The following is a 144,179-nucleotide window of genomic DNA, read 5'->3' as shown; positions in this document are numbered from 1 at the left end:
CTGAAAACCAGTGAAGTAACTGGACGAACACGCGCCCCTGCACCAGAAGCAGGATGGAGAGTTCATCCTTCCAAACCATAAGGTGAGCTTAAACCGGGAGTTTGGGAGGAAGTCAGAGAAGAACGAAGGGGGAAAGGGGGGAGCAAGCACACTATTCAGCAGACAGTTAATCCCCTTTCTCATCTGCAGAAGGATATTCCTACGGGCCAGACAAGCAAGATTTGGGGGTCCTGTTCAATCGGTGGTCTGAATTCTGCGCATCACGCTTGAAGAGGCCACAGCAACCCAGACCAGACCAGCGCCTCCGTGGGAGCCAGGTGAGCGTTACAGCTGCCTTAAACCTAGCAGTTGCAAATTGCTGGCTGCACTACCACTGTTTGTCGCCTTTATTATGTATTTATTTATTATTATTTATCTGCTTCTCCTCTGCTTCACACTTTCCACTTCTCCCCCTTCCATGCACTTTTCCCCTCCCCTTCCCCCATGCACTTGCGCAATCTCAATGTCACTGGGCCTAGTAAGATCGCTGTTTTGTTCTCCCCTGTTCTCCTCCCTTGCCTTGTTGCACTCTGATACACTTGTGTACGAGCGCGATAGAAATAAAAGATCAATATAAATATCAAAGGCGTGTGAGGCACACGATCAGGCACAGCTCCACCACCATGTCTAAGGATGGACAGTAGCTGCGTGGTGGTGGGGCTACTGAGTAATACAGGTCCTGTGCTGGGTCACATAGTAATGCCCAGACAGGATAAGATCATTTCAAGGGGTGCTTTGCATGGGGGCCGGCTTTACCTGCTGGCTCCCTGAAATTGGAGAATTGAAGCAGACATCGGTCAATCGAAATGAGGCAGTGCTGAATGGTCTGAAACGTGCTGTTTGCTTCAAGTGGACAAAGGAATCTGCCATCTTTTTGGAGCCCTCAGCTCCAATGTAGTGAAGAAAGGCATGCATGGCCCACGATCAGGAGCAGCTCCACCACCATGGCTAAGGATGGAAAGTAGCTGCATGGTGGATAGCTGCTGAGCAAAGCATGTCCTGTGCTGGTTCTCGCAGTAATGCCCAGACAGGAGAGGATCAGTTCAAGGGGTCCTTTCCATGGAGGCTGGCTTTGCCTGCCGGCTGCCCGACATTGGAGAAATAAAACAGGCATCAGCCAATCGAAATGATAGAGTGTTAAGCGGGCTTGAACACACCCCTTGTTTCAAGCAGACAAGGGAATCCGCCATCTGGATGGAGCCCTCAGCTCCGATCTAGTGAGGCCCACCATGGCTAAGGATGGAAAGTAGCCATGTGGTGGCAGAGCTGCTGAGCAATGCAGGTCCTGTGCCGGGTCACGTAGTGATAAGAATAGTTTCCAAATCTCATTGAATGTATCCATTTCCCCTCAGTGCATGAAAATGGCTTTGTCGTATGTGGACAAATTTAGCAATTCCTCCATCTCACCATCAATACAGAAGGAATTGGAAGATTTCCATGCATGTAGGATCATTCTTTTCGCAAGCATGCAACTTCGCAACAGCCAGATTATTTTTGCAAATGACAGATCCGTCAACAGAGTGATGTCACCAAGCATCAAAAGGGAAGCCCTTCTAGGAATGGCATACCCCAACGCCAGGCCAGGGCTCTCACAGACTCCTTGCCAAATGCTCTAGTCTTGTTGCAAAACCAGAGGAGGTGGCTCAACAAACCCTCTGCCTGTTTACATTTTAGACATTGGTCACTCTCTAAAAGGAGTCTTTTAAACATTCGTTCTGGAGTCCAATATGTCCTGAACAGTAGTTTAGTCTGTGAGGCCGTCAGATCCTAATCCATGCTTGTCAGGCAAACATTATTACAGCATCCAAGCCAGCAGCCAGCAGCGATCACTTCACCCAGATCCCCAGCCCAGACATTTACAAGCTCCATATCCTGCTTGCGATTGGACATGATGACATTGTGCTAGGTGGCGGCCAGATGGGCAGCCAGGGCGCAAAGTTCCAGCAGCGACCAAGCAGCATTCTGCGTGGCTTCAGGTGGTGCACTAACGAGCTTGCTGCAACAAATCCCCTCTGTTGTCTGTAGTCTGCATAAGTGCAGTCTCACAAGTCAAACTCTGAAAAAATGCACAAAAGTAATCCATATTCCTTCCTTAAAAAGATAATTGGTGTACTGTATCACTCCCAGATACCAGGACGGCCAAAATAATGGATGCATCAGGGAATAGAAATGGGTTGCTGTTCAGACGTTGTGGTATGTTACACCAGCACTCACGCAAGAAAAACAGTAAGAGGATTGTTCGTCTGAGGATCCCTTGAGGTTGTGGATAACAAAGTCCTGGGTTCCAGCTGTGATACACAGCTTGATTTGAATTCAGCCCACAAGTCTGCATCAACATGAACCATGCAACATAAATGCCTTAAAGTGAAAGTGAGGTGGTCATCAAAAATCTTTGGCAAATTCATACCTTCTTGTTTCAATGGGAGCAGCATCTTCCACGGGGTGAGCCTGTGTGATGTGCCATCCCACAAGAATTTCCGTATAGGCTCATCGAGCTTCTTGAAGATTCTTTTTTGAGTCCTGAGTGGGAGCATGGAAAGGACAAAGAAAGGACAAAGTTAACCCTAGGCACCATATTAATTTTGATGCAGTTGACTTTGCCCCACAGAGAAAGTTTCAGAAGCGACCATCAGTCTATGTCAGTTCTGAGTATAACCAACAGGCATTCAAAATTAAGTTTCACCAACATCTACAAACCTGTAATTATTGCATCATTCAGGACACCACGTAAACTGCCGATGGTCAAACAAGTATATCATGCATGATCCTCCCATATATTCATCATCTTTGATATACTCTGATATCCTGCTTGCAACTCAGAAACTTTTGAGGGCACGTGCATCTTTGTCACCGACTTTGTGTCCGTCAGTGGTGTCTGTCCGCCTTGAGTAAGACATCAGTATCTGTTTAAATGACACGCACCACGCCTGTTGCCTTATTTCATATTTTCCTCTCAGCAGCACAATGTTCTCAAAGATGAGAAATCGTTAGCAATAACAGAGAGGAAGGTGTAAATCATAGAAAGTCTCTCCTGACAGAGAGGTAGGATGGCAGGGGTGATGAGGAATATGTGGGAGGAAAAAACATTACATGGGGTAGGTAACTTTTTTGTTGAATAGATTGTGTCCTGCAGTGTATTCCTCATCTTTGATAGACTCCCATAGCAGTGCCTTGTAAGAGGTGGGAAAGGAAGAATTTATTTAACAATCACGCTGTGTAAGGCAGCCTTTACAAATCTGGTTTCCTGGCCTGATAGGATATCCAAGCAATAATGCTTTGTGAAGGTATGCAACGAATTCCAGGTGGCGGCATCGCAAATATCTTGCACCAGCATCCCCCTCTGAAGGGTTGAGAAAGTGGCTACTACTCTACTGGAATGCAGTCAGTAATTTCTTTGGCAGCTAGATTGCAGCATTCAGAAATGCACAGGATAATCCAACGAGACAGCTTTTGTTTTAAAACAGCCTGTCCCATCCTAATGCCCGAATAGCCAACAACATTTTGAACATTCTGTCTGAACTTAGAGAGCCTATTAATATTAAAACGTAACACTCTCTTAGGATCCAGTCTGTGGGGCCTATCCTCTTCTTTAGATGGATGAGGAGGTAAAACAATTATCTGCACCAAATGGAATTCTGAAACCACCTTAGATAGAAAGAGGGGCGGACATTCAAACAAGCTTTATCTTTATAAACGGTTGTAAATGGTGGCATAGATGGCAAAGCTTGAAGCTCGCTAACCTCGCGAGAAGAGGTAATGGCTGTCAAAAATGCAGTTTTTAAGGAAAGCATTCAAAGAGGACAGGAAGGCAAAGGCTCAGAAGGAGTGCCTATCAGGAAGTTCAAAAATAGGTTAAGATCCCAGAGTGGCGCACTAAAGGGAACCGGCTGGAAGATATTAGTCAACCCTTTCAAAAATTGAATGACAATAGGCACCATGAAGAAGCAACCCTGTTCCGTCGAGCTTTTAAAAATGGGAAGTACAGTCAGATAGCCCTTGTCCAAAGAAACTTGCAGCCCCTAATGCATTTTATGTTGAAGAAATGACAACACAGACGGTGTGTCAAAAGGGAATGGGTCAATTTCTTTGTCCCTACACCATCTGCAACACATTTTCCAATGGCAGTGGTATAGAGACCTTGTCAATGGCCTTCTGGCTAAAAGCAAAACCTCCATCATATCTTCCAGAAGGTCCCAATCCTTGTACCTTAACCTCTCTGAAACCAGGAATGAAGGTTGAGAGTCCTGATTTCTGGGTGAAGAATGCAACCCCACTGTTGCGAGAGCAGATCCTCTCTTTTGGGAAGACGAATAGAAGCACAGATGGACATTTCTAGAAGTTACGGGTACCACATCCTCTTGGACCAATCTAGAGCCACCAGGATCACTGATTTCCTAAACCTTCTCAATGTCGCGCTCCGGATGTTCCACGATCTGTCTGGGGGATCACTTGGGCTAGATGCCGCTAAAGTAATTCAGACTTCCTTCCTGAGAGCACAGCGTGCAGGGAAAAGAACACCTGTCAGGCCAAGGGCTCAGGCAAAAAGGCGGAACGCACAGCGGAGCTAGAGGGAAGAAAACAAACAAATCAAATATTACATACCGTTTGTTGACAATTCCAGTCCCTCTACCCCCTCCGAGACCCACAAGCTTACCTGTGTATTCCTTTTTCCCAGCGGAATACCTACTTGTGATAAGACACAAGACTGGGAGTGAGTGAAGGTCAGAGGAAGTGTTCTTTCTCGAAAGAAGGGGGATCAAAGACTTTCTCCCAATAGTGGATAAGTAACGTCAACAGCAAAGCGTCCACAATCCAATGAGTGAAAGCAAAATCCAATGTTTCGAAATCAAATGAGCGGAAAAACAAACAGCAGAGCGTCCCACAATCCAAGGAGTGAAGCCAGGAGCCAAGTGTCCCAAGGTCCAAAGAGACAGAGCGATGCAGCAAAGCGTCCCAAAAACACCAACGAATGATGAGCACAGCAAAGCGTCCAACAAAAAAAAACAACAAACAACAAAAAAAATCAAGCAAAAATCACCGGGTGTAAATAAACAGCGCCGTTCTTGCTAGCGCTGTAGACAACACTTCAGAGAGAAATTAGAAGTGGTGTAAGATTTCTCGAACGCCTGGATGTAGGTTGTTTCTTTCTTCGCTCGGAGAGCGGATGGCCAGGAGCGTTTGAGGAACACGGGGTTGAAGGGAGCCGGGAGCCAGACATGAGGAGCAGAACCCAAAGCAAGTCCGGTGTGTATTCCGTGGTCGAGCAGGGGAGGAGATCAAACGGAGGTCTAAGACAGGATCAGGAAAACGGATAACAAGGTCCAAGGCAAAGGTAGGATTCGGCAACCAGGTAAGCAAGGAATCGGGAAAAGAACAACTTATTCCAAGAGTGTAGCTCGCGTAACGCAATGGTTTAGGAGCACCGGCTTACTGGGGGCGTGGCCAGATATAGGAAGTGAATACAAAGGAGGCGTGAAACGCACGCAAAAGAAAGTGAAACGTTCCAAAGGATCCTTGTAGGCACGGTCCTCTTGGGAGATGTAGTTGTTTACTGGCGGTGGCGTCGGCGTTGCTGTAAACGCCAGGCCAAACGCCACAGGCTTCTCCCCTGGACATAAGAATGCCCTAGGAAACCGGGGGGCGTGACAGTACCCCTCCTCAAAGATGGGCGTCCCCCGGGTCTCAAACCACGAGACCGGAGAAACGCCTGCAAAAGATGCGGAGCGTGGAGATTCGAGGCAGGCTCCCAAGTACGATCTTCTGGGCCATAGCCTTTCCAATCCACTAGATAATGCCGGGTACCCCGGACCACTCGGGTATCCAATATAGCCTGTACCTCATATTCCTCTTCCCCCTGAATCGTAATGGGAGCGGGACGATTGCACAAGCGCGTACCGGCAACATAAGGCCGCAATAGGGAGACATGGAACACGGGGTGGATCTTCCAAGGTGAAGGTATGTCCAAGCGATAGGCTACTGCGTTAATGCTTCGCGTGATGGTATAGGGACCTACGTAGTGAGGGTTCAGCTTACGTTTGCCCGGTATGCAAAGGTGCACAGTGGATAGCCAGACCTTATCCCCCAGATGATACTGCGGGGCTGACCTGCGATGCTTATCAGCATTTCGTTTTGTGCGATCCTGTGCTTGGTGTAGATGCTGAAGCACATTGGCACGGATAGACCGTAACGACTGGGCTGTTGCCTGAGCTGCGGGTACTCGTGCCACCGAAGGAAGGATGGACGGTAGAACTCGAGGATGTAAACCATACATGGCATAGAAGGGTGAACAACCAGCCGATGCACGGCAGGCATTGTTGTAAGCGAATTCCGCAGCCCCCAATACGGACAGCCAGTCCGATTGATATTGCAGACATAAACATCGAAGATACTGCTCCATGGTGGCATTAAGACGTTCTGTCTGCCCGTCCGTCTGAGGATGGAATGCTGAGGACAGGCGAACGTCAATGCCAAGAAAACGGGTGAGAGCCAACCAAAAACGCGAGGTGAATTGGGATCCACGGTCTGAGATAAGGACCAGAGGAAGGCCGAATAGGCGGACCACCTGTTCGAAAAACGACTTGGCCAATGCAGGAGCAGAAGGGACACCTTTGCAGGGGATAAACCGGGCCATCTTGGTGAAGGTATCTACTATCACCAGGATAGTGGTTAACCCTTGGACCGGTGGTAGTTCCACCACGAAATCAAGTGACACAGTGTGCCATGGACGTGACGGGATGGGCATTTTCTGGAGAAGTCCCACCGGTTTTCCAGGTACCGTTTTACATTGTGTACATACGGCACATTTGGATACATACTCTGCCACATCCCGTTTCATATTGGGCCACCAACACCACCGGAGGAGTAGGTCAGTTGTCTTAGTTTGTCCTGGATGGGCCGCTAGGCGAGTATCATGGGACCAGCTTAGGGCCTGTAACCGAGTCCGGGCATCAGGGATATATAGGCGTTCCTGTACATAAGGTAATCCCGATATCAACCATGCTTTTAGCCCTTGAAGAACCTGCCCATGGTCTGCAGCCCAATGGCGGATCCGTTCTAGTAACGAACCGGTTGCAGCACAGACACACATAACAGTGTTGTTCGGCAAAACAGGAAGGACTGCCTCCTCGGAGGGTGTATCAACTCCGATGCGAGAGAGTGCATCAGCCTTGCCATGCAAGGTGCCCGGTCGATAAGAAACCGTGAAATTGAATTGTGCAAAAAACAAATGCCACCTGATTTGTCTAGAGTTGGTACATTTCACCGTAGATAGAGCTTGTAGGTTACGGTGGTCCGTATAAACCGTGACAGGGTGTCGTCCCCCCAGTAGATGGTGTCTCCACTCCTTAAAAGCAGCTCGAATAGCCAGTAGCTCTCGTTCCATTATGGTATAATGTCTTTCCGGGGGAGTCAATTTCCTCGAAAAAAAGGCTACAGGGTGTAGCTGCCGAGTCGTGGGGCATTTTTGAGACAAGATAGCCCCAAGGGCAAGGGCAGAGGCATCAGCTTCGATGATAAAAGGCAGTAGGGGGTCTGGATGTAGCAAGACCGGAGCCGTAGTAAACGCCTCTTTCAAGGTCTGAAAGGCGGCCTGAGTGTCCCAACAAAAGGGAACTGAAGGACTGGTAAGGCGTGTCAATGGGGCTACGATGGCTGAAAAGGATGCAATGAAACGTCTATAAAAATTAGCAAATCCTAGGAAAGATTGCAAACTCTTAAGCGAAGTGGGAGCAGGCCACTCAAGGACTGCTCGTATCTTTGCATCGTGCATATGAACACCCTGAGAGGATATCACGAACCCTAGAAACTCCACAGAGGAAACGTGAAAGGCACATTTTTCAGCTTTTGCATATAACCCATGTTCCCGAAGACGGAGCAACACCGTCCGAACATGTTCCTCATGTTGTGATAACGTTTCAGAGAATATTAATATATCATCCAGATAAATTACAACAAAAACATCCAACAGATCTCGGTAGATGTCATTGACAAAGTGTTGGAACGTTGCGAGGGCGTTACATAGGCCAAACGGCATTACTAGATATTCAAAAAGGCCGTATTTGCACTTAAAGGCAGTCTTCCATTCGTCGCCCGCACGCACTCTCACCAGATTGTAGGCCCCTCTTAAATCTAGTTTCGTAAAGAGTTTGGCGGTGGAGAGGCGATCCAACAATTCCGAAATGAGGGGTAATGGATACTGATTTTTTACTGTCACAGCGTTAAGTGCACGATAATCTACACAAGGCCAGAGATCCCCCTCCTTTTTAGGGACAAAAAAAATCGGGGAAGCAGCTGGAGAACGGGAAGGTCTTATATGGCCCAGTCTCAGAGATTTCTCAATGTACTCCTTTAGGTGCTCTTCCTCGGGCCGTGCCAAGGAATATATCCGTCCATGGGGGAGAATGGCATTGGGTACCAAATCAATGGGGCAATCGTATTCCCGATGCGGTGGCAGTTGTTCAGACAGACCCTTGTCAAACACCTCAATCAGGTCCTGATATGCAGAAGGTATTTCCATCGCCGCCCTAGTAGTAGCGTTACAAGTGAGTGTACTCAAAACCAAAGCCCTGCATGGAGAGGGGAGAGATGTCCCCTGAACTGGAAAGCAATCCTCCAAACACAAGGGAGAGGAAAAAAGCACTGTTTGTTCCACCCAATCAATGATAGGGTTATGTTTACGCAACCACGGGAGGCCCAAAATGACCCCAAATTGCGGTGCAGAAATGAGATCGAAAGACAGGTATTCTGTATGCCCTTCCGTTGTACTCATTCGCAAGGGTTGTGTTTGTTTTACGACATGACCCGAAACCAAACAGGAGCCATCTACTGCATAGACAAGTTCTGGTGACTCCTTAGGATCTACCGGGATACCATAGGTTGCTGCCAGATGTTCATCCATATAATTACCTGTTGCCCCGGAATCTATCATGACTGGACTAGAAAAAACTTGAGAGTTGGGCAACACAAAAGACATATCTAAGTATATGTGCGCGGCAGCTGCATGGAGGAATGAGCCATTGGAAGGCTGACCCGTCACATCGGCTCGATTTAGGGACGGGCTGTGGCGTTTCCCGCCTGTTTAGCAGGGCGTTTAGGGCAGACACGAATGAAGTGTCCCGTTTGTCCACAATACAGACATAGATTGTTTTGCATTCTTCTCTCCCTCTCTGCCTTTGAGAGGGGACCTTTTACTGCCCCAATTTGCATGGGTTCTACATCCCCGGAGGCGGGAGAGGATCCCGATTCGGGTTTGCCAGGATGTAGATCAGGGTGACGGCGTTCTCCACGCCTTTGTTGCAGCCAAGCATCGACCTGCAACACCAAATCAAGCAATTCAGGAAATACTGAAGGGACAGAAGGGACGACAGATAACACGTCCTTAAGTTCGTCTGATAATCCCTTATAAAAGACTGCCGCCTTTTTTGATTCAGGCCAAGAGGTTTCTGCGGCCAGCTGATTGAATCGGGCTAAATACGCCAAAAGGGGTTGTTTACCCTGGGATATTGCCAGACATTCTAGGTCCGAAGCCTGAGCCTTATATCTGGTATCAAAAACCAGATTCATGGCGACTAGTAGGGCATCGAAATCGTACAAAACCGGGTCATCGGACTCCAGCAACGGATTCGCCCAGGCCGCAGCCATACCCCCTAGATGAGAGAGCACAAAAGCTGCTTTTGTTTCAGAATTAGGGAATGCCAAAGGACGGCATAGAAAATGTAAACGACATTGATTGACAAATGTCCTATACATTTTGGGATCTCCCGTGAAGCGTTCCGGTGGTGCCAATGGAAAAGGACCCGGCAACACCACAGGGGCTAGGGGTGTCGGAGGAACCGGTGGCGGTACAGGAGCGGGAACATCCCCAAACTCCTCATCCACCGGCAAGGGTTGCACAAAGCTTTGCATGACATCCATGCGTTGGTGCAAAGCGGCATGTGCTGCTGCCATGTCTGTGCGTAACGTGGTAAAGGCTTGCATCATAGCAGCCATAGGATCCGCATTAGGATCCATCTCGGACAGACAGGCACCAGTATTGGGCTCCTAAATCTGTCGCGCTCCGGATGTTCCACGATCTGTCTGGGGGATCACTTGGGCTAGATGCCGCTAAAGTAATTCAGACTTCCTTCCTGAGAGCACAGCGTGCAGGGAAAAGAACACCTGTCAGGCCAAGGGCTCAGGCAAAAAGGCGGAACGCACAGCGGAGCTAGAGGGAAGAAAACAAACAAAGCAAATATTACATACCGTTTGTTGACAATTCCAGTCCCTCTACCCCCTCCGAGACCCACAAGCTTACCTGTGTATTCCTTTTTCCCAGCGGAATACCTACTTGTGATAAGACACAAGACTGGGAGTGAGTGAAGGTCAGAGGAAGTGTTCTTTCTCGAAAGAAGGGGGATCAAAGACTTTCCCCCAATAGTGGATAAGTAACGTCAACAGCAAAGCGTCCACAATCCAATGAGTGAAAGCAAAATCCAATGTTTCGAAATCAAATGAGCGGAAAAACAAACAGCAGAGCGTCCCACAATCCAAGGAGTGAAGCCAGGAGCCAAGTGTCCCAAGGTCCAAAGAGACAGAGCGATGCAGCAAAGTGTCCCAAAAACACCAACGAATGATGAGCACAGCAAAGCGTCCAACAAAAAAAAACAACAAACAACAAAAAAAATCAAGCAAAAATCACCGGGTGTAAATAAACAGCGCCGTTCTTGCTAGCGCTATAGACAACACTTCAGAGAGAAATTAGAAGTGGTGTAAGATTTCTCGAACGCCTGGATGTAGGTTGTTTCTTTCTTCGCTTGGAGAGCGGATGGCCAGGAGCGTTTGAGGAACACGGGGTTGAAGGGAGCCGGGAGCCAGACATGAGGACCAGAACCCAAAGCAAGTCCGGTGTGTATTCCGTGGTCGAGCAGGGGAGGAGATCAAACGGAGGTCTAAGACAGGATCAGGAAAACGGATAACAAGGTCCAAGGCAAAGGTAGGATTCGGCAACCAGGTAAGCAAGGAATCGGGAAAAGAACAACTTATTCCAAGAGTGTAGCTCGCGTAACGCAATGGTTTAGGAGCACCGGCTTACTGGGGGCGTGGCCAGATATAGGAAGTGAATACAAAGGAGGCGTGAAACGCACGCAAAAGAAAGTGAAACGTTCCAAAGGATCCTTGTAGGCACGGTCCTCTTGGGAGATGTAGTTGTTTACTGGCGGTGGCGTCGGCGTTGCTGTAAACGCCAGGCCAAACGCCACGGGCTTCTCCCCTGGACATAAGAATGCCCTAGGAAACCGGGGGGCGTGACACTCAACCTCTTGAGAACATGATAAATGACAGGGACTGATGGAAATGTGTACAGAAGTGCAAAATCCCAATCCACCATGAACTTGTCTTCCAAAGCTTCTCTCTGAGGAAATTCCCTGCAGCAGAATAGGCTGCATTTTCTGTTGACACTAGACACAAACAGATCCACTTGAGGGGTTTCTCAAAGGGTGAAGATCTCCAGAAGGACTTCCTGAGCTAACTCACACTCGTGGGAGACTGTACTCTGACTGCTCAGAGCATCCGCCTCCGGCTATGTGAACGGCCGCTAGGGAGATTCCTTCTTGCAATGTCCAAAACAAGAGCTGCATTACCTCTCTGCACAGTAGTAGTGACCCTACACCTCCTCTCTTGTTGAGGTAATGCATGGCCAATGAGTTGTCTGTCATTTTCAGGACCTTCTTTCCCTGTACAGAAAGCAGAAAGGCCATCAGTGCTAGTCTGATTGCCCATAGCTCCAAAAGATTAATGTGTAGTTTGGACGGAGACCAGCGTAAGCAAGATCGGTTGATCGTCAGATCATTGGTATCTCCCCCCCCAACCTATGCGGGCGGTGTCTTTATCTACCGTTCTCTCCAGTAATAGGAAGAAGTTTGGATTTGCGCCTATTGACCTTGTATCCAGAGACTTCGGAGAAGCGCCCGATGTCATCCATCAAGTAGATAAATGCTTAACTCAGGGTCACAAACAATCACCAACAAATCATCTGCATAGAGTCAGATCTTGCCAGAGCACTCCCCACTTTCAAGACCATGAATATTTCCATTTATCCGTAATAGTATGGCCAATGGCAATAGTGAGAATGAACAACAAAGGGGAGAGTGGGTTTCCATGTCTGGCTCCCCACTTCAATTGAAAGGACTCAGAAACCAGGCCATTAGTTAGGATACTGGCAGTGGGGCTTGCATACAGCAACCTAAAACAAAGGATGAATGCCAATTCAATCCCCATTCCCTTCAGGCTTTCAAATAGGTACGGCCATCCAATTCTATCAAAAGCCTTCTCAGCATCAAGGGAAATAGCTGCCACAGGAATCTCCCGCTTGCCTCCTTGGTGAATGGTCAAAAGCAACCTCTCATGTTATCTGCTACAGGATCTTCCTGTAATAAAACCAACCTGATTCTCATGGACCAATGAACTCACAACCATCTTTAACCTCCTTGCCAATATTTTCTCCAGCGGCTTACAGTCAGTATTAATCAGGCTTATCGCCCTGTAGCTTGTACACTGAGTCAGTGACTTATCCTTCTTCAGTAAGAACGTAATAAGAGCATGCCTCATGGAGACAGTTAAAATGCCACTTTCAAACAATGCGACATACACATCATGCAGCAACTGAAGTACACCATCAGTCAATATCTGATAAAATAATGTTGGGAGTCCATTAACACCAGGCATTTTGTTGAAATTGTAGAGCTGATGTCTTCCAGTGAGATTGGTTCATCCAGTGGAGCGGCAAAGTAGTTTGACACCTGAGGGATTTGAACCAAAAAGGAAGCAATTGAGCCAGGCCCGCATATGGTCTCAGAATCATATAAATGTTCATAAAATCCATGACATGCCCCATTAATGTCCTTATGAGTCAACAGCAAGTTATCAGATTTGTCTTTAATGCCACTTTCAATCTATGTGCAAGTAGTCACTCTGCTTTTTCTCCTTGCTCAAAATAATTGATTTAACTCCTGAACAATGAATAATCTGCCCTGTCAGAGATGTTTTCATTTGGTTCATACATCTTCCTCAGTTCAGATCGTCTCTCCGAGTCCTGATTGTCCTGCCCACATAGCATTGTTTAAGAGCCTTGGCCTCTCTGGAAAGTTTCCTCAATTCTTTTTCTTTCTCATTCCTATAGTGATGGGTCTTTGACATAAGAACACTCCTCATACAGCATTTTAATGACTCCCGGACTGTAGAAATAGAAACATCCTCAGTTCTACTTATCGCAACAAAATCCTCAAGTTCTTTCACTATCTCATCCTTCATGTTCTCATTCTGCAATACAAATACATTCATTCACCACAAGAAAGTCTTAGTCAGTGTGTTTTGTAGCGGGAGATGCATCACCACTGGTGCATGGTCAATAATTGCAATAAGTCCAATGTCTGAGTCAGTGCAATTAGGCATCACATGCTGGGGGGCACCACAAGTAGCGAGGTGGAGACAGTTTTACAAAGTACGCAACAACTTTATTTAAATAATAAGAGTGTTGGGAAAAAAGCCTCACTGTCCCTAACTCTATGTGGGGTTGTCCTGCCCCAATAAAATGAACTAATAAGAAATAAAGGTCCACTGGCCTGTGTTCAAAACCTATTCTGACCCTCACACTTAAATAATACAAACTATTATAGGGGAAAAATAATACATTGGCCGTTACACTACAGCTGTCCTTCTTTTGGTGATACTCCTTTTTCTGGTATTCTCAAATGCCACGGGGTACAAAACCATCCCTGGTCTTGGTTGTGCCAGGGGAACAACCCCTTCCCTGGTCTTTTGTGCCAGGGTAACAGCCCCATCCCTGGTCTTTCTTGCCAGGGGAACAAACTCTTCCCTGGTCTTGAACGTGCCAGGGTAACAAACCATTCCCTGGTATTTGGGAGGTCAAAGAAGGGGGGTGGCAGAAGATGCTTCTCTGGAATTTCTCCTTTGGTCACTCCAACGTATCTTTTGCTTCCTACCAAAACTTATTTTAACTACTTTACGAAGTCCAGCGGCACCTCTTTCATAGAGGTCTTCCCAAGGTCTGATCATTCTTCAGCCCTGGCAGTCACAAACAATTATTTATTTCAGATTCCCTGGTAGCATGCTAATTCATGGGACTACTTTTCTGGTTCCCCCTTGGGTGAGAAAGCTCCAGGTGCTTGCCCTGTTTTCCCAGATGATGAGGTTTAATTTCCCTGTTTTGTTCGCAGCGCTTCCAATTCCCCCTCATTGGGATTTGATGATGCTTTCTCCTACATGTTACTCTTCAGCCCCATCCCTTGGATATCTCATAATTTTCCCAGAGTATATATCTTTCACCCTCTTCAGCTTACCCCCTTTACCTTATCAGGCTTGTCAGCAATGTAGTCCAACTTTGTTCGTCAGCCGCTGCCGACACCAGCTTCGGTATCCTTGGTCTCCCTCTAGACTTTGTTTCTGCTGCTTCGGTGTCCACAGAAAATTTGTTACACTCCCGCTGGTCATTTCTCCTTCTCGTGCACTCTGAGCACCATGTATTCCCTGACACCCAACAGTGGTTTCCCGGATCCTCGCTGGTTTCTGCCCTAACTTCAGCTAGGTCGGGTGCATCATTGCATCGCCCACATTCACTTCCCTGCCGGTGACGATGACCCAGTAGTCGCAAGATTCGATCCTTGGAGGCTATTCCTCCCCATGGACCATTGAGGGTGTCTACCCTTTGGATGTATGGCCGAACGTTTCCACTCTACACTGCGTCATCGTGCCACCGGTTATTTTGTCTGCAGGCCTTCTCTCTGGCAATTCGTTCTCCCTCGGTTTCACTTTTGGTTTGTTGGATCCCGAACACTCTCTTTTTCTCACACTACTCCGAACCAAGCACAGCTTTAGTCCTTTCTCTCTTTCAAACAATGCCTGGTTGATTGACATCAACACGGGACTAATGTCCAGTATTTTTTAACTGACTCTTCTTTCTTCTAGCCATGGCCTCCTCATCCCTTGTTACGTGTTATTGGATTCTGTCTACAATAATACATATACTCATAGGTTATATCAAGTTCATCTTCATAAGATGTTGATTTTCTTTACAGTGTCATTCTGGGTTTTATGACGGGAGCTGAGTCTTTTCCTCTTATTTCGGGGGCAGTGTTTTCTCACTTGTCACAATGTCCAGGGGACAAAAAAATATATCAAGTAGTAATATTGCGAGTAGACATCATGGCATGCTGAATGAAAGTTGTAATCCCTTTCCAAAGGGTGTTCAAGGTACCATATGTCTGACAGGTGAAGTTCAGCCAACAAGTTGTCAAACAACTGTTTACTCCTCAATGGCATTATGGACATGGTTCCATTGGAACGCTCAAGCATTGGATCCATAACTAGGTTAAAATCCACACCCAAGGTGAGAGAATCCACATTGCAATTTTGGATATGTTGAGCCAGTTCATGGAAACAAGGGGATCATCAGAGTTAGGGGCATACACACAGCACAGCAAAATCTCAGTGTCCTGGACATAAATCCTAACAGATACAATCCTACCATCTGCATCTGAGTTGCTGGATAAGACTTTCAGTGGCAAATTCCTCCTGAATAATATAGATACTCCCCTCCTACTTGATGTGAATGTGTAATAATATGTCTGTCCCACCAAGTTATGCCTATATTTACTAGCCTCAGTGTCAGTGAGTTGGGTTTCCTGAAGCAAGATAACACTGCATGACAGAGACCTCAGGAAAGACAACACTTGGGACACTTGACAGGATCATTCATGCCATTCACATTCCATGATATCAAGTTCATGTGCCCCACTGACGTAGTTTTTCAAAGATGATATCTCAGTTAGACGTGTTGAGAGGACAAAAACAAAAAATATTAAAAAAAACAGACTACAGCCAGAGCAAAGTAAAGGCAAACAGGAAAACCCTGTCAGCAATCACATGTGGACGAACCACCAACCACCAAAAGTCAGTAAAGCAGTACAAGAAACAGGAAAAAATGAAAAGTTAATGAATATATTCGAAAGATGTACCCACCACCCAACAGGTACAAAATGTTGCAATAAAAAAATTATTAAATAACACCTAAAGCAAAGGGGTGAAATATCATCATGAAATCATTGCAAACACACATGGTTAAAACATATCAAATAAAAGAAAGTAAAGTCACTCTCACCTGGTCAGGTATATAGAATAATTCAGCACCACCTTACCCCTACATCACACAGAACGCTACATACTCCAAGGCTCATGAGCAAATGCAAATCAATATGGATTCAGACTTCTGAATATGGAAAATCCCTCTCTTGATATTTCCCACCCTGCAATCCTCTGCCCTGTCTCTCTTCTTCCTTTCCAAAAATAGTGAACATGTTGGCTTTTCTTAAGTTGCAATATACCTTGATCTTCACTGCCTACTCACTTATCCCCAATCATGCTTCGCCCCTTTCACTCCAACGAAATGGCTCTCCTAAATGTTTCCAGCTCATTCCTAACTGCTTGACACTTTCAACGATCGTCCATTCTTATTCTTCTTGAGCTTTATGCTACATTTGACATGGTTGATTACGTCATTCTTCTTTATATTCTTCTTCCATGGGCTTCTATGGTCTTATTCTTCAGTGGTTTCAGTCATACCTAACTGACCATTCTTTTTCCATTTCTTGGGCTGGAAAACACTCTCCCACTTTCTCTCTATTAAACATTGTCCCACAGTGCTCCGTTTTCTCGTTTCACTTTATAATTCTCTCCTCTCTTTTATTGTTTCTTCATATAGCCTACCTTCCAACTTCTAGTCTGATCAGTCACCACTCAGCCGTGACCTCCACCAGTAAACCCAGGCAGCCCTCTCAAGTCCAGACCCCTCCCATCAGACCCCCTCACCACTAATGCTACCCTCAGGCAGCCCTGATACCACCCACCTTCCCCTCACCTCTGCTACCATCCTTGGCAACCTCGACACCACCCACCAGCCCCCCACCTACATCAATACCCCAGGCCAGGCGGCTCACTGACAGTCCAATGTGGAGGCGCAACTTACCTCAACACGGTGGTCTGCTTCCACCATGAAACAGACCTGATACATGTCCACCACCAACACGATCAACTGGTATGTTGAATCCAGGGACGGAGCACCTCCTATCACTCCCTGACAGACCTGAATCTGCAGCACCTCAACTGGACAGCACACTGTTACACCACCTACATGGTGTCCACACCATGTACATGTGACATGTGAATGCACTGCAAAGTGGCGCATCACAGCCTGTGTAAAAGTAGCCCAGATGGTAGAGGTGTCAAAATACCTCTCAGGAACAAAATCATGACAGGGCTGTGCGTGGGTGATGGGAAGCCAGTCAGAGAGCGTGTGACTCAGTGAGAGATGAAATGTGTTCCACCAAACAGAAACACGAATCATATGATTCATCTACATTCCAGTGGCAGAGGTGGTTCATGACATGAGAGCAGGCAGTGCGTGACTGCAGATGTCGATGGGTAGGTGACCATGTCATGGGAGTGACACAGCAATGAAACGTTAAGACACAAGTGAAGAGTCCAGGAAACCCATCCACAGGAGTCCACTTCCCACCCCAGAACCCACAATGCCAAACACACACCACAGTGAAAAGAGTGTGTGCACATACACAATCCCAAGCATGTGCCAAAGGTACACCTGAACAACAGTGGACCCGAAAGGAAAACAATGTAAAAGAAACACCACCTTCAGTATCAAATGTACAGAGGCATTACAGATGACACCAGATACCACACACAACGTGAACATGTTGAACGCATAGAAGTACACATGAACAGGTGGAAATCCATCCCCAATGAGAGTCAACAAAAATTATCATAAGACATCCATATATTACCACAACCATACCCGTTTGTATACCATCACACACGCAGCTGAACCTTCCCCGCCAACCAAACTGTCACAATGACGTAAAACATGCATAGCCCCTGCACATGGAATGGAATATGAAAATCATCCAGTGCATCCTCAAGCTGTCTAATGGCCACACCCCGACATGTCAAGCACATGTGTACCCCTCCACCAGCAAACATCACACCATCAACATGACACACACACTCAGGTCACAATACACATGACCTACAATGAACAGATGCATGGGGAGAACATTAAAAAATCAATGAATGATCTCACTAGGAGGACCAAGTATAAGCTCAGTGTCAACCTGGCCTCTGCACGGCCACTGGAGGGGGCCAGCAGAGGAGGAGCATCTGACTCCTATTGAAGAGGCCACAAGTCAACTCTTCACCATGGAGCAGGTGCAAGGCGTGGGAGGCATGGCAACCTATGAGGATAGATCTGGTGAGTGGCATTTGTTTGCATCATGTGTGTGACAATTATGATTGACCTTCCCATATGCGTGTAATAGTACATCTTGCTGCATTTGTCAGCCTTCCTTGAGCAATACATGTTTGCTACCCTGTAGACTTTTTTCACATGGTCTGTCTTCTGGGAGTTACATGTGTGGCACATTTTAGTGTGACAGTACACATCACTGTCTGCTGGCCTCACAGCTGTGCCACTACTTGCATGCAGGGTTTCAATGTCCAAAATATGTGCAAATTGGAAGACCCCATGACGTTCACCCCTGACAGGCACATATCAGCCACAGGGCATACCTATGGCTCATGCCAATAAATGCCACATCCACATGTATCAATAATTTTCACATTCTTCGGGCCTATCTCTTTATATTGTACATCAAGTACATGCTTTATATTTTGACCACACACATCATTTGCATGTTTGTATCACCTGCTCTTATGGGATCAGAATGCATATCCGAGCTACCTGCCAAGACAAATTGCACTGTGACCACTTCTTTGTGTAGCAGGCGTTCTGTAGATGCAACTTATCTTGTCTTTTGTAAGGGGCAACACAAGATGCAACATAGTGAAAAACAAATGAAGGTGGGTCATCATGTTAAGGTGGTCAGTCTGATACTCTCCAATTGAAATGTCTGTAGACACCGCATGTGAAAGATTACAGGTATTAATAATGCCAATGAGTGCGCCTATCTGCATTGCAGGTCATCTATGTGCATGGTCTTATTCCAAACATGTAAACACAGTTCATATTAGAATCAGCAGTCTGACATGAAAGTCCTGTATGTGTACATCAATCAATGCATGAAAAATGCATGCCTTTTTCCTTGCATCATTGTGGACGACACTTGCACAAACATTGGCCTGTCCGTGCACTTGAGACATGCATACTTGTCCTGACATTTGTAAATCTGTTTGATATGGAATGACATGGCAGCTACATCGCCCACTCAGATGTGGCATGAGGGCGTCTATTGCACATTGTGTCATGGGATTTGAAGATGAGGAGGTGCTGGTTCTCAATCCAAGCATGCCCGGTCCAGACTACTGACACATCATCCTAGGATGATGTTCATAGACAGGGACTGATGCCCCAACTAAATCACCTAAACTGGAGGCATGAATGTAGGGAATGATTGTTGTACCTACATACTATTCCCAGACCATGAATGACCTTTAGCAGTATGAGTGACAAAGGTGGTTCATGATATGTCATATGGGGTCCACATTCACACAGACACAGCCTCCTTGCTGTCAGGCATGCCTCATGTGTGAATCCTGCACAAAAGAGCAGGGCCATGCATCGAGTGATAGTGCTGCCATTGGCGTCCCTACTCAGTGCTGGCCTGCATCCAGTGAATACCATGTTGTGGTGGTGTGGCAAGGGGGTTTTGCACAGCGGAGTATTGAATTTGGGGGGAATTCTGTAATTGATCCATGTGATTGAGTGTGAGTACAGTATGGCACGCTCGTAGTGGATTCATATGTCATTGTTCCCAGTGCACTATTACATTTACAAGTGGCATAGAGCTGGTGCAAAGGACTACCAAGTTGAGCAGTCACACTTGGCATTAACTAATATAGTGCACAGCAAACAGACACAATAAACAGTGCCACTACACATTGTGTGAGGTGACAGCACCCGTTACATGAAAGTATCATACAAAGTGACGGTCAATTACTGTCAGTCACTCACTCATGGCCAGTCATCGCCTGAAACTTCATATGACAATGTCATGTGGATGACACTGTCATCACACACAATGTGAATTGACAATGCATATCCATGAATTGTGGGAGGCATGCAGCAGGAGAGTCAAGCCCATGTGAATCCACACACAGAGTGCTGGTAGACCTGGTGTCAACATTGCTTTATTTGTTGTTTATACATATATTGATGTGACACACCAGATGGTAACAGTCATATGTGTACTCACATTTTGGCCAAGCACAGATAGGCCTTCACTAAGTAGGTTGTGAATTGGCCAGCAAACACATAATTGCTTCACACATATCACGTTATTGATTGTACATAGATTACGCTTTGCACAATGACACAATGGACTGTGCTATCCTGATCAGGGTGCAGAGTCACATTTATGTGAAATGTGGCAGTGGTTGGCATTTTGGGTGGAATTGAATGGAGAGGTTACTGATGGTGAGGAAATGCATGTAAGCTGTGTCCCAATGCATCCACAGGAGCACTTTTGCAAGAAGGTCACTGTTTGACATCTCCGGTATGTGGCATATGTAGCAATGTGAGAAATGGATGTACAGTCTATATGTGTGAATTACCATGACCTGGTTATCAAGTGGAAATTTGGAATCATGTATCGTCCATCATATTTCAATCTTGGTTGTTTCTGTGGGTTTGTCAGGCTAACAGATGACATGTGCTGGCCTTCAATATTACACTGCACCTTGTGCAGTACTTGTCCCTGGGTTGTGTGGTGAAATGCTGGTTGCATGATCCATCAGTCACTGTGTATGCCATTTTTGTGTGTCTATATGTCTACTAATGAGACAGACAGGACCATCTGTGGGTGGTGCCGCATGTCAATAAATGAATACATTTGTTGCTTATGTTCATAGTGTGCCAAGTCACGATTTCAGATGTATAGGTGTCCACCCATTTTGAGTCGGTCTGCACTTTGATGCACATATGCATGTTTTTCAGGAAACAAATGACTCAAAATGTCGTTCTCTGTGCATGTGAAGATTGTCAGGTGTATTGACCCATGTTCGAGTTATTATGCTGCAACATTCGGTGCTGTGGGCTTAGAAAATCCAAGATTGCCGAAAAGCCCACATTTGCGCCAGAATCCAGGAAAACCGTGCAGTTTTGCACTCACCAAAATGGTCGCCTGACCTGCCACGCACCAGTGTGAGCATGATGGGCCAGAAGCGCCATGAGTGAAGCGTGGTGCCAAAGGAAAAACAGCAGTGCCTGTTAGCTCAAAAAGCGCTTTGAAATCACCTTTGTTTCTCTGAATGCAAGCTCAAAATGCATATGTCAAACATTGCAAGATAGTTAATACAGGAGACCATTGCCGGACCCTATCCTTTGGCTGCACACAGAGCGAAATCAGTGCAAAGCAATATGGTGCTGTTCAAAAATTGCTAAAATCATGGGCACAAAACCACCAAACAAAAATCCAACTTCTGGTTGGGTGTTCTACAGTACTCTACTGCATAATCTACAACAATACAATGTTAGCAAAGATCATATGCCATCAAGTAAAATCCCCTTTTTGAAATGCATTAATTCAAGACAGCTGCCAAAAAACTGGTGCAGTAGCAGTGTTTGACACTGACCGGCGCTAGCGATCTAAACTCTGACAGGAGACCTGTATCTCAGGAGCTGAAAAGGAACCTGAGTCAGCTGGGACTTCAAAGCCTTGCTGGTCAATGAGAATTCTTCACACCTACTGTTCCCAGGCCCTATACCAGAAGGCAGTCTGATTTAATTAAAAGTTCAAGAGGCCTCTGTCCATAGGAAGCTGTCACACCTCAGAACTCCACACCAGAAGGCAGGAAATCACAAGTTTCTGTTAATCAAATGGAGAGTGGCACCCTGGACTGATGCCCTGCTAGCAGGAAAAAAAAACAGACAAAGGATGCCTTCAGCTGAATGAGGTATGCTGATTTTGGGTGTGAACTGTCAACAACCACTGCTCTGGGAGAGACAGGCCATGTGACATCTGATTCAGCCAGCTAGGGTCGGAGACAAACCATTGTGGATTCAGAGAGCACAGCAAATATATGTTTTATTAAATTGCTTATAAAATATTGTATCAAGCTGACAGAAATGTACGATTTGGAGATTCTTAATATGAAAAATGTTCCCACAATTTGAGACTAAGCTCAACTTCGTACGATGTTCTGAGACCGAACCCCGCGATTTATTAATATTACAGACACTGTGGTTATCTCAGAAAATTGAAAACTTATTGTAATGTGCCCAAAGAGGGGGTGTACCTCTGGGGAAGATTTGATGCCGAACCGACCAGGGCAAAACCCACTAAAAGCGCAAAATGTTGTCGTTTCTGAACCCAAGCTCACAGGAACATGGGGCTTTAACAGAGACCTGTCCTAATTCATCTGTGATGTGTATATGTATTATGAACCACGTGTGTATCTGGGAAACCTGTTTGTTATGAAAAATTAATTTTCTAAGTAAAAGCAAAGGGGCGTTTCTTCAATAGATAGTAAAAGGGTAGCATCACTCTGACTCACAACTCAGTTATCCAGTTAAAGGACAGAGAATCCTCTAGCCTATCAGGATCCTCAGAGGGTTGGGCATAGAAAGTTAGCCTTCCCACCCACTTTCAAAAGACATAAAAAGAGCCACTGAGACCCAGGTAGGGACTGCTCTTCCCAGTTCAAACTGATTTCTTGCGAAGCACTTTGACGGACGACTCCAGATTCCAGAACTTTGAAGCAGAGCTGTATCCAGAACCGCAGACCAGACCAGACTGCTGTGCAGTGCCAAGAACTTTTGCCAGAACCAGAGATCCAGACCAGCAGAGCAAAGCTGACCCAGATAGCTGACTTCAGAACCACCAGCCAGAATTCCAGTCTAAACCTGTTGACCAGATCTTGACGGCCTATTTCAATTTTATAGTGTGAGTATGCAGCCAGAACTGTGCAAAACCAACCTCTTAGTGTAAAATAATCTCATCCCATCCATTTCAAGCTATTTAGAACTGCATAGAAATCGTGTGTCCATTCAGTGTCATTTGTCATACATTTGAATCTTACTTTATTTCTGAGAATCTACCTCCACTAAATCGCTGTATCTTTTGAACCGCACGTCCTAAGAGCGAGATTTAACTTTCATTTTAAAGCTAGGAACCTAAGCCTTCCAACAAGCTGCTCCTTATAGTTTTTCTGTGCTCGCGATCGACGCACTCGGAAAAGGTGCCGCGAATTGCAATTTGACTCAATTCCTCCACCTGTCAAAAATAGCTGTCTTTTGCTTGCAACTGCTGAACTCCGTTTTCAACCTGATAATCATTCATGAATCACTGATAGTGTTTACCTGGACCAATCTTAAGTAGCTATCACCAACCCTGAATCTCCTATAAAATCATTTTTAGCATATTTTTCACTTCATTGCAAATCACATTTAAAAGTATTTTTGACTGCTTAAAGGCATAACGGTTGCTCTAAGCTTGCTAGGGGGGAACTGGAATTCGTATTGCATTTGATTGTATTCCTGAAAACTGTGTGCTCTCCTTCCATCTCCTTATATCTCATAGGGGGGGAGTGAATTGTCAAAAGAAAAAGTGATCATTTTATATCTTGTTGAAACCATATCAGTTTATTTATGTGCTGCATTCTTTCTATCATTGCTTTTCCTTGAAACCATAAAAGTATTCTCTGCTACCTTATCCTTTCTATACTAACTCCTCACTGATTGAAAAGAGTGTGCAATTGTAACATTACCCATTGTTGATCAACATTATATTCATAAGTGTGCTATCAAATATTCATTTATTCATAAAAGTGTGATATATATATATATATATATTGTTTAATTTTTCAAATAAATCTTTTAATTTGAAAAACAAACCTACTTCTTGGATCAGTGAGGTCAGGGGGATTCAAAGAGAGGGGCATGGTACAAGGATTTATCATCCAGATCTATGAACTTGTCATAAAAATATATAAATACAGGCTTCCCTTGGGCATCCCAGACTAGGCATTGACTTAGTTGGAGTGCTGAATTGGAGTCCCTTAACAAGATGATGATACAGTGGTTACAGTGGAGGAGAAGGAAGAAGAGTTGATATTTCAGTCCATCAGTGGAGGCCGTTGTGTCATTTGCCATGAAAATCCACAGGTGCTACAAATAATTATCAGTCATGTTCCTGCCTCTGCAGACTCTTCTGACTCTACTGATTCAAGATGCAGAACCAGAAGGGGATGACTCGCTGAGGCAGTGGTTATGGCTGCAAGACCTCCCTCCCATGAGTTGGTGTCTGTTTCTGGGGCTGATGTCCAATTTAGGGTTGCAGACCTGCATCCAACAACAGGGCCCCACAACAATGGGCCTGGTCCCTTGCATCATTCCGCCATGGGCCCCGCACATATGGTGGATGTGTGCATGCTGGAGAGACAGTGTGGGAGCCGCAAATGTTTCATGCCACCATCCAGCATGGCAATGTGTTGAGTCGTATTGCAGAGGGCATCGATCGTCTGACCAAGAACATGTCCACACCAGCGGCCCGCGCTGCGCAATGGCAGAAAATCATGCAGTCCTCAAGCCACTGCCACAGGCTGGGAGTGGAGGCCAACATCAAGGGCCGATGGGATAATATGAAGTGTCTGCAGTAATCCCTCCATGCAGATACTAAGGCACATAGAGTGGCCCGGAGGCAGGAGATGTTGGCATCTCATCACTCCAATAACTGTGAGCTGGAGAGCTTGAGGGCTTCACTGCATGATGAACTCTCAGCCACAAGGACACATCTCCACAAAAAGAGGGATGCCCTGAGCCAGACACTGTCCCAGCAACTTGAGACATGTTTTTACCCGTCCAGGGTGGACATTATTTTTTTGTTTTGAACCTAACCAGTGTGGTCTAGTTTTTACCCCCTTGATATGGATGGACAAATTCTTAAGATGTTTTCATACCCCTATCCAGGATGGAGGCATATGCTGTTTATTCCCCTGTTTGATATGGACTGTTATAATGTTTTTTTTTCTGGCCTTGAGAGATGTGCTGCTGCCCTCTCAAGGGAAAAATGAGTGCAATACTGGAGACGCAAACATGCACAATGGTGTGAACTGCCATTGTTGACTTGATGACAACAGTATAACATGTGCAGGTAACATCGGGTTGATAGTCTTTTTGAACATATGTTCACTATGCCTGATTTGCTACTATGTCTGGTGACATACAATGTCCCATGTTGTTGCAGTGATCCTGATCCATCCAGTGACTGCACTCCATGGGAGGTCCACCCTGCACTCTTTCACCTCCCAAGTCCCCATGCCCTCTGCCAGGCACTGGCTCTCCATTCACAAATGTGGATGTGCAGTTTCCGGTGGAGGTGATGAGGGAATCATATCAGGGCAGCTCTGTCAGCAGGTAAGGATGAGCATATAATATCTCTATAGGTGGTCACAACGATCTTTGCATGCATTTGTCAACATGCATGTGTGTGTATGTACCGTTGCACATCAATGCATGTGCATTTCTTTTCAGGTTTCACTTACACAATTGATAGCCAAATAATGGGAATGTGCAGCACTTGTCACAATTGAGCCATTGGCAGTGTAAGCCACATTTTAAATCTACATCCTCATTCACGTCCTCAATTCTCTGTGCACCTGGACTCTCTTTTTTGGTTGTTCACCACTTGCTTCACTGCCGGTTATGATGTCTTCTTACTGCCACCCTTCTTCTCCCCCAACCTCATGTGTCCTACGGAGCCCTGCAGGTGTACTCTCTGCCCACACTACTCTTTGACCTGTGCCATAGCCCACTCCACACCCTTTTCTGCTCACATGACCTCACATGCTGCAAATCCACACCTTACACACACGTCCATTGTCAGGTCTACACGACCTTGGCTGCTCCACTTCATGGCCTTATTTTTTATTTTGATTTCATTGGGCATTATTGAGGCATTTATAGATCAAGAAAATGGGACTTCAAAGTTCCCACAGGACAAAGGGAAGGGAGGAAGGGAAACATCAGGACAATGGAATACGCCAAAACAGAAAGAAAAAAAACAGGCTTTTGAACATTTGGATCGGCCAAGTGCAGAAAGAGAGAAGGGACAGGGGAAAGGGGTAAGTGCTAGAGGATCCACAGAGCATCGAAGTGCAGGGGAGGTAGTTTCAAGGCAACAAGTAAGTTTGAAAGCTGGTTGCTAAGACAACCGGTAAGGGCCAGGCAGTGACCACTGGATTGAGGAGGGGTCAACAGGCCATCAATAAGTGAAGGCATACAATGCAGCATAGACCCTGTGGTGCCCAAAGGAAGATGCAGGGGGGATGCTGCACGGGATCGGACAGAAGGCCAGGACCCAGAAGGACACATAAGGGCCCAGGAAACCAATCACAGCTATTTCTGTATTTATATTTGATTTGTCTTTTATTAAGCGTCTTAAGCCAAAGCGCTGAACATAAATATTAGATACAGTACAATAAAAAATGAATAAGCAATTAGATCCAAGAAAAATCACTCAGGAATGTTGAAGTTGATGAGATTTTAGAGAACCATGGAAAAGAGAGTAGAACAAAGAGTAAGTGTATGAGCATTCCAGTGAAGGGGTGCAAGAAGTTGAAAAGATTGAAAATTAGACTGAGCACAGGAAGGACGAGGAACCAAAAGTCAGAAATGAGAAGAAGACTGAAGAGAGCGAGAGGGAATGTAAAAAAGATATTCGTGCAGCAAGGTAGCTAGGGTAAGACCACAGAGAGACTTGAAAAAAAGACAAAGAAAGTTACATTTTAATTGAGAATGAAAGTGCAGTCAGCCGAGTGCTGCAAGAGAGGTAGAAATAGAATCTCGATATGTGGAAGGACACAGTAGACAAATAGAAGAATTAAATACTGATCTAAGAGGAGCAAGACGAGAATTATGGAGCCCAAACAGAATGATAGAAAAGTAGCTACTGAGGGGTTTAGCACAGGAGGGAGAGAGGGAAGGAAGATGAAAATAGGAAAGTCGTGAGGTGATTGCAAAACTTGAGGAGATCCGGCTCAAGGCGGAGCCAAAGGGTGAGGCCGTTCCAGAGAAGGGAGCCAGCAGAAGAGATGCAAGGGCCATCCGCTCTCTGCTTGGAGAAGCGCTTGACAAGCAAGGAGTTGGAGCCAGAGGATCGGCGGGATCTGGAAGGAGAGTGTTTGGTGAGAGCAAGTTGCAGATAGTGTGATCCCTGGACCCAGGCAGCCTTATGGATGATGCAAAGGGATTTAAATGTTATCTTTGCAGCAACCCGGGAGCCAGTGGAGAGATTTTTGTGCTGGAGAGATACCGTCCCTGGGCTTAAGGCCAATGACAAGTCTTGCAGCCTTATTCTGGGTAACCTGGAGGGGGGAGGATAGAAGAAGAAGGTAGGTTAAGGAAGAGGCTGTTGCAGTAGTCCAGCCTGGAGAGTACCAGAGCGCTGGTGATAATGAGCTTCTGGGGTAAAAGTGAGGAAAGGGAGGATGCTCCTGAGGCATTAATGTTGAAAATGGGCCTTCTGGCCTTCCCTCTGGTAACACAGATCTGGCCATTTGTCTTCATTGACTCCACAGGACAGGTTTGGCACACTTGGTGCATCTAAGGTTGTACTGGTTTGCGCGTGTGTACGCCTGATGGACTTTACCTGTGTTCCTCAATGAAGTCACTTTTTGTTCTTTGTTGTTTTCTGTATGTTCTCTCCACCTGGATGCATTGCAGGATTTTTATTTCCATTACTTGTTGTTAAAATCTAGCACTGTGAGTGACTGCACAGTGTGTCCATACATTGTGAGAACATGTGTGTGGTACATCATCCACTCCCCCCAGCTTCTGTTCATCTGTTGTCCCTGTAGGTGCTCGCAGTGTACCCTATGATCCCTGCACACTTACTGGACGGCCTCATCCAAGGTGTGTGATCTGTTGGATGGAGAGTCAACAGATGGGTATTGTTGTCATGTCCATTTACTGTGGTGTCCAACGGGGGGGTTGGTCGTTGATGCAGCGTCTGGAGATGTGGTTGAAGGGATGTATTTGCATGGATGTTGTTGACATGGATCTCTTTCTGGTTTACATGCCATGGTGGGTTGAGCATATTGATTTTGTGATTAGGAGCTGAGGATTGCCTTTTCACCGGTGACCTTTGTTTCCCAGTTTGCCCTTCTCCCACACCCACTATTGTGCTTCCTCACCCCCAACATGTGCTATTTTTCCATCTGCGTGACTTCCAGGCTCTCTGACCATGCTGCTTTATTTTCAAGTGTTTCTGTCTCTGTATTCCTCTCTTGGCCGCCTTTTCTCTACCCTCGCCCACTGTAATGGCCTCCATCTCTCTCCTCATCTCCCCACCAGCCAGTGTCCTCCTTGCACCACAATCCCCCTATCCCTCTCCTTCTCTCTCCACTCTGCAGCTACACACTCTGTGTCCTGTATCCCTCTTGCCCTCTGTCATCCTTCACATCAGCTACCACACTTGTACTTCCACACCCCAGACTGTCACCTCCTCACTTGATGTCCTTTTCCTCCCCTGAATCCATGAGTGACCCAAAGGCACATGTGACACCTGGCAGTGGGTTTGCAGAACTTGTATGTATGCAATTGATGGCCCCACTTGTGCTCGCATCCCGAGGCTAACACCTGTTTGCAGAGTGCATGTTGTGCGTGAAGTATGTTTGCTTCACTGTCAGTGATTTCTCTGCTGGTTAGTTTTGCTGTTGTAAGGTTGATAGTTGATCACGCTATGTTATTTGTACTTCCAGAGGTTGACACTGGGTGGTCCATAGCAGTTACCTTGTTTCATATGGGAGTTGTCAAGGCTGTCCAGTTTCTTTAATGCAATGCATGTCTTTGCAAAATTAGAATGTTGTTTCCAGTGGGATGCTGTGGATGTGAGACAGGTGGGTACATTGTGCAGGTAAGTTGAAGGAACTCGGGGGGGGCACATGTCGTGGTGCCATTGGTGTCAGGGAGTCTGGCACTGTATGGGGTGATTTATTTTGTTGCCTTGGACTGAGGTGACCGGGTCCAGCTACATGGGTGCGGGGACACATGGTGATGGGAGTCTGGTGAACGATTTATTGCAGTTTTTGCATGTGTCTTGCCTGTTGTGCGGCATCCTGTCCACTCAGTTTTCCATGAATGTCTACCCATGCTGGCAGTACACTCTTGGTACTTCTGCCCCATCTGAGGGTGCTGTCCCAAGGCAAATCCACACACGGCACAGCATTGCAGGCTATTTGGGGGATGCCATATTCACCATAGATACCAGGCACACACCTGCCCGGTGCTGTTGTTTGCTATAAGGACATGTACCAAGCGTGGTACACTGGCAAACATGTTGCTGCCTGTTGACAGCTGCTCAGTGCATCTCAATGCTCCCTTCAGTTCCAAGGCCATTGGTCTACGCTTAGTCCCTGGGAACTTTGCCTGTTCCCTGCTCCCTTGTGTGTGGCATTCCCCTTGACCCCTGTTTCTCATTCCTTTCTCTTTTCTGTTTGTCTCTTTTATACCAGTTGTGCCTGTTCCTTTCCTTTCTTTTTGACCGCTTCCTCTTTGACCAGCTGCTTTCTGCCGGATCCTGTCTTCACTGCAATTGATAAGATGTTTGCATTCCGTCATCTTGGAATGTTCATCATCGCTTCCCCTGCCAGTGTTTGCTGCACTGTCCTGATGCCACGTTAATCAGGGGATTCAATATCCTGGCATTGGGGGTGCCTCCAAGGGATACTAGATTTCCAACCTCTCAGTGATCTCTATTGTGTCTCCTTTCAGTGTCATTGTGACTCAGGCTGGATCGGAGTGTTCACAATGACCCCTCACCAGAACAAGGGTTAAGTGGTGCCTGGTCCTTCACTGCATGGCACCCAGGGGGCTGGCAGTGTACATGTTGTGAGTGGGGAAGGTGTCACTGTGTGAGGTGTTTTAATTGCATTGGCTGAGGTGGATGGATCTGGCTGCATGGGTGCAGCGACACATGGTGATAGGTGGCTGGAGAGTTCTTGCTTGCATTTGTTGCATGGCACTTAGGGGGGCACATGTTGCTGTGTAATTTGGTGTATGGATGTGTCCTGCTCTGACCTTGTGTCGTTTTTTTTCTACTGAGGCATACTGCAGGGGAAGGTGTTTGCTGTAATTGAAGGGGGCAGTGCTGTTGGATGCATGCACACAAAACATCCGTAGAGTTGTGTGTTTGCAGACCTGTGGAAGACAACATCAATGCATTCCAGTGAGCATCTGGTGCAGGCTCACAAGGGGAAAGATGTGAGGTGAGGTGTGCATCTTTTTTTCAGAGCAATTGCATTGATGTCAGTACTAATAACTATTGGGATGTGAATGTGTATTGTGAGCATACGTGTTGTCAGGGTATGGGGGTGGCCACACAACCTGTATATTGTTGTGAGACACACATAGAGTGGCCGGGGCAGTCCTCACATGTGTTAGTCGGGGGTCTACGTGCACAATAGTTGGTGGTGTCCATGTGACTGTGGTCAGGGACTTTGTTGCTTGTGTTGTGTGCTTTGGTATAGACAACATGGACACTGTTGGTTACTCTTGCTATGGCTGTGTCAGTGTTTGGTGCCTGTTATTTTATCTCTAATGGGCACACACAGTTTGCCTCTCCCAGACACACATTCTAAGGGTGTTGTTATAGGCATGGAGAATAGGCCCCAATTCATCACTGAATAGCACCAGGGATGTGGCTTCACTGTGTGTGTTCCACGGGGGCAGGATTTTCAGGTAAAGTATGTTTGCACCAGATGGTTGTGTGCAGCCTCTCCCTGTGCCCTTTGGCCGACCAAGGGCAAGGGTGGTGAGTGTGGCTGAGGGCAATGACCCTCCTGCAACTCAACTGGTATGCCATGCCGAATTGCAAAATTGTGCAGTACACATGCTGCCACAATGATTTTACATATTACTGGTGGGGCATATAGCAATACCCAGCAGAGTGGTCAATGGAGTAGAAAGGTGATTTAAGCACCCCAAATGGGAGCTCCACTATGCCCCTAGTGGCTACATGTGCTGCATTATATTTTACCACAGCTGTTGTAGCAGGATTCCGGTATGGTGTCAGCATGGATGATTAAAGTGGGTAGGCATTGAACCCAGCAAATGTGTACATGGTTCTAATTGGCATTGATCGTCATGGTCTGTTGTTCAGTCTGTAACATGCATGCATGTATGCATGTGCGTGACAGTAGATATTCACCAATGAGCCAGGTGTTGCCATATTTTCCTGATGCCACGCCTGGTAAAGTGCTGACTTTAGATAAATGGAGCTGTCATGCATGTTGCCAGAGAAATTGGCATTGACTTGCGTGATCACTCCATTTGCATCACAGATGACTGCACGTTGATGGAATGCCAGTTCTTGCGATTGTGGTATATATGCTCTGTCAATCGGGGGATGGGGGGCATAGCGCAAAATGTGTACAGTCGATGTCTCCACGTACTTGTGAAAAGTGTGCAATGGCATAGAAATCCTGGCACATTCTCTGCCTTTCCTGCAGTGTTTGTGGCATATATAAGTGCCTATGCACACACACACATGTTATTATGCAGACCAATACCTGGTGGAGACAGCGGGATTGTGGGGCCTGAGATAGACCATCAACTATGGCAGTGGTGTCCTGAAAGGATCCTGTTGCAAAGAAATGGAGTGCTGTCAGCAATTTCTCAAGGGGTGTAAGGGTCTGGGAGCAGATGGTGGGTGATACTAGGTCTTGTTTCCACTGTCTGACAAGGTCTAGGATGACATGTAGTAGTAACCTGTACCTAGCATACACTTGGTTGTCAGGCATCTCAAACAGCATAGTGCATGTTGTGAAAATCCAGGCCCTGGGCATCCTCCTTCTTCTTCTATATCCTTGTTTGTTGGGTCAAACTACTGTGGCATTCATTGTGGTTGTGCGATGTTTGTATGGTGTGCATTGCATGCTTTATACGCATTGGATCCTTTGCGTGTTGAACTTTACATCTGCTATCATGTGGCAGTTAGATCACAGGGAATGCATGTGCCTTTTCCCAACGTGAGGTTGAACGTTCAGATCCATGAATATGGTTATGTGTGCGCTGGATTGGTTGTGCAACTGCTTTGCGTGGCCCGTCCCTTAACATGCTCACATTATTCCGTGTTCCTCCTCGTTCTGTGGGTGGAATGGGGAATGTGCATGTTCCACCCCCTGTTTATTTCTTTGCTTATGCCCATCCCAGGCTTTCCGTGCAGTGACGCGCTACGCGCTCAGCTGCATGCAGAGGGGATCAATTGGGTGTAACGTACCTGCAAGGACCCGAATATGCACTCAAAGTAAGTTGCAAGAATCAGTAAAATAACTTTTGCACACTGAAAAGTGGGCAAAGTCACTTTTTAGCATGCATACAGTTCCATGATTCAGGCCCAGTGTGTTTCCATTATGATCAGATAGCTCAGTGAACTAAGATCCTACCTCTGAGATTTTTGTACAATTCTATGCACTTACTTTGAATACTGGCCACTGGAATGTAATTTTCGAAATTGTTGTTTTGGACCCTTTGCATCTGCTTTCCTGAGTCCCCACATACATCACATGGTTTTCCTCTTACCACTCTAATTCTCCCTATTCAAACTACCTGAGTTATTTTGTTTAGGAAAATTTTGTAGTGGTCTACAAACGCCATTTTTTGTAATGAGGAAGAATTTGCTACTTGTGTACATTCTGTTCAGAATCACATATTTTCCTTATGTCTATTGTGCCATTTCACTTTTGATTTGTGGCAGCGATGACTCAGTTGGTCATCCAACCGGGGAAGATAAAGTTAGCAGAATGAAATTGGATAAAATACATACACATTATTAAACTATTTAGAAGTGGGAGGTTATACAAATTAGATATTGTGAATATTATTCTTATTATTTTTATTATTATTGTAATTAGTATTGTTTTTATTACTATTATCAATACAATACAAACTAATACAAATCCCTCTCCCCTACTGTAAAGACTGGAGGGGGCTCTGTACTCCTGCTCTCTATATGGCAGAGGAGATGCACAGAGGGCCCCAGCCAAGATTCTCAATAGGGTAGCGCTGGACGAGCAATCAAGGCCTAGCTTCTCAGGAGGTGATGCAGGCTGGTTCATAAGTACAGTGTAGTCCCCAAGCCCCCACTAAGGAATGTCCACACACTGTATTAGTTAAAACACAGTCTTTATATAATTAATATTCAAGGTTATGTACACTATCACAATAACTCACTTTGTGCTCAGAAAATCCACAATGGCAAATATATACAGTTCTAAAGTGGTACCACAATTATTATCAGATCTCATTAAAGTGCATCAACTATACTCTGGACAAATGCCACACAGATCAAGGAATAAAAGTAAACAACAATAGATATAGGAGGAAAGCAGATGGTTAGAACAATGGGCAGAATATTGACCCCTACCAACTAGGCACAATTTTGTGTGGAGATACCCCCACCTGGGCAACCTGTAAATTAAAGATATATCGCAAGCCCAGTCCATATATTGTTCTATAAGTCTTATATCCTTCTATAATGTTTCTACCCCCCCAATGTACCTGGTAGAGCAGAGTTCTTCGATGAGGCGTCGATGGATCCTTCTTGAGAGACTCCCTTTAAAGCAGGAGCAACGGATCGTCAAGAGGCGTTGAAGAAGGTGAACTTGGCGTCGACAGCGTTGATGAAAAGTTTGATGGTGCTGAGACCACGGAGCCGACCCAGGCGGTGCTCGTTGGTGACATCATGCAAGGATTAGGTGTGCGGGGCACCTCAGTGGTTGATAGTTCAGGACAGCAAAGAGTTTTTGAAGAACTGTGGCCCGACAAGGGTGTTGAGTCGTCGAAGTTTTTGTGGTCTTCAGGTGGCGGGAAACCCACCGGCGGATGCTCCTCGGCGCGTCGACGGACTGGCCTTCTCTGGCGGGATAAGGCGGGCGGCGGTGCGGGCAAGCGCGTCTGTGAATCAAAAGTCTTAGGCAAAGGAGCGTGTGGCTCCGGTCGTTGGTGACACAGCGTCAATCGGTCCCCTCTTCAGTGCAACCCGGCTTTGATGGGCATCCAGCGGTTATGGTGATACTCTGAACCCTGTTTGACGGCAATGGACTTCGACGGTGTTGATGTCTGGGTGCTTTACTTCGTTCTCCTCGGCAGTCCCGTCTTTGGTCGGCAGCCTTTCGAGGGTCTGACTTCCAGGGAGGTTCGGCGAAGGTTAGCAGTGCTTGATGGTCCCTCGGAGCACGGGAAGAGGGCACTTAACCAGGTCCTCTCTCGGATCAGTCCTTGATGAACTTGACAGCTTTCGGATCGGGTCGAAACAAATGCAGCAGCAGTTCTTCTTTTTCCAGCTGGGCATCAAGGATAAGTAGTTCCAGTTACTCTTCAAGTGTCAACTCAGCTTCTGAACAATTTTCAGTGGTGAGAGGTCCCCAGATATACTATTCTGTCTCTCATCCACACTGCTGGGTCACACTCTGCAGCCAATCATACAGAAGGGCATTCATGCAGTCATTCAGCCAATAAAGCATACAGTGCATTCAGGCCATACTCCTCCCTCTCAGACACTCACAACAAGGAATGTGTATTGGGACAAGTACCCAGCCATTCAACACTACACACTGCATTCATACCAGTTTCAGGGAGGGCTGTCTCAGTCATTGTGTCATACACCAAAAACCAGATATTCACAACAAGAAGTGCATATTGGTCACACACCCAGGTCCGACCCACAGGGTGTACCCGCAACATACAGTCACTGGGATGGCTCCAGCCAGACTGGCCTGGACTTCACAACAACACCATGTATGGAGCTTCCACCCAACAGCCAGTCAGGGGGAAGGGACAGAGTCAGGGCTTCCCACGACTTTGGGAAAACAAGGTAACAGACAATAGAAAGCAAGAGGCCATGGGGGCCATCTTGTTTCCTATCAGGAATCAACTGATTCCAATGGCAGGGCCTGGATATCCCAAAATGGAGGATACTCAGAGAACCTGTCAAATTCAGCTTGGAGCTGCCACCAGTCCATCCCCTGCTCTGTGGGCCACACACAGGTGCCCAAAAACATACACTAGGGGCACAGGGTTGCACCCTCACCCATGAGTGCCATAACGGTATCCCATGGGTCTGTAGACCAAACCAAAAACAGGAAGAGCTGCACTGCCAGGAGTCCCATATGGACTCCTGGGCAGAAAACAACACAGAACACAAATGAAAAAGGACTACAGGACCTGTCCCTCCAATGCATTTCCAGCATCACACCTACCACCAACAGTACTGCACTAGTGTATAAAATGCCAAGCCCAATTCTGCACCCCCTGTTGTAAAGTGCTCTTCTGCCCTTGAGATAGATTTGCACTATTGGCAATAAAATACAAATAAAATACAACTATATTATTACAGTGGTAGCAGGTGCAGTAGTAGTATGTGGCCTTCCACTTCAAGCAAAAACTGCTGTTATCTTACGCCCAGCTACTCCCATCACATACCAATTATTGGATTTTGTCCAAATAATGTTATAATATGCTCAGGTACTTCTTTAATAAGTTGGATACTGCCATGGCATGCCAGGTTACTCACATTTTCATGATATGTTTTACCATTGTTCTAACTCCCTCAGTGGTAAGTGCTTCCCCAATTCCTGCCTCCCCATTCAGCCTTTGGTGGGATTTATTTTTGATAATTTTGCAGTTTTTCGGCTTTTCCTCCCTCTCTGCTGCTTCCTCTGCCCTGATTCTAAGCTTCCTTCCCCTTCCGCCTTCAATCCCACCCCAATCCCTAATTGTGCCATGAGGCCAGCTGCAATCCCCATGAGGGTCTAGGCCCCTCGCTCGCAGCTTCTCTAGCACTTTTTCCACCTGCCTCAGTAGTAAGTGCTTCCCCTGGTGCCTGCCTCCCATCCAGCCTCTGGTTTGATTTATTTTTATGTGTGTGATTATTTTGCCATTTTTCGGCTTGTCCTCTCCTCTCCACTGCCTCCCCTGCCCTGCTTCCTGGCTTCTTTTCCACCCCAACCTCCCAAACCGCTCCGACCACTGATTGGGCCTTGAGGCCAGCTGCAATCCTCATCCTTTCAGCTTCTCAGTGGTAAGTGCTTCTTCTGTGCCCACGTCCCCATCCAGCCTTTGGTTTGATTTTATTATTATTGTTTTGCTTTTTTTTGGCTTGTCCTCACTTTCCACTATCTCCCCTTCCCCGCTTCCTGGCTTCCTTCCCCTCCCACCTCCCATCTCCCATCTCACCCCTAACTGCTGATTGGGCCATGAGACCAAATTTAATCCCCATGAGGGTGCAGGCACCACACTCGTAGCTTCTCTGGCCGTTTTTCCATCTACCTAAGTGGTAAGTGCTTCCCCCGATTCTCGTGTCCCCACCCAGCTGTCCACCCTCTCTGCTGCCTCCCCTTCCCTGCGTCCAGGATTTCTTCTGCCTCCTGCCTCCCATCCCGCCCCCTACGGTTGATTTTGCCATAAGGTCAGCTGTAATCCCCATGAAGGTCTAGGCCCCTCGTTCGTAGCTTCTCTAGCAATTTTTCCACCTGCTTCAGTGGTAAGTGCCCGCGTCCCCATCCAGCCCCGGTTTGATTTTTTTAGCTGTTCATTATTTTGCCTTTTTTCAGTTGGTCCTCCCTCTCTGCTACCAACCCTGCCCTGCTTCCTGACTTCCTTCCCGCTCCTGCTTCACAGGGCACCCCAGACCACTGATTGGGCCGTAAGGCCAGCTGCAATCCACACAATGGTCTAGGGCCTCGCCCCTCACTCTCAGCTTCTCCGGCATGTTTTTCACTTGCTTCAGTGGTAAGTGCTTGCCCCGATGCCCACCTCCCCATCCAGCCTTTGGTTTGATTTTTTGGGATTGTTTTGCCATTTTTCAGCATGTCCTCCCTCTCTGCTGCCACCCCGCCCCACTTATTGGCTTCCTTCGCTCTCCTGCCCTCCACCGCTGATTGGGACGTGAGGAAAGCTGTAATCCCCACAAGGGTCTAGGCCACTCACTCTCAGCTTCTCTGGCACTTTTTTCACCTGCCTAAGTGGTAATTGTTCCCTCGGTACCCACGTACCCATCCAGCCTTTGTTTTATTTATTTTTTATTATTTTGTCGCTTCCTGGCTTGTCCTCTCCTCTTCGCTGCATCCTATGCCCCACTTCCTGGCTTGCTTCCCCCTCCAACCTTCCATCCCATTCTTGGCCACTGATTGGGGCGGTTGACCCATCTAAAATTACCTATCAGGGCCGCCTCTGCCCGGGCAGCCACAGACTAAGGGCCACAAGGCAAGGGCAGTCCCCCACTAAGCACCCCACCCTGTGTTTGCCGATCTTTGCCTTGGTCATCTGACACAGTCAACCTACAGCGACCGATAAGTTACGTGTGGTGTGGCCGGGGAGTACAGCCATTACTGTACTCTGGCAAAACCCCTCCACCTTTATTACCTAATTTCATATAGCTATATGAGTTTAGCCTAATTGTACAAGGTAGCTGTGTTTTGCATTTAGCCCAATTTGTGTATGTTAGCCTTGGACTTCATTTAGCATAATTGTGTAAGGTAACCATCCTGTGTATTTAGCCCAATTGAGTTTGTCAGTCATACTCTGATGTCAGCTTAATTGGGTAAGAGATAGCTATTTTGCTTTATTTGGCCTAAGTTAGCTAGTCATAATTTGTGTGCGACCCAATTTTGCAAGGTAGCCATATTTGTTTTTTAGCCCAACGATGTAAAATAGCCATTTCCTGCTTTTGGCCCTTCTAAGCTAGCTAGCTGTCATGAACACTGACACAGTCCGGGGTCTGGGTAGCGTGAACAGCATCAGGCCGTTCACTGCCTGGGGTTTGGGGAATGGCTGGACCACCCTTTTGAATCATTGGCGCTCCCACCAAAAGTGACCTCAAATTTAAAGACTGGGATGGGAGACAGCATTAATGAAACTGAAAGATGGCTGCTGTATTTGCACCAGGAAGTCTACCAAGATGGCCACCATGTGAGCCGTGTTATTCAACTGTCAGCTGGGTACTAGAGCACAGAGGAGTGGCAGGCTACTTAAGTCATGCCATTCCTCTGCGCTTTGCGTTGTTTCTGCTCAGCTGGTAGAAAACTCACCACCGTCATCCATGCCCAGATACTGCACTCCAGCATACCTACGAGTGCACCCTACGGTCAGCCGAATTTGGACCCTGAATGCTTCTGATGCATCGGCACACCTGCAAAGTGAAGAACAAGGAAAGGTTTGTTGAATGCCTGCCGCTTCTCTTCTGCTGCATCGGCATACCTGCAAGTGAGGGACAAGACTGTAAGATTAACCGTATCTGAGGGACAGTAAAGGGGGAACTAAACTGACTCTTATAAGCTCTCACCTGCTGTCAGCTCGGTTTCCTCTGGCAAGCTGCTCCTTATTCTGACCAACCTGCAAAGGAAAGAGAGAAACAGTGTTGAAAGTACCATTGGCTGATTGTTACTGCTCAGTATAAGTGGCTGCTCTGCAACAAAACACAAACCATAGAACAAGAGACAAGCTGCCCAGCACAGCAAACAAGCAAGCAGAGCTATGTTGTGGGCAGCATCTGAGAGACATGAGGGTGTTTTTGCTCACCAAGCACTTGGCATGTCACAGCAGGTCTGGACAAGCAAGGTTCCAGTTAAGTAACTAGCCCATGAGTGTTGCATCGTTACATCATAGCCACTAAGCCACAGGTGAGTCCAGCCATTCCAGGGGATACACGTTGGGAGAGGAGCCAAATGCAAGACCTAGGTTACAGGGTGTTTATGTTTTGCAGGGTCGGCGCAGGGTTCCATCTCATCAGCAGAACACCCAGCAGATCCCCAGTAGGCAGCACATGGTTCTTCATCTTCCCATCACTTTCACCCCTAACCCGGTGGTGTGAGTTTCTGAATGCTACACAGTGTTTGGAGAGTAAGTGGTGTGGAAAGCACTACAGTGAGGTCCAGGCACTTCCGCAGAGATCAGGTGAGTGTTACACTAGACTCATTTTGCATTTAGCCCAATGTATGCAAGATAGTAATTTCCTCTTTTAGCCCATTTGATTCAGTTAGCCATATCTCACATTTAGCCTAACTGTGTAAGGTAAACATATTTTGCCCTTAGCCTAATTGTGTAAGGTAGCCCTGTTCCTGGTTTATGAGGTCAGAAACCAGCCAGGCACTTGAGACCTATGCCTAATGTCTCCTCTCACTGTATTTCTACCTTCATGGCTTGATACATTGGCACGTTTTATTGAACTGCAAACATTATGTTGAAATGACAAATGCCTTATGTTTTGCTGAAATCACTTAACATTGTTACTAGAAAACGTATTTTTGAAATTATAAATGGTTCATGTTTTGTTGTAATTACTTCAACATTTTCACTAGAAAATACATTTTGTATTAAAATTTTGTTAAAAACTTTTCATATGAGTAAGAAATATGTGTTTTTCCAACAATAACTGCTCTAACTATATGGGCCCCCAAAAGGGTCTACAAAACAGCCTGCACCCTAATTAGTGATGCAATTCTTTCAAATTATAGAGGGAAGGACATCCCCTTACTAGTTTAACCTAATTGTGTAAGGTAGCCACATCTTGCATTTAGCCTAATTTGTGTAGCCTTATTCTTCATTTAGCCTAGCTCTGTAAAGTAGATATAGTGGGCATTAGCCCAATTGAGATGGTTAGCCATATCCTGCTTTTAGCCTAATTTGGTAATATAACAATTTTTCTTCACTCCGCCCTTTGAAGCCATACTGTATTTTAGCCTATTTCTGTAAAATAGCCATTTCCTGTATTAGCTCTCTCAGTTAGCCATATTTCGCACTTAGCCCAGTTGTGTAATGTAGCCTTATTTTGCTTGGAGCCCAATTGTGCAAGGTAATAGATTTGACATTTAGCCTATATTGAGTTAGTTCACCTTTTTCTCTGCTCTCAACCCTTTTTGGGTTAGTTAGCCATTTTCTTGCATTCAGCCGAATGGTGTAAGCTATCCACATCTTGCCTTTAGACTATTGGTGTATCTTACCCTTTTGGCCCACTGCATCATTCAGCCACATCTTGCATCTAGCCTATTGGTATAAGGTAGCTAATTTCTGCTTGTAACCTAAGTGTGTTCATCAGCCATAGTTGCACCTGACTAATCTTGCAAGGTAGATATGTGTGTTCTGAGAAAGAACTCTAAGAAATACCTGGGCAGTCCCAGGGATAAAACCCAAGAACAATTTACTAAACTTTCTATAAAACTTGTTCTTCTAAAAGAAGTATGATCAATGTATTTATTTTACATAGTGAGATTCAAATAAAGACAATTTGTGTAAATAAACATTTGCAGTCAAATTCTGGTTTCATTGGACAACAGTGTGTACATGAATTGTTCACAATAAACACATAACTGTTGAATAGAGTGAATTTCTACAAACACGTTACAGCTTTTGTAAAGTGAATTTGGACAGAATTGTATCTCTCCAGCAATTCCACTTGGCAGATAGCCAGGATGCAGGATGATTGTAATTTCTGCTGTCACTGCGCATTTCGCGATTTAACTTCTCCCTTCATTGGGTGGGTACATCCTGTCTTTCTGGTTGAGATGTGAATTTTAATGTAACCCATTAGTGGTATATTTAGGAAGAACTGCCACCAATTTTCAGTTCAGGCATCAGTTTTTTAAAAAGGTTTGAGATCTGAAGTACTGGTCAGTCACAAAGGTGCTTGTTCGCAAGTTAATGACAGTCTCATTAGGAAGTCATTAAATGCTGAGTTAAACTGTCCGCTCTGGTCTTCTCCTTTGCAACAATCATTATATAGCCACGAGCGGGACGAAGAGCAGCTGGAAAAAACTGACATCTCAACTGAAAATTGGTGGCAGCTCTTCCTAATTAAACCCTGTCTATTCGCCAAGGAATCAGACAACCAGAAGGAGCAAACAATGACAAAGGGAAAACAAAATGTCCAGGAAGAAAGGTGAACTAAAATCTGGAGAGAACCAGGAGAAGGTTTGAGGTTGGGGCCCATCCATAACCAGAGACAGAAGGGCAATTGGAATACCATCTATAATCGGGTCCCATTGCCTCCCCTGAGATGACACAAGATGCCTGAGGACTTTTTCTGTGCAAAAAAACCAGAGAGATTTAGAGTAAGAAAATCAGTAGAACAGAACAAACTATTGGTGGGGATATGTTTGAATTAATATCTTCCCCCTATCAACGGAGTGGGCATACAGAAGTAGATCCCTAGCAGTTCATATGAATGTATAACTAATTAATTTCTATATAGTCAACGGACACTGGGGAGATCTTGAGGAATTTCGAAATCTTCAACATCTTTCCAAGTGTGAATAAGGATATAGGACAATTATAGACTTTGATCACTTATATCCCCTTTATATTGCCAACCCAAAAAATCCCCTAAAAGGTGTGTGGGGCATTTAAAAACGAAATTCAGAAACATTCAATACTCCCTGAATACTGCATGAAAGCAGAGGGGATTCCAAATGGAAAACTGAACCTCTGGGTCTGTGCTGTTCAGAAATGTGTCTCCAGGGTTACGTAAAGTGAAAATAACTGATTTAAAAGCAGACTCTCCCTACTGAGAGTGAGCAAGGAACTCTAAAGTGAAGGGGGACATGTTCACTGCAGGGTGGCTAAGGAAAAGGTTTCATCATCGATTTAAAAGAGTCTGTTATTAAAAGTGTGTTGTGCTAGAACACTGCTTGAAATGAAAAGTGTGCAGGGATGCCAACAATAAAGAGCACTGCACATGTTTATTATTTTACCTCAATAGAAACGTGCTACATGCATTTAAGCTAGGCCACCTACACATCACACTGTCAAATAAAATTGTCATGTCATGTTCTCGGGTGCTGCATTAATTATCTTTACCTTAGGGGTATTTTTGTGACTGTGAGTGACCCAATTATCTGAAGTTGTCTTTGCATGTGATCAGGTGGGGGGTCAGACCAGAAATGAAAACTGAAGATGTTGTGTTTTAGAGATTCTGTGATTTTTGCTAACAAAAACGAAATGGTGGTTTTAACCTGTTTGCTAGTAATGTGAAGTTATGTCAAGAAGGAAAGGTTTAGCGGCACAGAGTAGAGTGGCATACTTACTGATAATTTGTGTGTATATATGAAAATTGTCCATTAATTAAAAGAAAATAAATTTTATTCTTTCTGCACACAGGTCTGGTTCTTGGCTTCCCTATTGCAAAAGGGGTTAGGGGGCACTGGGGTGTTATATGGGTAAAAAGCACATTTAGTTAAGAATCTAAGTCATTGATCAATTTGTGTGGCGCTCTTGATTGGGGTGGGGAATGAACTCCCTGCATTCATTGATGCCCCATAAATATATCCTACAGTCCCTAAAAATGCACGGACCAACGCCACTGCTCAACACCGTTCCTCAGAATCTTCCTGGCCTGCCTGGCTAAGAGCGTGCATGTCTGGCTTCTTCAATAAACGTCCAATGACGTCATTAAAAGCACTCAAGGCTGAAGGGTGTGCTAGCATTCCGGGTTACCATAAGCCCGAACTAGGGTCACTCTCTAAGCATGCCCACTCCTTCCACCCATGCCACACATAGTGGAGCCCCATACATGTCAGCATGTGAAAACGGCCATGGGAAATGCACTCAGCTGGGAAAGGTCTAGGGGAGTTTTCCACCACACCATTTGGGGAAACAAGCCAAGAGGGCTCCATCAGTACTGCCATACGAGGTCAAAATAAATGATATGATATGATATGATATTTTATTTGTATCGCGCTCGTACACAAGTGTTTCAGAGCGCGACTAGGCAAGGGAGGGGAACAAGGGAGAACACAGCACAACATAAAAATGATCTTACTAGGCCCAGTGACATTGAGAACGCGCAAGTGCATGGGAAAGGGAAAAGGGAAAAAGTGCATGGAAGGGGGAGAGTGGAAAGTGCAGAAGCCGAGGAGCGCAGATAAATAAAATAAATAGAAAATGTAGGCAAACTGTGGTAGTGCAGCCAGAAAGTGGCAAGTGCTGTGTTTAAGGCAGCAGACTGGGTAAGTCTGAATAAGTGCAGAAAAAGAAGAAAAATGCGGGGGGGGCTGTATGGGTACAGATACAGTCCCCAGTGCAAGGGGTCGCCAGGAGGCAGTGCAGGAAGGTGGCAGGGTGAGCAGGTACCTTGGCCCAGGGGACAGAGGGTGGTCAGGTGCACAGTGCCAAGAGAGCAGATCAGCAGGGGAGAAGGGGAGCGAAGGCAGAAGCAAAGAGGAAGGTTTTGAGGTGCTTCCGGAACCGGAGATGGTTCTCCTCAAGTTTTAGAGTGGCAGGGAGGCTGTTCCAGAGGGAGGCCCCAGCCGAAGATAGAGATCTACCCCAGCTCGTTTCTTTGAAAAATGACTGACCCTGAGGGAGTTAGAGGTAGAGGAGCGAAGAGCTCGAGAGGGGAGGTATTTGCGGAGGGATAGCTGAAGGTATTTTGGACCCAGGCCCCAGAAAGCCTTGTGGACAATGAGGGTTTTGAATTTAATCCTTGCATCCACTGGGAGCCAATGGAGAGATTTCAAACCTGGAGAGATACGATTCCAGGGCTTGAGGCCAAGGACAAGTCTCGCAGTCCTGTTCTGGATAAGTTGTAGAGGGCGGAGAGTAGAGGCAGGTAGATTTAGAAAGAGGCTGTTACAATAGTCCAAGCTAGAGAAAACCAGAGCTTGGGATACCATGAGCTTCTGGGGGAAGGAGAGGAAAGACAGAATACTTCGGAGGAGGTGCAGTCCGAAGTTTGACTTTTTAAAGACATCAGAGATATGGGCCGAGAAGGAAAGTGTGGAGTCAAAGATGACGCCAAGGTTCTTAGCCTCGCAGGTAGGGGTAGGAGGAGGGCCAAGGGAGGCCGGCCACAGAGTGAGGGAAAAGGATGGAGATGGTGTGCCGATGAGGAGGATCTCCGTCTTGCTGGCATTCAGACAAAGATCATTGGCGGCACACGAATTTTGAATGGCAGTTAGGCAGTCAGAGATGAGAGAGGGAGAGGAGGTGGCCGAGGACAGCCGGAAAATGAGCTGAGTGTCATCTGCATAGCACTGGAAATTTGAGCAGAAAATGGCAATGCAGTGAGCGAGAGTTGCCAGGTATTGGTTGAAAATCCAGGGTGAGAGGTTAGACCCCTGGGGAACCCCACAGGTGGAGAGGAAGATAGATGATAGGAAAGACCCCAGTTGGACCTGGGAGGGTCGATCAGAGAGGAAATAGGTCAGCCCGGCCAGAGCCTGATCAGTGATACCCAGATTATCACGGAGACGGTTGAGCAGGAGGGTGTGGTTGACCATGTCGAAGGCAGAAGAGAGATCAAGAAGGATGAGGACAGAGGAGATGTTAAAATCAAGGTTGGAGAGCAGATCTTCACGGATATTGAGGAGAGCAGTTTCTGTGCTTCTGGCTGCTCTGAAGCCAGACTGGTGGCCATGGAGACAACCAACAGAATCTGAATGAACATTAAGCTGAGAGATGGCCAGCTTTTCCAGGAGTTTGCCCAGAAAGGGGGTAATGGAAATTGGGCGATAGTTTGCTGGACAGGAAGGATTAGCTGTGGGTTTCTTGAGAAGAGGATGCACAAGGGAGTGCTTCAGAGGGGAGGGGAAGGATCCTGAGGCAAACGAGTGGTTGCAAAAATCAGCAAGGCAGGAGCGAGGGTGTCAATGTGGTCCTTGATGGTTTTGGAGGAACAGGGATGAACCTGTTTTGACGAGGCTTTCATGCAGAGAAGTCGTGGAAACATGGAGGGCCGGGAGCACAAATGTACGCTTGCAAACCAGCGGGTGAAAGAAAGATCCTATAAAGAGCCCAAAAAGTTGGTGCAGCCTATGCACCACTTTTAAGGTGGTCCTTCATCCCTCCCCATATTGGACACCATTGAGATGACTCTTGATTACATCCCACTTTCATAAAAATGACCTCCTAGCCACCACACCCTTTTGATGACCCAAATGGCATGGCAACAGGGCCTCAGGTTGAGGAGGGCATCTGCTCATGTGCGGCGTGTTCGCAGACAATCTGGCAACCCTGAATGGATCGGATCTGACACAGGCATAGGAAGGATCACTAGTCAGTACAGGAAGAAATCATGTGCCTTCCAGCAAGACTTTGGATTTAGAGAAACATTGTAAATCACCAAACCATTGGTTTAAATGGCCCAGGGACACACAGGTGGTCCTAGTTCCACCATATGCACCAGAACTACCTAACAAAACAAAGGGAAGGTCACAAAAAACTAAGGCTTTGCTTTGAAGCATACCAACAAACTGTACTTTAAAACACTGTTGTGGATGGACAATATAAAGAAGCTATAAGGAGATCAAGAGCTCAATGCAAGACTTTAGTGACAGAAAAAAAAGGCTTTCTTTTTTGAAAGTTTTGTTGGTTTATCGAAAGAACAAGAAAACCTTAACACATTCACTCCTATTTACATCATCATTCAGTAATCCAGACTTCATATCATTTAAAATTCAGAGGCACAAAATGTTTCTCGAGGAACCAATTCATAATTTAAAAAAATCAAACTCTTCAATTCTCTTTTCTTTGGCAGCTTGGATAACTCATCCTTTTTTAAAACATGTTCTACACATTTCATTACTGCTAAAATCAAACTTACTTTCTCTCCAATTACAAATCTGTCCCACCATGCCAATGCTGACAGTGAGTGTATTTGCTCCAAATGCCCCATCCCCAGTTATCTATGTCTTAATTCAGTTAGGGCCTTGCAGACTGTAATTAGGTGGCCTAATGATTCAATGTTCTTGCCATCCCCACAATACCTACAACCTCGCTTCAGACTCCCCGATATGCCTCCTCACCAATTGCACCTCTCTTGTTGGCAGTATGTTTAGTCGACAGCACACATAGAGGTCTCTAGAGTGGGCTGAGGGAAACGTTTGTAGATATATGAGTATTTGTTTTGGGCATCTTACGTCCCATCCTAAAGATAGTCTCAGCCTGTCCTTTCTTCTCATCTCCAATGTGGATATCCAGTCTAGGCATTGCAGGTTTTTTTCACTTTCACTGTGTTCGTAATAAGCTGATAGATTGCAATGTCATGACCTTTCAGATGGCTCTCACATTTATCCTTCCAAATCAGACTTTCCAACTGCAAAGATGACGTGTTTTAGAAATGACCATGAGGGAAAATGAATCAAATACCTTTTGGAAATATGTTGCCTAAGGACTAGTTCATAATATAGCTTTATAGACCTGCAGCGAGGGACGTACCGAGCATTAGTACCCGGCACGCGCGGCGCAACGGGAATACAGCGTGGTGATTGGCTCATTTGCGAGCCATACCACACGGTATTCCCTTTTACGCTGTGCGTGTCGGGTTCTCTGTTCCCAGCGAGGGGCGTGGCAGCCCCTCAGCCAATGAGGAGGCTCTAAACTGGGGGAAATCCCTGCTCCCAGCCTCCCCATGGCTGGAGGCTTCCCTCGTCCCCCACCGGGGACTCTGGTAAGATTCTTTTTTTGTTTCCCCTTTCCTCCTCCCTCCTCCCACCCCACCCCACTTACCTTCTATACCGCAGTCTCCGGCGGGGGACGATGGAAACCTCCAGCCGTGTGAAGACTCGGAGCGGGGCCATCCCCGCTCCAAGCCTCCACACGGCTGGAGGCTTCCATCGTCCCCCGGCGGAGACCGCGGTACGTTTTTTTTTTCTTTTTTCCTTCCACACCCCACATACCTTCTTTTTTTCTTCTTTTCTTGGGAGCGGATGCGCTGGGAACAGAGTGTTCCCAGCGTGCCCGCTCCCGATGGCCGCCATGGAAAGGGAAAACGGACTACGTTTCCCTTTCCTGGTGGCCATTTTTTGGGGCATTTTTTTTTTTTCGACACGTTTCGGAACAGAAAAGAAAACAATTAGTACCCCGGTCTAACGGGCCGGGGTACTAAGCAATAAGCCCCTCGACTGCGGGCCAATATTACGGCCCCGGGGGCATTACCTGGGGCGGTATTGGCCCGGAGTCTCGTGGCTTATTGCCACAGTATGGGCCCTGAAGACCGAGTTAAGGCCAGAGCACAGTGTGGGCCTTTAACGAGGAACGATGGACCATAACGACCAATCAGGTTAGTGGAAACATCACTAGGGTGCTCTAATAGGTCATATGGTCGCTATGCTCTCAGAGGATGAATGCGTGATTCACTTTACAGTGGTCTTTAATGACATGGTAGTGAGCCACGAGGCCGTTCGATTGTTCTGGATTTAGATTCCCCTAATACCACAGCGACTATTTTTTCATTTTCATTTAGGTTCAGAGTGTTTGGCGGTTCCGGGCACTTGTTGGTTGCCAGGTTGCAGTTGCCAGATATGGAAACCCAGGCCACACAATTGAAGACCACCCAATTCATAAGAGTTCCAAGCACTGCATGATAAATTGTCAAATTCGTTTACTACTGTATAGATAGGAGCAGTGATCAATCGCCCTGTAAAGGGAAAGGCCCTGGGTCTGAATGTGAACCCTGCAGCATGATTTCAATATCCCGTCTCATGGTGGTCCCCTTTGCCAAATGGTTCCTTCAGTGCTTTTTCCGAGCATTGTCTTTTTCCGCAATCATGGCGCAAAAGCATTACTGTGCTGCACAAAAAAGGCCCTACTAGCCAAACAACATCCTATAGATAAATACGTTTAATAGACATTGACTACAAAATGGTATGTCAAATGATTTTGAAGGTGATAAACGATAAGCTAGATAAGAAATCCAGGCTGTATTCAATACAAGCCGGCCTTAGACGTGGCTTATCAACTAGTATGAACATTTTCTACAGAAGTAAAGATACTTTGGATTTGGTTCACATGGGCTACCATTGGTCAAGGTTGAGTGAAATGGGTATGGAATTCTCTCTGCTGAATATTACTCGGGTCTTATATGAAAATAGCACCTCAGCCGCTCAAGGAAATTATCAAGAACATTTAGCACTTGGAGGCGCGACCGGAGCACTTGGAGGGGCGACCGGATGTGCTACCTTGCTTGCTCCAGGACTCTTTCGACTATATGTGAATGACATGGTTGAGAACATATTAGTCATGTCTGGGGACATCCCAATGTGTTCAATGGGAACAGGCACCCCTGCCTTTATATGCATACTACTCTGTAATTCCATCTAAAATGCAAATTGCGCGGCAAGCACAAATTGCAGCTGTAGGAAAATAGTTTAAACCAAATAATCCTAATATGAGTAAGAACACATCTAAAATATTGTTCTTTGGCCACCACAAGAAAGGCAAAAGTGTGAGTTAAGTTTTTTTAGGCAGGGTGCTTTGGGAGCTGGTTGCAGAAAATCCCTATTTGGGTGTGACCATCTCAGTAAACACACAGCAGAGGTCACATATATCTGCTGCAGGAGAGACATTTGAAGCAGCCGAGAAAACTATATGGGGAAAAGTAAAGAGGCAAGGTAACATTATTTCACTTCAAGTACACATGATGTTCCAGGCCAAAGGGAGAAGTTCAATGATCTCTGGTGCCAAAATGTGGGGGCTAGATAAACACGTAGAGATTATTGGCATCTTTTGCAAACAGTTAAGACAGCTCGCAAAGAGTTTTGCAAAACTGCACCTATGAATGATATGGCATGTTTCAGTTGTAGACAGGACAAATGATAGCCCAGCAAGATGTGAAGTGAAAAGTCTATTTTCTGATGAAGGAAATTTGGTAAACAAAGAATGCAGGGATCTTTCAACATTATCTCAGCCTTCTATCCATGTGAAGACTTGCAGGTGGAATTATACTCACTAGTTTATTTTGGCGGCCAAACATACGCCTGCCAGGTTCCAGGGACATGTACTTAAAAGTGATAACACTGAGGCAAGCATGCATGCTGAGATGAAGTCACCTGAATGATCTTGGCTAAGTGGAAAGTTTGCAATGGCAGACATATTTTCTGCTGACGCGTTTTTGTCAGCCTCATGCCCCAGGAAAGATGAATGTTTGCATTCGTTAGATGAGACACGCTGCTGCTAAATAACAACAATGCACAGGTATTTGCAGCTGGAAGGACCAGTGCACAGATGGAATTCATTTCGGCACCAGTCAGAAAATACACCATTTCAGCTGACTACCGCAACTACGAAAGTGATTGATTGCGAATTCATAGGGAACGCGAGGGTATTGTACAAAATACAAAAACATGCTCGACCTCTCCTCTGTTAATAGCATGTTTTGTATAAAATGTTAAATTAATGATCCCATGATAGACATTTCCATTTCATTGACCTGTGTTTTGTTTTTATTCATATGTATATGGTACGTGTTGCTGTGCTATCGATTTATTTTTTGCTATCACACACGGCTTATGACTTTGCTCGCGTGTGTTACGAGGAGTGAGCTGGCACATCCGATAGTGTATGCGTCATGCTGGTACATGAGGAAACATTCCCTCATGTTCCTGTCACTTGACTCATATGTGAATGACACATGTTAGCAGGCATGGTTATATTTCACTTCGACTATCTGTACATGTCTTCAGGAAAGTGTTGCAATTAGGAGAGCCACTTTTAAAGTTCTTACACACATACTCAAACTCACATCGCGACATACACAAACAGATTGAGGTGAGGGACATCATGGCCTGACACTGGCTACCGACTGTTGCGCATCCAGGAATGTCTTATGCATAACGCAGAGGATGAGTGTCAGGAGATGTTGGGGCGAGAAGGGGGAGAGAAGGGGTTGCAGAAAACGGCATTTTTTAGAGTGGACCCCATGAAGTTGCTGCCATAACAATATTGGCCTCATAGACTCAAAGGGTACAAGTTGCCTTGCCATTACTGTCTTATGGTGTGCTTTGTCATGTAATGCCGAGGAACTGCCATAACGTGCCCTGTCATTTACAGAACATGCTAACTACTGCCATCAAAAATCCATGTCCTCCCACTCACAATATGCTTTTGATTACTTCTCTCATGTGAAAGGCATTGCAATGACAGGACCAGCTTTTCACACCATGTGCCAGATATGTACCTGAACTCCTATGTCGCAATCACACAGACACGTATGCAGTAAGTTCACCCACACACCTACAAATGCACTCACACACCCATGCATACACTTTGCCATGCAAAACGGCAGGCAACAACTCATATGTACTTAGACATAAACATCCTTTGACATACAAAGAACACACATGAACACATGCCATCGTGCTTTCACAAACATTCTCTCACATACATACAGACATGTATTCATGCACACAAGTACATGCACACATACACTGAGACTGTCATATTCAGGCATTAACACATACACTCATACCCACACATACATTAGCAATCACATAAACAATCATTCCCACACATTCCAGAGACATTCTTAAACATTCGCTCAAATGCTTGCATTAATACACACTGACAGGTGCTCACAGGCATGCATCAACCGATTCGCTGACACAGACACACACACACACACACACACACACACACACACACACACACACACACACACACACACACACACACACACACACACACACACACACACACACACACACACACACACACACACACACACACACACACACACACACACACACACACACACACACACACACACACACACACACACACACACACACACACACACACACACACACACACACACCCCTTTATAATGAAGGGACAGTATTTCAATGCAGTACGTCCATAATCTACAGAAGTGAGCAGCCTACCACTGGGAATCATGGGTGTGCTGATTTGCCTGATAATTGCTTCATTGTGGAAAGTGAGGTCATCCGGATGGTGAAGGTTCTTTAAACATGAACCCAAAATAAAACCCTCAATGTCAAAGCCAACCTCAATTGGTTCGCATGTGTTGTATCATTTATGCACATGAACCACATTGAAGAAATCTGAAAGACCTCCTCATCATTTCAATTGATGTTTAATTAAATAAAACTCATCACCAAGAAATACCCACACCCTATGCATCCAAAATAACATTAATGGCTGCATTTGAAACATACAATGAATACAAATACAAACAATCCATATGAATAGAATAATGATTCCATACAAAAAACAGATATATCTTGACAATTGTACATCAAGAATCACTGGGAAAACAAATCAATGAAGCTAATTTCTATATCATGAAGAAAGCATTGTTAGGAGAGGTTTCCTAAAGTCCACGTGCTGAAAAGACATTATAAAACGATCCCAATGGTATACAGGTCCCCAACTCTTAGTATTAGTCTGTACTACTCATGAAATCTTAGTAGAGTGGCATAGCCACCAGGCTTATCATACGAGGAAGATGTGAGCTGCAGGTAAGTACACTGAACCCAGTTAGCAATTCAAAGAAACACACAACACATCTTTATAAAATACGTATTTATTATATTTACACAGGAGCTATTTTTAAAAATACTTAAAATATTAAACCAAAAGACATAAGATCACTTGTAGCTACTTTTGAAAGACCATTGCTTAGTTTGTAGTTGCTCGCGGTTACAATTGTTAAAGTTTTTGACACTAATGATGGTTCTGCAGTATTGTCCGTAATAACGTGCACTCGCGGACACATACAAAGATATACAGTAAATGTATTTAGTTAGAAAAACCACATAAGATAAAGTCTTTTTTGGAAGGAAACCAGTTGGTTAGTCAAACTATAGCAGAGCGAAAGCTTCTAGAGGTAGCTTCAGCACAAGTTAACACTTTAAAAGTCCAATTTGCAACCCTAACTAAAAGGCAGTTCGGAGAGGGCTTAAAATCTTACAAAGCAGCAGAGCAGCAAAAGTTCCTGTCGATACTTTCAGTCTCTAGGTAAGAATATTAGAACAATAACTCAACGGTGGACACCCTGATAATGGACTTCCAAAAGGGGCACACGCCGCAGCATGGGTCAGAGGTAAGAGTGGACTCCCTGGACACCTCTATATGCACTCCAATACTCTGGAGCAACTTCTTGGATGAAGGTAAGCAATACCCGTTCTCCCCACAATACCTTTGGTTAGAATAAATGTTTGTGGCTGAATTCTCCTTGATGTGGCAGCGCTGGGACAGATCACCGGATTCCTTGATCTGGTGATGAAAGGCAGGACAATAGACAGGATCTCTCAGCAGCATCTTGAGGGAGGACTTCTGGCATGGATTTCATCAGTTTCTCTACTCAGTCTGCAGTTTTGGCACCATTTCTACAGCACCAACAAAGGACACGATTCACTGGGTCAATCTTCTCTGATTCCTAGAGTCCTGCACTCTGGTGAGGGCACTTGGATGAGTTGGATTGTATCTCTGGAGGTTCACATGGAGCTCAGCAAAGACTTGCCATGATTCAGCCTTGGTAAGATTATGCACTACGTTTGGTTCAGAGGTCTCCTGGTATTCGTTTTTTTGAAGCTCTTTTTAAAGCCACAGCACCTTGGGAGATGGCTCAGATTGTAGTTCCTCAACACCAACTCCTTAACACCAGTTAAAGGGAAGGAAACATATTATCCTATTATAATCTATGCAACCCACAACTGCCTCCCCTAACATAAGTCCTTTACCTAGGTTGTACTGAATTTACTCTTCCCCTTCCTTATGATATAAGGATTTTGTAATCAGGTGTGAGTGTTCCAGATATTTTTTAAAAAAAGACAAACTCGCCAACTGAAACTGATTGTGCCCAAAAAAACGTGTTCATCATTTTTCAAATGCCCTTTTGCAATTTAAATCCAAGACTGGACCAGATCAAGGCCTTTTATTATGAACATATACCGGCAGGGTTTCACAGCTGTAGGTAAGAGGGCCCCCATACATCATTTTCGGATGCCCCACTCCTCCCCCTGCATAATACATAAGCATGGCCCAAAGAATGATAGTGGGGACGATGGAGGCTGAACTTCCCGGTGGAACTTCCATTACATAAAGCTGATGCTTGTCCAGCCCTGGTGAGTTTAGGCTTTTTAACAGGATTTCAGTGAAGGACATGCAGAGTGCTTATAAATCCAGTGGCCGAAGAAAGGACTGGTATTACACTAGCAGCATGTTTACAACTCCATAACTCTCAGAAGACTGCTTAGAAAAAAATAAAAACTGGCATACAATTCGAGTGCATAGTCTGATGTTAAGGTTTGATTAAAGCGAGCTCAAAGAGTTCACATGAGGATGAGTTTTGGGCAGGGAAAGGCAGGAATGAGAGGGGATGGCCATAGGATTGGCATGGCCATGGGTAGTCAATGACTCATAATCAAACACGACCTGTAGACTGTGTGTCCCTCCTGATATGATAATAGGTTGACAAGGCCTGTCATTCCAACTCTTGAAATACTGTATTCAGTTTTTGCAAATACTGCTAGCAGATAGAAAATATGTCATTAGGTTTTGGAATACCACACCGAAATGAGCTAAATAACTCCCTGAAAAGAATGGCATTGATGGCTGTCAGATGAAGCCATTTCAGGCACCATATCACGAGCAGCAAGTACACACGCAACACAAAAAACCGAAGCATAACACAGATGCATGTATATATGTGTTGGATCCTCGAATAAGCACAGACAAAAAACTACTGATAACTGTGGATGAAATAAGGCAGCAACAGGAGGACTAAGAGGGTGATGGGGAGGACCCCTATGCAGTTTACACAGGCACACCCTCACATGGATCCTGTCCCTTCTTCAAAGGGAACATTAAGAGCGGAATGTCCAACTATGGAGCTATATCTGTCTACTATAGCTGGTGGCTGCACTGCATTTATATGATACAGGAACATTCCAAAACACTGTGAAAATACAGTGCATCGAGTACCAGTCTATTTTTTCTGTAGTGTTGCGCAGGGGATATGGGAGGTCCTCCTACCACTTCTCCCTTAACATCAGCCAGGCACAGATCAATTCTGCAAAAGCAATGTATTTGTCATTGCTGCTTCTCTTCATATTTTTGGCCATTGGACTGCACCCACATTGCACTGAATTCCCCCAAAACAAGGCAACATATTGTGAGGTGTATGAAATGCGAGACAGCCACAAAGGTAGTTTTCTCACAAGTTGCCATTTTACTAAACAAAAAGGAGTACGAAAAATGCCTATCTTTCCCTAGCCAAACAAGATGTCCCTGCCTAACACACTAAGATTAAAGAAAAATGACTTAGTGTCCAAAATGTGTCTGTCCCTCACACTAAATAAAACACACATAAATGGAACTGTCCTACAGAAATTTTACATCCAATAATAGCACTACACACAGCCAACAAACTCCGTGTGAGACTTGACAAACAAGGAACGCTATCAGAAGAGATCCTAGCAGAGAGGGGGGTCAAACAAGGGTGCCCGCTAGCACCGGCACTCTTCATAAGCTTCCTTGGTGACTTCAAGGAAACTCTGAAAACTCTGTCCGAGCATTTCCACCAAAAATAGGGGCCACCAACATATCATGCCTTCTCTATGCGGACGATCTAATCTTATTAGACCAAACGGAAATTGGCCTTCAACGCCAACTGACCAACTTGGCAAACTATATAAAAGTAAACAATCTTGAAATTAATAAATCAAAAACAAAAATCTTGATTATGGCGAACAATAATTTAACTAAGAATCGCAACAAAGGATGGTTCCTTGAAAATACCAACATCGAAATTGTGGACTGCTACAAATACCTGGGCATAATGATAGACAACTCACCCCGGGAAGCCTGCATGCAAACTCTCCTTTGGGGCAAGGCAAGAAACCTAGCCGCCCAGATGCGATCCATTGATAAAAAATACGGCAAATTCTCGCTGGAGCCTGTACTCCAGTTTTATAGAGGCAAGGCTGTCCCGGCGCTAACCTACGGCATGGGTGCGACTCTTTCTATGCCAATTTCAATCTGGCCAAAAATTGAAGGCCTTTTATGGCGCTCAGTCTTGGGTCTTCCAAATTCGGCAGCTATTGCGAACATCAGGCGTGACCTGGGCCTGCAGACTTTGCTAGCATCAGTGGAACTAAATGCTGTGCAAATATACAGACAAATGACCATTCCTGATACGCTCCAAATTTTCAAACTGATAGCTGCAGAAATCTCATCAGGCCGTCTAAACAGTCTCACAAAATGGTCTCAATCACAGACGGCAAAATTAAAAGAAATAGCCTGCACTGAAGCAGACCTGGCAGAAAATCCCCAAAAAGTAAAAACTAAAATGGAGCTTTTGGATTGGATAACTACAGTTGACAAGGCCCATTCAAACAAACTAACCACACATTTGCCACCAACCTCAAACCAGCTTAAGACTCCTCTACCATACTGTCGACTATTCCCGGATAAGAAACTAATGAGAACCTTTTTGAGAGCCCGTTTCAATTTATTACCGACACGAGAAATTCTCTGCATTAGACTACAGTCGACTGCCAACGAATGCAGACTATGTCAATCGGCAGCGGAACCTGAAAATCTAAAACATCTGATACTTCACTGCAAAGCCCTCAGCAAAGAAAGAAGCGTTTACCTTACATTTCTTGGGATGACAGACTCAGTTCTCGACGAGGACGTTTGGTGGAATAGACTGATGTCTGGGGAAAAACCAAAATGGATGATTGCAACGACAAAACTTTTGACAGCCTTTTTTGATAAAATAAAAGCGACAGAAATTTAGAGACGCAAAAAAAGTAATCAGCAGGAAATAACAATGAAGGCCAGAAACAGTACTTTTACCAATTAAAGAACTTCAAGAATTTGGCAGAATGCGAAGGAGCTAAAGCATCTTTGTAAAAATCACAAGTTGATTACACACAATAAAAAAAAAAAATAAAAAAAAAAATAAAAACACAACAAAATCATACAACAATTTGTTGGCTGGCTTCTATTCTACAAAATAATATATCAATAAAAACTCAAAACATTATAGAGTGTTCCTTGTGACCGGCGTTGGGTTCCCTTCCCCTGGATCAATTTAGAGACATCTTGATTAAAGTTCAGATTCAAGAAAGCTCTGGATAACAAAAAAGTTCCAGTCACAGTAGAACTAAAAGTTCTATATCCTTCCCCTTGGCAAAATGAAAGTCTTTTATACAAAGGCTGGCTCACAAATGAAAGCAATTTTTAATTTCCACAATCTCCTGCTTGCAAATCAAAGGTCTTCTCCTAAAACACAAGTTTGTAAACCAAAACAATTCTTCTTTTCCCAAATACCAAGCAAATATTAACACATCATACTTTCTCTTCACAAGAACCATGTTAGTAAGGATTCTCTGTCCTCTCCAAGAAGAAGGTCCATATTCAATCTTACATCTCTGCGGGCTCTAACAACACGCCCAAACTCTTCAGAAATGTGCAAGGAGCTGGCCAATACTACTGCAGTCTCCACCTCTCCTGTTCCCTCCCAGACCCTCTTTACTGCTCTGGCCTCCCATTTCACCACTAAAACACAGGATTCTTGCCCTAGCTTTCATCTTCCTCTCCCTCTGCCTCCCTCTCTCAGGCCCCCTTTGGACACCTCTCCCTCTCCTCTTCCTTTTTCCTCCTTCTCTCTAATAACACCTGACAATGTTTCTAGAAAGTTTCGATCTAGGAAAGTGTTGTCCAAACAGGTGCTCCCCCGCTCTTCCATAACCATCAAAGACAACATTGCCACCCTTGCTCCAGCCTTGGTCGATTTCTGCATCACTCTTTTGCCACTGGATCTTTCCCCTCTCTCCTCAAGCACTCCCTTGTGCACCCATCCTAAAAAAGCCTTATGCTGATCTTACCTGTCCGGCTAACTATCGCCGATTTCTATCACTCCTTTCCTGGGCAAATTCCTGGAAAAGCTGGACATCTCCCACCTTACTCTCCACACTGAATCTGTTGATTGTCTCCCTGATAACCAGTTTGGCTTCAGAGCAGCCAGAGGCATATAAACTGCTCTCCTGAGCATCCATGAAGATCTGCTCTCTAATCTTGACTCCAGCTCTCCCTCTGACCTCATCCTCCTTGACCTTTCTTCTGCTTTTGACACAGTCAATCACCCAACCCTGATCAATCATCTCTGTGAGAACCTGGGCATCATGGATCAAGCCCTGGCATTGTTGACCTCCTTCTTCCTGATACGACCTTCCCAGGTCCAACTTGGTTCCTTTCTCTCCACCATCTCTATCTCCACATTTGGTGTCCCCCAGGGCTCTATCCTCTCACGCTGGCTCTTGAATGTCTATCTGGCCCATTTCGCCCACCTGATCCCCACCTTCTCTTCTAACATTCAGTGTTATACGGAAGACACTCAGCCCTCTTTTAGGCTTGCCTCAGCCTCCTCTCCTCCCTGGCTCATTCCTCACTGTCTATCCGTGATTCGGGATCGGTGTGCCTCCAGTGATCTCTGCCTTAATGCCAGTAAGATGGAGATCCTTCTCATTGGGACCGCTGCTCCCGCTTTCCCTCTCTCACTCTGGCTGCCCTCCTTGTGCCCTCTACCCTCACCTTCCTGTGAGACAAAAAAACCTTGGTGTCATCTTTGACTCCATGCTCTCCTTCTCTCCTCATATCATAGACCTTGCCATAAAGGCCTACTTCACCTTCACCTCCTCAGACGTATCCTACCTTTTCTCACTTTCCCCCAGAGCTCACTGTCTCCAGAGCCCTGGTTCTCTCCAGGCTGGACTACTGCAACAGCCTCTTTCTCAATCTTCTTAACTCAACTCCACCCCTGAAACTAATCACAAACAGGACTTTGAGACTTATACTTGGGCTCAAGCCCGGGGACATATCTCTCCAGCCCTGAAATCTCTCCACTGGATCCTAGTGGCTGCAAGGATAAAGTTCAAGACCCTCTGTATCGTCCACAAGGCTTTCTGGGGTCAGGGCCCACACTACATCCAACTTTCTCTGCTAAAAAATTCCTTCTAGAGCCCTTCGCTCAGCTACCTCCAACTCTCTGAGGGTCAGACGCTTCTCCAAGTAGAGAGTGAGGGGTACATCTCTACGCTCTGCAGGTGCCTCCCTCTGGAACGGCCTCCCTGCCCCCCTCAGACTTGAGCCGGACAACTCGAAGTTCTGAAAGTGGCTCAAGACCTTCCCTTTCTCCTCTGCCTTCATTCTCTCTCACTTCCTTGCTAACTTACCTGTCTGGTGTGCTGACTGGTTGCTTGGTACCCTCAGAGGCTCACTGGTTACCAGGCCCCTCAATGGACAGTCCTCCTTTACTGGATCCTGGCCTACTGCACACTTAGGGGCTGTAGTAACTGTAACACCTACAGCCCCCCTGCCTCCTTGCACTTACCCAGAGCCATGCTGCCTTGGCTGCACTTACTCTTAGCCTGCCGCCCTGATAGCACTGTCCTCCTTCCCTATCCTTTGCACTTCACCCATCTCCCTTCCCCGTACACTTATTTTGTTGCATTTGCATGATCTCATTGACACAATGCCTAGTACGATAGTTTGTCTTGTCTTCCCTCCCTTGTCTTGTGGTGCCTAGATACACTTGTTTACAGGGATGTTATAAAGGCCATATCATATCATATATGAACTTGAAATTCACTTCTGGTAATGCAACTATTCATCAAGACAAGGTGTTGAGATTTAACAAATTCCTTTTCAACACACATTTTTCCACAATCACATTACTTTACATCATCTTCTTCTTCCTGGTCCACCCACCTGCCAGGGCTAACTACTAATGGTCCCTTTCCAGGTTTACTTGCCTGCCAGCATGAAAACTCCTCCTACTACTACAACTGAATTCAGAGGTAACACTTGCTCCAAAACTTTCCACACAAGAATCCTAAGTGAGGAGGAAAAACAACAACTGCTACGCATTATAGTCTCATAACCTCTGTGTTATTCTTTGGTTGCCTTTTGGCTGTAGGCAATGCTGGTTACAGCTTTCTCCCCATTGGTATCTCATGTAAGGAGGACTGTGCCCCTGCAGCTTTTGTACTCTTAAGCAACCTTTTGGCTGCTGGCAAGGCGGGTTACAATGATTGCCCAATTGATATCCCTTATTAGGAGAGTTGCTCCGAGGCTGCGTTTGTATTTCTCTTCTGCAGCCTTGACAATGCTGGTAACGCTATCCCCTCCCCAATTACACCTATTCCTTCCACATTGTCACATCCATCCTCTTCAAATGCAGATCACACCTCACCACTTGTACACCACTTCTCTCAATGTTCTCATTCCCCCACTGATCATCTCCACCCAAACATGCCATCTCCATGTCCTTGAGACTAGCAGTATTCAAGAGCAGGTACCAGGCCCATGTTCAAAATGCCCAACATCCAGAAGCTATGCATGCACTCTGCCCAGCAACAGGAAGCCACAGCACTCAGAAAGGGTGACAATCTGTACCAGATCTGAAGGAAGAAACATGTAAAAGATCTCAAAATCAGTCCCATCAGTCAAGCATGTCACATGACAGCACATCCCTGAATACATATGTCCAGACGTTTTCAACAAATGGGGAAGAGCAGCACTTTGTCCCACATAATTCCCCTATCCTACTGAAAGAAACTGCCAGGACTGGAAGGATGCATTTGCTGGATTTTGGCTACACAAACTACAAGAAATACAAGAGCAACCGATTGTTAGACTGTGCAAGCCACACAGGGTACCTATTAGGGATAACTGTGGCACTTGCACAATGAACAGTTAGAGAGGCAGAACAAAGAGCAACCCCTCCCCACACTTCAACCTATAGTGAAAAGCTCACCACCAAGCTTCAGGCAGGATAGGCGGTTCTTTCCGTATACACCCATTACAGCACAGACCATTGCTGCGAATCCCATTTCATTGAATGTTTTAAAACACATTTCTTCACAAATAAAGATGGGAGTTGGGGTTGGGTATTAATTAAGGTGGGGGAAGAGTGGGGGCTGAGGGGACTCCCCTACCTTTATTTGCAGTGAAATGTGTTTTCAATGAAATCACATAGATCTGGTTCTTTTACCTCCCCCCCTTTCAAGGGGGCAGACTCAGCACTTACCTGGGTTTACAACAGTCAGCCACATTGGATTTCTAAGAGACATATGCTCCCAGCAGCAGACTTGGAGAGACATCAGCAGCAGCCACCCATTCAGTGGGGAGTACATTCTAGAATGTGATCAAAGACTGTGCCTGTACATTTGAAATTACTTAGTCCAGAAGGGCAGGTTTATGCAGTCTTCCTGACACTGTGCATGCCGAGCCCTATAAGAGAGCTAGCCTCCAGCACAGCAGTGGGAGGGAATTTTGGAGCTGCAGAGTAGCAGTTTAGCGATGGAGAAAAAGCACTGAAGGGTGCCGGTGGTGAGAGCAGAAAGAAACTGGAGGCTGGTGTTGAGAGTATGGAGGTGATGGAGAGTAAGGGAGGGTGTAAGGGAACACCAGAAATGGTGAGGCGGTTGGAGGTAGAGCTAAAGGAGTTCAGAAAGGAGGTTGTGCAGAGGGTAGACTGAAAATGTCATATACGAGAAGCATATTAGGAGGTCGGAGGTGGCACTGATGGAGAGGAGGAGGTGTGTAGTGAGGAGGAGGTTGAATGTGACAGCAGACGAGAAGGAGTGTGTTAAAGAGTGTTTGAAAGAGGAGATTTGAATGAGACATGAGGAGGAGCAGGGAAGTATCCAGCATGGCAAGAGTGTGGGGGGCGGGGGCAAGCCACCAAAAAAGCCCTGCTACTTTTACCCCTAAATGCACCTTGGAAAAGGAATGCTAAACTGACACACAATCGTTGCTGCCGCCTCCCCATATGATGCTGAGTGGTGCGCGTGCTGCTCCACTTTCTGGAGTCAGATGCACTTCGACACCAGAAAAGAATTACTTGATTTCTTTCAGCTAGTGGATGCGTGCAGGACTGGAATTGAAGGACGAGCACACAGTACTGTCTGGTGTTCATGTCCCGCACTGCTCCAGGCTGCAGCTGCTGCAGTGGACCAAAGTGGGGTGGTGCATGGAGCCCTTTTTCCTGTGGGCTCTCGAATGGCAGCACCCTCATTGTTAGGGTGGCCAACTTTACAAAATGGTTTTGGAGGACACTTTGGATATAGTAGCACATCAGAAGCATCCTGCAGTGCGTGAAATTCAATGCAGCATCATTTGCACCCTGTCAATCAACTTTTCTGGTAGCATTAGTGGCAGATGGCATTTTAACACATACATTGAACAAAAAATAATAAAACTGCAGGACCATTAGAGATGCAGGAAACTCATCTATTAGAGCCTGTCCAACCTCTGTGGGGCAAATACATGCAAACCTCCTCCTTGCACCAACAGAAGTGACTTCACAGAAAAGGACATTGCAAAGAGCATCATCAGTCTTTGATATTTTGAGGCATCATGAAAAAGATTCTAGAATAAGTTGCCATAGGTAGGCCAAGTGGCAAATAACTGGTTCAAAATACCCAATGTGCACTATTATTATATATGGAGCAACACTATAGTCATTAGGCTTTGTTTATAATAGCATGCTATATTAACATACGCTATGAAGTTAATCACTTTGGAGCTGCAGAAAAGGTGTTGCGTCGTATTTCATGTGCTTAAAAAATACTTTAGTCATATCAATGGCTTGGAAGCATACCACATTACATAATAAATTAGCCTTCCATAATGAACCAACTTTACACTATATTACCATTTACACTGTATACATCATCATAGAAATATGTTGAGCAATAAGAGTATAGCTTTAGTTTTACAGTCCCCATCCTGCATGCAACGTCACAATAGGATCATGCATATTAATGTGAGCCTATCAAATACCCCTTGGATTTTAAAGCAATAGTCATTATTTTACAAAGCATGCAACATAATGCAACCTTCTCACTTCTGATCACCTCATTCACATTTTTCTTAAGGGACACAAGTCTCTGCTAATAGTAACCCTTCCCTCCCTTCTGTGCCTAGTGGCCCTTATTGTAATGCTCTGTTGACACAGAGCAACGTGTCAGTACCCTGAGAGAGCCGCTCTGCTGGCCAGAGCTGGAACAATGAGGGTGCCGAATGGGAGTTGTCCTGTCCCTATTGTCCTGCCAGTGGGACAACTGTCCCATGTAGCACCAGTACCCTCGTTGTCCTACCAGCGGGACACCTTTCCTGTGCTGAATGGGATAGTTGTCCCCCTGACAAATGTCCCAGTCTGGTTGTGAAAACAGCCAGTGGGGAGAGGGGTGCCTCCTTGTCCCCCGGCTCGGTACACCACTGAGGTGGAGTGAATTTAAGATGGGTTGGAGGAGAAATCGGAAAGGCGACAGAGGAGCCTATCCCTCAAGGGGGGTTGAAGAAGAGTTGAGCAGGAAAGGAGAAGAAGGAAATTAAGAGAGGGAAAGTCATAGGTGTAGAAGATAAAAGACATAAAGGAAGGAAATAACACTGTGAGCCAAGCAGGGGTGACCAATGGTTGGGTGGAGGAATGAGCACATGGCAGAGGGTTAAATAATCGGAAAGAGAAAGATAAAGAGAGGAAGAGTTGAAGAATAGGTGCCTAACAACATCGGACAATTAGGACTCTTGAGGTTGAAATGGAGGATGGGCTGTTGGGGATTAGAGCTGGGACCTTAAGAGAGAGAGGTGGCAAGGAGAGGGGTACCCATTCTACATAGCAGTTCTGGCGACCAGGCTCCTGCTGCACGTTTTTGAGGGTTTTGAGGTGTGGGAGGTACGAGGAAGCGGTGTTTGATGGGTGTTGGCTGGTGAGAGGTGAGAGAAGAGGATGCATGGCGCGTCAGCAGCTTCTCAGTTTGGGCGACAGACTGTCATAGATGCTGGGATGTGGGAGATGGAGGCAGTGAGGTGTGAGGGCACCAGAGATGATGATTGTGGGGACAGCGATGGTGGTTGAAGAGGTGGCCATGGACACGGATGGTGGTGGCTGAGTTAAATTTAGTGAACGTGGTAGCAGCTGCCTGACAGGCAGCATCAGTGCCTTCATCAGATGGTACTGCACCTGTTGAGTAGACAAATGAGTGTATAGCAGTAGCTGTGCATTGATGATATAGCTGAACATTACTCCACATGGTGTTTGGAGAGCCCTATATTTCTGGAGCTGTCGGATTCCAGCAAGTCATGTGTGGGCAGGCCACTCAGTGCTGGGTTTCCCTTGCATTCTTCGACTTGAAGTTTACTTTTCCCATTATGGCTCCAAAGCTACAAGTACCAGAAGGCAAGTGTAGACCTATCAGTGATTGGCCTACTCATCCATGGTATGGTGGGACTTGACAATGCTGTGCAGAGATGACCCTCCAACTAGCATGTGTCATGAAGGAACTTGAAGGCCTTGTATCTTTGAGATGTATTGCCACATAATACACGGACAACGATGAAGAACTGTTGGGGCACTTATGCTTATAACAATATATGGCACATGGAAATTTGGCATGTTGGCATGGTAAGCTTGGTGAATGCATTTTTATGGAATGTGTATAGGTGAATTATTCTATACATGCCATGTGGTCAAGGGCACAGTGGAAGATATATTGTGTATGGCCTACTTCTAAAATAGTAGACATGGTCAGGTCCTGCTGATGAAGGTCCAACCCCCACATACATGATTTCTTCCCTTTCAGATCGCCATTGCCAAGGACGCAGGCTGCATTCTACTTTAATGTGTGCATATTGAGACCTCCTTTTGGTGGTCTGCCACCAGTTACCCCCTCGTGACGTTATTCCACTTCCTTTTACAACCTGGAACTGTCCTGAGGTGGGTGGTATCACCGAGGCATGGTCCTGTGTTCCAGAGTGCCGAGCGTGTTGGGGGCACTGTTTTAGCCATTCTGTTCCCTATCTGTTGGGGTAGGGGAACACTCACAATCTCCTCTGCCAGGCCACTGAGCTCTCTTTACTAACCGCTGCCTCACTCTGGCATTAAGACGGGATTGCTTTTTAAAATGGCTGCCTCTGCGTGTCAGGTTTTCTGCAAATGGGTAAACATGTATTTACTGTAAGAGGTATTTGTAATTTTCAGTCTTCCATTTCAGCTGGCCAGTCCATAAAGATGTAACTATGCCACATTCCTCAGATTTCCACACGTGTTAAGGGTAATGAATGCCCCATGTAAATCGTTAATGTAATTCCACAAAACTTGCATTGAGGGACCATGCCTTCAGCCAACTTTCTTGACAACTATTACATTTTAAACAAGTACAAAATGCCTGCTCCGTGCAGACTTCCCCAGAGTCGAGAGATAATGTTTGTAATATGCCCTGAACCGGACTTAACACGCTTTCTTTCCTGAATGCATTTAACTCAACTATTAAGAATGCTTGAAAGCCTGAATATGCATGGGTTCTTCCATATTACGTGTATCAAACCACTGTATCTCTTGGCCCTTACTTTGCATACTCTTATCATAAGTGCCTCAGATGAATGCATTGTTCACGTCGTTCTCTGCTTAAACACCATCTTCCCATTGTTTCATTAGCCTCCAAGCATGTGTTATCCCCAATGTATTTTACAAAGTAATGCAAGTTCTTGGTACAGTATCAGAGTCCAATCCCCACTGTCTGACTATTACAATTATAATAAAGAGTATTGCAACAAAGGCCCAGGCGTGTATTATCTTACCACTCCCCCGTGTAGGTGTAATCAGTCAGGGTTTCTCGCTTCCACTTCCTGAATAGTGTAGAGAGGGAAAAGAGTCCCTGCTAACTGAACTTCAGCTGCAAACCTGCTCTCCCGAATGAAAATGAGCTTTTAAACACCTGCGGTATCTTCGAATCCTCAAGTCCTCTCAAGACATTTTAGACAGATTTGGTGTTCAATGTATACGCTAGAAATCACTAGGGGCTGGGCGACTGATTACATCAACTGCTAGTGTGCCTGGTAGATTTTTGCCCTGGGACCAGGCAATGTTGCAACATTACCTGGCAATGCTGCATCAATGGTGCACTGGCTGAATAGCACAGAATCCTCATTTGCAGAATTTAGCCAGCTCAAAAATAACCTGCTGCCATGTTTTCCAGCATCTTTGAAAATTGCCCGTGCACATTTGCAAAAATGCCCAGCAAAGTGCAATGTATGTTTTCCGGAGCCAGATTGCATACATTGCACTACTACACTGCAATTCTAATCCATTTCACAGCATCATTTTCACAACCAGGTCAGTTCAAGAATGATGTTTGCACCGACTTCAGTGCAAAGAAGTCTCTTTGTGCCTGACAGTCTTTGTAAATGTCAGTGCTAAATTGTAAACAGTGGTGAAACTTGAGCACCGTCTGTTTCTTGTAATAAAGAGCTAAGTGAATTCCTTGAGATGAGATTGAATAAACGCCTGTTAAACTATCATCTCTCTCTGGGCGGGTAGCACTGTGGGATTGCTTTTGGTGAACTGGCAATGAGTGTTTTCATTATTCAAGTCTGAACATGTAATAGACACAAAGAAATGATCAATAGAAAACTATGATCATCCTGGGCTCACCACCCTGCCACCTCTCGTGCCACTTGCGCATCCTCTCGTTCCAGCTTTCTCCCTTTCCTCACTCCCTTACTATGGGATGATCTTACTCTCCCTCTCACCATTACTCCAACTCTATCACTAACCAATATTAAGGAGGGCCTTTTACTACAAAATACCAAAGGTAAAACAATTGCAAAGGCACTTCATCTGATCCATTGTGGACACCTCGTATCTTGTTGGTCCAAAAGCGATTAGTACAAAACTGTATCTTTGAGTAGGTTCCCTACTACCCCTACTACAGTTTCTATTGTTGAACGGTTTCAGTGGCAAAAATTCCTTGTAACCACTTTTTTCAGGACAATCTCCATATTTAAAAAGAGGGTAAAGTATTCACTAGTCTTTGTTTAGCTGTCCATGTGCAATATTTTTTTTTTACCACAAAGCAAATCTAAATCTGCCTGCCTCTACTCTTCAAACTTTACAACTTATCCAGAACAGGACTGTAAGACTTGTCCTTGGCCTCAAGCCCAGGTGTCGTATCTCTCCAGCTTTGAAATCTCTTGATTGGCTCCCTGTGGCTGCACGTATAAAGTCTGAGACCCTTTGCATCGTCCACAAGGCTTTCTGGGGCTCTACCTCCAAATTTCTCTTCCAAAACATCCTCCTCCTCGAGCTCTCTGCTCATCCACCTCCAACTCTCTGAGGGTCAGACGCTTCTCGAAAGCAGAGAGTTAGGGGCAGATATATCTCCTCGACTGGGGCCTTCCTCTGAAGCAACCTCCCTGCCTCTCTTAAACTTGAGCAGAACCACCTCCAGTTCCAGAAGCAATTCAAGACCTTCCTTTTCCCTTCTGCTTTCTCTCTTCCTCTCCCCTTCTGATGCACCTGACTGCTCCGTTCACATTTCAACAGGTTGCCCTCTGAACTCTGGCCCAGACTTTTGTATGTTCAGTTGCCCTTGCACTGCCTTGGGACTCCCCAGCACTTAATTGTTTGCATCTGCAGCCCTAAAGTCCCTTCTCTCTGCACTTATGGGCCACCTGCTGGCTGCATTTGTGACTTAACTGCACTTCCCCCTACTGCTCCCCCGGGCACTTCTCCCCTTCCCTCTTCCCCGCACTTGTGTGATTTGAATGACACAAGGCCTATTAAGATTGTTATTTTGTCTTCCCTGTGTTTCCCCTACTTGTCTTGTCGTGCCTAGAAACACTTGTGTACAGGCACGTTATAAAGGCCAGATCATATCATATCATTAAGGCACACTTCTACTAACCCAGTCATAATTTACATGTGGAGAAGAGTCCATCTCACAGTGGATGAGAGACAGTCATTTGTTTTTTTTTAAGCGTTGATAGAATATTAACATATTATTTTTGTGTATGAAAACAATAACTAGAGATATATTTTGTTGTTCTAGAGGCTGTGGGTGTGTCCTTGCTATCGGAGATCGCTTTCAGTGAAATGCGATTGTGTTAGAACTGAGGATGAGAGGGGCATGATCAGAGTCACGGACACACACACGTGTCTCCGCACATGAGTAGACTATAGGGATGATAGAATCTACCTTCTAGCCTACCATTATGGAGCATACCTTGAGTTTCTCAGAAACAGAAATCAATGATATCATCCAAGGCCCATCCATGTTCAACATGGAAGGGGCCCAACAGCACCTAGCATCGACAGCAACAGGCGAAGACCTTCTGAACCTTAAGAAATGCTGCTTCAGGACAGAGGTGCACGGACACTTCCTCAGAGAATATCTTTGCGTGAACATGATTCCCCTTGGTCTCATAATACGGAACGTACCAGCACTATTTTTAGATGATCAAGAATACCTTGATGGCTTTAGCAAAATAGCAACGAAATGCAGCCGAGACCTCATGGCTCTCACAATCACCACTGCACAAAGAATACATTCGCATATTCTCAAAGATCTCAAGACAGAAGAGATTAAATTTCTATCGGATGAAACCTTAACCAACGCACGCGAGAAACTGAAAGATATCGACAAAGACCTTGACATCTTCATGGCAACAACCTTAGAAAAAAAGCATAAAAAACTTGCGAAGGACATCAAGAATTTCAAGATAGAGCATATCTACCCTTACCTCGCTGCGGATTATAAAGATATCAAGGACAAAGAACGCATGGCCAAACAAGGTGGGGCCTCAAGAAATAGATGCAGAGGTGTTTCCTTCTCTGATACTTCAAGCTCCAACTCCTCGACAGGGGATCAACCACAGACAAGAGGACGTCAAGCCAACTTTGGCCAAAACCAGCCATTTTTACAACCTCCCAACATGCCTTTTTTAGGCCAGGGGGGCCCCAGAGGAGGGTACTGGGGTCCACCCCATCCTCCTCAATTTCCCTTCTACAACTTCCCCCAGTGGGGTTACCCGAACCAACGCCGCAGGAGCAACCGGAGGAGCTAATAATGACTCCCATTTTTAATCTCTCCAGCTCCCCACTATCTAAAGATGAAAACTCACTATTAGCAAAAGGATTATCCTTCGTGCCTACCAATCATACTGACTGGTTATCAGAAGAAAGGTTTATTTCCTCAACAAAGACGTCCCGCCGGGACCCGAGGACACCGGCCTGAAACCGAAATCAGATTTCCAGCCAAGAGACTCTGAGACTCCTGCTTCCATCCTCTCGTTCGAGAAATGCATCCAGCAAGAAATTGGAAATTGCAGCCCATCGCGGAACAAAACAGACAGAACCTGACCTCAGGAGAAAGAAAAGCCCTTGCCACTCTAGGTGCTAATAATACTCTTGTGATCAAACCAGCCGACAAGGGTGGTGGCATCGTTATACAAAGAAACACCCAGTACAATACCATGGTGATGTCACTCCTTGAAGAGGAAGGCAACTACAAGAAACTGAGAAAAGACCCCACATCAGAAATAAAAAACAAGATCCAGGAAATAACAGGATACGCATTGGGACACAATTGGATCACCGACATGGAAGAGGCCTTTCTCAACACATCAGAAGGCAGAACACCTGTTCTCTACGCCCTTCCCGAAATCCACAAGAATAGTCACACACCTCCTGGTAGACCCATCGTATCGGGATGTGGCTCTATTCTCTAACCCATTGGAATATTCATCGATCACTTTCTCAAACCTCTGAGCCAGCAGACTCCAACATACCTGAGGGACACTATGGATACTATCACCAAATTCGAAAACCAACCATTCCACTCCTCAGAAGATCTCCTGGTATCCTTAGACATCAAAAGCCTTTACACGTCCATGCCGCAACAAGAAGCACTGGAATGTATCAGACATCACTTGACACAACACATGACACAGAGACGGGTGCCCATCAACTTGATCATTGAACTCCTCGAATTAGCTCTTACCAACAACTTCTTCGAGTTCAACAACACCTTCTACCTCCAAACCTGTGGGACAGCCATGGGCGCAGTGTTCGCCCCCAGTATGGCGATCATTTTTATGTCAGAATTTGAGCTGACACATGTCCTCAACATGACCAACCCGTATCTTGACTCGGTCACCTTATGGTCTCGATACATTGACGATATTCTCTTTCTCTGTAAAGGAGAAGACACTTTCTTGATGGAATTCTTTCAATGGCTCAACTTGCGTACTACTGCCATTCAATTCACCATAAACAGGAGTAGCCAGAAGATGAACTTCTTGGACCTCACCATAACACCAAAAGACAATAAACTTGAGTGCTCCATTTAAAAAAAAAACACAGACCGCAACACGGTGCTACACTACAACAGCCACCACCCCAAGAGCCTACGATATAACCTCCCGTATGGACAATTCTTGAGGATTCGTTGCAACTGCATGCAAATGGACAACTTTCAGAAACACTCAAGCGACCTTGAGACAAAACTGCTGTCTAGAGCTACCCCAAGAAACTTATAAAAAACACCCATAAGAGAGATACACACCGATAGAGGCCCTTCTAACACTCAAAGACTGAACTGCTTCTTCTGAGAATATCCTGACTTGTGTCACCACCTTTAGTCCTACCACTTCCAAACTCAAATCCCTCATCAGAAAATTCTGGCCTCTTGTTCAACTCAATCTCCCATATGAACCTAAACCACGTATGGCTCTCAAGAGGTCCAGATATCTAAAAGAATTCCTTACCAGTTCCAAATCCAACAAAACTCCAGCCCGTTCCACCTTGTGGAACATGAGAGAGATCATTGGACATCACCCGTGCGGCCAAAGAGTGGAAAGTTAGACACCTTTCTAATTGCAAATCCACCAATGTTATATACGTAATCCAATGTCCTTGTGCACTACGGTACGTAGGCCAAACTTCAAGACCCGTTCACAAACGCATTTGCAAACACAGATCAAGGATACGCTGCAAATCCCTTACTGCTCCTCTGGTCCACCATTTTGTCGAATTTCATCATGATTCTGACACCTTCTCCTGGTTGGTGGTGGATAAAGTCCAGAACAAAACCAACATCGCCAATACCCTCAATTTCAAAGAGGCATGGTGGATGCATAAATTAAAATCCACTACCACCGGCCTCAACGAGGCCCTACCGGGACTGTTCAGCATCTGAAATTCCTTCCCCAATTACTATATACATGAGCTCCCTCTCTGCTCTGCTCTCTGCCACAACCGATGCACTTACATGCAACAGAGACTATTGTCTACCATGTGTCTAGACATTGTTATACACCCGTGTGTGCCTGTACATATGCGCATATTAATGGTGCCATTCACCACCAGTTTCCATCGATGAGGCTTGACTTGAAGTACAACTCTGTATTTTATATGATGCATCCGTGCATTACATGCATGACTTGTGTTACAACTCTGTACTGTATATGGTGTACCCCATGCTCTTACCATCTGACGCAGATTACTGTGCATGCATATCCCAGAACTCTTTTTGTATTGATTTGCTCCTTCCTCTGTACTGATTTGGTTCTGACAGACATGTCTACATTTTTGATTTATATTTTGTGGCATTTTCAGATCTTATGTCTTCAGGTGCTTCCTTTTGATGACTGGCAGTTCCTACTCCAGCACCACCCCTGGGGCCATGGCTTTCCCTCCCTCCACCCGCCATACAGGACATGTTCACCCTGTCTTCAGCACTTATCTTGGACTGAGTTCGCCCTTTGTTTTGCCACTGTTTACATTTTACCTCCCGTCATGTGCTAATTATTCTTACACACTGTTCTTACTTTCTACTCTTCACGCTCAGCCGCATGACCAACGACATGCCGCTTTCCATCTCCTTTCCCCTTTCAGTGCGTGGCTGTTTCTACTCCAGCCTCCCAGCCTACGCCGGATTTATTCCCCTCCTTACACCTTCCCTCCCACACCCACCCCTGTGCTCAGAGCACATACCTGGTGCACATCGCCGTCTCGTCATTTACACACGGATCAGCTGACCCCGGGGGAAGCTCTTCTCCGATGCCATGGGTTAGACCCTCATATTGTTCCCGTAGCAGGGAGTCCAGCCGGAGACACTACCCGCGGGACACTGTGCAGCTACGGCATTGTGCACACGAGACACTAATCTCGTGCACATGCGCAGTCCCTTCCCGCTGAACCGCGCTTATCCACAGGTCTCCTTTCAAGAGCCAGCACAGGCACCATTTCGAGACGCCGGTCCAAGTTCTGCTCGCCTCGACTTACTGCAGGTATGCCCATCCATACTTGCCCACGGCCAGGCAGCCACTCGCCGCACCCTCCTCTTGAGAACGCCGCTCCTTCTCAGTTCTAGAGGCCCCCACTTGGATACTTACCCGATCCTCAATTTTTCTTCACTTCCAACCCACAGGGCGCTCCAGACGCTTTCACTCCTCAGAGCCATCCAGCCATGATGACTTCGCTCACGGACTGCTCTTGAGACGGTCCCCCGCCCATTCCTGGTGGGACCCCACCAACTAGTTTAAGGTACCATTTGTCCCACTTTTCGTACACCACTATGCATTCCTCCTGCATTTCTTTGCTTGCTTGTGCTGCACCCCCTCCCGCATCCATTGACTCATGCAATATTCCCTCCTCCTTCCCCCCCCCCTTCCGCCTATGTTTCTCTCTTGCTGCACAGGTTCAACTCCTGCGGACCTACTACCGACCCCGCCATCCACTCTGAGGGTCCGGCATTATTCACCCACTGGCCGCCGGTCGGCATCCCGGCCATCCACTCTACCTATGCCCACACAGGCTACTTCCGCCTTTCCCACTGCCCTATGATGAAACCCTTCGGGTTCATCCACTCCAACTGGACGCACGACCAGTGGTGAGTGGTGTCTGTCTCTGGAACCGTTTTTAGGATTTGTTTTTTAGCATTTTATGCTTCACATTGACCCTCATCAGCAACCTTTAGCTGTTTTAACTGTACTCTCTTATATACTCTCTCTACCTTTTCTGTTTCTCTTAACACAGAGTCTCCTGACTTTCTTTGGCCCCAGAAGAAGGCTACAATCCATTCTGCCGAAACGTCAGCAGCACATCTTCCCTAAAGTATTTTCGGGTTTCAATCCTGTGCTGCATTTTCATTTCCTAACATCACACCCAGACTTAGACCAAATATGAGGTCAGACTTTAGCCAGGCATAGGAGACTGATTTCCAACGTCTCCTCCATCTGAACTTTTATCCTGTGTTTTCTACACTCATTGGCATGAAACATTTTTTCTCACTAACAAACTGGCAGTTAAAATGTACAAATGAATGCTGTATTTACCATGCCTTTGACTTTTACATTGATGTCATAGTGAATGTTTAACTATGCTTCTGTGTTCCACAATGGACATTATAGATTGTCATATATAAAAAAAATCTACTAAAATGCTTTGCACAAAGAAAATAAGCATCAGCTAAATTAATAAAAAGCTGCAAATTTTGTATAAAAGAATTGGAATTTCGTACATGATTACTGCATTAGAGATATCTGTTTGACAGCAGCAAGCATGCTTTTTCCTCCAACGGTTGCCCAAACTGCACGGGCACCCATAAGGGTCTAAAACCAGTGTGCACTGAATCCACCCTGCGCACCCCTAAGATCCTTAGAAGGTAGGACAACCCCCCTTGTTATAGCTGGCAGGAGATTTGGCCTATAGTCAAGGTAGTCAATGTTGGCAATCTTAATGATGCTCAGGTTTAATAATGTGTTTCAAAGGACAAGTGGATGATTTATACTTTGGATGTGTAGAGGAAGATTATTCCACAGATGAGGAGCAATCACCAAAAAATGACTGTCACTCCTCATTTTGGGAGTGGATTTAGGAAAGTTCTGAAGGAACAGTTGGACCGTTAAAGTTGCACTGGCATATTGGATATGATGTTATGCTCCAAATACTTTAGAGCCAAGCCATGTAGATCTTTACAAACAAAACACAACATTTTGAAAAAGATTATGAAGCTCACCTGGAGCCAATGCAATGAGGCGTAACAATCTGGTATTTGACCAGACCAAAGACTTGGCTCACATCTACATTTTGCACTCACATTTTAGCAACTGATGGTTGCATAAAGAGCATGAGCATAACCACGTATTTAAGTGATTAACGAACCAACAACAATAGCACAGTGTCCTTCTTTGGAGGAAAGGGGAGGATTCTACTCGGTTTCCCTGTTTGGAAGGACATTTCCAAAACCACCTCCCAATACATTTCAGGATTCTTGACTTTCTTGCCATATGTTCTAGGAAGGCAAAATGAATAGAACATGAGGCAATGTGGAGGATTTCTAGCAATTTTTGGGGCCAAGAAAAATAATTGCTGACGACGGACTAATGCAGTATTTGCACGTATGTGTAAATGTAATGTTTTTTCTGAGACCACAATTTCAACTATACCGATAGTAGTTTCAAACCTTAACATTGTTTCCTGCATCTTTTTCTTAGCTACGCAAGGACGGTAAAACGACCCTTTTTGTTTACCCGATGTCCAATGTGGGGATTGACTTCTCTCCCTTTAGATACGACCACCCCCTCCCCCCTTTAACTGTTCGTTCTTGTTTTCTAACGGCAGATGATAATGTTCGGTTGCTTATTAATGTGCATTTTGGTCCCCGCTCGGTGTGTTTTTTTTTCTCCATGGAATTAACTCGCCGTGCAACAAAAAATTATGAACGGCAGAGAACTCGCTGCAGTTTAATGGTTCGTTACCTCCACGCCCCACTTTCTCGTCCCAGTGCATACGAAGCCTGAACAAACCGCCCTATTTGGAAAACATGTAATCGTTTCCCTATTGCATCCATCTCCCAATGTCTGGGGGCTGCTGCTGCTCGGTCTGTCCGTTCCCTGCCCAGCAGGGAGGGGCACCTGTGTTTTGCCCGTCTCACTGGAAACCCGGCTTGAAAATGGGTCTATGGCAGTTGGAGTGGTTGCCTTCTTAGAACTTGTCCTGGGCAGGGGGCCTGGTTGAATATTGTTCTGGTTCTCAGTGGCCCCGTTGTAGTTTTGTGGGGGTCCTTTTGTGAGGTTGCCCCTGCTCGTCCCTGGGATAGAGCATCGCTACAAGCCCGGTTTAGTCGGGAGCTGGAGGTGGGTTCTTCGGGTCCCGTTGAGAGGCCGTAAGAGATGTCCCCTTCACCTGTTTTTTGGTGGCTTCCTTGCATTTGGCCAACAGATGCTGTTTGTGTTTTTTTTACCTGGTGGGGCAGCTGGTTGAGTGACACTTTCCTTGCACTGCGGTTGGCATGCTCCAGCTTTCAGTGGTGGGTGTCTGTCTTCTGTCCCTGACACAGGGCAGTTACAAAACAGGTTAGAACAGGACAGGGTGTGCCCCACACAAAACCAACCCTGCCATGCCTAGCCCTTTTACGTACACTGATGAAATTGGGAGATTAGCGAGTGCCACACTCGGACAGATTTCGTAACTTCTGTTAACCTCCTTACAACTGACTAACAAAAACTCAGCATTTCTACAGATTTATCTCATTCAAAAATCTCACACAACCATCTCTCACACAACAACCTGCACACACTTTACAATACTGCAACAACACATAAGCAACACCAACGGCACACGAGGACTGACATCAATCCAATACTCGCACCGAAGCTCAGCACCCGGTGTATACCGAGTTGAAGCTGCCAACAGAACACCACTCCTCTCACTATCCTACTCCCGCTTCACCTACTAACCCATCCCACCTTCTCATTTGCAGATCTGCCAGAGTGCCTGGGGACCAACTCAGTTGATGAGGGTGCGCGGTACAAACACCTTTAACATTTAACATTTAATTGGATTCAGCTGGAGATCATTGCAAAGTCTTCGGTATCTGGTATCATCAAAACAACTGAAATCATTTTTAAAATCATCAATAGATCCAGCTGCTTTAATGTATAACCGGTTATCATGGGCATAGGAATGATATACCATGTCATGTTGGAGAAGATACCCCCAGGTGTGGTGTGCTCTTCAAATGGAAATAAATAAATATATAAATAAATAGTTAAAAAAGAGCAAATAGTTATTAAATAGTAGTGGATAACTATCGGAGACTGATAGTTAAGAAGAGTCAGCGAAGATAGTTAAAAAGAGCAGATATAGTTATTAAATTATAGTGGAGACCTATCGGAGACTGAACAGTCTACTGAAATAAAAATGAAAAGGAAGGAACCTAATATAACACTCTAACATCTATGAACCAAAAAGGATTAAACTCATTGGTTGTGGATGTCGGATGATATAAGTAAAATGTGCTGAGAGATCACGCTTCGTCAAGTGTGAAACCCATCCTGCATCATGACATGACAGGGTGTTTGCCCAGAATGAGAGTATAGCTGACTCTGTCATGGACGAAAAAAGACCTGATTGCAGAGGTTCAAAGATCTCACTATTCTCAGAAAAGCACTGCAGCTGGGTAGTATTAACCTCTTTTTTAAAAAGGTTTATGAAAGCCTTAGTAGTCCAGCAATAGGACTGTAGGGGCCAAGGACAAAGTTATCAAGTGCTGGCTTCTTAACGAGGGGGGTGGTAACGGACTATTTCAAAGAATATAGAAGAGTACCTTCATGAAGCAAAATATGTATGAAAATAAATACTGGGAAGACTACATATACTGCAGAACAGTTTGCAGCCATTTCTGGGAGGTCACCCTGTTTTGGGCATGTAGATGGTCAATTATGAACAAATGCTGTTCTCATGATTTAATCCATAATAACAGACCTTTTTGAGATATAAAAATAATGTAAAACTTCACAATAATACACAGATATGATCGGAAAGGAAGGGCAATGTTCAGTGTTTAAAAGGTCCAGTGGGAACAGCCACCCCCCCCCCCACACATTTAATATCTGCTTGCCTGATCTTATTTTGAAGGAAAGCCATTTTTGACTCATTAATAGTTTTCGAAAAAATAAGTGGAATTTCTTGGCCAAAGACATCTCAGAAGAATTACGTTTTCTCCAGCGTTCTTCTATTTGACCTAATTTGACCTTATCTTGTTTAAGCTGGGATCAAAACCATGGGATCAAAACCATGGTGTAAAGCATTTCTTTATTTTCATGATTCCATGAGCTTCAAATATCGGCTGTCTGCAACTCTGGATTTCTCAAGTTAAAAATCCTGAAAAAACACGTCCTTCTCTTCTGCTAGACTCTCGTGAAAAAGTTGTAGCAACTTCCATTTTAGGATCAATAGGCTATTACAATGGCATCCATCTTGGTGAACCAGGTATTGCATAATGCTGCAGCCAGGCTGGCCCTGTGGCCTAACCACTTAGCTCCCTCCAGGATCTTCTTTGGCAGTTGCACTGGCTCCCGGTTAGCAGTTGCGTGAAATTTAAGATCGTTGCACTGCTCACCGTGCTTATGATCATGCCGGTGCAGAATTCCTTCAGGACAAATTGATCCCTTATGCTCCAATTAGGGATCTCAAGTCACCCTCTTAGAATCTCCTGATAGTTCCACGATTCCACTGTGCTAGGATGTGGGGGTCGAGCATTCTCGACTCTGGCACCGGCTATGTGGAACTCTCTTACTGGACAGCTATGCTTCTGAAAAGCTTTAAAAACATTCCTTTTTTAACAGAACGTGTCTATTTTTCTTCTCTGTTCAGTGCTGCAATGTATATCAGCTGGTGTTTCTCCTAGTGCCTAGATGCCTCCAGGCTTTTGATTCTGTTGAATTGAATCAAAGGGGCAGTAGAATCCTATATGCTACAAAATGGTGTTTGAAGAGAGTCAAAAAAGAAGGGCAGGGGGTACAAATCTCAAATGAAGGAACACCAGTGTTGGTTGAGAAGTAAGCAGCTTAGATGTATTTCTACAGGTCAACAATTATTTGTAAACCAAGTCATGGTAATAAAAGTAAAATTAAATCAATCATCTTTATTGAAATCAGTGATTACTGTGGCACGTGTGGCAAAACAAAAGGTTTGATGGCTGGAAGGTTTACAATTAATATTACTTGCTGGCATTTCTCCGGGCAACCCTCCAGACCATTGCTCTTCGCCTGTCAAGCCATTACAAAAGGGCAAAGACCATATGGCTTGGTCCCACCTCAAAAGGGGCAGTCCAGCCCAAACTGCTTGGTCACATGCCTTCTGCACAAGACCCCAATCATCCCCAAACCTGTTTTGGCCTTTTTGGGACTCATCAGTGAGGAGTAGCTTGGGTCTCTAGACCCAGAAGGCAGGGGACCCACGTCGGGGCATAGCCGTCCCACTCAGGGTGACTATAGCAAAACAAAAGGTGTGATGGCTGGAAGTTTTAGAATTAATCCTAACTTCTGCATTTGCTCTGGGTAACCCTCCAGACCACCATTGTTCGTCCTTGGCAGTTGTAAGAGGCCCCTGAGCATTTATTAGTGCACAATGAACATAGGAGTTAGACTACTTAGAAATGGAGGAAATGGGGGCCACTCTCCAGTGAAGCAGAATGGGTGAAAAGTTAGTTTATCCCATTCAAATTCATTTAATTCCTGCAATATTGTATATGATAATAATTGAGTGATCGGATACAAGCTCATACTGAAAAGTAGAGGTACACTTGCCAAGAAATATGTCATCTACAACATTAACAAATGCACCAATTTTGAGCCCTGCCATTTTCCGTAATGCCCCTCTATGACTACTTTACCAGTCATTATAATCCCCTAAAATCATTGTAGCCAATGACAATGCCATTCTGATTTTTTTTTATTTAGATATTTAGAATTGTTGTTTTAACATGTATTTCTTTTAATCCATGAATGCATTTGTTTGCTGTATGTAACTCTGTGTGCCTCATTACAATGTTGCTGGTTCGAAAACAAGGGTGTCAGTAAACTCACCGTTAGCCTTGTTTCTGGACTGGCAAACTACACGTCTGCCTGGCGAAGCCGCTGTGCCCGACAGGTCTGACCCTGCCGCGAGCAGTGGCCACAGTAGGCAGAATTGTCAGAGGAGCACCGTCACCGTTGCTATCCATGCCAGTGCTCCAGGGTCCCCACTCCCATAGAGTCCCATCAGACTCTATTGGAATGGGGATTAACAAATGTACTGGTACCTGACTTTCCCACCGCCGGACTTGTAATAGCCCGGTGGCACTGGGAAGTCATGTGCCCATACATTATTATGGGTCCGGGTGCAACCCACCAGTAGCACAGGTAGGGTTATCACCTGACCCGTAATGAGGCCCTTCGTCTCTATTATACAATTTGTATATTGCATATGGTATGTGCCACATCCCAACGTGCAATACCTTTTAACCTATCATGAATTTTCAGTACCCCACTGAAGTAATAGAATTCTGATAGTTATTCATTTTCATTCGATTTATAACATCATGTGTATTTAAATCACCTGGTATAACAGGATGTGACAACGTTACCTAACGTAATTTCAATTAGTGTCTTGACTGTTCTTCCTATTATGTAATGTAATGTAAAATAATGTATAAAGTGCCGAACCAAGGCCACAAGAACATTTGGGCGCTAAATCATCAGCAGCGAAAAAGTTCAGCAGAGAAAAAAACCAGGGCAGGGGGGTGGCTAAAACAGGAACGTCTTCAGTGCCTTATGAAAACCCGGATGATCCGGGATCTCTCGCAGGGCTGTGGGGAGGGAGATTCACAGGGTTAAGGCCAACACTGGAAAAGATTGGCCACCAGCATAGGCTTTACGAAAGTGAGGAACCTCCAAGAGGTTTGCTGAGGTTGACCGCAAAGTTCGTCTAGCAAGATAGTGGATAAAGTGCTTGATGTCTAGTGCTTTTCATTATTTAGACTCATTGGAATTGATTTTGTTGAATTGTGCTGTTCTGCGTTATGCATGATTATGTCCACCTACTCACTGATTCAGTTCCTGTGCATTTGTTCTAATCTGTCTTTCGCTGTTTCAATGGTTTCCCAGTTGTATTATTGCCACCTGCAATAGAAGAAATGTATGCCATACGTCCCTCACTAATTGATTCCAATTTTTAAAAAATCACATCTTTGTTATATCCATCTTTGTCCATCACTATCGGCCTCACCTCTTATCTTGATTCATGAATCTTACCTTACAGTCCCCCCTGTTAGTGGATACTAGGATAATGTTGTGTGTCAGCGTTGGTCTGCCATTTTGGTTTTATGTTTATACCTTTATAGATTTAGAGAAAGGACTACATAGATGTCCCCTTCTCCTAAAATTGCGATCGGTGGCCATCTTATAATGTATTTGTTTTTATTGTTCATCATTCACTGTTTCAGTGTCATTCAATGTTTCAGTAATGTCCCTACTAATCTGGTTACTTGTTACATTTACACAATGTTTCTTGTTTGTTTTACTACTGGCAAAAAATCTAATAATTTCTAAACCAGGTACGGTGGAGTACTAAATACAATATACATATTATATAACAGATACAAAGATTTACCGCATAAGGCAATCTGAAATGCATGCATGCATTAAACAGAATGCAGCTTTACTTGTTCATGTATTTTTACTATGATGAATGAACTATACCACCATTCCCCTTACATGGCTTACATATTTCATTTCAGGTGGTAAAAACATTTTTTTTAACCTAACATGGAATATTAAAACACAACCGTTAACTGAAAAACGGCGTGTCTACAGACGAGAGCTACGTGTAGCGCATAAGCACTCGACCACAGAAGGGTCTGAAGAAATAAAAGGTATCAAAAATAGGTACAAAGCGTGGATAAGATTTCACAGAAATAAACTCACTCAAGCAGACGCCGAGCAAATAACCAAAGCACTCATTAAGAACAACAATAGAGACTTTTGGTCACTAATAAGAGATGTGGACATGTCGTTAGACAATCAAATTCTAAATAACATCTGTCAACGGACCTGGGAAACCCATTTTGAAACAGTATTCACATCAGCGTTAACAAATACCATGAAAGAACAGCAAACGGTAGACGCAGAATGGGTCAACCTCGAAAAAGAAGAGGACATTCTAGACATTATCAAGAAATTAAAAAACTCAGGTGCTTCAGGATCAGATGGCATCACTAATGCGGAATAAAAAACCATCCAGCAGAATGGGCCAGACTGCTGAGTGCCATATTTGCTCGGTGCACTGAAACAAGATCAATCCCTCAATCGTGGAAAAAAGCCATCATAGTCCTGATTTTATAAGAAAGGCAGTCTAACGGACTTGGTCAATTTTCACCCGATAGCGTTACTCGATGTGATGGGCAAGGTCTATGCCTCATTACTAATGGCCAAGTTTCAAGCCTGGGCAGCTTCAGCCGAATGTAACAACGATTTTCAAGCTGGTTTCAAGAAAAATGCAGGCACCACATGTAACATCCTGGTGTGTAGCACGCTAAAAGCAAGACCCCTGCAAAACAAACAGCAACTGTACATATTCTACATAGACTTTACACAAGCCTTTGACCGCGTGGAAATATCTTTACTATGGAACAAGCTAAAAATCTGGAACTGTCCCGAAGATTTACCAACTCCAATCCAAGCGCTGCATTGCAACACCTCAATGCAAGTACGACTCAGTCGAGCAGGAGACCTGTCATCAGAAATCAAGAGCTCACGAGGAGTGAAACAAGGGTTCCCGCTTGCATCAGCACTCATTTTGGCATAGATTGGACATCTACAAGAAATAGAGAACACAGCAAGGGCCTTCCCGCCAAAATTGGGAACAACACAGATTGGCCACCTTCTATACGCCGATGACTTAAACTATTTTCGACCAGACGGAAATAGGACTCCAACGTAAGCTAAACGCGTTACAAGTATATGCCACGACCAACCATCTTGAAATCAATACAAGTAAAACAAAGAGCATGATCCTTTGAAATCACGAAAAAAAAGAAAACAAATTTCAGTGGTATCTAGGCAACACTAAAATCGAGATTGTCCCAAAGTTTAAATACCTGGGAGTCATCATGGATAGTTCACGGCAGGAGTCCGCCATGCAACTAGAACTACATGCAAAGATCAAGAAGCTGGCGGCACAAGCCAAAGCTATCGACACCAAATTTGGAAATTTTCCCTTGTGCCCACAATACATTTTTACAAGATGAAAGTAGCACCTGCCGTTACATACGGCATGGAAGCGATGCCCACGATCCCAAAACAAATATGGGCTAAGTTGGAAGCACTCTTGTGGCGCAAAGTGCTAAGACTACCCAATTCCACTCCAGGGGTCGCGATCAGGTGAGAGCTAAGTCTACAATCTCTAGAATGCACAGTGATCTGCAACACCATCATGCTATATCGAAAATGTAGAATGCCTAACAGCAATAAGATCTTTATGACGCTACAATGCGAAATGGACAATAAAAACTGTGTAATGTTAAAGACCTGGCAAATTGAAAATCAAGCTGTGCTATCCGGAATCACATCAAATGAAGAAGAACTCATTGCTAACCCATGCAAAATCTTAAGAAAAATAAAAGATGCCGATTGTGCAACTACAATTGAAAGTGCGGCTAAACTGAAACTTACTGCCCATCTTCCAACTAATACGCTAAAACGAAACGAGCTCCAAAGCTACATAAGACAATTTCCAAGTAGACAGGCCAGGAACCTCATTTTGCGAGCACGTCTCAACCTTTCAAAACAAATGAGATTCTATATATTCGAGGCCAAGCCCCAACAAATAGCTGCCGCTTCTGCGAAAATAGCATACAACCACCAAAGGAGACCTTAAGGCACCTACTCATGGAATGCTCTGCCACCGCTTCACTCAGACAGCAGTATTTATCGCGGATGGCAGGTTTTGATATTTTTCCGGAAGAAAACTTATGGTGGTGTAGACTAATTGGTGGTGAAAAGACAACATGGCAATTAGCCATGGCCAAAATGGTTGAAGTGATTGATAACAACTTGCTTAATTTTATCCCCCCCACTAGTCTAACAGACTACAGAGATCTTTGCTATCGGCAGCACTGATTTGAGATGGACTTAACACAGTCGTTTTCCTTGCTTTTGCTTGCTTTGGTGTGCTAAAACCTTGAATATCCTATGATCACAAGCTTTTTTTAAAAAAATGTCGAAGTTGAAATCATATTGTAAAAATCTTGTATTGATTGAAAAAATTAAAAAAAAAAAAACACAACCATTTTGCTGAAGGTAAACAAGGACAAAGCCCCGGCTGATGCCAGAATAAAAGGCACAAAATCAAAGAGCAAAGGTATATTGGAACATGTTTTCCCATGCACCAAAAGGACCATATGGGCCATAGTGTGATCTTCATCTGCTGGCGATCCGCAGGATGGGAATAATAGATGCCTCTCTCTTTACAGATCTGTAATTTTGTACCCCAGAACAATAGTAGCTAAATGCAGTGCTAGGGACATGCGTCCAGCTATAAAACCAACGGAAAACTATGCCTTACCCTTTTATTGCACCTCGAGTCAGCCTGGAGCAGTTCCAAACACCATGTTTGGGTAAGAAATGAAAACCATTTGTTCATCTATTAAATCAGCATTTGTTCTCAAAAATAACACGGTCGACCTATTTAAACAACGCTAGAGGCATGATGAACTGTTGACTATATTAGAGCACATTTTACCTATTATTCCCAAAGTGTCAATGTGAGGAATTGACATCTGGAAAGATCACAAAGCACTGGATTTTTTTAAACTTTTTTTTATTCATAAAATGATGCGGGTGATTTCTTCTCCCAAAGGGTATTCTGTTAACCAGATCACTTTTTTTTGGCAACTCCATGCCAAAAGCATTGTGCACTTGTGCCCTGCTGCATCAGTAGCCTTATTCGCAGCACCTGCTCTGCTCGTGGTGTAGAGCAAGTTCCAAGGTCACAAGATGCCCACTCGACCGCTGCAGCCGCAGCAAAGTCGCTGTGGCACAGGGGCAGCATTTAAGATATGCCTCTTACACTAAATCTACGATGATCATGAGTACTCCATGTTGGTGGCAGGGTCATCTCTAAAAATAAGCTATGCATGAGTTTCGACATAGTGCATAGCACTACTTTTTATTGCGACCGCCACACATCCAAATTGATATTGCATATGTGCCAGCTCCTGTGAGTCAGCTCTGCTGTGAAAGGGAATGTGTATTTGGGTCAGACGGGCTGATGCTGCCAAATGGCAGGAGAGACCCAGCCTGTCTTTGATCCCCTTTGTGAGGGCTGGTAACACCCTCCCCCAGAAACAGCTGCACAACGGGTAGCTGTCCTGACCCCAGGTAACAAAGGAGTGCACCCATTCAGGAGGAGTAGCCTCAGACCAGGGTGCTTCATGTACAAAGACTTTTATGCCACTTAGGAGGGAAGGGGGTGGGAGTAGGATAGGAAGGACGACTTGAGTCACTGGAAGAATCCCTCCTCCAGCTTGTTTCTCGCTCTGTTGCTCTTTTCCTTTCCTGTCTACTCCACTTCCTCTGGATCAAAGCACTTTGGGTTTGACAATAACAGGGACAAGTCCACTCCAGTCAGGAGCAGGGATTGCTCCACTAAAGCAGGCTAGATTTGTACCAATCGGTAGGGGACATGTGCCTTTAAAAGGAGGAATCTCTCACCCCCTCAGCAGATTCACTCAGTTCCTCAAGGATCCATTAAGGCAAAAGAGTTGATCTGAAGATTCTCACTGGACTTCCATTGGGATGGTTGTACTGGCAAAGCTCTTAGCCTGAAGTAAAGAAGAAGCAGTCCAAGACAGATGGAAGATCTGTCCCATAACCACTCCCAGCGCACATTGGGACTGACTAGCATTGTGCACCAGGACCAACCATTTTGCAACAGGTCTTGTAAAGCTAGGGGAGCAGACCCGGAACAGAAGCATCCTGTCTTTGAATCCTCTGCAGAGGTCTTACAGCAACCAGAGGGCCACACCAACCAAAGCTCCCTATTTTACTGCACCAAAACGGTTGCTCTGTGTTCACTGCATCTTAAACAAGAGGGAAGGTGTTGGCACTGGTGACTGCATTCCTTCAAACAGTAAAACTATCACTTGAATCTAAACCAGCTTGACACTGCACCGTGTGCTAGCAAAGCATGTAACTGGCTAAGCCCAAAACGACTGCTCCACACCACAAAGTGAACCAAATCTCTGGCGAGACATTACTGACTGTAACCGGAGGTTACAACCATGGCTCAGCCCAGCTAGTCCCTGAACTGCCGGCTTATTGATCACACATCGACACACGCTCAATCACCACTTTGACAACGATTGGAGCATCACTCACAGACCCTCTCACAGGCTAAAGCCCACCATGGCCTGGCTAACTGCAAAGCATTCCTAGGACCACCCTGACCTATATCTTTGAAGAGATTCTGTTCTACCACCCACATCTGTCAATACTTGATGCCCACTTGCTACTATTGCCTCCATATTCCCACTTGCCTAAACTGAGCCTGATCATCTTGCATCATTGTTTGACATTGGGCCTGTTGCGACAGCCCACCAAGAAATGAATCCATGTACTGTTGACACTGAACTGCCTCCATGGTGCACTTGGACCCTAGACACTGGTAAGCTCACGATCGACCCTGTTTTCAACAAGGTATCCTTTTTACGATAGTACCTTACTTACCAACCCTAGACCTGTGCTCAGAGTGCTACTTTCTCTCTAGTTTGTTCCATCCTCTCTGTTCTTCCTATGGGTTGATTTTTGTATAGTAATCTCTTTTCATTCTACTTGCAGATGGTGTGTTTTATCAAATTGTTTATATTTTCCTAGAACTTTGATTGGACATTCCCTTTATCTTGGACTGTGATACTGTGTTGTTTGGGTCACTACTGCTTCAGCTATGCAGCCCTCTTGAGAGTAATGCCTTTCCTCTGCCCATGTTTCCACCAAAGGCGAAGGAGGTATATCTCTTACTGTTCCCTGTTTTACCTTTATAATTGCATTGTGTTTTGGTTTGTACCAGTGTGAGCGCTAAGTGGGCCATTTTGCCCCTACTAATTCTTGCACTCCTGCGGGGCAGAATCCATTTCATCACAGGTATTCTCAATATGATCTCATCCAACCTTTCCTTTGTCTTCCCATTATCTGCCATGTTCTAATCTAGAAAATGTTTTGGATTGGATGGCGATTCGCCCGAAGGGCCAACCTCTACATTCATGCCCCGTCCACTCTTCTTCCTCCCATCACCCAAACCCCAACTCCTCCGATGCACGCGATGAAAGAATGTTTTAATGTAAATCCACTTTTTTTTTCTAACATTTCCATTTATTTTGTGTAGAAAGATTAAGTTTGACTTTAAAAACGTGAACATAAATTAAATACATTGGATAAATGGTGTCTGATTTTCGGTACTCATTCTTAAGACATCCCTTGTGTCTGACACGGTGACTGCACTCCACTCATACTCGCCCTGCAGCCACCGCAGTTGTAATTGAAGAGTCTCTCTTATCTCCTACGTTAATGACCAGCCCTGTGTTTTCGGTGGTCATTTCATTCGGTGCCAACCATTTAATGAAAACGTTTTTGGGACTTCAAAAGGGAATGCATTGTAGCATCTGCGCCTAACATTTCTAGTTAGTGCAATACAAGGTGTAACAACTTGGATTTAGTGCAACAGTAACTTCAAAGGATTGTCTCTTTCGCTTATGGACTAAAAGAATGACCCGCTTTCGCTAATATCATCCTAAATGAAAACTGGAAATGCACTCCAAATATTTAATTAGAAGGCTCAGATGGATCGCTCCAGTGGTCTGAAAGTAAAAATTCGGAACTGTGATGTACAGGATTGCAGTTTACAATGAAAGTTGGTCGTGTTTGCTCTCTCCTATTAACTGCTTTATTTGAGAGCCATGATTAGTTGTATCCGCTATTCACACTGGTGTTAGAGCAGGTGTAACACAGCATCTTTAAGTAGCACTATCCCCTTAAAACGTGTAGGTATATTCAGAATGCAGGGACCAGGCAATACTCCCCAGAGAATTAAGAGCTAAAACAAAAGAATGTCTATGCAAGAGTCTATTTAAAAAAACATTTCCTAAAATCAGACAATATAACTAAAAACACTAATAACCCTACCCTGAAGCGAAAACCACACAGAAAATACAGATTGAATATACCCATACGCTGGCTGGAAAAAAATACATTGTATTGCTCGACTGAAAAATTAGTCAATTTATTTTTCAAAATTTAAACACAAAAGTAATTTCTATAAATGTATTTAGGCACTGTAGTGAAAGGGAGACCTGGCCTCATTACAAATCTGCCAGTCCAGAAATAAGGGTGCCGGTAGGAACGTACCAGCACCCTTTCCGGACCGGAAGACTACAAATGTGCCTGCCGGCACCATTGCGTGCAGCAGGTCTGACCTGCTGGGCACAACGCCCCGGAAGGCACAGTTGTCATGGAAGCACCGGCAGCGTTACTAACGGTGCCAGTGCTTCTGAGTACCCATTCCTGTGGAGTTATGTGGGACTCCACGGAAACGGGGACTAACATTTTTCGGCGCCTGACATCTCGGGCCGCCAGGAATTGTAATATCCCGGTGGCACTGGAATATCAGGCACCGGAAACAGTGTTACAGTCTGGAGGTTACCGCCAGACTTGTAATGAGCCCCTAAACCATATTTTATGGAGCGAGGTAAGGCCAAGGGCGCAGGGTGACAAGTATGCCTGGTAAAGCACTCAGGCCCTGGCGTTTTTATTTCACCATTAAAACTCTGGACATCCTGTCCATGCTATCCTCCTCTCTTCATCTATCTCCCTCTACCTTTTTCAGGCCCCTTCTGGCCACCTTTCTCTCTTCTATCCTCTCTTTCTCCCATAACTCCTGATAATGTTTCTAGACAAGTCTGGTCTATGAAAGTTTCACCTAAACAGGTGCTCCCCTGCTCCTCCAGAACCATTAAGGACAACATAGTTTCCCTCGCTCCAGCCTTGACCAATTTCTGCAATCATTATGTTTCCACTGCGTATTTGTTTGTTTGTTTGTTTGTTTGTTTATTTGGGAATGCAAACCCTTAGGTAGCTAGGGCCGCGGATAGAAGGATAATTGTAGCTTGGTTACAACATATAAAAGGTACAGCAGACAAGTTAGGGAATGCAGTACATACATAACATATATAATCAGGTGCAAAGGTCAGTTAGACAGGCAAGTACATAAAATAAAGAAGAAAATACATGGTCAGGTGCACAGATAGTGCGACATGGTGGTAGGGTAATTACATATAATTCAGTCGTAGCCAGTTTAACATGTTGCATCTGAATCTAGCGTTTGACTTTCCGGATCTAAGGGCATGTGGAAGAGCCACTTTAACTGGGAAGCTGGTTGCACCAGATTTGGTAAGTTTAAATCTAGGAATTTCCAGGCAGTGGAAGTTAGATGATCTGGTTGGGCGGGTCGCGGTTTTCCTAATCATTCTCTCTGAAAGATATGGGGGTGCAGCATTGTTAAGGCATTTGAAAGTGAGAGATACAGGTTTGAGAAGGATTCTGTCGCTAATTTTTAGCCAGTGATGGTCTCTTCTGATGTTGATGTGTTCTCTACTGGGTATGTTCAGGGCTGCTCTTAAGGCCTTATTTTGTAGTTTTTGCATTTTGTCCAAGATATATTTGTTGGCATTTCAATAGTCTAGTTTATACATCATTAGTGCATTAGCTAACGTAATGCAGCTGGTTTTTGATTGGAAGAGTCTGCAAGCCCTGATGAGTTTGCAAGTGTATGCAGCAGAGGATACCATGGCGTTGACTTGTTTTTTTAGTGTTAAGCTGGAGTCGAGATAGAAACCTAATGTTTTTACCTTGGTTACTGCTTTGATTGTGTTGCCGTCAATATTAAATGCAACATAGCTGGGGCTGAGTTTTTTTTAAGTTAGCATCAGAACCCAGGATCAAGATCTCAGTTTTGTTGTCATTCAGGCAGAGTCTGTGTGAAGCCATTCATGCCTGAATGATGAGGTATATCTTGTTTACCAAGGCTGTGTCTTCGTCAAAATTGCCCAAAAGAGGTATGAGGATCTGGGTATCCTCCGCATAATTAGTGTAGGTGACACCCAGTCTGTCCAATTTGTCGAATAAGGGCTTGGTATAGATGTTTTACATTGTCGGTGAGAGGCATGATCCTTGTGGACACCACAGGTGGTTTGGATCGGGTCTGCATCTGCTGAGGAGGAAAAGACTCATTGTACGATTAGCTAGGAAGGATTGGACCCAGGCTATAGCATCACTTGAGAAATGGGCGGCTGACGCCAGGTGTTTGCATAAGACTGTGTGATCCACCAGGTCAAAAGCTGCCGATAAGTCGAGGAGGAGTAGCATATCTGTTTTACCTTTATCCTTAAGCTCGTCGATTTGGGTCTTCAAATCAATTAGTGCCATTTCTGTAACATTTTGCGGTCTGAATCCAGATTGGCGGAAGCCTAATAAGTGGTTGGTTACAAGGTGGTTCTAAATTTGAAGATAGGCTACTCGGTCAATTATTTTCAGGAGGAAGGGGACCGTGGTAATGGATCTGTAATTCGTCAGGATAGAAGGGTCTAAGGTCTGTTTCTTCAGCAACGGTAGAACCCAAGTTGCTTGGGACAGTATTGGCCTTGAAGAAGACATTAATTAGTTTTGAGATGAACGGCGCTAGATCCCTAGCTGCATCCTTGATTATTTGTGCCGGACAACTGTTGTCCTTGCAGTTTGATGGCTTTAAGGATTGTATGACTTTCTCATTTTCTAGAATGGATATTTTAGTGAATTTGAAAGGAGTGTCGCTGCTAGCAGTTTCAGTGGGTAGGGTAGGCTGCAGCTCAGTGGAGTGCAAGGAAGCTTTTTTATTGGCTATTTTGGTCTGGAGGGTTGCTATTTTGTTAGAGAGGGCTTTCTGGATAGGACATTGTCTGTGGGTGGGATGGGGTCTCCATTTCTCATAAGATAGAGAATACTTCCTTGATGTTGGAGCAGGCTTTGAAAGTGTTCCTTTTAGTGAGAATTATTTCTTTTTTGTACATGTTGGCAAAGTTGGTTAATTGAACTTTGTTCTCGTCCGTAGGGGAGTGTCACCATAAGGCTTGTAGTTTTCTTTTTTGGAGTCTTTATTCTTTGAGATGGGGGGTAAACCAAGCATTAAGATGGGCCTTCTGTTTACTTTCGCGTAGTTTGACCAGCGCAATGATGTCAAGGGCCTTGGTCATGGTATTATTGAAGGTCTCTACCAGAAGATCTGGGTCCGAGTTGCTGGTGAGAGAGTTAAGGGCAGGGAGGATGTGGGGAAGTAATTCTTTCTGCTGTTATGTCTTTTTTGCTTCTGGTAGGAAGGGTGGGTGCCATGTCTATGATTTTCTGCTTTTGAAGCTCTATTGTGGAAGAGAAGCCAATTAAGTGGTGGTCAGTCCATGGTTGCAGGGTTATTTTAGTGATATTGGTCATGCAGTTTAGGTCAGCGACCCAATCTAGTGTTCTGCCATTGATGTGGGTGGGAACCAGAACTTTTTGGGTAAAGCCATGCTCGGCCAGGATCGTTGCTATAGTTTGGGTGTGTTTATCTTCAGGGTCATTATAGCCTAAATTGAAGTCTCCCAGAAATAGGAGCTGTGAGGAATCTTTAGTGTTGTTGGAGAGGAGACTAGATAAGTCCTCCTCAAAGGTGCCCAATGGTCCCGGAGGTCTATATAACAAGTAGATAGTTAGAGTGTGGTTACTAGATATAGGTAATTTGGCTGCGAGTATTTCGCAAGATTTGAGGGGGGGTGGTGAGGTAAGTCTTACTGCCAGATTAGTTTTGGCTATAATGGCTAGGCCGCCTCCTCTGGCATTAGATCTGTCAACTCTAAGTATTTAGTAGTTCTCTGGAATAGCTAGCATCAGGGCAAGGCGTGCTGCATCATGGAGCCAGGATTCAGTTACTGCAAGGATGTCTAAGTCATCAGAGGATAATATGTCTGAAATTTCTGTGGTATGTGCCATGAGAGATCTTGCATTAATAAGAGCTCCAGAGATTGTTGGTGTGATAATCGGCCCTTGGTAAGGGGCGAGTCTAAGTTTGGATGGACAAGTACTCATATGGGGTTGAAGGGAGGAGGAGGGGGCATGGTTCAGAGTTTTATGCAGGGCTTCTAGATCGGTTGTGGACGTTAGTTCCTGCACCAGTGCGGTAGTGTTGTAGTAAAGGTGTGGGTTTTGGGACCTGTTTCTATTTGTCTTAGGCTTGTGAAGACGGTGTAGTCTTGCTCGCAGTCTGTGGTTTCTATTCTGTAGTGGGCATGGTGCGAATTCAATGCAGGCCATTATCGTAAGGATGTAAAGAGGGGGCAGTTGTATATTGATCAACTGGGCCTTTCTAGTTTCCATAGTTTCACCCAGGTTGCTGTCTCTTACTAGTCAGCAGCGTAATGTGCCGTGTTATGCAAATTAGGTAGTCTAGTCCCCCATAGGTGGAGCAGATACAAATCAAAATAGGCTAGTTCCGTGTAGTCAGAGGCAGATATTAGTCAAAATAGGCTAGTCCTGCATAGGCTTAGCAGATACAGGTCAAAATAGGCTCGTCCCGCACAGGCTAAGCAGATACAAGTCAAAATAGGCTAGTCCCGCATAGGTGGAACAGATACAAATCAAGATAAGCTAAGCAGATATCAATCAAAAAATAGGCTAGTCCCACTTAGGCAGCACACGTAAGAGGATTGGTTAGTCCTACATAGGTGGAACAGATACAATCAAAGTAGACTAGTCACGCATAGGCTAAGCAGATACAAGTCAAAATAGACTAGTCCCACATAGGCAGCACACGTAAGAGGATTTGCTAGTCCTACATAGGTGGAACAGATACAATCAAAGTAGGCTAGTCCTGCATAGGCTCAGCAGATACAAGTCAAAATAGGCTAGTCCCACATGGGCAGCGCACGTAAGAGGATCGGCTAGTCCTCCATAGGTGGAACAGATACAGGTCAAAATAGGCAAGTCCCGCATAGGTGAAACTGATACACATCAAGATAGGCTAAACAGATATCAATAAAAAAATAGGCTGGTCCCACATAGACAGCGCACGGAAGAGGAAAGGCTGGGCCTACATAGGTGGGGCATTTATAAGTCAAAAAGAGTGATCTGGCAGGTCAGGAGCACATCAGTATAGGTAAGTGCAAATGCATTACAGGTGAGTTGGTTCAGCATGGATAACAAGGTACATGTACTACGAGATCAAGGCAAGAAGGCTGGTTTGGCATATACAAGCAAGTACACATAAGTAAGTGTTCAGGATGGTAATATGTAGCATCAACAGGTGTTTAGCAGAGCAAGGATGCCCAAAACAACATTACAATGTACTCATAAGTATTCACCTGGGGTGATCCATCATCCGGTAAGTGGCTGCAGGATGTACGTCAGAGTACATAAGGTTGTGGATAGTTTATGAATGTGTTGCGCAGTACGGCGGTAGTTAATGGAGAGTAGTGCAGTGTTTAGTGATAGGGCTGCACGGTACGCTTTAGCGCAAAATCCTTAGTGACCTTGTGATGACGTAGGGGGTTCAACACAACAGGGCATAGTATAGATGAATATGATATGGGGGTAGTGGCTAGGCAGATTTGCAAGTATTGGCCGGATCAGGCGCTGATACTATTGGATGAATATGTATGGTAAGAAAGAGATTTCTTACTTGATGGAGGCACAACAGAGATCTATAGTCTGTGGGCCTCTCAGCCCTCCGTCAAACAACAGGCACAGACAGGCCTGACCCTTACACCGCAGCACTTCCGACGAAGGCTGGCTCTCGCCTTCCGGTGGGGCTTGCTTCTGGAAGTGGGCAGCGGCAGCCAATAGGACAGCTGCTTGGTTGCTTAGCAACCCATCAATAAGGTGGCGGCAGCCATTTTCAGAACCGCTCGTCGTCGTAGTATGGCGTCTCGTGGAAGGTAATGGTGGCAGTGCTGGCTGGCAGGCTCAATGGGTATTAAGCCTAGGCCTGGTGCCTAGCAGGAGGAGGCTTCAGCAGTGTGAGGTGAGCCTCGTGGTTGCCAGGTGCAGATGTCGTCCTCGCCGCACTAGTCCCCTCTGTTTCCCTTCTGTTATCAAGCACTCCCTTGTGCACCCCTCCTGAAAAAGCCTTCTGCTTATCCTCCCTGCCCAGCAACTACCACCAGATCTCTATCACTTCTTTCCTGGGCAAACTCCTAGAGAAACTGGCAATCTCTCAGCTAAACCTCTACACTGATTCTGCTGGTTATCTCCATGACCATCAGTCTGGCTTCAGATTGGCCCGAGGCACGGAAACTGCTCTCCAGAACTCCCATGAAGATCTGCTCTCCAATCTTGACTCCAGTTCTCACTCGTGTCCTCATCCTCCTTGCCCTCTCCTCTGCCTTTGACATGGTCAATCATGCCACCCTGATCAACCATCTCAGTCTGAAACTTGGCATCACTGGTCAAGCTCTGGTGTGGCTGACATCCTTCCTCTTGCTCCGACCCTCCCAGGTCCAACTGGTTCCTTTCTCTCCACCACCTCTCTTTCCACATGTGATCTCCCCCAGGGCTCTATCCTCTCACCTTGGATCTTCAATGTCTATCGGGCCCCCTCGCCCACCCGATCTCTATGTTCTCCACTAACTTTCAGTGTTATTCTGATGACACACAGCTCTCTTCCAGGCTCTCAGCCTCCTCTCCCTCTTCGATCATTCCTGACTGTCTATCCTCTATTCAGGGATGGAGTGCCTTAAAGAACATCTGCCTTAATGCCAGTAAGACAGAGATCCTTCTCATTGGGACCCCTGCTCCCACCTTTTCTCTCTCCCTCTGTTCGCTGTCCTTTGGCTCATGCCCTCTCCATCCTGTGAGGCAAAAAAACACAGTGTCATCTCCGGCTCACTCTCTCCTTCTCTCCACAAATCACAGACCTTGCCAAAAAGGAAAACGTCCAGTTGCACCTCCTCACAGGTATCCTACATTTTCTCACCTTCCCCCAGAAGCTTACTATCTCCAGAGTTCTGGTTCTCTCCTGGTTGGACTACTGCAACAGCCTATTTCTCAATTTTCCTAACTCTACTCTTTGCCCTCTTCAACTAATCCAGAACAGGACTACAAGAGGTATCATTGGCCTCAAGCTCAGGGACTGCATCTCTCCAACTCTGAAATCTCTTCACTGGCTTCCGGTGGCTGCAATGATTAAGATCAAAACCCTCTGCATCATCCACAAGGCTTTCTGGGGCTCTGGTCCTCTCTATATCTAACATCTCTTCCAAAATACCTTCCTTCTAGAGCCCTCCGCTCAACCACCTCAAACTCTCTGCGGGTCAGATTCTTCTCCAAACAGAGAGTAGGGGGTAGATCTCTCTCCTCTGCAGGTGTCTCCCTCTGGAATGGACTCCCTGCCCCTCTCAGACTTGAGCTGGATCAACTGAAGTTCCGGAAGCTGCTAAACACCTTCCTCTTCTCTTCTTCCTTCTATGTCCTTCTCTTCTGCGAATCCACCTGTCTGTTCACCCTGATTGGTAGTGTGGTTGCCCTCATATTCACAAAGGAGGACAATCCCTGCCCCCCTTGACCAGTCACCCTTCATTGCCTTCTGGCCTACCCAACAACTCCGGTTTGGGACTGCACTTGTGTAGTCCTCTGCTAGTCTTACAATTAGTCAGAGCCCTGCTGCCCTGACTGCACTTCGCCCTTACCCCTTCTCTTCACTTCTCCCCTGTTGGGTGTCCTGACCCACGTTTGAGCTATCATGCTGCAACATTTGGCGCTTTGGGCTTAGAAAATCCAAGATGGCCAAAAAGCCCACAAGTGTGCCAGAATCCAGGAGAACCACGCAGTTTGCGCATACTAAAATGGTTGCCTAACTTGCCACCCACCAGTGCGAGCAGGATGGGCCGGGGTGCCATGAGTGAAATGTGTGCCAAAGGAAAAACCGCACTTTAAAATCACCTTTTGTTTCCCTGAATGCCAGCTCAAAATGCCTATTTTCAAACATTGCAACACATCCAAAAATCTCACTGAACACCAGCGGACATCTGGCAGAATGAAGTATGTGTGCATACTAAATCTGGGAAGTTGAAGAGCCCCAAAACAATGTTCATAACAAGACTGGCAGAGCTCTGCAGGTCTGCAGCAGCCTAACTGAAACTGGATTTAAAACTACCAAAAATCGAAAATGTTTAAATTAACTGAGTGACCTACTTTTGAGTGTCACATAGTTTGTCACTGTTGAAATGTCATAGTTTTGAACTTAGAATCAGCATTCTAGCTGCATGTGTAAAAATTGTCTTGACTTAAACTGGGGAACAAAAAGTGACATTTTATCTGAAACCTGGCTTAATGAAACTGGATTCTGCCTGACATCTACCCCCACAGGAGTTAAAACCTGCTCAGCCACTCTTCCCCTTGCCAAAAGGAGTTGTCACCTCTCTGATTAGATTAGGGGTGGAGCAGCTACAGGGAGTTGAACAAAGGCCTGTCCTGGGCCCAGGCAGATGGTTTATTAGGGGGACCGTAAAATAGCTTCCTCTTGGCAGAAGCTGGGAGGGGCTGGGTCTCTGAGCTTGGCAGAAACTGGATAAACTGGTTTCTACACCATGTGACCTGAAAAGACACACCCCTGTTGGCCAGAATATGATTTTAAGAAAGATGTATAACTCACAGTGCGGACTTGTCAAAATTATTTAAATGATACCATAATTCTTGTGATTTTTCTGTGCACGTTTTAAGACGCGTTGGGAATTTGTGTGATGTTCTAGGGCAAAACCCTGCTATTTATTGACACCACATACTCTGTGTTTAAGCTAGCGACCTGGAAAGTTACTGAGATATGTGTGGGAGGGGGGTGTACATGTGCATAAATCTGGAGAAAAATCTGATGTTGCAAAACCCACTAAAAAACATAAAATGTTGCCATTTCTGAATGCAAGCCCCCAGGAAGAGCAGAGTTTGAACAGGGTATACCTCATGTGATATGTGATGGGTGCATGTAATTTCAAACCACTGTGTATCTATGAAATGTGTATTTTGATAAAATATAGATTTGTGGGCAAACTGACCAGGGGAGGATCCTCTGACCCATAAAACCTACAGCATCACTCTGACTCACAGTTCCTTCCCCAATCATGGGAGAGGGGACAATTGGGCCAATGACAAGTTGAAAGAGGGGCTGGCTAGTGATGCTGCACACACACCCACTTTCAAAAGACATAAAAGAGCCACTGGAAGCTAGAGAGGGGATTCAATTCCATTTGCTGCAGAGCATGCTGATCGACGACTTCACATCCAGGGATCCAGACTTCAAATCCATCAATCCCCAGAACCTGTAGCAGTACCTAGAAAGCAGAGCAGTATCCAGAATCCAGAGAGGCTAGACCAGCAGAGCAGAGCTGACCCAGACCGCTGTTAGCAGAACCAGAGAGCTCACCCAGATCACTGTGAAGTGCTGAGACCAGAACCGGAGTCCAGTCCAAAACCTGACCAGATCCGTGGCGAGGCTTATTTAAAAAATATATTGTGAGTACCTAGCAGAACTGTGCAGAACCAATCTCTTAGTTAAAATAATATAATTCAATCTATTTTAATCTAACCATAACTGCCTCCTAACTGTCACCTGTCATTTGCAAAGCTGTCACCTGTCATTTTCTAGCTGCAAGCTGTAACCTGTCGCTTTGAACTTTTAAAATTTCAAATCCGAAAAACTACCTTTATTTAATCGTCCGTATCTCTGGAACCGTTTGGGCTAGGAACTTGGTTTAACTTTCCTCTGAAAGCTTAGAATCTCAGCTTTTCAACAAGCTTAGAATCGAATTGCTCCTCACACTTTTGCTGTAATCGTGATTCACGCATTTGCGAATTTTGCCGCGATTCGCGATTTGGTTAAAAATCCAGCCACGTGTGAAAACAGCAGCTTCCTTTCTTTCCTTTGCCAAAAATTTGTTTAACCTGCTAGTTACTCCTAGATCCTTGATAAAGTGAGCCTGAACTCATCCCAAGTATATTTCACTCACCCTGAACCTCCTAAAGGGAATTAAAACCATTTTCAGCATATTCCTCACTTCATTGCCAGCACATATAAAAGCATTTTGGGCCTGTGTTTCAAACTTCTGTAGTCTAAGCTTGCTGGGGTGAACTGAATTACATTTGATTGCATTTCTGAGAACTGTGTGCTTCCCTTCCATTTCCTTGAATTGCATAAAGGGGGGGTGGTGAATTGTCCAAGAAAGTGATTACATTGTCTTTTGCTGAAACCCTATCAAGTTATTTTCTGTACTACATTTTCATTCCACCTTGCATCCATTTGAAACCATAAAAGTATTTTTGCTATCTTATCCATCCTATAACCACTCATCATTGATTATAAAGAAGTGTGCTAGTGCCAGACTATCCATTATTGATTACTGCTCAGATTAAGTGTGATATTCAATTATTAATTTATTATAAGTGTGATAGATATATATATATTGTTTAAATTCTCAAATAAACCTTTTAACTTGCAAAACAGAACTACTTCTTGGCTCAGTGGGGTCAGGGGGATTCCAAGAGAGGGGTGTTATATAGGGGTAGTCATCCAGAACTCATGAACTGGACATAAAGATATATCAATAAGGGTTTCCATTCAGTATCCCAGACTAGGCATTGACTTAGCTGTAGTGCTGGATTGAATCCTCTTACACCCCTCACCCTCTCACCTGCCCTCTCTTTTTGCACTTGCACAATCTGAATGTCACGAGGCCTAGTAAAATCGCTTGTCTTGTCATCCCTCTGTGTCCCCTCCTTTGTCTTGTGGTGCCTAGAAACACTTGTGTAAAGGTGCTTTATAAATACCAAATCATATTATATCATATCATGCCATCTGTGATCTCTGCCTTAGGACCTTAGAGGGAGAGATGAGAAAAATATCTATGCCAGACCTGTGCCAATGTCTGTCTGAAGTTCATACAAAAAGCAGGCATGGCAAGAAATCGGGGCATTACAGCCCCGGTGGTCCGGTAAATCCGGCACCGGCCATTCTGTAAATCTCCATTGCTGTGGAGTCCCATGGACTGTCCCATAGGACTCCATGGGAATGAGGACCGTGGAAACACCGGCTACATGTCGTAATGGTGCCAGTGTTTCCGTGCAACTCTGCGGGCGGGTGCCGTTCCGCCTGCCGGGTCAGACCTGACGGGCGGGACGTCGCTCGCCCACAGAACTCGTAGTTTTCTGGTTCGGAAAAGGGTGCGGGTAAGGTTCTACCAGCACCATTAACTCCGGACCGGGAAACTTGTAATGAGGACCAATGTGTTTATTTTTGGAAGATGATAAGTCGTAATACACAAGAGTCTGCGAGTCCCCTTAAGCACATGGTTTCTGAGTTTAAATCACCTCACCATAATAGCTATTAGTTTATCTTCTTGGCATCAATGACAGACGTCGTCTTAACACCAGAACAACCTAGGTACGTGTGCAATGGCTCAGCTTTGGGCATTAAGGGCTATATTGGTAAACTAGAATCATTGTGATCACATTGCAGTTGGATTATGCAATGCTCCTTTAAAAGCCCTTTTTGAGAGTTCAGCTTCTTATTACATGCATTTTTGTTCAAATTGGAGTGGCAGGTCACAACCTTGGATAAAAGTATTCATATTCCTATACATAAAAAGTGCTTTTTTTATAAGTCTCTCCTATGACCATGCTGTAGCTCTTCTTGATTTCCTTAGTAAGATCCTTGCAGAAACTTCTCTGTCAAAATCGACTGTTTGAGTGGAAGATACCCACTCAGACGGTGTAGGTGGGAAATAGGTAGTGTGCCAGTTGCTCTGATAGATTTAGGGCTGTTCTCTGCACTTCAGCTAATAGTCTAGTCCTGCTTCATTTAGCAGGAAATGGTTGGAGTAAGAGAATCTGGCCTTTATTAGACACACTCCTACATTGCACCCCTCGTATGACCGAGTTAATAAAGATGTATTCCTTTCAAAGTGTGTGCGTTTATGCCGGGTTATTGAAAAAATGTATTGCCCGGCAAAAGCAAACTAATATCACAGTTCATCTTGTCCAAGAGGACTACTTCACCAAAGAAGTGTTGAGCAGGGTTGTGTGTGCTGGCCTCATCTGTTTACTTTGTATAAGGTAGATCTACCGGCAGCAATGCAGGAGGTATGGGCCTTGCCTCCAAGGCTAGGAACACGTCATATTCACCTACTATCATATCCTAGGGATATCTGTTTCTGTATACACATGCATTGGGTTTTCAACACAAACATCAGTACATATTATTATTATTATTATCTTTATTTGTTTTGGTTTCGAAAAACCTTTACAAAATTCATTTTCATTACATAATTACAAAAAAGAAACATATTTAACATTGTCAGAAAGCTCAATTAATCCTCATGTATATTACATAATAAAATGTATACCAAATTCATACAGTTAGTTTTCATAACAAAAAATCAGGAAATCACCTAATCACAATCCAAATTCATCCTCAAAACTCTTACATGGTAAAAAGAAAACAAATTGAAAATATTCTATGAAATTTAAAACAGAGCACAAATATTTCTCAGAAATGTTGCAACCCTGATATTCAAATTGCCTTTACTGTTATGGAGCATTTTAAACCAAATGAATTCTCTATCCACTTCCGCAGTGTTATGAACATATTGAGCAAAATATAGGAGTCTTTTTTACCTCAGCGCCGAGCATACCAAAAGTATATGTTTCAGGTCCTCCACCATACCTTCTATACAACAAAACCTACACCACGGCCATGGTAGTTGAACAGTTGATCTGATTGAATTTATTTGGTTAGTAGGCAGTACGTTGAATCTAAAACGCATAAAATCATTTCGGATTGTTTTATTTGGATACTTGATTAAGTAACTTTCCATCCCAGGTAGCCATTTATTTATAGCACACACATGTTGTACATTACAGATTTCCAAATGTAACTTTCTATCGAAGACCACTCTCCTTCACAACTTGAGGGTTGAAATTCTGCCCCATATATTAAACGGGGAATTACTTTTTTCGTGTAATATTCTCTCAAAGGGGTCATTGAAAATTTCCCAAATTTGGCATCTAAGGCACGCATTTGAGGAATAGCAATGTCGGCCTTGAGTTTTAGTTGTGTCCTGAGTAGGGGTCTAGAGTGTGCACCTGCTATTGTAAAACACAGGTATTTAAATTCCGATTTTGCTTTGAGTCTGATGTTCCCAGATATCCATGATAGCATATTTGATTTCTTATTCTTCCTACCTACCTAGGCGAACTATCACTGTTTTGTCCGGATTAGTCTTTAATGCTATTGAGGCAAAGAAGCCCTCAAAGGCTCTAAGCATAGGTTGGAGTCCCACCTTAGTGGTGTCAATAAGGAGAAAATCGTCCGCGTATTCTAGCCAGGCAATTCGTGTATTTGAGAGTCTAGGTGGTACTAGCCCCCATTTAATAGAGCCAGGTTTGCGCCGCTAACATATAGGTTGAAGATTGTGGGGGCCAATCTACAACCTTGGCGCAATCCATTATGAATGGTAAATTGATCCAAAAGAGTACCCGCTGAATCCAATCTAACTTTCACAACCGTCTGAGAGTAGATTGCCCTTACTATATCTAACAAGATTGCCGGCATGTTTAACGTTCTTAGTCTTGTCCACAAAATATTCCTATCCACCAAATCGAAAGCGGAACTCAGGTCCATTGAAGCAACAAAGACCGAGGTATCCGCCTTTTTCATTACTTCTGCTCTCAAACAGTGCCAGATTAGCCCCCCACATTCCGTACCCATGTTTTTCCGAAAGCCGAAATGTCTGATATCCAAAATCTGTTCATCATCTATCCATTTCCGGATGTCTCTTAGAACAAGTGAAGAGAACAATTGGGATTCCGGGTCGGCAATGGCTATTGGCCTGTAGCTCATGGGACATAATCGGGAGCCCTTTTTGAATATAGTTATAATAATAGATACCCTCCAAGACAATGGGAACGACTTGGTGGATAATATATCGGAAAACAAAATAGAAAGTATTTTTGCCCATAATTCGGGATCAGACTTAAGGATTTTATTAGACAAGTTATTAGGGCCTGGTGCCCCAGAATTTTTAGATTTCACAATTAAATTTTTTATGTCTCATGTGGTAAAGTTCAAGAGCCAATTTGGTTCATGTTTCCATGAAACCCTGGCCCCTTCATTATTCAGATGGTACATATTGGAAAAATGACCCTGCCACATTAATTCATTAATGGGATTCAAAAGTAACTCTTTCTGGGGTTTATCCCAATTATTAATTAGATGCCTGAAGTTTCTTGAATTAGCGCTCCTTAGGGAAATCAACATTTTTCCCGCCTCAATCTGACCTCTGTTTATTCTGTGTTGTATGGACCAATTTGTGTAACTTTGTTTGTTTTTTTTAATCATATCCACCATATTTGATAAGGTAAATCCCGATTTCTTGATCAATCGGATCTCTTTCCACATATTCAGCTTTTTATCTCTGATTTCCATATCAAAATTATGGGATCTATCTTTCCTAGGTAAGTTATCCCTAATAGTAGTATCGCCCAGTTTTACCAAAGAACTACAGATATATTCTGTAAAATTACTGGCCGAATATGTCTTTTTCCTCTGCTGTTCTAAAAAGTTCTCAAGATCTGCCACCATGGAAGCGGTAAATTGACTACTTTTTTTTCCCATCCATGAAATTCGGTTCCCTGTATGATTGACATTTAGATTATAATTAAACACAGTTTTTGGCTCAATGGGTACATTAATACATATTTCCACGGACAAGATACAATGATCACTAAAGGTGGTCTCAATGATGTCGAGTTTCCCTAAACGATTGAACAGGTCCCCTGAGCATATGATGTAATCAATTATCGAATGACAACCTCTAGCTTTCCAGGTAGGAAGAAGATTTACCAAAATTTCCAAGCCCCACATCTCTGCGAAGTGGGACCACATTCTCCCCCTGCACATTGAGTTATCACCGGTTTGGGATAGTTCCCCCAACTTACTAATCAGAACATCCCTGTTAAAAGAATCCTCTTGAATGACTGTATTGAAATCACCTGCGATCACTATCTGGCCCCCTGTGTTTATTAACAACCAGTTCTGCAATAAGGACCCTAAATTACATAGTTCCAACCATAATTACCTGTCCGAGAATTCAGCCGGATTCCAATAAATATTGACTAGCAGAAAGGGAATGTCCCTGTTATTGAACAGCAGTGAGAAGCCCACAACCAAAAAATGATGAGCAAATGCCCATTCTACCATGTTTTTGGGATTGAAATGGTTTTTTGCTGCAATTAAGAGGCCTCCTTTTGGATGACCTCTGACTCCCAATTGGGCACATAGAGAACATACTTTAAAACCCTCCCAACATAAGGGGACCTTTGACCAAGTTTCTTGAATGAAGAGTAGATCATATTGTGCCAATTCCCCCATTAAGGGCAAATTATGTAGGAGATTAACCGAACCTCTCAAGTTCCAGGTTAACGATTTCAGTGTACCATTTACTTTTACTAAAGTGGCTTCCCTAATTTTTTTAGGCTGTCGATGGACTCTCTCAAGGTCAAGGCAAGCCATCTCCAGTCCTGTTTCTCCTCATTCTCCCTCTCCTCACCCCTTACCCCTTCCTCCTTATTGGAAAGATCTTCCTTCTGCAATCTGCCGGTATTTTGTGATGTGACTGTTGGATGGGATTGAGTCTGAACGTATTCAAAAATATGGAAGCCCCTACAATAAAGTTCATCAGCTTCTTTCATCATAGGGTTTCTGACCAGAGGGGAAGGTATCACTAGACGGACATAATCCAGCCTCTGCCTATGTATATAATCCACCAGATATATATCAGTTGATTCAATCAGACTTAAGTTTGGGATCTGACCCAATAGAGACAAAATGTAGGGTCGATTGAGGGAGATGTTATTCTGGTCTAAGAATAGGGTTGTCAGAACTAGGCCTGGTAGATCCGGTCTCACCGGGTCTTTTAGGTCTAGTATCTGAAATGGCTGGAACTGGTCCTTCTCATTCATCTCCTTTTCCCTTCCATAAACCTCTCCCCTCCTTCCTGAACAGTATTCTTCATATGTACCCTCCGTCATGTTACTCTGTCACAGTTCAATCCCACTTTTGGGCCCCTCCTGCTGCTGTTTATCCCTTAACACTCTAAGGATGTTTTGGAATAGGGCTTCATCATTGAAATCCTCATGAGTTTTCTCTTCAGATTTCTGGTTATCCTGCTGAAACAAATTTCCCCTCTGTACCCCACCATTACCTTCAGGGTTCAGTTCACACAGGTTGTCATTAGGGTAACTGTTTGTTTTCATTTGTTCCATAGGGTTCCCGTACCCAACATTGGCCCCCGTCCCCAGCTGTGACCATATATGCCTAACCGGAGCGGAGAGCTCACTATTAGCAATCGAACCCACTCTGTATACCTCCCTATCCACTCCCTGGTCTTGAGTACAAGGTTTTGTTTTACCCATGGTCAAATTCGAATTAGTTTTGAGATCATTTCCCTGGGGAATTTTCCTGTCCCTACTACCCAGGCCCTTATTATCTGCATGGGAATCATATTCCTTTCAGGGCCCTTTACAGAGAGTATTTCATTGGTCCCCTTCGTGTTACTTTTAATAATGGGTCCGTCCCTTCGTGTAGAAAAGTTTAACTCTTTAGCCTTTGCCGGCCTCCCTAAATCAGCTGTAAATTCCTGCGGAGGGGCCGCATTAAAGATTTCATATACATCATCCCTTTGGTTTTTGTTTTTCATTACTTCACATAGTTGTTTTTCCCCTTCTACATATACACTTTGAGTAGCTTGATCCTTCATCTCATTGGCAGTCAAACCGTTCTCCTTTAATAAGGTTTTGTGCTGCTGTTGTGAGTTTACTCTAGGTGGAGATTCCTCATTCTCTTCCCCAGGTTAACCTTTCTCAAAAATGTTCTAGATGTTTTGCCTTTTCCTCCATTTTTATTAATATTTTTCTTTTTTTGTTTTGCCATTTTGTTGACCTGTCTTTTCGACAGTTTAAATTCTGTCATCGGTTCCTCTGGCCCATTTGTCCTGGTTCTTACATCTTGACAACTTAGATCAGTATCCTCCAACGAAGTATTGGCCCCCACCCCTACTGAGGCTTGCGCCTGTTCTTGTGAGGCATCTACCAGAATTATCTCTTCAATGAGACGAGCCTTAGTAAGATCCACCGGCCTGACCTCCCCTTCCCACTCCTTTTTTTTCTTCAAAGACTTTAACAATGCGTCTGATAGTATATCTGGTAACGCTCTAAAATCAGAGGTTATATTGGTCAGAAACTCTGTTTGCTTACGTAATTCAGACAAGATAAGGCGATTAAAAATTGTCATCATTACTGTAAATTCTGAGGGAGAAGAATCTGGACTGGTCTTTGTGGAATTCTCCTTTCCGAATGTAGTGCCATTGGAGAAATCTAACAGCTTATCATAATTCAGATGGTACTGTAGATCATTGTCATTCAATTTGTGTGTATTGTCATACTCGTAATTTGAATTAATTACCATCCCAATAGGCTGAACTGTGTTCACTATATCATCGTCTCCAAACAGCGGTTGAGAATGATCAATATTGTCCTCTCTCTGTTTCTCGAGAAGAGAACGTTCTTGAGCATATTTTAAAAATTTGGCCTCTTGCGAGGGATCAATATTGACCTCTGTCTGTTTTTCCAACTGAGAACATTGTTGTGCACATTGAAGTAATTCTACCTCCTCCTTGTTGGCCTCCGGCAGCGGTAAAGCTGCTGCGCGAGCCAAGCTCGCCCTTCTAGTGCTTACCGCAATAAAGAAATCTGCCCTTGCATCTTTGCGGAGCGGAAGTTTGACTTTCCCCATTTCTCGCTTACTACAGATTATATCAGGCAGAAATACACCATATACTGTTATAAGCACAGTCACACCCCGTGAAACAGCACACACTGACCTCTTGTCAAGAATATATTAGACAAAGTTACCTCTTACCCCCTCCGCCCTCCGCCAGCCGAACAGCCCAACAGACGCACTTCCAAGCACTTCTGAGATGCGCGTGCACCTGTGCTTTAAAGGAAGTGGCGATGGCTGTGGGCAGGTAGGCGGGCAATGGGCAGGTCCTATGGGCGTGGCCTCAAGTTCACAGTTAGCGTCCCCAGTGTAGCGCATTTCGTTCGTTGACGAGAAGGCTGCGCTTCCTCTTGCTGACGACGCCTGCCAAAAATAAGTCAACTTCCAATTCCAGCTCCAGCAGCAAAAGCAGCCCAACAGCCGCACTTCCAAGCACTTCCGGATGCATCAGTACATAAAACCACAAGAATTTAGTAAAACAATCCCATCTGCATAAGCTGGACGTCTAGTATTATACATGTATTGCTCTAGCCACTATCTAGCTAGCAAAAGACGCTTGCAATCCTTCAGCCATGTAAGGCTCACATTACATTCTGAAACTTTGACCCTAACTATTCAGGCTTGCTGTTTCTTCTGTTTCCAGAATGTTCAGATTCCTTACAAACTGACACTCTTGTCAGATCAAATCCCCAGTTCAAGTCTGGACTGAAAGCATCACAAAGATGTCTAGGTAGTGTCACTGTGTCAGGAGTGCCTTGGCTGAAATGGCCTATTCTGCTGTCAGCTATCAGGGAGAAGGTGTTTTATTGTGTTATGCCTTTTGAAATGCTCTCTCTCTCGTACTCCCTTTCGCCCTCTCTCACTCTCTCTCTACCTCTTTCTCTCCCTCTCTCCTTATCTCATGGGCATTTGGAAGAATAGGTTAAAAATACATTAGGGTTCCCATTCTTTTTTTTTTCAAAAGTTTGACTGCAAGCTGAAAGACTTTGGATGGATTTGTTTTATTTTGGATTATATATTCCAAAATGCATTGTATGTTGTAAAACAATATTTTACAGCGCTTAAGCAATTGATTGTACAACTGGATGGTAAATTGTAAAACACTCCTGTAAATACTACTGTTATCAATTTTAACAGTAGTAAATACTACTGTACATTTTATATGTCATTCTACAGTGCAGATTTGTGCAAATCATGCATGTATATGTTTAAAGCAGCACTGGAAACCACTTCCCTTGACAGCTCACCATCTGTGAACCTTTGTACAAAACTACTGAAGGTACCAATTGTGAGTTCCTTACCCTGAATCAACGTCCTATCTTTAACATGTACTGTGCTCGTAACATTGGGCCTATATTTACCTTTGGGGCACGGTGCAGCATCCAAACCAGTCAGCCAATCAGAAGTGGTTCTGCAACTCCCAATGTTTTCCATAACAGAGTACCAGGTGTTTGAGCCACCACAAGTCATGAGGTTCACTGGGGACCATAGAATACGCCACCTTTTCTAATGCCCCGGCATCCCTTGCACATAGCAGTTACCTGTACCTGACAGAGTAAGACATAAAGAATGTTCCCCTGAAGGACTTCAGGTTCATTCAATTTAAGATGCACAGTTGCAGCGACAGTCCTTCCTACCTTTAATGAAACATTAAGACATGTTTCACATAGGCCTTCCTTTATTCAAGCTATGTTCGACTGTATTCTTCCCGCCCTGCTTCCCTCCTGAGGGTAGCCTTGGTCTCTTGACAGTAGATACCACAAAGTGAGCCAAGGAAGCTAAGGGTTAGCCGGCTTGCCTAGATTCCAGAAGGAAGCACCGGCTCACAACACAGGCACTTGTTTATTGGCTAGCCCAATGCGTTTGGAGTTTAACACTCTTCATCATGAAGTGACCCTGATGAAGAGCGTTCAACTCGAAACACGTTGGGCTTTCAATTAAACCAGCCTATGAAGAAAACAGAACTCATTGACATTCTTTCCCCTGAAGAATACTCATTTTTGAATATCTCACCTAAATAATCTTTTGAAGATTTTACAATGAATGTTTGAAAATTGTTATAAGGATGTTTTGGCTATCATCTAGCCTTTCATAGTGCACAGGGGACGGGAGTCCCCAAACTTGTGGAACCTTATGGTTCTGTAATGAATTCCAAACTCCATATCCTCTACACAATGAGGGAGTGACAGAGCATGCGCGACTTCTGCATAAGGCTGGCAACACCGACAGACGCTGACTAAGGATTGGATGGACAGCTTCTGAGCTAGAAAATGAAAGGTGTCAGTCTCCCTCCGCGTGTGAGAAGCCATTGCATTATCCATCAGCCGATGGCAAGACAGTTCTTAATTATAGCAGCAGCTTTTGAAAATGATGACATGATAAATTAAAGTGAGTGAAGCCACAGTGACGCTCAGAGCTGTAACTCTTCCACGCAGCGAAGGTGATTCGAATACTAATATGGGCTTATTGCAGATTCACAGACAGTAAATTATCCCCCGGGACCTCCACACCTACGTCTATAGATACATAATAATAACTTGCATTCAGCCCACCAACAGAACGATGTTTTAATAATTTTGTCACATCTCATCAAGGGATCAAGTCAAGGCTGGTTTTCTCTTTTGGAGAATGATGGATGATTTGAAGCTTTTTGGTCATTTTAAAACACGTGAACAAACATACAATTTGCAAAAAGTTGGAGTCAGAGAAGGTACATTGCATTTCAGATGCCTCGTGTGTTGTCTGAATAACAAAGCAAATACCAGCATCCACGCAAACACACTGGACTGGTCTTTTGAATGATTGCAAGATGCTTTCACAGAAAAGTATCCAGTAGGAATCAGTCACCAAAGGTGGTTTAATCTGTATGCTAAAATACCATCTTGGCTGTGAAACATAGTATATACAAATAGCCGCCGCAGCGTTTGTGTCATTCAATGATGTGGAAAGCAAAATGTGGGCCCCTGTTATCCATGCATATTTTTTTTTTTTGTGCAAAAGAAATCCTACATTATGTCATAACAACTCCTTGAAATTCACTGAAAAAAGTTAGCAGGTCCAAAAGCACAGCGAGTAGAGTGCTCGCTTTGACATCTGTGCAGATCCTGCTGACGCAGGTTTGATTCCTGGCAGGGCCAACCTCAGCCTTTCTTCTGTTTGAGCTCAATAAATGAGCAGTACACACTGTGGGTAACAATAAGCAGCACTCAGACTCCATGCCTTCCAGTTGCAAAGGCCATGAGCACATACATATAAGACGGAATTCACAATGACATACAAAATGGCAATATGGGGGACATTGCATTTTGGGGGAAATCAATGGGAGTGTGCCAAGTTAAGCTGGTCAAGACTTCCCACACCTGCTCAATTTCAAGGGGTTTCTTATGTTAAATCTAGTCATCTTAACTGTACTTTAACTAAAGATTATTCAGTGAATGTCAAGGGTTTTGTTATACCACAGTTTTTTAACGGGCCACTGCCCATGGCCTTTGGCCACACTCCTTTAAACAGTTTTGGGCAATGGACACAACAGTAGAAGGAATACCTCTATGGAGAGCTCTATGACTGCCCAGGTTACAGCTACCGGCTTCATTATAAAATAATCTGGTGACCAGGATGGTGTTGGTGACTTGGGACAGACTGGCGACCATTAGGGGACTGACCACTTTTCCGTCCCCATTTATCCCAATACATGACAGTCCAGACTTTATGCCAGCTTTGGACAAGGGTGCCTTCCAAGTATGAAGAGATAACAGGGGTTGGCACATTTTGGACCTGTTTAGTAATGGAAACATTCAATCATTCGAGGAGTGTGAACAGGAATACCATCTAAAGGAACAGGATAGCTTTCAGTATTTTCAAATTAGACATTGGGTTATTAACAAAATAATCAGGGAAGCAGCAACTAGACATCAAACACCCTTTGAGAGATTTTCTGTTAGGACCAGAGACACAAAGGGACTGATTTCTACTGTTTACCGCATCCTACAGAATGCCAAAGTGGATACAAAATGGGCCTATTTGAAAGCCTGTGAGAAAGATATTGTAATAGGGGATCTTTATTGTTACTGGGATGTAATCTACATTGGTCCTGATATGCATTATTTCTACCAGCAGCAAGGCCTTAAGGTAAGAATTTTTAAGACAATTAGAATCACCCACTGGCCACAATGTAACCTAACCTACAATAACCTACCTCTATATATATATATCTGCCAAACAGGTCGTGACACAGTAAACTCAACCCGCAAGTGAAGGGAAGGAGAGGAGATTTTTATTGAACTGCAGAAATAGTTTGCAATGTCCACGTAAAAGCGCGCCTAACATGGGGCGTGAGGGACTACGTCTGGTAAGGGAAGGCACTCCATTATTTGCCATTTATTTAAATATTTATGGAAATATATATTTCTTAATATAATATTGATTTTGCACTCCTTGTTGAACCTTGTTTGCTTATTTTATTTAATGGACTGTAGGTCTGATCATGCAAGAACATTAGGTGAGCATTACATTCCAAATTTGGTGTATAACTTATTGGTAATAGATAACACAACTATTTAATGGGACGGCACACTTAATATCCATCTAATAGCACTTTAGTTTATATATTTTATAAATAAAAAGTGTGCACTCCACTCACACATGCTGCAGTTATCAAACATGAATATCCAAAGGGAAATAGATACAAAGCAAGGCATGAAGGTGCACTTTCCACCCGCTCTCTCCATCAACACTGTATTGAAGTATTACTATTGGAATGTATTAGCACATGAGGATGCATTGTGGGACTTGCAGCTACACACTGGTCATGCAACATTCTGTGCATCAGCCCATGTAAGGTGCACTGTAGGACTCCCCTCTAATTCACTTGTGATATAAAAGAATTGCTTGAAGTCTTGTGACACTAAGTATTTTTATATCTTTTTTTTATTGGTGCAAAGGGTCAACAAAACCCTTACACTAGACAATATTATAAAACATAAACTGCACAACACATCAAATTATTTGATCAAACATGGAACAAATCATTAAAATTGTCGTATAAGGTAGTGCTTGTTATTTCTCTCCATTCTCGACAACTCCCTAATTTGGTATGTATTGTCGAATGTATATTCTACTGTAACAAACACAACGTATTTTTGTGATTTTGTGTTTAATGATGATATGGAAATCATGGCAAATTACTTTCAAATGTTGAACAAACAGCCTTGAGAAAGATGGAAAGTCGAAACACGTGTTGGCTGTTTGACTGCTCTGACAGAATGAAAACATAAATATTAATAAATTCCCAAAACTCCATAAATTCTTCAGAAATTGATTACAAATCTTATTTTGCTATTATTGTACTCACGGTACTCTATCACAGAGTTTGTAATAAAAGTTATTTACTTTGTGGCTAAGCGTGAAGTACCAGTAGTACCCATACACTGTATTTGCTCTGTGGTTTGGGGAATGCCATAGACTACTAGCCACGCGGCTGGCCGAATTCCTCATTAATCTTGTCTCACAGCGCAATTGTATATGGGTCACCCCACCCCTTTTTACACGTTATTGGACATGCTTTGTCTCTGTATCTCATAGGTATGCTAGACCGGGGTTCGGGGAGGGGGAAGAGGTGGGGGGTTATTTTGTTTATGATGGGCTATAGACAGCACTGTGAAAATTGAACAGATGGTGTTGGAGCTGTCGTCTTATGGTTTATACCATTGTTACTTTAAATCGATAAACTCCAAAAAGTTGCCTATTAAAATACCGAGTCAGAGGTCGATAGTACCAAGAATCTCTGGAGTCGGAAGTGCAGAGGTGGGTTGATGGAATAGTCTTATTACCATGAAACCATGAAACATTATACATAACCTCATGAAGGCACAAATGGGCTACAAACCTGCCCATTGCATCTCCTGGCACAATACCAGCTTATGCTGAAATACGTATTAAATCAATTGTTATGCTATTTTGGGGTTGTCATGTCCTTGACTATACTTTTTTTAATTATTAAATGTATTGAATTTTATAACCAACAAGTCAATACATCAAAATTCATCAACATTAAAACCATTGAATTCATCACAACTAAGCTTATCAAATACCACCACCCCACATCATACCAGAAATTAATAGGAAGTAACCCATAAACAATAGTATTACTCATCCAAAAATCTACCCCACATTTGATCAAACTAATTCATTTTTTTATCTCTGCGAAGAACTACTTTCTCAATTTTGGAAACCTGTCTCAATGTCGGTCTTTCATCACATTTCCATTTCCTCAAAATGATTTTCTTAGCTGAGTTTGTCGGCCTTAAAAACCAACATCTCTGTGGGTAAGTGAGTTCTTTCACCAAATCATCCTCACCCAAGATGACAGTGTTATAATCAAAATCTTCCTGCAACAATAGGACTTCATTCTTCCTCTCAGTGACTTTCCTCCAAAATGACCTCAGCTCATTACAATCCCAGATCATGTGTTCAAAAGAACCAACTGCATGTTTACATCTCCAGCATGCCTCTGAATCGACCATTCCTCTCACATGAAGTCTTTGGGGGAGTCCAAAAAACCCTGTTCAGAATTTTAATTTGGCAGGCTTTGTTCTCCCAGATTAATAGATGTCAGAGCCACATTTTTACAGATATTCCTCCATCTGTCCTCAGACATCTCCAAGCCAATTATCTCAGACCACTTCGACAACCATTCTTTATTTGGCTCACAACGACGGCCCAAATGTCTATAGACCTTATACACCATACCACCTCCTGCCTTATATTCAGGCAACCAAATCTGCCATCCATAGCCAATAACTGCACCTTCATTCCGCAGTATTTTCCTCAATTTCCTATATTCTCCCATAGTGCAGTCTTTGAGGTCTTTAACTCGTGCAAGTCTCTTTAAACGGATCCATTTACCATTGTCAATTAGATCACCCAGCCACATTACTCCACCCAGGAACCATTTCAACCAAAAAAGCGGCCTTCCATTCAACCTTATTTCTGGATTCAACCAGATTGGGATAAAATCATTATCACAGACCCTTTTTTTACGCTTCTTCCAAAGCTCCTTCCGGCATGTTCTTAGAAATCTAGTTAGCGGAAATGATTGATATTCAGATCCATCTACCCTGGACAGTATAGCCCTAGGTGGCAATGGAGATGAATGACTTGACTCCGCCATCGTCCAGACATCATTTGAATTTTCTACAAAATGAACCAGATGTCTGGCTCCAAAAGCCAAGTGGTAATTTTCAAAATCTGGAACCCCTAAACCTCCACAGTCCTGGGGCAATTGCAATTTCCACAATTTAAGGCGTGGTTGTTTATTCTCCCAGATAAAGGACTAGATTAGACTCTCAATTTTCTTCAAAAAGCTCTTTTTAATGTCCCAGGGGATCATACTAAGCACATATTTGACACGTGGTGTTGCTGTCATTTTGATTGCATGTACCCTTCCCCATAGACTCAACTTAAGCTCACTCCATCTCTTCAAATCAAACTCCAAGGATTGAACCACATGAGTAAGGTTGACATCCATAATTTTTGAGCCATCACTGGTCAATCAAATTCCAAGATATCTCATCTTGATCGTGCACCAATTGAAGATAAAGTTATTCATTTTCAAAATAGAGCATGAACTTGACGCTGGTAGTGCTTCTGATTTGGTCCAATTGATCTATTCTATGAAATACATCAATTAGCTCAATCAGCACAGGAATGGAGTGCACAACATTCTGAACTACCAGTAACATATCATCCGCATACAGCCAAACCTTTTGACTGGCCTCACCATAATGAATACCTTCAATTCTCACATCTTCTCTTATTCTCACAGCCAGTAGTTCCATAGCAATAACAAAAAGGATGGGCGACAATGGACAACTCTGTCTCGTGCCTCTTTCAAGTAAAGAAATGTTTGAATTCATGCCATTTGTTCAAACACTTGCAGTAGGCTGTGAGTACAGCAATCTTATCCATCCAATCATGTTTTCCCCAAATCCGAATCCCTTCAAGGCACTCAAAAGATATTTCCATTCAATACGATCAAATGCTTTTTCCGCATCCAATGACAACACCACCAGATAATTTTGACTTTCCTTGCTTTCAAATAGGGTCAACAATAGCCTCCTCATATTATCTGACGCATGTCTTCCTTTCGCAAAACCTGTCTGACCTTGATCTATAATATCCATTAGGGAAGTCTCAAGTCTCAAGGCCAATGCTTTCGCAAAAATGTTGTTGTCAATGTTCAGCAAGCTGATTGGCCGATAACTGCAGGTTTTAACCGGTGGCTTCCCATCTTTCAGAAAAACAGAGATCGAAGCGTGCCTTGTGGAAACTGAAAGACATCCATCCCTCAGAGAAGCTCGCAACATTTCTAGCATAAGCCCAAAAACCTCTTCTGGAAATATTTTATAATGTTCCGCTGGCAATCCATCCGGACCCGGACATTTCCCAGAATTCGATGCACATGCAGCAGACCTGACATCTTCCACACATAATTCTTTCTCCATGTACTCCAAAGATTCTGAACTTACTTTCTTCAAATGGCAGTCATCAATGAATTGGCATATCTCATTCGCAGTTAAATTGACTTCTGAAGAATACAGGTTTTTGTAATATGTCTCAAATGTTTCATTAAGTTCTGTAGGTTCAAAAGTCACAACCCCATCGAGCTTCTCTATTGCATTAACAGTCCTTTCATTATCCATGACTCTCAAACGATGAGCAAGAAGCCGATCACACTTTTCTCCCCTGTCATAGTATTTGCTCTTGGTTCTAAAAAGTAGCCACTCAGCCTTTGTAGTATACAAATCCTCTAATTTTCTTTCTTCAGTCTCAAAACTCTCAAAGTATCATTTGAAAAATGTTGCATATTTTCCTTTTCAAGAACCTGAATTTCCTCATTCAATTTTTTCACTTCAGCATCTCTCATTTTCTTTTTTTTGCTTGACAATCCAATCAGCATACCTCTCATGTTGGACTTGAAGGCTTCCCACACAAACTCCACTCTAACTTCTCCAGTCCAATTTTCTGCCACAAAGAACTTTGCCTCTTGAACTATTTTATCCACAATATCATCGTCATCAAGAAGTGTGACATTCATTCGACATGTATTAGACTCCGGAACAGGAAAGGTTAATTGTAACTCCATTGAGATCGGAGCGTGATCTGAAATAAACAATGCTTTAATGTCTCCTCTCTTAGAATATTGCGTGCAAAAACTAGACGTCAGAAGAAGATCAATCCTTGAATATATTTTATGTCTGGCAGAGAAAAATGTATATTGCCTTGCTGAAGGGTTCTGCAATCTCCATACATCTGAGAGATTCCATTCATCCATTAGTCTTTTTACTGCCACTCTTTTCAGATTATTTGCACTGTCCACTGATCCCCTCCCCACTTTTATCTAACTCCGGATCCAGAGCCACATTAAAGTCTCCCCCTACAATAACATTACTTACATGCATATTCTGTAAAAACTGTGCTAGAGAGATGAACAAACTCCCATCTACCCCATTTGGAGCATATATGTTGCAGAAACAATATGGGACATCCTAAATGTTGGCAGTTACACAAACAATCCTCCCCTCAACATCCTTTTCACATTTCATTTCTGTAATTGGCAAATCTCTTTTAAACAAAATACACACACCTCTCGAACTAGTAGTGAAGGATGAGCAATAAGCATCACTGACCCATCCCCATTTTCATTTATCCACATCTGCATCCAACAGATGAGTCTCCTGAAGCAGTGCAACATCTGCTCCCATTTCTTCCAGTTTAATCATAATCACTTTCCTCTTGTTAGCACAATTAGCTCCATTTACATTCCAGGATACCACCCTTAAGTTCCTCTGGTAAGAGTAAGACATGAGTGTATCCTGTCCCACAACCCCTATGATAAATTCAAATAACACAACAAAATTAAACCCTATGACTAGAACAGAAAAACAAAACAGAAAATACAAAAACTTTCTTGGATTTGAATAATCCAACCCTCCAGAACTTCCCTTTCACGTATAAAAGGACTGTCAAACCCCCTCCATTGGATCGGCAAGTATGATCCTCAAAAAACCTCTACACCATAACACCATATCATTCAATTCCAAACAATGCCATGTATGCAATTAGTACAAATCCATGGCAAAACCCAGAGGCTCTCCCCATATCACATTCCCGGAAAAGTAATAATAGCACACCAGGGAAAAAGAACAAATCCGGTGTCATATGTTATTCACCATGGTCAAAATAACCCAATACCATCCCTCACACCAAGTATCCTAACCCCACTTTCCACATATGTATCCCTACACTGACTGTCAGAGAATGTGCTAGCCAATACCCACAGAGTAACACCCATTCCTATAGGATACCCACTATATCATCCACATCATAAAACTAAGGATGAACCACATAGAAGGCCCCCACCCAAGCATGTTTGTATATTCTCACTAATTCACTGTGACTATCCCATGGGCAGCTAATACAACCATACCACGACAATCATCCCCCCATCCACATAAGCCCACTCATCCACCGCGACACATAAGAACCCCTCATATCCACACAGTTAGAACACCATCTCATCTTAAAATGTCCAGAGGCATGGTAATGGTGATAGTAAAATCCGCAAATTTCCATATATAGGGTATAATGGGAAATAAAGTGTCACAGACTCACTTAAATGGGCAAAGCTAAAAATACCCAGTAAAACTCATCCTAATAACTCCTGGAACATGTAAGTAACCGCGTCCTGTCAACAATTGTGTGTACTAGGCCCCAAAGCCACCCCGTACTGCCAGCACAGAAGAGGCAATAACTTCACCATATTTGAACCTTGCCACGTCTTCAGAACCCATAGTACAACTTGATCTTGAGGCCATACACTGTACTTCCGACTCCTATCTACACACAGACTAGGGAACAATAACCTCATATTTTTAAATATAATACACCTCATACACATATTGTTGTATTTTTCACCATCTGTCTGCATTTTCACCAGCAAGGGTCGGTCTGAAGGGCTTCGAGCCCCCCACCCCATCCCTAAGAGTAAGGAACCGATCCCCTCAGAAGACCTACAAAAGCCGAGCCCTCCCATTCCTCATAAATCAGAGATCAGAGCCTCCGTAACAGGAGACAGTGTTCCAGCCTTTTCTCACCCGCTCTGCGATGTTCTGCCCATATTAAGAGTGCCACAATCTACCTAAAACCACTTAGATCTCCGGTACCCATGCTATAAAAAAAAATAAAAAATAAAAAAAAATACAATATGAGCAAAAACTGTTCGGGGTTATTGGCCATGAATCCAAGGGTCCAGCATAGTGGGCTGCAGAGAAATAAAGACCGAAAAGTTGAGGAGATGGGTCACCCACAAGAAAATCAGTATCATGACGCAAATTAACCCTTGCCTGCAACTACTTGCCTCTGTATAAGCAAAATGCACTCAAACCTCATACAACTCATGATGACCATTAGTTTAGCCACACTGACGTGAGGCTGCAATGTTCAGCAGCACGTGTTCTGTACCTCTCCCATGACATGACCACTTGCTTGGAGATGAAAAAAATACAATTAAAATCATTGACTTCATCAGCAGTTTAGGTCGATCAGTGGTGCTTCAATACTGGGTATTTGGTGTAACATACAGCACCATTTACCTGGAAATGACACTTTCATAGCACCTGGTTACAGGTGTAGCAAATTATCATAATTGTACCCACATTGATGGTAATTAATTTACGACCCCAATGGTGAATTATCTTGTCCAAGCAGCAGGCTCATAAGAACTGACCACAGGTGCATTAGCGTGGTTAGTAGAAAACATTGGGGCATTCTCCAGAAACCCACCAAAAACTGCCCACACACTACATTAAGACTGCCAGCCCCTAACTCACAGGTACACAATCCCATCAAACACCAACAAAAGTACACGTTACTTACCAAAGGCAGAGCTTGCCCTAACCAAAACACAGAGACCGGAGCAAGACATTATCGTCATGTCCGCCACTGCACCTGCCTCCGACTTTCCCTACTACCAAAGCTGGTGGGTCGTGATAAGCCCCAGCTAAACCAATGCATCGTGCACATTATCCCCCTCATCAGCCCCACCTCTGCACCAGATTACGCATCCTGGAATGGGTTGAACTGAATCGCCTGAGCTTCATAGACTGCTCCACCCCTAAATCCCTGTTCCACTGTTCGCAGCCCTCCTCTGCTCTATCGTAACGTGAGAAACAAGAGGAGGTGCTGCGCAACACTCGACAAACCCTGGGCGTCCTCGCTCCGGAAGCTGTGTGGTGGCTGAACTGCCGGCCTGGGCATTGGCATTCATATGAGTACGCACACTTCGCTTACCCCCTGATGGTGCTGTGCTGACTTCACGCCATAAGTGGCCAAATCGGAAAGGACCCAGGAGCTGAATGGGTCAATGCACAACTGATCCCGCCCCCCGAAAACGAAAGCCGGAAGCTACACCCGCCCGCGTCACCTCACACAAACCCCACTGGATCCAACAAGACCCGACCACTGCTGCATTAGGTGATCCGCCCCTGCAAACCCAACACGCACATCATCAACTACGAAGTGAAAGCACTTAACTATGCATATGCCGGCAATAATACAGAGCTTCACAGCCTCAGTGTAGAATGTCAGAGTAAGGCACCCACAACCACAAAGACACAAGCATTTGAACGCTCGAGCACATAAACTGCTGTTGATTACAACAGCCAATGATTAAATATAAACAAAACAGATAATGAATAAAGCATGAAAAAACATATTATATTGTATTATAAATAAACAGAAATATTCACAGATATACTAAAACTTCAACCTCCACCACACATCATTCACAAACACAATATTGTTATACATTTTTATGAAACCTATGAATCCCATTCCTCAGCCATTTTTCTGCCTCTACTGGATCCTCAGTGGTTTTAATCCCATTTTCAAAAAAAATCTTTAGGATTGCCGGCTTGACCAACATAGTTTTAATTCCTTTTTCCTCAGCCATAACTTTAGCATTTTTAAAAGCTTTTCTCATGTCCACAATTTACTTTGGAAAATCCAGATAAATGGCCAACTCCATCCAACAGAAGTTTTCCTTTTTCTCTTGCAGCCTTCAGTATCTTTTCCTTTGCGCTCACCTTGGTCATCACCATGATAATCTGTCTGAGTTTCCCTTCCCTCACACCTTTACCAGCTCTAAAGGAGTAATCTAGATCTGTATCTTTCAGGATATTTTTCCCCAGAGTCTCATCCAAAATTCCTTTGATCCTTAAATCAAGATCTCCGTCCAAGTCTGAATTTTCACTCACACCCAATAGGCACAGATACAAATTTCTCTGATCAGCCTCCAGCCACAAATTTCTTTTCTTCAGATTAGAGACATTATATCTTAAATCCTTTGTGGCTCTGTATGTTCCCGCTACCTCCGTGGCCAAAGTTGTATTCTCAGACTCCACTTTGGTAACTCTGGTCTCCAGATGGCCCACATGAGAGGATAATTCACTCAAGGTAATTTTCATTTCTTTTACATCCTGAGCAATCTGCAGCAGTAGTGCATACACATCACCAGTCCCTGGAACTTCATCCATACTTTCTCCTTGCTTGGCTTTTTTTGAAGTTGGATTGTCAGGAACCTCAATCCTCTTCTTTTGTATAGTATTCATTTCTGTTGTCTTTTCAATAATCTGTAGGCCAGGAGGTAGCAGGAGCAGTTGGCTTAAGCTGCTGCTCTGTTCACCAACATTCCAGAATCATGTCCTTGACTATACTAACCCCAGGAGCCATGTTCATCGGAAAGAAAATGCTGCCTTATTTTACAGACAATCTTCATTGTACAGTGAGGGGCTGTCTCTTTCAACACTGAATAAAGAGACATTCATAAAGTGGTGTAATAATCGTGCAATGTTCCAGTAAAGAATTTGAGGATGATGAATGGTTGAAACCTAGATGGAGGAACATTTAAGAAATAGAACCTGAGGAGACGGGGCATTACCAGTCGGGTAACGGCCCGGGGCAAAAATTACAAGCCTGAGCGAAGTGAGAAATTTAAAGTAGCCCTGGGGGCATTACCCAACCAGTAATGCCCCCCTGAGGGTTCTTTTGCTATTAGATCCGCAGCACGTTGTACCCGGGTACTAATAGCATTTTTACTCAAGCTGACAAATGGTATGTAATAAACGGCAGCCATGGATCAGGAAGAAGGGCTACATGTTGTCCTTTCTCCCTTTCCATGGTGGCCATTAAAATGTATTGAGAAAAAGTAAAAAAAGAAAATGGCCGCCATGCTACCGATCAAAGGGACTACCCGTAGTCCCTTCTCCCTTTCCAGGGCAGCTAGATGAGGAAAGGGAATGAATGGCGAGGGAGTCGAAACATCAGGTAAGGCTTTTTCATGCAGGTAATGACCCAGCAAGGGCCAATAAGCTTGCTTGTTACAAACTAATTTTCCCTCGCTGGGTACTAAATAAAAATAGACCTGATCAAGAACATTCTGATGCTCTTGTCACCAGATTAATAGTGCACTATTGAAATTCTAAACAACAAAGAGTAAAGGCATCACCACCTTTTTAACCAATGGTTTTAGTAAATGCACTTGCATATTTATGAAAATGGTTACAGTATAATAACGTTATTTTGTTACATGTCTCTCTTTCACGTGGGAACTCTTGTCCTGTGCATTTCTTTCAATATTTTGCTGCATGTCCTTTCGTCCTCACTTTATTTACATGAACTGTTAAAGACCTGTTTCCTTTTTTAACAAGCCAAAATAATTATTAATTCTGCCTAAATGGAAGAGTTACTGGGAGTCTTTCATGAGGAAAATGAATTTTGAATAAAAATATGTGAAACTGCATGGACAAAAGCAAACACAATCTCTCTGTGATTCATGTGCTGTATTTTGAAACAAAAATACGTAATGTATCACGGTTTGCTTTGCAAGGAAAACATTTTCAAGGAACTATCTTGTTATTGTACCTTCTGCTTACATTTTTGAAGACAAGACATTCACAAAAAACATTAAACAGCAAGGACCCGTAACACAAACTGATTCCTACTTGCATGAGACAACAGCTCAAATAAGTAGTGCAAGAATTGTCATATCTAATAGCTGTGACTTTGAAAGTGTAGAGGGTAAATTTGTTTATAATACCTCTATAGGACAAAAGTAGTGAAACTGCCATATTAGGAAAGCTAGGCTTATCTTCATAGCCATTGCATGTTATTATAGATTTGCCATTTAAAATAATTCCCAATGCTCCCACCTAAAAAGTGGTTGCTAGATTTCCAAGCACTTATTTTGCAGCCGCATGTGTGTTTTAATTTCTCTGAAAGCACTGCTCAGGCATGTTCCAGAAATAAGCTGGTTCTCATTTACATCAACATGAATCCTCTCTGTTTCATTCACATTCTACTGCTTTCTTCCCCTAAACCATGTTTCATTTTCACACAACAAAATATTGGGGATTTCGGCGGGTGTGGGAAGTGACAACATCTTAACTTGGAGAACCCCTGAGAAGATTTCGCCCATGATTTCATGACCTCATTATTGATGCCTGCTGTGATCTCATGTATGTGTACATGGCTGAACAAAGGGCGGGACTGCAAGTAAAGACCAATATCCCCCTCAATAATAAATACCCAGATCCCACCTTCAGACATGTTGCACTAATGTGACTAACCAAGCATGGGTTACTGGCCATGGCTGGTGCCCCCACGTGTTTGTGTTGCCGTCTTTCATCTCTGCTGTAGGATCCACTGATACATTTCCACAGAAACACACCATGGACACCTTCACACCTCCCATGGTAAATCTGTGTTTGCTGATTACTTCAGAAATGAGAAAGCACTTAAAAATTTAAAAGTCGTTTTCATCTCCATGGCCACACTTTTTTTTCTTTTTTAAATCTGTTTATTCAGTTTAGTACAGCCAACATGTTATCATCACATATGTACATCATGCTTGCATCTCGCCTACTGCCAAGTGCAAAAACCAATAAACAGCGCACAAAAACAACTACCCACTAAACCACTTACACTTTAACTAACAGCTAGCGTAACATACATTCAGGGACATCTAGTTGTGTTGTCCACTACCATGCTGACCCACAAATGCATCTCAAACACTCCCCCCACCTAATTGTCCAAAACCAATCAGCCAGGCCCACCCAGGATGCCTACTCACACTTACTCATCAGCCCCAGATATAGGTGCCAGAAATCAGGGGGAAACAGTTTCCCAGTGATTGCCCTCCCTCTGGCCTTAGGATCAGATGACTCCTATTGGTTCTTTTGTAAGGTACTCAAAACCTGACTCTTCTCTCACGACACCCAAAACCCCAAACAAACTTAACTCTATATCGCACCACCCCCAATTCCACACAAACACAAACTTGAAACATTGCTGCTCACATTATGGCATTCTCCACCTTGCCAATAATTACTACAGCGTACCTGCAACGTACTGTACTAACAACGACTCTAACCTTGCTGTATCTCATTTAGTACCAGGCCATTAATTGCTCATAACCTGATCCGTATCTCTTGCACTATCTATGACTTTTATGGCTGACAACTGTAACCTTGCTGAAACTAAGCCTTCTGTAACCAGTGCTCAGATGCCCCGGGTTTGGCATACTTTATAAATGCCAAAACAAATAAATAAATACATTAGTTTTCTCCATCCACAGTCACCATCCTGCTATCCCTCTCTGCACACCTCCCAAACATGAAATATCCATCACCCTTCCCTATTCCTGTCCCCCCATCCTCCAGTGTGATACCATTCCTCAAAGGGGTATCATCAGGCGAGGGGAACAACTCCTGCACCAGTGCATTCCAGGCCACCACATGATTGCTCACTTCCATCAACCCCCGTTGCAACGCCCTATACCATACCGCTAATTCAGCTGTGCTACGACTCAAATCATTCCACTATCAGTCTATCTGCAGGCCCTTTGGAGACTTACAGGCCATGGCAATCCTTCTCCTTGCCAGTATGCATGCAAGATCCATCATGTTGTCTCCGGTTTGGCCCCCTTTGGCCCCAGGAAACAGTCCAAATAGGCATGCCTCCTTGCATCATCCTTAGGCCCACCTCCCTTCAAAATTGCTTAATCACACATTCCTAGAACAAATGCATCATATCTGCCCCCTTTTTCCCACATCTGGTGAACCCCCCATCCGTTGCACCTGGGAATTGTGTGATCCTGTGCACAGCCAGTAATGCCCTGTGCAGAATGGTTCCATGTTCAGTTGCCGACTTTTTTGCTTTCAATTGATTTTTTTCTGACAAAATTCCACCTAAAAAATGCATTGATTTATTTTTCTATTTAGCCCCCCAAATTCCCTTTCCCTATATTTTATAACCTAGCCCATCCCCCTTCCTTCCCCTTTAATCCACGTCCCCCTCCCCCTCTATAGGTCAATGAGTTTTTTCAATGGTATACGGTGCATAACATATAGCTGCGTGAGCTAAAATCTGGCGTTCCTAGATACCTTCTTAGTGTACAATAGTACACATGCCCATTCTTATTCAATCGAAGCTCCTGCCCAAGTCCGCCTCTCATTTAGATTTAGCACTCAGTACCCGCAGCTGTCATCCAGATAGTAATCTCTCATACAACCTGGAAACCCTGTGCTTCCCCTCTGAAACTTTGTATAGTAACCCAAGAGTTGCATCCTCTTCCAGTGTCCAGGAAACCCTGACACTTGCACCGAGCTAGATGACTCAGTCTTGGGTACGTTAAATACTGGACCGTATGCACCCCCACCATTTCCACTACAGCTTAGCATTCCAAAAACCCTACATCAGCGATTAAGCCCCCCTACCTTCCCACTGGTCTCTAATGACCCTGAGGTCACTCTCATCTGCACCATTAGTGGCTGCCAAGGGGATATTCTGAGAGTAGGGTTCTCCCCAGCCCAGCAAATGCTTGGTCCTTTTCCAAATCTTCCTACCCAGCTGTTCAATATGTGAGGTATCAAGGATTCTCTCATCGTCTAACCAGACTATCTCTTTCAGCAGACATGGTTGTATTGTGTGCTGCAGTAGCTTGGTTTCTAACGTCACCTCATCAGTCATCAGATAACCACTCTGCAACGTACAGCAACTCTCTCACAAGATATTACAACTCCATGTGGTGTAGCCTTACCGCTCTCTGTGAATAATCCCAGAATAACATGCTCAAAGCAACTCTACACCCACCTGAAACACTTGTGTATAGGCGTGTTATAAATGCCATATCATATTATATCATACAAACCCACTGAGCGCAGCATTCAGCTCCTTAAAGAAGGGTCGCAGAATATGGAAAAGTATGTTTATGAAATGCTGCAGGAGGTGAGGGAGGACCGCCATATTAACCGGTGCAAACCACCTCATCACCAAAAGAGGTAGCTTTTTCCAAAAACCTATCGAGTGTTCAATACCCTCCCTCGCTCTGACCATATTTAACTCAAGCAACAGCTTTACGTCGTGGCATATATGCACACCCAGATAACAGAACGTCTTTCTCTCCCATTGCATCCCTAGATCCGGCAGTCTCTCCTCATCTAGGCCTGCCCATTCACTAGTGGAAAATCCAGGATTTCTCTCTGCTAACTGTCCCAGAGAACACTGAAAAATTGTCGAGGATCTCAAGAGTATAAGCCAACTTGTCCTCAGGGTTCTGGACATACAAGAGCATGTCATGTGCGCACAGCGAGATGACATGATTCATCTCATCTACCATCAACCCTGCTTCTTTAAATTCCTTTCTCAAGAAGGCTGCCAGAGGTTCAAGCGCCAATATGAAAAACTTGATTTATGGCCCTCTGTGTATACCATCCCTTAGATATGTGCCTGCCCATCTTTACCCACACTGTCGGTCATATATATGTCAGCTCAACCCACCTAATGAACCTGTCACCTAACCTAAAGCATTCCACCATAGCATAGAGCCAGTCCCACCTGACCAATTTCAATGCCATGATGGTGTCCAGCGACATCACCATGCAGTTGTCCTCCTGACGTCTGGTCCTCTCAATGACTGTATGTAACTTTGCAGGTTCCCTGCGGTGACGCTGCCTGGAACATGCCCTGTCCAGTCCGGGTGTATCAACCCACCAATCACCTTTTTCAGCCTCTCTGCAATGAAAGCAGTAAGTATTTTACAATCCTGGTTAATCATTCACAGTGGTCTATACGATTCACATTTTTGCTTTACCTTGCACTGTTTAAACGCCGGGATAATGATAGACCCCCTCATAATTGGCAGCAGCCTGCCCCACTCATATGCTTTTTCCAATAACTGTAACAGCTGCAATGCCAGTTCCCCATGAATCCTCTATCAAATTCTGCCAGCTAGCCATCACTCCCTGGCATCTTCCCAGTGGGCAAAGGATGAATCACCTCCCGCAATGTCTCTATTGTTAGTGGCGCCCCGAGAGCATCCTGCTGTTCTGTCGCTAATCTGGGTACGTCTATTTGGGGCAATGCTTCTTCTGTTTCCTCCCCGTCCACTACCCCATCCAGGCTGTTGAGGTCCTCATAAATCCTTTGCAAGGTACCATTTATTTCTGCCTTTGGCCGCCACAGTTCCCTGCATTCATCAGTTACCTCAGTTATTATAGCCTGCAGCTCTTCTCTCGGACCTACCAGGCTTGTCCCCCTGCCATTGTAGCTTTTCTGTGTACTTGCCATAGTCATATTGGCCCATCCGCTCCCAGTTTTCAATACATCTCTGACAAAGCTTAAGGTGGTCACTGTCCACCTCACATAGGCCGAACACGTCTGTTCCAAGTGTTTAATCCTTTCTTCCAATTCTGATAATGTCACTAAAGCTCACGCTTAACTCCTCCCACCTTGGCAATTGCCACCCCGCTCATCACCACTTTGAACGCTTCCCACAGAGTGTCCCTCCCCTACACACTACCTGTGTTTGTCTCAATATGCCCCTCTATCCTATCGCCATATGTTACCTGAAAGGGCCGTCTTGTAGTGCCTCTGCTCTGAGCCTCCATGTCTGTACCAGGATGACGCCTATACCCAGGCACCAGCTGGCAAACAGCGCTGCATGATCCGACAGCATTCTCCTCTCTAGCACCACCACTGAGAATTTCCCTACCATGTCAGCCCTTGTGAACAAATAATTGATACATGTGTAGATTTTATGTAAATCCATCACCAAAAGGATTTTCTCCACAGGCTCATCAAAAACATAACATAATAACTGCTTACAAAATTATACATTAATTTTAATCACAATATTAATCGATTCAATTAAAATCACCATGTAAAAAACCTTCAAATCAGAATGATTTTGTATCTGCTCCCAGATTTTATGTAGATATGAGTAGTCTCTATCTTGTATGTTCATCCATCTCCAGATGTTCACCAACTACAGCTCTACTAGCAACCCCCAAAACGACTTATCTGGTGCTACCCGTTTACTATGCTTACCATCAGATCTGTCCATCCTAGCGTGTAGCGTGCAATTGCTGTCCTATCCCCCATATCCACATGACCCCCTTGTATGGGACCAGCCTAGTGTACAACGAGCAGAAGAAATGTGAGGCATCATGGTTAGGGGCATACATGTTTATAATGCACACCTCCCTGCTAGCTACATAGAACCATCCGCCATTCATCATCCGACCTGCATCTCCTTCACCCTACAGAGAACTGAGGGTGCCTCTAAAATCAGCATTCCTCTAGCAAAATTAGAGTATGTCGCTCCGTACCCCACCCCTCCCCACCTCTTCACCATACTGGCTTGACTCTCTGCCATGAGGTATGTTTCCTGCAACATGGCAATCCCCACTTTCTTCCTGCACCAAGTATGTAAGTGCCCTATTGTGTTTAATCTAACTGTTCAATCCCTTCACATTCCATGAGACTAATATAACTCTGTCATGTATGCACCTTCCCACCAATTCTGTGCCCTTCCCTGTGCCCTGTGTGCCTATTTCCTGAACATGTATTAACTGCTGCACCAGCACCGTGCCCAAGTATGTTCTGTTTCTCACTTCTTGAAGGCCCACAGCCCTCAACTCCCGGTGGCACTGTGAATTATAGAGCTAGCTACCCGATAAGCCCTCCAACACATTCCCCAATATGCTTGCAAGTTACACACTAACATCAACTTTAACCACAAACCTATAACAGCCGGCCCAACAGTTCCATACTATACTATTCAGGCCTGCCAGTCATTCATCACATTGGCACTTGACAGTTGGACACCTTAAGGAGGTGTTCGAAACACTAACCTGTCCTTGAGCGGGGAGCTCCCTCCAATCGTGTCAATGTCCCACTAGATCAGATGTAATTCCATAGGCCCATACCGTCCTCTCTAATTCCCCGCAAACATCTCACATACCATTGTAACAAAATGTCCCACAGAATTCATGCCTCCACCTTAGGGTCTATCATGTCTGTTATAGAGTAGGCCTTCACCATTTTATGTCCCTGTTGACCCCGTTAGCCACCATCTTGTGAATATCCATCCACTGGTGCACCTCTTCCGGGCTGTCAAAGAAATGTGCTTTCCCATTGTGCAGCACCTTCAGCTTGGGCAGGTACAGGAGCATATATTTCAGGCCCTACCGCCATAGCCTCTCCTCTGCTGGGACAAAGAGTCTTCACACGTCTCTGCACTTGCATTTTATAGTCTAGGTATATTGCCAATGTTGCAGATTCACTCTTGATTTCGCAACCCTGCCGTGAGAAAGCAAGGGTCTTTGCTCTGTCCTTAAAATCTTTGCAATGATTCGTCTCGGAATGGCCCCGGGGGTTGTCTTTTACCCAGAGAGCTTTGCACCCTTTCGAGCATTAATCCTTGTGAAAGAGCTCCCAGGCTATTCTTGTGCAGTAGCAGATTTGTTAGCATACCCTGTAGGATCTCTGCCCTCCTCTCCTTCTGGGAAGGCCCAGAATCCTAACATTATTCTGTCTGGCCCAGTCTTTCACATCTTCCGCTCTGTGCCAGGCTCTCACTTCCAAGGACAGGTCATGGATCTTAGCTCTGAATTCGTGTGTGCTTTATGCAGCTTCTTTTACCTTTGTTTCTGCTGTGCTGACCTTCTCTGCCAGGGCACACAGATCTTGTCATAGCAGCCCCACATGTATCTTCACTTCATCTATCTTTACTTGCATTGAGGCTCTCAGTGCTCCTATTTCCTCTAGGATTTTCTCATCTGCCCCTGTCTGCCCCACGAGGCTCCATCATTGGGCTCCTCCTGTGTATTTGGAGTTGTTGAAGTCCTGTTTTTCTTATGCGCAACCGTCTCCATCTTGGCCTGCCTGAGCTTCGCCTTTCGTTTCTTATCCGGCATGTGTTCCAGTGCTGTGCAAGCTCCATGACTGTCCCCTGTGCAAACAGATTTCGTTTCCAGATATTGCAATTTACCCTGGCCCTCTTCTACCCCGTTTGATACAGCCTCCTGGCCTCCATCACAGTCAATCACCTCGTAGCCTTGCAGCACCCCATGTGATACCTAGCACATAACTTGTTGTGGTGCCACCCCTCCACCACCTTTACTACAGGTGTGTGTTTGATGCTGCCTTCATGGGCCTACCCATGCACTACTCAATTCCCAATCATGGGAAGTCTCCTCCTCCTCTTAGGCCACTGCTTGCCTCCAGGGCCCGAGGTCCTACTTTCCACTGCTAACCAAGTCACCTCAATTGCTGACACCCTTGCACTGCCAGCACCTAGGCTACCCAGGGGTGCAGGAGACTGTCATTTACCCCGACGCCGGTACCAGCCCCAATCCGTGCCAGTCCTCCACCTGGTCCAGGCACATCAAGTCCACTTTGGGAAAACAACCTCACCAGCCTGCGGTGTGTTGCTAAGGCCCTTACTCCCACTCAATGCTGTCCATAAATTCCTTCTGGTCTATATCTGCGTTTCCACCGTAATCAGTAATCTTCAAAGGCCACATTTCACACTGTCGCTGCAGTCTCCATCTTGGCAGTCGGACGACCATTCACCCCGCTACTCCAGTGCTGGCTCCGCTGAACACAGACACTGCCCATGTACCAGAGGCAGCGCAAGTGCTCCGAGGGGCAATGTATGACCTCCAGAGCAGTCCCTTCTCACCAGCCCAACACCAGCCAATCCCAGCTGTTGCCCCGCACCGGGCCTGAAATTTCTCTCTCCACCTGGTATCCTGGCCGGGCTGCAGCAGAGAACCAACTGCTACTGCCTCAACCAGTGAGGTCCCTGTCCGCCACCACTGACCATCCGCTTGTGGGATGGGGACTCTATCTCTCATGGACATAGATCAATGCGTCATCACAGCTGCCATCTTGGTCGGTACCACTTCTCATGGCCAAACTCCTCTATGGCACCACTGCCACTACACTGGAACCATCCAATGCAGTCCACAAATCCCTTCAGGTCCAGGCCTCCATGTCCACAGTGATCAATAATCCTCGAAGGCTGCAGGCACACTATCGCTGCAGCCACCATCTTGGCAGTGGGATGACCCTTCGTTCCCTCAACTCCAGTGCCACCTCTGCTGAACACAGAGACTGCTTCTGAGCCCATAGTGGGGCAAGCGCTCCCCGGGACAATGTGCGACCACCAGAGCAGTCCCTCCTCACCAGCATGACTCCAGCCGCTCGCTGACATAGCCCTGCTCCGGGTCTGTGGTCTCCCTCAGTCTACCTCTCCACTGTATCTCCTAACTGAGCCACAATGGAGCACCAGCTGCTCCTTCTTCACCCAGTATAGTCCTTGTCGGCCACTGCTGACCACCCGCTTGTGGGCTGCGGGCCATCTCTCTCTCAATATGTTTTATCAGCCGTAATCTTGTCAGACTCCGCTCCTGGTGGGCCCTATCCTCTACGGTATCACTGCCACAGCACAGGAACCCTTCTCACATCTCCAAAGTGGTTCCAGCACCGCCGGAGAGCCTCTCCAGTCCCAAGAATGTTCTTTATTTGCTAGCAGGTACCTAGACAAAATGTCAAACAACAGGATCAGTGGGAGCTCTGATGTGGCAGGCCTTAGTCCATGAAAGCTGGCCACGCCCCATGGCCACTATATGTGTGCCTCCCTCCTCCCTTCTTGGTCCCTTCTTCTGCCCAGCCCCAATGTCTAAATCCTCACTGGCCCTCTCCTATTATCGCCTTTTACATACCAGTGTCAATATCACTTTTATTCAACCATATGTTGTGAAGCTCATGCAGGTTTCCTGAGGTAAGATCAAAATGATCTGTCTCAAAACAGGCCACCATCCCTTCCAAAAAACACTCCAACTACCCATGAGGTTCTGTTTCATCCTGCCCAACCCTGCCATAGTGGTAAGCCACCTCTTTACCTCCTCCAAATATCTTATTGAGCATTTGTATTTCTCAACTTCCACAAAATGTACATGGTAATCAAACTCATTCAACAAAAAGAGGTTGCAGCTTTTGTCTTTAAAAACATCTGGGGGTGTGGCTTCACACGCTTTCTAGATGGCAGCTTAATCCAGAACTCCTGCTCTATTATTAATATATCATGCAAGATGGGCATTACAATATATTTTGCTGTTAAGCTAACCCTCACTCACCTTGCATATTTGTCTCTGGGGTACTTCATGATCTTCGTGGGTGCTGCGGTTGTCGTTCCTCGTTGAGCAGCCAGGAGCCCATGATTCTGCAGCCTCAAGTTGCACCTCCTGTCAGCGACGTTGGATTGCGTCAGAAGTTCAACGCAGTCTGCTTCCTTCATCTAGGTACAGGGTTTCTCCACAACACAGGCAGCCACTTTCAGAGCTTACATTTATATGGATCACATACTCTTAATTAGCATATAAAAATGTTCTTTCTTCGTCAAGAACTTGTATACACTAAAAGGTTGTGGCACTTCTGTTTTAAGAGGTAGTAAAGTTTCTCACTTCATTAGCTGCAACATGAATAATAGTGCTTCTGCAACAAACCTTGCTTTTAAGGTACTGTTAAACCTATTATATGGACTGCTGTTTTGCTTTATTTGAAGTAAATATATACACAAACTGACATTAATTAAAGAGGGATTTATAAGCAAGTTTTGACATCAGTTTAAAGCTGATATCAAAAACAAATAGATGCAATCACCACACAACTGCTCACTAAATAAATAACCTATGAAACTTTAACCAGTTTGTTAAAAAGAGGCAGGTCATTATTCTTGTGGATGGATGGCACTTATGGGTCTACCGCTACAATTTATGCCCATTATTCATGTGAAGCTGGATTAATGGATCTCTCCTATGAATAAATATGTACCAATAAGTGGTTGAAATAATCTGTAGTAAGTCTAACACTTCAATATAATTTGAGACAAATGGATTCTGACACTCCTCCTGTATTATTAAGACCCTTTTGCGGCTCCACTCTATTTTTCAACATGTCCTCACAGAAAACCTAAACAACGTGCTCTGCTACTAAAGAAACATCAGTGGCCACGCTAAAAAGGCCTAAAAGTGACTCCCCTCATCCTAATCAAACTATATTGCATTCAAACATGGAGACTATTATAATGGAAATTAGAGCACTCAATCCCTTTATGGAGACTACCAACACCAAACTCCAACAATTGGATGAAAGATTGATACATTTTGAGACCAGAATCAAAGAAGTAGAAAGAAGAGTTTGTGCAGCAGAAGATGTTACCACAAGAGTAGCTCATATGGAATATTATATACTTTACCTTCAGAAACAAAATGAAGACCTAGAAAATAGAAATTGCAGAAATAATCTCTGCGTCTTTGGGTTTCCAGAAGGGGCTGGAGGGGACAACGTCACTCTAGTTCTCAAGAAAACCCTTCCAAATATTTTGAATCTTCAACTGCACATTGCTCTCAATATTCAAAGGGCATACAGAGTTGGGACTAACAGGGCAGAGTCATATAAGAAAAATATGCTGAGAACAATTAAATTCTTGCTTCTGGAATACACCCAATGGATTTTCCAAGACCTCTATTCCTTTGAATTTGACCAACCTCCTACTTGGTAGCCTAGCTTTCAACAAAAGCAGAATTAAATCATCTTTCGTTATATCCGACCTGTTTATACTTCTGGCGATATGTCTAATTACATCAAACTGGAAAGATTTCACCAAAATCTCCATAAAAGGCTGGTGGAATAATATATGCAATGACCATAGAATGGAAACATGTATTGCTAACTCACCCTCTCTTTCTTTAAGACTTGATAACAGATGGCGTTTCTTTGTTGATTACTTAAATAATACAAATATTTAATCTACTTGACTGATATTATTAACCCTAGCTATGGTTATACTAACATTCTCTTATAGTCTGTTATCAATTCAATAGTTTGTTTTTCTCTTCTCCTTTCCCTTCCTTCCTTTCCTTAATGTTACCCTCTTTATTACACTCAATTAGTCTGAGTAACTCTAGCATATACAATCAATTTCATACTAACCAGATTCCTATTTATTATGTCACACATTTCTTAAAGTTAATGAATTTCATGCTATAGCTGTTCCCTAATTATCACTATACAAATTCATTTATATGAGCTTAAGTGCTTTGTTATATTAATGATATTTCATGCATACTCAGATTGACATTTTTTACTCTGATACTAAATAAAATAAAAACCTTTAAGCTCAAAAACAATAAAAAAAACATCAATGATGCATTACACAATGGGAGAAATATAAACGTTTCTGGGAAAGGGGGCAACCCTTTTTCCGTAAAATAGTTTAAAAACTGCTGGATGGATTTGCACCAAACCAAACAAAGTAATACCTGCAACACTTTTATTTATAGTTGTTTCTTATTTGGTACAAATCCATCCAGTGGCTTTAGCACTAATGGAAGCACCTCTATCTCCAAGTGTAAATTAATGGGAGTATTCTGACTATTTGTTGAACTGTTTAAGAAATCGTACACAAAGTTTCCAGTTTGTTGACTTTCATGGCAAATATTTTTGGGAAAGATTTCAGCCAACTCCATCCAAAGAGTCAAAATTCATTAGCAATATAATTTTGGGAAATTATCTTTATTACACGGGCAGCAATTGCACTATATTATATCCTATTAAGTGAAGGTTACTATATGTAAGATGTTAAAATCTAGAAACACAGTCTTTGTAACTAGGCGCCTGCTAAGGACCTAGCATGGCTAGTTGGCCCGTTGTAGTTGTGGGACTGTGGGGCAGTGGTTTCTGTCACTGGTTCTCCAGTTGTTTTCTTTTTTCTTTTTTAAATTGCTTTTATAGTTTTTATCTTTTATCTTTTAATCTTGTTTTTATCTGTATCTTGTTAGTTGATAAATATGTTATTTATAACTAACTGGTCGACCATGTAATGTATATGTGTTTTGTAGGCGTTTTGTATTCTTTTTAGTGCATTCCTGATGAAGAGTTACACATGTTAAAACTTAAATTTAGTTATTCATGATTGTATACTTGAGATGGCATGCATGCGTGATCGCAGTTTGGATGGTCTTTTGCACAAGTCTTATTTAACCTGTGGGTGCTTGGGATGTTTTGCATGCATGATGTTTTATCATAGGAGTTGTAGGCCTGTATCTTTGCTACAGAGTGAATGCATGCATGCTGGGGGTTTCTACATATTAGCATACTATTGAGAAAATATGATTGACTTATCAACTTCTGTTGCGGGCAACATATGGGAGCAGGCACCATATGGTAGACATTCTGTGAAATAAAAGTAGGAAACTGTATGTTTTAATTTAGGCTATGTGTATATAAGTATTTCATTGGTGGGAAGAGAAGCCTTATCTATCATAGTCACCCAAGGTGACAGTGTTGTGATGTCTAGAACACATGTGCAGGTGAAGCTCATGGCACGTTTGTTAGGAGAGTGCAAAGGCATGGCAAGGGATCGTGGATGGAACACATTTGGGTTTGGCTGCATCTATCAAACATGTGTGATAATGCATTTTTGATTGGGAGTTGCAACACTGACAACTTGCTGGAGAGTTGGCCGGCATCATTGATTACATTCTCCTAAGGATTGCTTTGTATGTTTGGCCGCCTCTTTTTTTGGATTTATAGTTCTTCCAAAGTGACAATTTGGTCCTTCTGTTTGTTTGTATAGGGTTCCAACATGTACATAACATTAGTGCATTGTCTCATTTTGATTGTTCATGTTGTTGCTATGTTTCTCTGTGAATATTTGGGGACCAGTAGATCCACTGTGTCCGACAAATTCCATTTGATTGTGGTCCCGCATGCTTACAGTCATTGAAAATCAGAGATGTTGGTTATATCAACATTGAAGGACCTGGAATGCCCCAAAAGGACTTTTTCTCTGTACATTATTAGCCCTGCCCATTATCCCTGAACTATTTCCAGTCTTAAGGAGTTTAGGTTAGCATCTATATAGGATAAAGTCAATAGCCTTCATTACAACTTTGCCGCTACAATACCAGAGTATTACAGGTCCTCAGGCACGCGCGCACCCACTTCCGGATATGGTAATACTGACACGCTGGAATTACCAGCATTGCCAGTACTGTGCCGTTATTACACAGGTGTGAGTAATGGTGCTCAGCAGTGGTGTTCCCTGTGATGGCCAAATCTCAGTGGTCAGTCTGTGGCAGTAATAGCGATACTATTTTGAAAACTCAATCCACTTTGAATCCCACACTTCCAACTGCCACCCACCACAACAGGAGGTTCCAAAATTCTGGGAGGAAGAAATCAAGAGTCCCTGACATCGTCATAATGCAGCTAAAGCTTGCAGAGGCAGAGATGGATTGCACTGTCAGACATAGTGGTGCAGCATGCAGAGGCCCTCTTTGGAACTAGCCACAGAAGGACCAGCCAGAGAATGAAGATGGCCATGGCACGCTCTGAAGAAGTGGGCCGGAAGTGAGCTGTCTTCTGTGGAACGCTGCTCGTAGGAATTGTGGTCCTGACCATCAATTTTATCTTCTGTGAACATTAAGCAAGGACCTTAATTATGACCATGGACTCATGTCTAATATAATTTACTGGCCTGTATACGTAAAATATTTTTTGTTACATTAAGTCTGTGTAGCTCATGCATCTAAGTGTATTATATGTGCACCCTCTATCATGAGGTAATAGCACACTTTTAAGATAAACTACACAGGGATTTTGTATACTATAAGCATCATGGCGAGAAATACTCGTAGTGGCAAAAAGAATAAACACACAGCAACTATTGTTAAGGAAGGACCATTTAAGTTTGCGGAAAAGGCAAAGCTCCTTAGTAAAGAAGTAGAGGACCCTACTGACAGGCTACATGATGCTAGTAAGGATTGTACCAAAGCTTCATCTAGCTTGCCTCAATTCAGCAGTAAGAAGGTAATTGATGACAAATTAGATGAAGGTGCAGCCGTTAGCACCATAGAGGAAGATATTACCTCCAAACAAAAGAAATGCTTCCTAATCAGAGAAATGTATGATGGGGAAGTATCCACAGCATAGCTTTCTAAGTGTGAGAGATAGTGTTAAACCAGTTGGGCAAGTCATTCCATCTGATCTTAACAGTAATCCGATGAGTGACCCTATCTCGGACATCTCCATGATGGGGGCTACTGGGTTGACTGAATTATCCAAACAGGCCTGACTCTCTTTAGGTCCCTCAACTCCTGCAACAGGCAGTGTTGGTGCCCTGGAACATGTCCATCTTCATATTCCAAGTGAAAAAGATGAGCATAATAATAAGCCACCTGCAGCCTCTCAAGTGGAATACGTGGAGGTAATGGCTAATATGAATATGAGTCCAGCAACAATTGCCCAGTTAAAAGCATTCAGGATGGCTATGTTCCAAGTAGAGAATGAAGGGGCGGCTGAAAAAGATATTGACCCTAGAAATAATCAAGCAAGAGGTGGGTGTTCTAGTCCTGTTGACTTAACCACACCGCCAAGGATACACTGCACTTAATACATTCTCAGGACCCTCTCCTGTTGCTTATTTATCAGAAAAGATGAACTCACAATTTCCTGTTATAGGTAGAATTCTCAATCTCCTAGACAAAGGAGATGAGCTGACTCATTTGGAAATAAGAGCTTTCAAACAAACAAACATGGAGATCTTGGCAAGTATCAGTAAGATAGAAGGACTGTTATATGGCAATTTAAGCAAGGGGCTTCCCAACAATACAGCATCTAAATTTTCTTCCTGAGAGTGTGCCTCACAAACATACCACCAGGAAATTATGGTGAAGGGTTCCCAAACAGAAATTGGAGGGAATGCAGCTATGTTTTTGACACAATCATTTTCACAAGCGGTCTTAGGACAAAATGAAGAGGTGCCACTTAGCGAAAATGAATCTAACGCACAAATCCAAAAGGGGCAAGGTAGAAAGTTGAGCGGAATTGAGGAGTTTTTCACAACAATTTCTGATGATTTAGCATGCCTGCCTAGTCACATAGGGTTCCCCTTGGAACAAAACAATGACCCATGTCCTGCAACATCGGGGGACAGTCCCTCTACACTCGTTCATGTGCTTGAACTTCAGTAGAAGGAGGAATTTAGAGAGGAATTCCACTAAATGGAAGTGTGGATAATGGTTCAGACAGAGAGGACTTGAGTTTGAAGAAAATACCTTTCATGTCCCGTAAACAGAGGCGTTTACATGTAAGGGCTATAAAACGTACTCAAAAGGCAAAAATCCTTCCCTGTCCACAAAACAAAAATAATAATTAAAAAAATGCTAAAGATAACGGTGTGAATGGGGAATCCGTAAATGATGGGCGGATTGTTGATGAAGTTGCAGTAGATCTAGATCAATTAAATGCTGAAAGCACGCTTGCTTTGCAGCTGCCTCAAGGAAATGAGGATCTAGAGTGGCATAAAAAAAGAGAAAAGCGAATACAATCAAGAATAAACAAATTGCCAAACAACAACAGGTTAAACACAATGATAAAGTGGGCTGAATGGAAGAAGGGAAAGCTTTAGATGCAATCCCTGCACACATAAACCAGCAGGTAAGTGCAGGGTGCAAACAAACACAACTCTCCTCCTTTTATCCCATCAAGGTGGTCTCCACAAAAATGTTAAACCAGACGAAGGCCAGTAACCCTGTAGCATTGACACAGGGATATGCAGGGCAACCCAAAGGCCCTCATAGTAAATATAAGATCTCAGAGATAAAACAGTCCAAGGTGGCATCAAAGGCAGACTCCAATATGGATTGTGAGCACACCCATCCAAACGATGTACCCCCCCTTCCCTGAACAGCCGATAAATAGGGAGAGAACTGTGCAGGGTTTAGCGAAAAAGGGAGACTGTGAGGGAGACCTTGACTCGTGTGAGGAAGAGGCTTTAGCGATTTTGAATCCTGCCACTGTTCTGGGTTGGATTAATGATCCAAATATACATGGCAAGACACGATTGAATAGAGAATTTGTTTTTGAAACCTTCTACAAAATCCCTATGCTAAGACTTTTGAACTTGAATGATGTTGAATGGGCGAAATTGGATAATGTGAATAATGGAAGAATGATAAGTAAGATATCCTCATCCATCATTCTAAAACAAATATGGGATTTCAAAATGGAATTTGCTAATTTGGGGTTGCAACTGAATTTACTGCATGATGAGAAGAGGGCCCTTCACTTTCTGAACTACATGGCACCCCAGCCTGAGACCACGCCTGATACTTCTGATAGGGTTGGTGCTGCTTCCACTGCCTCTGCAGATGTTCTTGCTCAATTAGCAACAATTGCAGCAAACATAAAGGATTGGTCATGGATAGGTAATTTAATCAGTGCTGCAACGAACAGTAATATGGTGAATCAATCACGGTAGCTGCCATAGCATCCAGGTATATTCCTGAAATGTATGTGGGTACCACAACTTCTTTTCAGCACTGAAGTCAAATAATATATTCATGAAACCGGCAATTATCTTACTGCAGGAGACAATGCTCAATAAACAGATGGCAGTGGCTGGTTACTGTGTTATTTCAAGTCCCGCAATAAAGTGTGGTTAGGTCGTCCTTCTGGCGGCCTGGCAATCTTGATTAACAACAGGATCAACACCCACTATGTGGTATCATATTTATCAACTTATATTATGGCTTTGGACATTGAACTAATTGCTGGAAGGAAGGAAATGTTCATGTTTATACATTTATACTTCAATCCACAGACACAGAATATAGATGCATTTATGAATATTCTTGATTTCATTTTTGAAAATGCTATAGTGAGTAATAAGTGTGAGGGTATTATTATTGTTGGAGGTGACTTTAATGCCGGTTGTCTTGGCCACTTGCAGGATACTCAGGCTCTTTCAGCCTCAAACAACCAAAAAAAAGCTATTATAACTGGTATGCGATGGAAGGATTTCTTCCGGGCTTGGAATATGAGATTTATAAGATTACACCAAGACACCCTACAACACACTTGGCATAGGGGCAACTATGTGTCTACAATTGACTTTTTTGTCATATCTGAGAGTTTGGTAAATGTATGTTCTTTGACCGATTCCATAGATGTGGGTTTGAGTGATCACTGCGTTATTTCAATTAAAATAGATCTGCCATGGATGCGGTTGGCAAACGTTCCCGAATTGGCCCTCCTAGAAATAGAGCGTCTCCCGGGCATTATTCGTTGGAACAAATATTTATGCCTGAAACTGGTGGATAGTCTAAATAGACTAACAATACATGACCCTGATGTTGATTATACAGTACAGGAGCTCATCGCTATTGAAAATCTCAAAATGATATTATAAGAGACTCTTTAATACGGTTTTCTGAAAGACACCTGAAGAATCAGATAATGCATCCACATCATATTGACACATATATAGCGGCTCTTAAGAAGCAAAAGCACAGTGATATAAGACACCTTGCAATGTATATTTGGTAATAACTGTAGACAACATCGCCAATTTCTTCACTTACGTGATAATCAAAAAATAATAAATTACTTATGTAAATACAACACCAAATCTATTTGACAGATGTTTAAAAAGCCTGGACAGAGCATAACGGAAACTGCGCTACCTAATGTAATTTCTGCTAATACCTGTGAATCCTTCATTGCTGTAAATTTCAAACTTCTGAGGTCTTCTTCGTCTCATTTCTTTACTGTAAAAAAGATTAACACATTACCTCGCTTTCACTGGTTAATTGGCGATATTGTTTGGGCAATAGGTAAGCTCAATTTTTCTATGGCATCTGGTCCTGATGGCATACCGGCTTGTGCATTTAATGCTGATCAATTATTCTGGGCCAAAATGCTGTTTTTAAAGTTGGAAAACATCTTTTCTACAGGGTCCATTCCTCATTTGTGGCACATCGCTATGATTGTGCCCATTTATAAAAAGGGAAATCCGGTGGAGCCAATAAATTATAGGCCTATTATCCTAATGGATTGTTCATACAAAGTATTTACAATTTTGCTTTTGAATCAGTTAGAACAATTTATAAAATCACATGATATATTATCGCAGAATCAAACTGGTTTTCGAAAACAAATGGGAGCTTCCATTAATGTGATTATTTTCTTGCACATGGTATATTCCTGCAAAACAAAACAGGCAGGTAACATATATATGGCTTTGTTAGGTTTACGATCAGCTTTTGATTGCATTATTTGCGACAAGCTGTGGTGTAAACTAAGAAAATTGGGTTTCCCTGAAAACATCATACAATTATTGGCCCTTCTACATTCTGAAACATATTTCAAGATCAGAATAAACAGGCAGGGTGATATTACTCAAGAAATCGTTACTTGTACGGGGGAGAAGCAAGGCTGTAGCCTTGCCTCTACCCTCTTCAATCTTTACTTGGTTGATATTGAGGAGATTTGGGAACAAGTTTTATGCTATCCAGTCAAGCTTGGGCATCTCAGGATTCATTGGTTAGCATATGCTGATGACATTATAATTTTTGAGAAAACACCACTGGGTCTACAAAATAAATTGGTAGCTTTTTTCCATATTTGCAAACACACACAATTTATGTGCAAATGTAGATAAATCCAAAATTCGTATTCTATCAGGATCGAAAAAAAGATTCCTTCTTACTCTTGGACCCTTAACAGTCACAGACTGGAGAGAATTTCCATGTTCAAATATTTAGGTTTTTACATTTCTAATGACTTCTCTAAAAACATTGGAGTAAGTTCTTAACAGCCAAAGTCAGACCTCTGATCTCACTCCTGAAAATTATCTATCGAAAAGTTTTGTAAATTTTCTCTAAATCCTGCTCTTCAGTTCTACCTACTAAAGATTGAACCAATAATTTTGTACAATTTGGATTTGTGTCTGCACAACATTGACGACTTGCTAAACTCTATTCAAGGCCGCATTTGGAAACAAGTGTTAAATTTGGCTAATTCAGTTCCTAATGCATGTAGGTCTGTCAAGTTTATCCTCCCGCTTCTTGTGGCGATAAAGGAACTCGTATGTCAAAATGTTGAGTCCCCCCATAAATTCCATTTATGTTGAGTTTGCTAGGATGTTGGTTTTAAATAATCTTGCCTCTATTCTATTGTTTAAAAAAAGAATGGATCTTGCTCTTATTCGAATTAACATGACTAAAGAAGACATAACAACAAGAGTGGGTTACTGCAAAAAAATGCTGTATCCAATGGACTGGGATTTAGTGTCAGGACAAAATTGGCACGTATCAGCTGTATAAAGAGTTTGCATTACATACACACAAAAAAGGCTCTGAGGCTGATGTACATAGAGTGCTTCCCAGACATTAAAGTACGGGAAATCTATATGTGGTTTCGCTTAAATAAATTACACACCAAAGACTGCATCAGTCAATGGTTGCGTTTCGAATCAGATACTTGTCTATTCTGCGAGATAGATCCACAAAAGGAAACTATAAAACATCTGGTCATTTATTGCAGGTATTTTGAAAACAAATTAATTGTATGTTTTGGACACAAAAATGTGGGGAACTCTGTTTCCTGTTGTGAAATGTTATGGTATAAATGTATGAATCATCCTCACATTGCCTTCATGTGTGCTTTGGCTAGACTACTATTCAAAATTGAAGAGGATCTTGTGCTGAAAATGAGGGGCTATGAACATTATGTTAATTGAGAATCAGGCGTAGTGAAAGCCTGAGAATGGTAACATTCCCTATGTTTTTATGAGGCCTAGATTAGGAGTGTTATTCATCTTGAGATTCTCGTGCCTTTTTTGTGTTAATAAGTAGGAATTATGTATGTAAATTAAGTTATTGTAAGAACTAAGTTGCTTTTGAATGGTTTCTTTTTTTTCTCTGTTTAGTCTTTATTAGGTTTGTTTTTCATATCTGTATGTAATTGGATTTTGAAGAGTTGTAAAGTTATTTTTATTGTTATTTGTTATCTTTTAAGATGGAAGTGTGAAAAGTTTATTTTGTAAACTATAACACACTATAATAATAAAAAAAATATTAATAAGAAAAAAAAAAGCCAATGGCGCAGGATGTGGGTCAATTTCCGGTGCTAAACAAGCATGCGCTTGTTATTGAACCACACCAACATATAGGAGACAAACACATGAACAATATAACCTATCACTTAACAGACAATACTGGTTACACTGGGAGTGCTGTATAAGCAATAGAGGTAGCAAAGTGGTCTTTGAAAGATATGCATGGCATATCCTTTTATCCTCCCACCTCACCCTCCCTACCCCTCAGGTCTGTCCCTCTATCCACTCCTCTCTCCTGGAGTGATCACTTTCTCCTATCCTCCCACCTCACCCTACCTACCCCTCAGGCCAAGCCACCTCCATCACTGCCACCTACCTTCTCGGTCATCGACCCATGAAGCGTGTGTCAGTTGAGGCTTTCGCCGCCACCTTCTCATCCCCTCCTCCCCCTTTGGCTGACACTCACCATGATACAGCCCTCTCCACGCTCCACTCTTCTGTATTGTATACTCTTGATATCCTTGACCCTGTCATCAGATTCCGCCTGAAGCCCAAAGCCAAGTGTAACTTTTGGTATCACTCAGACCTCGTCACCCTAAAACGCAAGTGCAGGGTGGCCGAGAGGAAATGGCATGCTTCATGTTCATCCTCTGACAAACTGGCCTGCCACCTGGTGCAAAGGCAATACCGGCTCTCCGTCCTCACCAAGAAGAGAGCTCACATCCAAGACCACGTCTCTGCAGCATCTAACAACTTGGCTGAACTCTTTAAAATCTGCGAGGAACTGGTCAATCCTGCAGCAGTCTCTACCTCTCCTGTCCCTTCCCAGACCCTCTGGGCGGCACTAGCTTCTCACTTCATTTCTAAAACTCAGAACATCCTGTCCTCACTCTCCTCCAATTGCCTCCCTCCCTCTATTCCCTGCTCTTCCACTGGCTCTTCTGCAGCCCCTCCCCTCCCTCCTTCTCTGCCTTAACCCCTTTACTCTGCAGATGAGGTTTCTAGACAAGTCTGATCTATGAAAGTCTCGTCGAAACAGGTTCACCCCTGTTCTTCCAACACTATCAAGGACCACATTGACTCCCTGGCTGATTTCTGCCATCACTCCTTCGCCACTGGAGTCTTCCCATCCCCCCTGAAGCACTCCCGTGTGCACCCTCTTCTTAAGAAACCCTCTGCCAATCCCTCCTGCCCGGCTAACTATCGCCCAATCTCCATCAATCCCTTTCCATCAGTCTGGCTTCAAAGCTGCCAGGAGCACGGAAACTGCTCTCCTGAACATCCATGAAGACCTACTCTCCAATCTTGACTCCAACACCCCTTGCATCCTCATCTTGCTTGATCTCTCTTCTGCCTTTGTCACTGTCAGTCATGCCATCCAGCTCAACCGTCTCCGTGATAACCTGGGTATCACTGGTCAGGCTCTGGCATGGCTGACTTCTTTCCTCCCGACCTACCCTCCCAGGTCCAACTTGGGTCCTTCCTCTATGATATCTTTATCTCTACCTGTGGTGCCCCCCAGCCAGGGGTCTAACCTCTCTCCCTGGCTGTTCAACCAATACCTGGCACTCCTTGCCCACTGCATCGCCCCAACTTTCAATGATATGTGGATGATACCCAGCTGATTTTCAGGCTACCCTCAGCCTCCTCCTCTCCTTCCCTTATCTCTGACTGCCTGTCTGCCATCCATGAGTAGTGTGCCGCCAATGACCTCTGCCTTAATGCCAGTAAGACTGAGATTCTACTCATCGGCACAACCGCTCCCTCCTTCCCTGCAGCTCTCTGGCCGGCCTCTCTTGGCCCTCTTCCTGCTCCCACCTGCAAGGCTAAAAACCTTGGAGTCATCTTCGACTCCACACTCTCCTTCTCTCCTCACATCTCCGAAGTCTCTAAGAAGTCACACTACCAGCTGCACCTCCTCAGAGGTATCCTTCCTTTCCTCTCCTTCCCCCAGATGATCACTGTCTCCAGAGCCTTGGTTCTCTCTAAGCTGGACTATTTTAAAAGCCTCTATCTAAATCTGTCTGCCTCTATTCTCCGCCCTCTGCAACTTATCCAGAACAGGACTTAGTGACTTGTCCTTGGCCTCAAGCCCAGGGATCGTATCTCTCCAGGACTGAAATCACTTCACTGGCTCCCAGTGGCTGTGAGGATTAAGTTCAAAACCCTCTGCATTGTCCACAAGGCCTTCTGGGGCCGAAATACCTTCAACTCTCTCTTCCTAAATACCTCCCTTCTCGAGCTTTTCGCTCATCTGCATCCAACTCCCTCAGGGTCAGTCGCTTCTACAAGCAACAAGTTGGTGGTAGATCTCTCTGTTCGACAGGGTCCTCCCTCTGGAATAGCCTTCCTGCCTCCCTGAAAATTGAGGAGAACCATCTCCGGTTCTGGAAGCACCTCAAAACCTTCCTTCTTCGCGTCTGCTTTCTCTCCCCCTCTACCTTGCTAAATTCCTGTCAGAAATGGCACTGGTTGCCTGGCCACCCTTTCTGATTCCTGGGCCCAGGCCCTGCCATTTGCCCACCTGCACTGCCTCCCTGGCAACCCCTGCACCTGGCGACTGTTTTTATGCATCCCTACAGTCCCCCTACCAGCCCCTATGTCTGCACTTACCTTGCAGTTGCCACCAGTGGCCGTTTTTATTTATCTTATTTATTCTACTATCCCTTGTACTGCACTTTCCCCTCTCCCTTCCCCACCCACCTTTCCCTTGTCCCCCTCCCCATGCACTTGCACGATCTGAATGATACCTGGCCTAGTAGGATCGCTGTTCTGTCTTCCCTTGTTCCCCCTCCCTTGCCTTGTCATGCCTTGAAACACTTGTGTATAGGCGCGTTATAAATGCTATATCATACCATATATCAATAAAGTTAAGGACATCATAAGATTAAGGACGTCACAATCCAATCCAATTAACAAATAAGTCCATGTGCCTGTTTGCGTAGAAGGGCACAGGTTTTTGATTAATGGTAACAGAGTTCCATGAATTGTATTCTCATGTATATCTTGTTTTTCATTCTCTCACTCCTTCCTGATCCTCCCCTGTCTCCAACCCTGTTATCTTTGTGCATTTACTGACTATATGTTCATTCATGATGGGATAAACCACTCTGTCTGTGCTTACTCCTAATAATATATCAAAATGCATTGGTTGAATGAATCACATATGAATTTTTCTCCCCTTATTTTTCTTTTGAACAATGGTTGGTATTATTTGTGTTTAATGACTGACACCAATTGGTACCTTTATGTGTCATTTCAAAGGGTGGTACTCTTTGTGTATAATATGTGACCATATTGCTATTTCCGTTTGGTTTTGTTACTATGTCTAATACCGGTGTATTGGAATATTCTGCTATACATAGTGCTGGTTTGAAAAAGGCCCAAGTGGGCTGGAACATGTGCCACACATGATCTTTCATTAACCTAATTACTAATCACCTGGACTTAGGAGAATGCCTGCCACTCAGCTCAGGGTGCCCTTTCTTTTTTGAATAACTCTTTTACCTTTTAATGTATGAATATTCCTTTAAGACACCCGTAAAGAGCGCCAGACAACATACAAGAAGTCAAAAGTCTTTGACATAGTGGCGTAGAGTGACAAGGTATATACCCAACTCTTTTTTGCAGAAAATGAATAAGTACATGGAATTCATTTGTTTGCCTTCAATTAGAGGATGTATTTCATTTAGTTAAGTCAAACAAGGTTCCTTTCTATCTATATGATCTATGCTAGGGGCCTTTAAAGTAATGGATATTTTCCCACTTTGTTATCGATTGTTAGTTCATCACTGACTCAGGTATGTTTTCCAGATTTCCTTAAAAGAGATTGTATGGCACCCCTTCTTGGAAAGGGCATAAGCGACTCTAAGTGCCCACTTAAATATCATCCTATTACTGCTATTGCATTTTTTCTAACTGCTTCTCTATTGACTATCCTGCTATCCTCACAAAATCTGGTAGGACGAAGTTTAAAAAGACATCCTGGTCTCCAACACGGGCATCCCTATCGTTGACACCTATACCAGTGCTTCCTCCAGGCAAACCCTCGCCAATATCCTTTTTGTCATTCCCTCACGAGACCTCTGGACTCTTCATGTGGTCTCTGTGCTTTCTTCTTTCTCTTCTTCTCCCATTATTGATGGCACCAGGTGGGAGGACCACCTGGCCCCCTTCCAGTGCTCTAAGGTTTGTTTGTTTGTTTATTCACTTTTTATGCGCGCCAGGCCCAAGGGTAGCAGGGCGCAGAGGCAAGAAAATGCAAAGCTTACAAGTTACATCGGAGCATAGCGTGCAATATGAAATACAGTAATTACAAAGTTTACAAATTCGAGAAAGGTAAATCACGTTACAGGTTACATCATGGCAGAATGTACAGTAGAAAATACCATGAGGTCATAGGGCACAGATAATTACAAAATATACATGGGTCATCTTTAATGTTCACCTGAATGGTACCGTCTTGGTCCAAGGCCCTCAGGCCATCATTCTCGTCTTTGATAGGCGCATTCCGCGCCCCATCAATTTCCTTTATTCTCCTGCTGTCCCATCTCTTCCCTCCATGGCTTTGTTTCCTCCCCCTGCTGTCTCCTCCTTGGCTACCTTGCCCTCTCCACCTTCCTTGTATGCCCCCCCACAGGCTTCTTGTATACGTCTGCAGGGCATACCTCTGATTTGTACCCCTCCCCGGAAGTCTTTCAAGGATGGAAACCTTCTCGATATTCCCACTCTCAACTCTCTCTCAGCTGTCAAACACTCCTCTGACATCTGCCGCCTCCTGGAAGAACTTGACCTTGATGTCCTTGGTCTTACTGAGGTATGGTTCAGGGCCAGCTCTGTCACGAGTCTCCTCTATGATGGCTATCCTCTCTGCATCCAGGTCCAACTGTTCAGGAGGGAGGGTAGCCCTGATCTTCCCCGAGTGGACTCCTGCCTCTGTCATTCTACACAGGCCTACTCCTCTTTCGAATGCCTCGTCTGCAGGCTCTCTCTTTCTCCTAGCGATTCCCTTACTGTGGCTACCATCTATCGGCCACCTCATCAGATCTCATCCTTCCTCTCTGAGTGGGCAGACCTCTCCTCTTCCCTCCTGGTCTCGACCACTCAACTCCTCCTTCTTGAAGATGTTAAAATCCGCCTGGATGCTTCCTGTCCTTCTTCTGGACTCTTTTGCAACCTCTGCGACTCTCTCTCACTCTCTATCCTCCCCTCTGGCCTGACTCACTTTGCAGGGCACACTCTGGATGTTCTGATCTCTACAGACTTTCCCCTTTCTATCCCTCTCACCACTCCAATCTCCTGGAGTGATTACTTTCTCCTTTCCTCCCAGCTCATTCTTTCTACCCCTCAGGCCAAACCAAATCCAGCAGTGCCACCTACCTTCTCAGTTATCAACCCATGAAGCGTGTGTCAGTTGAGGCTTTCGCCGCCACTTTCTCACTCCCCTCGACCCCTTCGGCTGACTCATACCCTGACCCAGCCCTTTCTATGCTCCACTCTGCTATATCTGATACTCTTAATGTTCTTGCCCCTGT

The sequence above is a fragment of the Ambystoma mexicanum genome, chromosome 9 (assembly GCF_040938575.1).
Source record: "Ambystoma mexicanum isolate Mex_15411 chromosome 9, UKY_AmexF1_1, whole genome shotgun sequence".
Classification (NCBI taxonomy): domain Eukaryota; kingdom Metazoa; phylum Chordata; class Amphibia; order Caudata; family Ambystomatidae; genus Ambystoma; species Ambystoma mexicanum.
This window is presented reverse-complemented; position numbering follows the sequence as displayed.